The sequence below is a fragment of the Aegilops tauschii genome, chromosome 2 (assembly GCF_002575655.3).
Source record: "Aegilops tauschii subsp. strangulata cultivar AL8/78 chromosome 2, Aet v6.0, whole genome shotgun sequence".
Taxonomy (NCBI): domain Eukaryota; kingdom Viridiplantae; phylum Streptophyta; class Magnoliopsida; order Poales; family Poaceae; genus Aegilops; species Aegilops tauschii.
In genome coordinates, this window is record NC_053036.3 from 118429731 (window position 1) to 118573909 (window position 144179).

The following is a 144179-nucleotide window of genomic DNA, read 5'->3' on the forward strand; positions in this document are numbered from 1 at the left end:
GGTATAATAAATGACGCGGGCGGGGGAGGGGGAGGGACGTCGGTTTGCTCTCAACCGCGGTCCCACAAGCGAGCAAAAACGCAAGATGAAGCGCGTTCCATTCGGTGAGCGACGTGGAGGGTCCAGCGTGCCGGGCTGCAACGCAAACGCGACAAGAGCGATGTACAGTCAAAACCGATTGACAGGTCGTCACCGGAACCACTATTCACACCAGAACCTTCGCTGCTCGGCCTACGCCAGCCACTGCCCTAAAACCACACCAAATCTCCAGCCCATTCCCCCACCTTTCGATCCCCTAGCCCGCATCAAGCGTCCCCTAGTTCGCCGGAAAGCCATGGTGCGCCGCAAGATCACTTACTACAAGATGCTGACGCCGGAGCGCCGCGCAGAAATCGCGGTGGCGGTCGGCGCCACAGACCTCCGTTCCCAAGCTCGCTTTGCGGCGGGCCAATCCCCGAGTTCTCTGGAGCCAAGCTACGAGGAGGAGGAAGCCGATCCAATGTTCATGGCGGAGGTCGCGGCGCAGAAGGCCCCCGATGGGTATGAGACGATGGACGTCGACTTCGTGCCGGCGTCCGAGTCCTCCATGGTGCAGGCGGACCAGCGGTTCAACATGGCGATACTAAAGGAGGACCGGGAGGCAGAGGCTCAACTTGACGTGGAGCGCGTGCATGCTGCTGCCATCGAGGCTCTCCTGCAGGCGGAACCGGATGTTGTGGATGTGAACCGGGCGGCGGAGGCTCAACTTGAGGCGGAGCGCGCGGATGCCACTGCCATCGAGGCCCTCCTGCAGGCGGAACCAGATGTCCTGGACTTGAACCGGGCGGCAGAGGCTCGACTCGACGCAGAGCGCGCGGATGCCGCTCTCATCGACGCCCTCCTGCAGGCGGAACCAAACGTCCTGGACTTGAACCGGGCGGCGGAGGCTCGACTCGACGCGGAGCGCGCGGATGCCGCTGCCATCGAGGCCCTCCTGCAGGCGGAACCGGACGTCCTCGATTTGAACCGGGTTGTGCTCTCGTCCATGCAGAGCGCCAGCACGCTCCACTTGAACGAGTAGCTGGGGGCCGAGGACAACCACGGTGCGGAGACACACGTCGGCAGCGACGGCTGGTTCGCGCCGGCAGCCAAAGACGACGAGGCCGTCTCTTTCCATGAGCAGTGATAGTTTTTCTTTATGTTGTTGTTTTATGGATCTTTTGATGTGTAAAAACATATATTTGTTATGCAAGTCGCCTGACTTGGGTCATTCTACCATTTCAGGCGGTTGGATGAATATCCTACGTCTCCTAACCCTTCTTTCCTTCTTCCTCACCTCTTCTTCTTCCCCAACAGACCACCGCACGGGCCGTACGGATACTCCCCAACATGCGGTTGGATAAACATACTCTATGAACGAAAATTATGTGTCAGCGATAGGATGGCTGAGTTTGGTTTGTTCACATGCGACAACACGTGTCAGTGAGGGTGCGTTCCCTTGGTTGGGTTTGCGGCGTGCAGGAGCGACTGTGTGAGGGTGCGGTGCGACCGCGGCATGCAGGAGCGACCGTGTGAGGGTGCGGTGCGACCGCGACAGCCGTGCGCAAGTGTACCTCCTTCTCATTTTGAAAACTTTAGGCAATCTTGGCAAAAATGTGTGGCGAAGTTTGGCAATGCAAGGCCTTGACCCAAACAGGATAAGTATGTACGTACTAGGAGTACTAGTGTTAAAAAAGAAAGGCGGGGTTTTCCTTCACGGGATTTAATCGATACAAATCCTTGTTTCACATGTCAATTAATGCGTATTTTTTTCTCCAAAGACCAAAGAGCTAACCATCTCACTCCTCATCGCTTGATTAATGCAGCGCCATGCAAACCAACCTTCTCACTTCCGCATGCATGCAGGGGATATTAATGTCCTTGGTTGCTAACCCCATCAATTTTGCCTCGATTAGTGTTAGTGGCCCTTTGCAAATTGTAATTTTGATATACTGGCCTTGTGTACAAAAAAATGGAGGTAGTAACTATATTTGACTTCCTTCCCCATTGCGATGACGTCGACGATATCTTTTTTTGGGTGGTTTGGCGAAGTGCGTTCGATGGAGAACACGATTGAGGGAGACCATGGTAAGTCGTTCGCAAGTGCCGCCTGCAAGCCGAGACAACCTCCTTATTTGCATCCAGGAAGTCCTTTACTAGTACTACTAGGAGTACTAGTGCGGTGAGATGGTTTCTCGAAGAAGACGATGGAGAAGCGGAGTCAGCGAAGAGTGAAATGATGGTTGCTTCGTCCATGCTTTTGTGACTTGACGCCTCACTGCTTTGTGATTTGTGATAGAAGGGACAGGGGAGTAGACTCTGTGCTCTATACTGTACTGCATGCGTCCAAGCATGGGAGAAAGAGGAGAGACGTTGCATTTTTCTATTCCTTCAATCAATCAATCGGGGAGCTTCGGTTCCATCTTTTTGGCTTTGGCAACACCGTCCACAATGGTTCCCACGATGCCAAAAGCTATTTTCACATTTGGCTACACATTGTGGATGCCCTTAACCGTACCACTTGGTTTTTCTCCTGTGTGCTATCTATACAAATCTCAATTATATTGATCTAAAAAATTATAGAATCAAGATTAGTAAAAAGGAGGTGATTTTGCCGCGCGGATGGCGAGGGAGGTTTCTTATTTGAGCAATGCTACATCCACGTAATGGTTTACGTAAAGTTACAAACTGATGTGATGTGGGACTATTTTATTGGATTAAAGGAGAGGATTAGGCCCACCCCACCTGAAAATCAGGGGGCATATATAGATTAGATGGAAAGTATGCGTAGCAGCTACGTAGCCCTTTGTAAGTCTAGGATTAGGCTTCTTATTTTCGGAGGACGTTGTCCTGGTGGTTTGCTAACATGCGGTCCCACGTGTCATTGCTTTACCAAGCCGATCCGCGTCCCACATGAGGCAGAACAACGGCAGAAGCAACACGTGGTTAAGTTGAAGAAGATGAGGGAGAAGCGGATTCAGCAACGAGTGAAATGATGGTTGCTTCATCCCTCCAACTTAACTGCGGGAAAGGTGCAGCTTGTGATTTGACGCCTCATTGCTCATTACTACGCCGGCGCCATGAATGGGGTGCTTCACCCCGGCTGCTCTGCACTGTATTCCGGTATGGCACGTGGACCCGGTAGCTTGATGTCCCACATGTCAGTGAAAGGGACTAGAAGATTTATGAAAGCGAGCGCTCCACTCTTACGACGGAGGAGTAGACGACACGACGGCCCAGTGAACTGTCACTTGTAGTACTGTATAGTACTATAGTTCTGTTGTTTCGCATGATCCATCGATACAAACCTGATTAAACAGGAAAGGGCGGGATTTTTCCCGCGCGGTAGATGATACTGGCCACACATTTCAAAGGCAATTTTAATGTATGCAAACTGAATAATTATAAGTAACAATATGATATCTAGTAAAACTAAAAACACATATGATTTATTGTGTTAGAGTGTAGTAGTAGTGTTGTATTGCATAGTTGTCAGATGTAACATGCGAGAACGTGTAGAGATGTAGTTCTGGAGGGCCTACAGAGAGAAAAGCGTAATACGGTTACCAAACTTCAGAATAAGCTGATTACGGTCACTATATACGTTTTGCGGTGATTATACGGTCACTTGCTCACAGTTCAGCATCAGATTGCACTCTGTTGACCGGCCAAATAGTCTGCGTGGCGCCATGTTGACTAGTTAAATTGACCACGTTCCTTGTGGGTCCCACCTATCAGTTCGCATAGGCAAAAGGTCAGATAAACACAAATTTACGCAGGCGTGACAAGGCTCCAACCTGTGCGCGGGAATCACCTGGTTGTGTATGTGTCTCTCAAGGCCTGATGTGTGCGCATGCACGTGTAGGTTGAGCACTTGAGCGTGAGAGTGTGTGTTGGTCGTGTGTTGTACTGGTGTGTGCATGCATGCGTGCATGTGTGCGTGTGAGTGTTGCGTGCGTGCATGTGAGTGTTGCGTGCGTGTGTGGCTGCGTGTGTACGTGTGAATGTTGCGTGCGTGCGTGGGTGCATGTGTTTGTGTGAGTGTTGCGTGGATGCAGTTCGTGTGCATGCGTGCGTGTGTGTATAATCACCACACCAGCTCCTGTGTGTTAAAACAGATGGCCCATCATACCAATACAAGGCCACCTTGTCCGCTGTGCCCGCGGTCATGACTTCGAACCACCGTCCAAATATATTTTTTGTCGTTTGTTTTCATTCTTACTAGCAAGATGCCCGTGCGTTGCACGTAACATCAAGATGCATTTGTATGACTTGTTTATCTTGTGAAAGAAAAGGATGAACGAGGGAAGGCCTTATTTGCAAATGTGGAGAGGTGTGTGGGTACCTTTTTGCAAAATTGCCATAGTTTCTTTCCTATCCGTCAGATATAAATCGGATGGCCTTTATTGCAGGATGGCAGGCACACCATCATCACCAACTCTGTTTTTTATAAGAGTGTATTTTATGTATTTTATAAGAGTGTAGATGTAGAGTAGATACAAGTCGACAGGTGGGCACGATGGTAGTGAGATAATGTGATGCAACACTATAGGTGCCATGTGGAGTGTTTAACTGGTCAACTAGTCATGTCATGAGCAAATACAGAGTTGTACGGTGAGCCCGTGACTGTATAATAACCACTAAACGTAAATGGTGACCGTAATGAGTGGATTCTGAAGTCCAATGTATGTATCGTGCTTTCGCTTCAAATACAATGATCGTCATTGCAAATACCGCGAGAGAAAGATGAAACATGCGTGAATTTTCTGGGGGCTTACTTTTTAGAGGACCTGGAGATAGTTTTGTGTGCATACGTGAAAGGGGCGTACAGGGGGGGTATGCGATGGAGAGAGAGATGCTCTTCGTTTCTCTTTATTATGACTAACTTTGTATATAGTATAAAAATATACAAATTCACAGTGCGGAATAAATATCATTGTGGGCACCATGCAATGCAAATTAGCGTTCGTACTCCTCCATATAACTTTGTAATGTTGTATGTATGTAGAAACTCTAAAATAATTTTTTGGCCACACTTTATTCAAAAGGAATGTTGTATGTGAAATAAACGTGAAGAGAGGGCTTTTTAGATCAATGGGGAATGTGATGTAACATGTGTGCATGTGTAGTCGATGCATTTGGCGGGGCCTAGAGAGGTATGTGTGTGTATTACGTATTCGAGAGAGGCATGGATAGAGGGGCCGACGGGGGGGCGTGGGAGAGATAGCACGAGAAATGAGAGTGGTCTAGAGAGAGAGAGACGAATATGACGTCACGACAAGGGATTCCATTCCCTTGAGTGTGTATATGCAAGGGGGAGGGAATAGAGGCACCAGGAGAAATTTTCTGTGCGTGTGGTGTTTGTGTTGGTATGTGTGGGTGTGAGAAGATAATGAGACGTGGGGGCAGAGGGTGTGTCACCGCGTGAGGTCCGGTGGGTCTAGGTGAGGCCCTTCGTTCGGTTCCGACCTGCGCCACATTGGTCGGCCCGTGACGCATTTAGGAAGACCCATGGATGACTAGTCGTACAAGACAAAGATAGCGGAATTGTGAAGGACTCTATGTCCACTGACAAAGCCGGCTAGGATTTGTAACCCTAGGTTCTCGGACTAAGGTAACCCCTTTATCTCTGATATTACTATTCATCCAACCTAACTTTAAGGGGCATCCTACAGAATGCTCTGCTAGAATCATACTCGTCGATTAGGAAGAGAGGTGTGAGACAATGTGTGAGAGACAGGCATAAAGATAATGTGCGTACATGAGACACGTAGGCAGGTCCATGTATATAGAAAGGGTCGATGAGGATTGTGCGTGTGTATGTTTGCAAGAGGAAGAGTGCTTGTGATAAAGGTTAGTGAAAACAGTTGTAAATGGTTACGAGAGGGAGGGAGGGTTATATCTAGAGCATGTGTGCGAGAAAGACACCTCGGGAGAGAGTGTGTGAGCATGTGTGAGAGACCACCGATGGAGAGTGAAACTACACGTAAAAGACTGCTCTACACATTGATTAAAGATATAAATTGTATCCAAATATTAGGATGGGATCATGATATTTGCAATTCGCGTAAGGAGCGGTCATTGATCCATCGGACATCTAGATTCTATAGAATTTGAGCATGTCTATGTTATTTTCGACACAATTGATCCACATAGTTAGTATTTTGAACTCCAGACAATGCATCGCTTTAGCAATCGAATATAAACGTGAGTACAGTTCATGTTGTGTGTGTAAAGCACATTATGCATACGAAAGTTACACAATGGACATTATAAATAGCTACCTATGAATTCAACTTAAGGTGGTTTAAAAAATTCGAATTCAACATGAAGTCCATTCAATTATTTGAATTTGATATCATGGCATTTGTAAACCATACCTAAATTATGGGGGCACCAATCTTGCTCTGATTTTGTACATAATAGCATATGTAGTCGTGTACAAAATAGATTCAAATTTAGCTCCTCCATTCCAAAATAATCGTAGTTATAGGATTTTCAAGTGTCAAAATTTCAAAAAGAAGCAGATAATTTAATGAGGTTTTCAAACATACAAGGTCAAATATAACGTTGTCTATTTAGGTCAATCCTCATAGTTCAAGAGTACTCTAAACGTGAATGCTTGTGTTTCAAAATTTCGAACGAAGCGCCAAAAGAGCCTCTACTCGCCCGAAACCGCGTGAGACCAATGTTTGGTAGTACAAGAAATTACTTTTCTAATAACTCCGACCCGTGAAACCTACCGGCCCGACGTCCAAAGGTCTAAACCGGGGTAGGTTTGTAGCTTCATCTAGACGCCACGCAACCGCATCCGAAAAACATTCATACACAATGGCCGCCTAAGAACACATGCGTGCGGCCGAAATCGCTCCCGCCCACTATTTGGGACACCTGGGATTACCATCCTACCCCCGACCAGCAGTAGGTCCGAAATTTAAGAGGGGGGCAAAGTTTGTACTTTCCCCAAATTTCAAGCAAGCGCATCCCATCTTCTGTTCAAAAGAGCCAAAAACAAGCGCGTCCCAGACCGAAACATGGTTCCCCCCACCCATCCGATTCCCCATTCGTACTCCGTGGGCGCCAAAACTACCTCTCCACCAGCCGCGAAACCCCAGCGTCCTCCGTTCGCCACCCCATCCCACCCATCAACCGCCACCCTCCTCCATCACGCCGGAGCCGATACCCCGACGTCGTCGTCCACCGCAACCTCAACCGCAACGCCCTCCACGGCTAGTAGCTGAAGCCGAGGCCGAGCCATCCATACCCGAGCCAGTTCAACCACGCCGTCCTGCGCCTCACCGCTGCCGCTCCAACTTCGCCACCCTCCACCGCACCGGAGCTGTTCCTGCTACGTCGTCCTTCGCCGCCTCGGATCTGCTTCCCCTCCGCCGACATACGGCCACAGCAACACAGTCAACAATTTGGCCATGGGTTCGTCCAAGCCTGCACCCTCCAGAACATCGGTTTCCCCGGTAAAAAGAAGAAGATCGACGCGACATGTGGAGGTGACCACACCGGCAACCGAAAAAGGTACTCCTCTTCCCTTATTCGTGCAAATCTTACGTCTCTGCTTGCATGGTATTCATCCCACAGAAGACACTAGTTGACCGCTTCTTCTTGATACTAGATGTTCCTAGTAACTCGCGATGCACAAGGTTTCTCCTCATATACTATTTCACCTTAGCTAGAGGTCCGTCGCCCCCCTGAATTTCAATTTCTGGCCAGTTGATTCCCAATTAATGGAAGCATTCCTCGGCGTAACAGGCGCTAGTACGCCTATTACGCCGGGGAAGCAGCGCCTTGGTGTTTATCTTAGGGGTGTGTGCGGCCTAGAGCTACTGGCGCCCGATCTGGAGGTCGGCCGGGATTAAAGGGATGGCCTGGGGGCGCTGCCAAGCACGGAGGTTGTGTGAGGTCGATGGGAGGGCGGGGCAGCGGAGGCAAGGGTCTGGGCCGGTGGTCGCTGGCGGTTCGAGAGAGATCGTCAACAGTGACTGGCGGGAGGTAGATGAAGGCCATCTGCCCGTTCCTTATAGATCGGACGGTTCATTAAAAAAATCGACTGACCTATTTATTTTCAGTCGACTGTTATCTTAGATATGACCACATGTGGTGGTGTGTTGGAGGAGTACCTGCATTTCCTGTGCTCATATATTACAAAATCATACGGAGTAGAATCTAATTTTGTTTGCCATGCAATGTTGTAGAGCTATCATATGTCTCTTGTCATTTATTTTTCAGCCACCTGCTATCTGCTACTTTTACAGTGCACTAGTTCTGCACACATTTCACCCTTACCCTCACTATTGTGTTTTTATGCAAGGGTATTTCAGACTCTGCTGCCATGAGAGAAGCCAAAAAGAAAAGAGAGAAGTCACTCCAGCTTCGTGTGCGGTTAGGCAAGACACGTTACAGCGCTATAAAGGGTGCAGTGTCAGCAGATGGAGACGGTAAACGTAGCTCTGGAGTTGATGACCTCGCTCGCAATGAACCACCATCCCAGGTGCTTGCTTTAACTTCGCGGTGTCATATGTGGTTGCATGTTCCATATGGTGTCTAGCTTGTATTTGAAAGGCCGAAGTCGGTAAGATAAGGAAATATTTTTTTACATGAACCACCATCCCGTGAGCACCAGAAGACAAATAGCTAGTCAGGGCACTGGCCGAGCCAGTGACAAGCCCAGCAAAGATAGGCATCACCTGGAAGCCAACTAAAAAGCTGCGATGGTGGCGAAGCAGCCCGCCTCCCACCAGGCTCTCAGGTCCTAGATGATCATGCTCACCACTCCAGCTGGATGTCTAGCTTGTATTGCTTCCAATTTGGTTAAATTGCATCTGCTTAGCTTACACATTATACCTTTGAATATGACATGCCTTTCTGTTTTTGGTACATACTAGTACATATGTGTATTAACCATGTTCTTACATCAAACTAATGTTCTTGTGTATCCCTCATCAATCACTTATGACGAGGCAGGCAGGCAAGGGGACTCCTCCTCATTTAAAGAATGCAGCGTCAGCCTCCCGACATGATTCTCAAGAAACAGAAATGCTAGATGAAGATAGTGAACGTAGCTCTGTAGTTGATTACAGCATTTCCCCTACACTAGCATCGCAGGTGCTTGCTCTAACTTGGCAGCGTGATATGTGGTTGCATGTTGCATATGTTGTCTAGATTGTAATTCTTCCAATCTGGTTAAACTGCATGTGCTAGTCTGCTTAGCTTATACATTATACCTGTTAATGTGACATGCCTTCCTGTATTTAGTACATAGTACATCTGTTTATTAAGCATGTCCTTACATAAAACTATTTTTTTTGTATCCCGCATCAATCAACATGACGAGAGACCTTTAGTATATGCAGTGCGATATTAGTTGCATCTTTCATATGATTTATAGCATGCGGTGCTTCTAATTTGTTGAAATTCCATTTATGATGGGACTCTTTTAACTTGGCAGAGTCATATTGGTTGCATCTTTCATGTGGTGTCTAGCTTGCATTGCTTCTTATTTGTTGGAATGGTTTCTGCTTAGTTTACACAAACAGTTGTGAACATGCCATGCCGTCCTATTTTTCGTACATATTCCATCCTGGTATCATGTGTTTGCCTTACATCAAAGTAGTGATTGTCAGTATCATGCATGAATGAGTTCTGAAGAGAGAATTTTATTGCTTTTTCTTGTCGGTTTTACTTGACAATTCAAAATCAATAAAGCTGAAGGAAGTTAGCAAGGCAGCGGATAAAGGTGCTCCTTCCGAACGGAGGGCCTCTACAGTTTCTACTCCTCCACACCCCCAAGATGATTTCCAAGACAACACATGCATAGACACTCAACAAAGCTGTGTTTATGATGAGCACGTCTCCCCTAGTGCAGCATCACCGGTGCTCCCTCTAACTTGGCACTGTTATATGTGGTTGCATGTTATGTGTGATGTCTAGCTTGTATTGCTTCTAATTTTGTTGAATTCCATCTGCTTACTTTACACATTATACTTGAATAAGACACGTGTTCCTGTTTCTAGAACATACAATATCTGTCTATCACACCATGTTCTTACATCAAATTACTACTGTTGTGTAACCTGCAACAATCACTTATCATAAGACACGTTTGACTTCGGAGTGTGATATAGGTTACATCTCACATTCTTTTCTAGCTTGTACTACTAATTTGTTGAAATGGCACTAATGACGAGACAGTTTTAACTTGGTAGAGTGATATTCGTTGCATCTTTCATATGGTGTCTAGCTTTCATTGCTTCTAATTTGTTGAAATGCCTTCTCCTTAGTTTACACATCATAAGCTGTGAATATGCAATGCTGTGAATATGCAATGGCACTAATGACGAGAGACCTCTAACATGGTAGTGTGATGTTGTTTGCATCTTGCATATGATTTATTTCTTGTACTGCTTCACATTTGTTCAAACGCCATTTATGATGAGACACTGTTAACTTGGCAGAGCGATATTTGTATCATCTTTCATATGGTGTCTACCTTCCATTGCATTGCTTCTAATTTGGTGAAATGTCTTCTTCTTAGTTTACACATGATAGTTCTGGTTATCTCTTCCGTCCTGTTTTTCATACATATTACATCCTCCTATCATGTGGTTGTCTAACATCAAAGTTCAGTTCGTCTGCATCACGCATCAATTTGTTCTGAAGAACTAAATTGTTATTCGTTTTTCTTGTCGGCTTGACTTAACATGGCACAGAGAAAGAGGAAGAAACACAGAATGGCAGGGAATGAGAAGCGGATGAATCCTGCAGATTCTGCTGGTACTGATGGTGCAATAGAAGGTCAAAGTCCAGCGGAAAATTCTACAAACACGGCATCCCATGCTACACGAGTTGCAAAAAAAGCCAAACAGAAACAAATAGCTGCCACCAAACAAGCAGAGACAACCCTAGTTCTTGCAACACCTACCACAGTACTACCAGCTGCATGACTTACTCGTGCGTCAACTAAGCTAGCAGCACGTTCCCAAGCTCCCTTGCCACCTGACACTACTTCCCAAGCACTCTTGACACAAGACGAGTTGGCAATATCAGATGAACCTTGTGAGCTTCAACAGCAAGAAGGTAGTTGCTAGAGTCAAGTTACAGTTGCATGCTTCTTTATATGTAGTCTCATAGTTTGATGTACACTAACACTTCCTATGTTTGTTGTTGGACTAGCACCTAGGCGCAAGAGGAAACAAACATTAGGGATAATGCTCGATAGGTTAACTAAATATAGAGGAGGAAGAATGGAGATCCATTTTGAGGCAGGTTTAAAAAGGCCACGTGATGCTACAGAGTCAGCCAAGTTAGTATCAGAGGCAGCGATTGCCGTTAGGTGTCATGTACGTATCCTCCCAACATGGATTCAGTACAGGAATGACAAAGACGAAACCCAGTTCAACACCTTCCTCGACCATTTATCTGTAAGTATGGTTATGTATGGAAACTAGTAATATCGTCTTGCTCTGTCCCATACTTTCTAGGTTGCTGATAATGAGACTCCCATAATTTTCAACAAATGAGGTTCAAGTTGGATAGCCAAGATGATGCAACCAGACAAGCTTGCACCCATGTTTTCAAGTCTGCTCTGCGATAGTATCGGTATAACTTGAGGAAAACTCACTTTGAAGGCAAGGCTAACAGTGAACTTTCCCAAACATCTCCAGTGGAAAATATATCGGATGAAGACTGGAGGGGCCTTGTTAAACACTGGTCTGATCCGAAGTATCAGGTACATTATATATATGTGATCAGATCACATGTTGAAGTCCTATTTACGCATGTTCCACACAAATCTATCTTCTTGTAGGTGAACTGTTCAAAGAACAAGGCCAACTGTACGAAAGTGAAATTCCAACAGACAACAGGATCTCGCAGCTATATTGCACACTGCGAGGCTCTTGTAATTAGCTGCTGTTTCACTCTTTTCGCTGTACCATATTATCAGATCTATATTGACTTGTTCGAAATGCAGAGGAAAGCCCGCAAGGACCAAAAAGTACCTGAACCAAATGTTGTGGAAATCTTCAAGGACTGTCACACCAGCAAGAAGAAGGGCATGACTACACCAGTCAAAGCCGCTGTTGTAAGTCCTTAATCCTCATGCCTTTTAACTACTACTTACTCTGACTTGTGCCTTGAACTGCATGGTTTTCAGCCAATGTCTATTACTCTTTCCAATTTTATACACAATTGTCTTAGCGTATCATTGCACCTTACAAGGTTTAAAAGAGAGGAGTGATGTTCCTTTGATCTTGACCCGTAATCTAGTTCCGTGCTGGACTTGCCCACACAACATTACAATTGCCTGTTTGTCTGTTCTCAGTTGTTTTGTGATATGAATGATGTCATACTATGCTTACCGTATTATAAACTTCGTCTCTTTATCCTTAGCCCTCAATACAATGTGAAGAAATAGACAATACATTAGCAACGGTACATGGTCATATGTTTGGAACCTGGTTTTATTATGTACTTTGCAATAAAATACAACTAATATTTTACATGGGTTCACCAGAATAAGTTTTGTATATAGACCAAAGCTATTTTGTTTGGTTTTGCTGCCTCCTTAATATCTTATGTTCTGGTACTACTAATGTAAAACCTCAACTTTTCAGCAAGCCATGGAAAAAATGGTGGAACCGCCACCTTCTGAAGGTGGCGAGGCAACTATAACCGCAATGTCAGCTCTTGCTGCAGTGCGTCAGTACCTGTCCACTAACAGTGCCAAAAGCACGTTCCTGTGTAATACTGGGTTGGTTGTTAAGGCAATATCGTCCAAACTGCCTCATGATCAAGATATGCAAGCTCAAAGCAATTTTTTTATCTGCGCTCCAGACACAAGTCCATTCCCTAACAGAGACCCTTTGTGAAACAAGGAGAAACATTGCTCAATGTCGTCAAGATATGCATGGTTTTGAAACCAGACTATCAGACATTTGCTATGTTGTTCAGGAGCCTAGGGGAAATGAAGGCGAGGGTTATGGTGCTCCATCGGACAATACAGCATGAAAACATAACAGTCAGGTCAAATGAACTGAGCTTCTGAACTTCTGGTGGTGCATTTATCTGCTAGACTGTTAAGTTTTATGCCAACCTTCCTTTTGTTATATAGTTGTAATTTGTTTTGGTGCGATACAAAATTTATTCTTAACGTGCAGCCACCGGCTGAAGAAAACAGCAAGCCATTTTTGTATAGTGTAGGGTGTTCCCTATATTTGCACTGGTGGCGATCTTTGATGCCGAGTGGATGTAATCTGTGCAATCGCCTTAATAGCCTAGCGTTAGTTTAGGCCTTATTTATTTCCTAGTCTTCTTTTTCCCTGGTTTGCTAGTGGCCGCAACTACCATGGGCCATATACGGGCCGTAGGATCCATGGGTCTCCTACGGGCCGTCGATAAATGGGCCTGTAATCGGTGGGCCTCGGGCCGTCGGATAAATGGGTCTACATGGGCCGTAATCGGGCGTAATTGGTATCGGCCCAGCACGGTAACAGGCCGTTAAACGGCCGTAGGACAGCAAAGGCTTAATTCTTTCACAGGCATAACGGGTCGTTAATGGGCCAGAATATAGGACGGGCTGGAAACGGCGCAACGGGTTAACAGGCCAGAAACGGGCCGACTCTTGCCATGGGCCGAATTTGGCCCATTAGGGTAACAGGCCAGTAATGGGCCGACTCTTGCCATGGGCCGAATTTGGCCCATTAGGGGAACAGGCCAGTAACGGGCCGACTCTTGCCATGGGCCGAATTTGGCCCATTAGGGGAACAGGCCAGTAACGGGCCGACTCTTTCCATGGGCCGAATTTGGCCCATTAGGGTAACAGGCCAGTAACGGGCCGACTCTTGCCATGGGCCGAATTTGGCCCATTAGGGGAACAGGCCAGTAACGGGCCGACTCTTGCCATGGGCCGAATTTGGCCCATTAGGGGAATAGGCCAGTAACGGGCCGAAAGTAATCGAGGGCCGAAAAGGAGCCCAAGAACGTATGGGCCGTCAATAGGCCGAAAGCTAACGCGGGCTGGAAACGGCCCATGTAAATCACGGGCCGTTAACGGGTATAAATAAAATTACTGTTCATTATGGGCTAGAGTCACCGTGGGCCTGTAAAGGGCCGAAAGATACGAAGGCCTCATATGGGCCGAAAGACTTCGTGGGCCATACATGGGCCGAAAGTGAAATCGGCTGGTGTTATATTCGACGGCCAACATGACGTTGCTGGGCCGATTTCCTTTAGGGCCTAACGGGCCATGAGTTAACGGGCTGTAAGATGGGCTATTTGCGAAGAGACCGTTAACAGGCTTTTCATGGGCCAGCCCGTTAACTTTTGACCAAGTCAAACAGGCCGGCTTTGTAAGCTAAATGGGCCAGTGGTGGGCCGTGGCATGTGTCGACATATCATAGGCGCCTATCTGACCCACTTACGAGCTGACACGTGTTTCGTCCGGCCAATAAGAATTTTACACGTGGAAATTTCCCATTGGTCGGGGCTATTAACGGGTTATCGTATCCAAAACCCGACCCGATAGCTTAACGGCGTTCCGTTACGGTGGATGCCACGTGTCGGTCACCCTTGACGAAAGCACTTCTGTGACGCGCGATTTATCGTCATGGAAGTGGACACTTCCGTGATTATAATTTTGGTAATGTCATGGAACACTTCTACGACAGCACAGGTATGACTATCTTGATTCTGTCATAAAATCGTCATGGATGTACATGCATGACAAAAAACGCGACCTACTGTGACAAACACATATCATCACGGAAGTGTATTTTTTTGTAGTGGATGAAGCGGCCCGGACCAACCTTACACGTACGCTTGCGTGAGACAGGTTCCACCGACTGACATGCACTAGTTGCATAAGGTGGCTAGCGGGTGTCTGTCTCTCCCACTTTAGTCGGATCGGATTCGATGAAAAGGGTCCTTATGAAGGGTAAATAGAAATTGGCATATCACGTTGTGGTTTTGGCGTAGGTAAGAAACGTTCTTGCTAGAAACCTATAGCAGCCACGTAAAAATTTGCAACAACAATTAGAGGACGTCTAACATGTTTTTGCAGCATGTGTCATGTGATGTGATATGGCCAGAAGAATGTGATGAATGATATATGTGATGTATGAGATTGATCATGTTCTTGTAATAGGAATCACGAGTTGCATGTCGATGAGTATGACAACCGGCAGGAGCCATAGGAGTTGTCTTAATTTATTTATGACCTGCGTGTCAACTGAAACGTCATGTAATTACTTTACTTTATTGCCAACCGTTAGCCATAGTAGTAGAAGTAATAGTTGGCGAGACAACTTCATGAAGACACGATGATGGAGATCATGATGATGGAGATGATGGTGTCATGCCGGTGACGATGATGATCATGGCGCCCCGAAGATGGAGATCAAAAGGAGCAAAATGATATTGGCCATATCATGTCACTATTTGATTGCATGTGATGTTTATCATGTTTTACATCTTATTTGCTTAGAACGACGGTAGCATAAATAAGATGATCCCTCACTAAAATTTCAAGAATTGTGTTCCCCCTAACTGTGCACCGTTGCTAAAGTCCGTTGTTCCGAAGCACCACGTGATGATCGGGTGTGATAGGTCCTAACGTTCGCATACAACGGGTGTAAGCCAGATTTACACACGCAATACACTTAGGTTGACTTGACGAGCCTAGCATGTACATACATTGCCTCAGAACACGGAAGACTGAAAGGTCGAACATGAGTCGTATAGAAGATACGATCAACATGAAGATGTTCACCGATGATGACTAGTCCGTCTCACGTGAAGATCGGACACGGCCTAGTTGACTCGGATCATGTATCACTTAGATGACTAGAGGGATGTCTGTCTGAGTGGGAGTTCATTAATAATTTGATTAGATGAACTTAATTATCATGAACTTAGTCTAAAATCTTTACAATATGTCTTGTAGATCAAATGGCCCACGCTAATGTCAACCTCAACTTCAACGCGTTCCTAGAGAAAACCAAGCTGAAAGACGATGGTAGCAACTATACGGACTGGGTCCGGAGCTTGAGGATCATCCTCATAGCTGCCAAGAAAGCATATTTCCTTGAAGCACCGCTAGGTGAAGCACCCGTCCCAGCAAACCAAGACGTTATGAACGCCTGGCAAACACGTGTTGATGATTACTCCCTGGTTCAGTGTGGCATGCTTTACAGCTTAGAACCGGGGCTCCAAAAGAGTTTCGAGCAGCACGGAGCATATGAGATGTTCCAAGAGCTGAAAATGGTTTTCCAAGCTCATGCCCGGGTCAAGAGATATGAAGTCTCCGACAAGTTCTACAGTTGTAAGATGGAGGAGAATAGTTCCGTCAGCGAACAAATACTCAAAATGTCTGGGTTGCACAACCGCTTGTCTCAGCTGGGAGTTAATCTCCCGGATGACGCGGTCGTTGACAGAATCCTTCAGTCGCTCCCACCTAGCTACAAGAGCTTTGTGATGAACTTCAATATGCAGGGGATGGATAAGACCATTCCTGAGGTATATTCAATGCTGAAATCAGCGGAGGTGGAGATCAAAAAGGAACATCAAGTGTTGATGGTGAATAAAACCACTAAGTTCAAGAAAGGCAAGGGTAAGAAGAACTTCAAGAAAGACGGCAAGGGAGTTGCCGCGCCCGGTAAACAAGCTGCCGGGAAGAAGACAAAGAATGGACCCAAGCCTGAGACTGAGTGCTTTTATTGCAAGGGAAACGGTCACTGGAAGCGGAACATCCCCAAGTACTTAGCGGATAAGAAGGCCGGCAATACCAAAGGTATATGTGATATACATGTTATTGATGTGTACCTAACCAGCGCTCATAGTAGCTCCTGGGTATTTGATACCGGTGCGGTTGCTCATATTTGTAACTCAAAGCAGGAGCTGCGGAATAAGCGGAGACTGGCGAAGGACGAGGTGACGATGCGCATCGGGAATGGTTCCAAGGTCGATGTGATCGCCGTCGGCACGCTACCTCTACATTTACCTACAGGATTAGTTTTAAACCTCAATAATTGTTATTTAGTGCCAGCTTTGAGCATGAACATTGTATCTGGATCTCGTTTGATGCGAGATGGCTACTCATTTAAATCCGAGAATAATGGTTGTTCTATGTATATGAGAGATATGTTTTATGGTCATGCCCCGCTGGTCAATGGTTTATTCTTAATGAATCTCGAACGTGATGTTACACATATTCATAGTGTGAATGCCAAGAAATGTAAGCTTGATAATGATAGTCCCACATACTTGTGGCACTGCTGCCTTGGTCACATTGGTGTCAAACGCATGAAGAAACTCCATGCAGATGGACTTTTGGAGTCTCTTGATTATGAATCATTTGACACGTGCGAACCATGCCTCATGGGCAAAATGACCAAGACTCCGTTCTCCGGAACAATGGAGCGAGCAACCAACTTATTGGAAATCATACATACTGATGTGTGCGGTCCAATGAGCGTTGAGGCTCGCGGTGGCTATCGTTATGTTCTCACCCTCACTGATGACTTGAGTAGATATGGGTATGTCTACTTAATGAAACACAAGTCTGAGACTTTTGAAAAGTTCAAGGAATTTCAGAGTGAGGTTGAGAATCAACATGATAGGAAAATAAAGTTCTTACGATCAGATCATGGAGGGGAATATTTGAGTCACGAATTTGGCACACACTTGGAAATGTGGAATTGTTTCACAACTCACGCCGCCTGGAACACCTCTGTGTAATGGTGTGTCCGAACATCGTAATCGCACTCTATTGGATATGGTGCGATCTATGATGTCTCTTACCGATCTACCGCTATCATTTTGGGGTTATGCTTTAGAGACTGCCGCATTCACTTTAAATAGGGCTCCGTCGAAATCCGTTGAGATGACACCGTATGAATTATGGTTTGGAAAGAAACCTAAGCTGTCGTTTCTTAAAGTTTGGGGATGTGATGCTTATGTCAAGAAACTTCAACCTGAAAAGCTCGAACCCAAGTCGAAAAAATGCGTCTTCATAGAATACCCTAAGGAAACCATTGGGTATACCTTCTACCTCAGATCCGAAGGCAAGATCTTCGTTGCCAAGAATGGGTCCTTTCTGGAGAAAGAGTTTCTCTCGAAAGAAGTAAGTGGGAGGAAAGTGGAACTTGATGAGATGACCCCTCTCGAACTAGAAAGTAGCGCAGCACAAGAAAATGTTTCTGTGGTGCCTGCACCGACTAGAGAGGAAGTTAATGATGACGATCATGATCAAGTTACCACTGAACTTCGTAGGTCCACAAGGACACGTTCCGCACCAGAGTGGTACGACAACCCTGTCCTGGAAATCTTGTTGTTGGACAACGGTGAACCTTCGAACTATGAAGAAGCAATGGCGGGCCCAGATTCCAACAAATGTCTTGAAGCCATGCAATCCAAGATAGGATCCATGTATGAAAACAAAGTATGGACTTTGACAGACTTGCCCGATGATCGGCGAGCGATAGAAAATAAATGGATCTTTAAGAAGAAGACGGACGCGGATGGAAATGTTACCATCTATAAAGCTCGACTTGTCGCTAAGGGTTATCGACAAGTTCAAGGAGTTGACTACGATGAGACCTTCTCACCCGTAGCGAATCTGAAGTCCGTCCGAATCATGTTAGCAATTGCCGCATTCTACGATTATGAGATATGGCAAATGGACGTCAAAACGACATTCCTTAACGGCTTCCTTAAGGAAGAATTGTATATGATGCAGCTGGAAGGTTTTGTCGATCCTAAGAATGCTGACAAGGTATGCAAGCTCCAGCGCTCAATCTATGGGCTGGTGCAGGCATCTCGGAGTTGGAACATTCGCTTTGATGAGATGATCAAAGCGTTTGGGTTTACACAGACTTATGGAGAAGCATGTGTTTACAAGAAAGTGAGTGGGAGCTCCGTAGCATTTCTCATATTATATGTTGATGACATACTATTGATGGGAAATGATATAGAATTCTTGGAAAGCATAAAGGCCTACTTGAATAAGTGTTTTTCAATGAAGGACCTTGGAGAAGCTGCTTACATATTAGGCATCAAGATCTATAGAGATAGATTGAGACGCCTCATAGGTCTTTCACAAAGCACATACCTTGACAAGATATTGAAGAAGTTCAATATGGATCAGTCCAAGAAGGGGTTCTTGCCTGTATTGCAAGGTGTGAGATTGAGCACGGCTCAATGCCCGACCATGGCAGAAGATAGAGAAAAGATGAGTGTCATCCCCTATGCCTCGGCCATAGGGTCTATTATGTATGCCATGCTGTGTACCAGACCTGATGTAAACCTTGCCGTAAGTTTGGTAGGAAGGTACCAAAGTAATCCCGGCATGGAACACTGGACAGCGGTCAAGAACATCCTGAAGTACCTGAAAAGGACTAAGGATATGTTTCTCGTTTATGGAGGTGACGAAGAGCTCGTCGTAAAGGGTTACGTCGATGCTAGCTTCGACACGGATCTGGATGACTCTAAGTCACAAACCGGATACGTGTATATTTTGAATGGTGGGGCAGTCAGCTGGTGAAGTTACAAGCAAAGCGTGGTGGCGGGATCTACATGTGAAGCGGAGTACATGGCAGCCTCGGAGGCAGCACATGAAGCAATCTGGATGAAGGAGTTCATTGCCGACCTAGGAGTTATTCCCAATGCATCGGGGCCGATGACTCTCTTCTGTGACAACACTGGAGCTATTGCCCTTGCCAAGGAGCCCAGGTTTCACAAGAAGACCATGCACATCAAGCGTCGCTTCAACTCCATTCGTGAAAATGTTCAAAATGGAGACATAGATATTTGTAAAGTGCATACGGATTTGAATGTCGCAGATCCGTTGACTAAACCTCTTCCACGGGCGAAACATGATCAACACCAGAACTCTATGGGTGTACGATTCATCACAATGTAACTAGATTATTGACTCTAGTGCAAGTGGGAGACTGTTGGAAATATGCCCTAGAGGCAATAATAAAATGGTTATTATTATATTTCCTTGTTCATGATAATTGTCTATTGTTCATGCTATAATTGTGTTATCCGGAAATCATAATACATGTGTGAACACATAGACCATAACATGTCCCTAGTGAGCCTGTAGTTGACTAGCTCGTTGATCAATAGATGGTTACGTTTTCCTGACCATGGACATTGGATGTCATTGATAATGGGATCACATCATTAGGAGAATGATGTGATGGACAAGACCCAATCCTAAGCATAGCACTAGATCATGTAGTTCGTTTGCTAAAGCTTTTCTAATGTCAAGTATCATTTCCTTAGACCATGAGATCGTGCAACTCCCGGATACCGTAGGAATGCTTTGGGTGTACCAAACATCACAACGTAACTGGGTGGCTATAAAGGTGCACTACAGGTATCTCCGAAAGTGTCTGTTGGGTTGGCACGGATCGAGACTGGGATTTGTCACTCCGTATGACGGAGAGGTATCTCTGGGCCCACTCGGTAATGCATCATCATAATGAGCTCAATGTGACTAAGTAGTTAGTCACGGGATCATGCATTACGGAACGAGTAAAGTGACTTGCCGGTAACGAGATTGAACGAGGTATTGGGATACCGACGATCGAATCTCGGGCAAGTACCGTACCGATTGACAAAGGGAATTATATACGGGATTGCTTGAATCCTCGACATCGTGGTTCATCCGATGAGATCATCGTGGAACATGTGGGAGCCAACATGGGTATCCAGATCCCGCTGTTGGTGATTGGCTAGAGAGCTGTCTCGGTCATGTCTGCATGATTCCCGAACCCGTAGGGTCTACACACTTAAGGTTTGATGACGCTAGGGTTATAAGGAAGATTTGTATGTGATTACCGAATGTTGTTCGGAGTCCCGGATGATATCCCGGACGTCACGAGGAGTTCCGGAATGGTCCGGAGGTGAAGATTTATATATGGGAAGTCATCATACGGTCACCGGAAATATTCGGGGGTATACCGGTATTGTACCGGGACCACCGGAGGGGTTCCGGGGGTCCACCGGGAGGGTCCACCTGCCCCGGAGGGCCTTATGGGCTGTAGGTGGAAGGGAACCAGCCCTAAGTGGGCTGGGCGCCATCCCCCCTAGGGCCCATGCGCCTAGGGTTGGGGGGGAACCCTAAAGGGGGCGCCCCCCTTGCTTGGGGGGCAAGCCCCCTCCCCCTTGGCCGCCGCCCCCCCTCTAGATCTCATCTAGAGGGGCCGGCCCCCTTCCCCCTTCTCCCTATAAATAGAGCGGTGGAGGGAGGGCTGCGGCACCACATCCAAGGCGCAGCCCCTCCCCTCCCCAACACCTCTCCTCCTCCGCGTGAGCTTGGCGAAGCCCTGCCGGAGAACTGCCGCTCCATCACCACCACGCCGTCGTGCTACTGTTGGATCCCTCTTTCTCAACCTCTCCCTCCTCCTTGATGGATCAAGGTGCGGGAGATGTCACCGGGCTGCACGTGTGTTGAACGCGGAGGTGCCGTTGTTCGGCGCTAAGATCGGAATCTACCGCGATCTGAATCGCTACGAGTACGACTCCCTCATCCGCGTTCTTGCAATGCTTCCGACTCGCGATCTTCAAAGGTATGAAGATGCACTCCCCTCTTGTTGCTAGTAAACTTCATAGATTGATCTTGGTGATGCGTAGAATTTTTTTTAATTTGTGCAACGATCACCAACAGGCGTAACCTCCCGATTTTCTTGGAAGAGATATGGACGGCAACGTGTTGATCATCTCCGTATGTTTATCCCTTCCGCTGATCTTCTTGACGCACACTCCTGCAAAAGAAAACAACTTATACCCAACTAGTTAGCTTTCAAGTGGCTGCAGGTGGGGTCAGTGCATTCACCGAACGAGTGACTTCTGGCCGTCTTGGATGATCTTATTTTTGACTGGCTATACGGTTATTCAGGTATGTATACGTGCGCTTGCCGGCCGGGTACATACTCGTAGATATACGTATTACTGCCGGGTATCTTTGCGCACGTCATAGACGTAGACTCGGCCTGAATGTGCGAATAAGACTACACCACACGGTAGCTAGTGCTGGTATACATTAGATAGTATGTGCACGAACTCACATGCATGCATGCACGTAAAGCTAATCCAAGGTTGGGTTAGTGGATGCCTATGCATGTACGTATACATATATTCCCACCCTCGGGTTATTTCTGCACTTTAAAAGAAGTAACCTTCACAATCCAAAGTCAATTACAAAGGTTAGTCACATAGGAGAAAAAAAAGTATTTCCTTCTCTTCGTTGGTGCAAAATTACATCGCACAAAAACATTTAGGAAAGACACAACACAATGTCTTACCTTCACGCTACCATGGCTGCGGCCATTGTCATAGTCAAACCAATCTCTCCTCACGACTGCAGCTTCGGTCCAATTCCTCATCAGACGTTGTATGGACAAGTTGGGATTGAAAGAATCACCTTCCACATGTTGCATCTTCTCCAAGTACAAGTACTGCATAAATATGGAGATTTAGAGTTAGTACAATACATCACATAAATTTGCAATCATAGAATAATTTACAATGCAATAGGTCTCATATGTGTACCTGAAAGAGAGCTAAATTGCCTTTCGGCCACTGGCAGAGGTGTTTGCCTTTCTTGACATTGTGAAGCTAGTCGAGGAGAACACGGAGGGTGAACGCATTCTAGTTAATCTTGGAAATATGTTTGACATTATCCACCAACGCATAATACTATTTTAGGACAATCTTGCTCGACATGGGAGCAAGAACTGTTCCCAGCAAGACAAGGACTACTTTCGAAGGAAATCATCGTCGGCGGATTTATTTTTAATGATGTTCGCAGTAAGACCATCAATCACTATATTACCCGTTGTCTTACTGACAAATTGTGGCGGCACCTGGTCTTTAATATCCTCACCTTCTTCAATGAGAATGTCTGAAGCCAACAATCCTTGGTTCTCCAAGTTGAAGATGCACTCGACATCCACGACACCGAGAGACACCTCCCCAACCAGGTCTTGTATAATGAATCTTCCCTTGCTGGTCTCAAAATTCTCACCCATGTACCTCATCAATAGTGTACGCATGTTAAGCAATGGTATATGAAGCATGCTACGCAATGTTGTTTCTGTGACTTTAGCGCGTTGACCGACAGATAGAGCGGCAATAAGTTTGCACCATTTTTCAACGGCGCACACAATTTCCCCCTTTGAGCTCGTCCATCCTATTGAAAAAAATATAAAACTTCCTCACAGTAGCTAATAGTAATGCGAAAATAACAATAGAAGAATCATGCATACTGCAACATGTAGCAAAGTGTGTTGATATGAGGCTTATAAATGAAAACTACAATTGGTAATTTAATTTACTAGCATCTGGTCGATTTCTTTCACTATCAAATAAATTATATAATCAATTAATTTCATATGGTAAAGTGTTAGAAATTCTTCCAATTGTCTTATTAACCTGGGGACATAAATTTGCACGGTGACAAATTGATCAGCTCAAAATAAATGGAGTATATAGCAATGGTACCTATTTGAGGTTCATTAACAACTAATGCATAATTCTTTAATGTTGTATGTGCACCAGAAAATACGTAACACCGGGTGAACCATACAAATAACCCATGTTTACTAACAGTGATTCGCATATCTTGTAGATTTAGCCGTGTAGCAAACCAAATAGTTGGATCATGTGACAAAAATATAACCGGATCATGCTTGTCGACAAACAACATCTAGTAGATTTAGAGGGACACGGAAATATAATTATTCAACCATGCTATCAAAGAACAAAACATATAGTTCATCTATGCCATCTGGTTAGAACGCATCTTATGGAGTTGATCTAATTTGAACGTATGTGCTAATCCTATGTCGATCAAAGCAAGGACATGGACAAACTAGTTTGCTAGGAAGGCGGTATGGAGGACAACATCGATGAAGATGAAAGTAGTCGGCGATGCTTCCGACGTAGTTCGTCCACTGTGGCCACCACATGCGGACGACCTTGATGTTCTCGGGGTTTTTGCCGCATGTGGGATGCGACGGACGGAGCTGTCGTTGACTCGCCGGTAGTAGGCGATCTAGATGACAGGTACGAGCAGATGGAGATTACATACAAGGTCGATCTCCTAGGTCGTCGTAACTTCCCTGCAGCGTATCTCCGAATCTTTCTTTTCCTCCGTTGACGTTGACGTGAGGCAGAACACGCTCCTTAGTCATAGGGATTAGGAAGATATGGATTACGATGATCCCGGAATTGTGGAACAAAACGGCAACTTCTCTCGTGATCGACGTGCATGAAAAGTGCACCGTTGTGGGCTCCCACACAATGGATCCGACTGGTATTTGCAGTCTGGACCGGCCCACCTACCAACATCCGTAACCATGTAATCTTTGTTTCATATTTGTTTTTTAACGTTTTTTTCCTATTAGTTTTTGTCTATTTGCTTATGTTTAAATATATACATAGTATTTCTTTCATATCTGCAATATTTTATAATCGAATGTATTTTTCCTATTTCCTCTTTTGGTTTTCTTTTTTTTATGTTTCTCCTTCTTATTCCTAATTTTGATTTTATGTTTCATAATTCCCTATCATTTCTTATTACAGTTTTCAAATTCAAATATGTATGATAAAATGTTGTCTTATTTTTTACTTCTTAATTGGTGGGACCGGGAAGAAAACCTCTTTCAGACTTGCCCTCTGGCAGACCCAAATGGTCTTGCTTGTACATGGTGCATGTGGAGGCAAGCATCAGATGACCCCAACTTCTGGCACCATGTGCGCATGGCCAATGTGGTCCCCCAGGCAAGGTTCGGATGAAATTGGAAACAAAATGCAAGTTGTGTCACGTTGGGCAGTGTTTTAGGGTTTTTTCACCGGTAAAACCCTAGAAAATGCATCGAGTGTTCGAAATGAATGATACTTGTCATGCATGCTTGCCATGGTCATCCTAGGGTGTGCATAAAGTTTAGGCTCAATTGGTGGGACCGGCAAGAAAAACCTCTTTCAGACTTGCCCTTCCGGTAGACCCCCGAATGGTCCTGCTTCTACATGGTGCATGTGGAGGTATGCATCAGATGACCCCAACTTTTAGCACCATGTGGGCATGGCCAATGTGGTCCCCCAGGCAAGGTTTGGACGAAATAGGACACAAAACGCATGTTGCGTCACGTCGCGGCAGTGTTTTAGGGGTTTTTCACCGGGAAAACCCTATAAAATGCATCTAGTGTCGGAAATGAACGATACTTGTCATGCATGCTTGCCATGGTCATCCTAGGGTGTGCGTAAATTTTGGGCTCAATTGGTGGGACCGGAAAGAAAAAAACTCTTTCAGATTTGCCCTCCGGCAGACTTACATGGTGCATGTGGGGGCATACATCAGATGACCCCAACTTTTGTAGCGATCCGTCCTCAAACGGTCAAATCTCTGTGCCTAAGTGTCATCCCTGGATCGGTAATGCTAACACACACAGTACTTGAAGGATTTATAACAGAGTGCAATCACACACTTATTACATCGAATGTCGCAAAAGAGAACTTAGTACAATAATATGGCTTAAAGCCATCTAATTAAGATAACTGCGGAAGCATCAAAGGTAAATGAGTCCATCAACTCCAACTGCATAGCTAAGTGCATGACAATGACCTAGCGCACCTTACTCTTCATCTGAAAAGTCTGCAACATAATACGTTGCAGCCCGAAACGGGTCACCACATGGAATATGCTGGCAAAATAACATTGTAGAGCAATGAACGAGATACACGCTACACTACATGCATATATGGCTAGTGGAGGCTCTATGGTTATCATGTTTTTGCGAAAAGCCAATTTTTTCCTACAACAAGGGAATATATTTTATTTAACTACAAAGTTGGTTGACAAACATTGAGAAGGTTCCTCCAACTCAATCCCAATTAAACAGTATTAACAACCCAACAAATTAATTAAAAGGGTGATGAGATCAAATCAATAATTCAAGTACCAAATACTCAAGATGTCCATAACCGGGGAACGGCTAACCATGATTAGTGTGTACACTGTGGAGAGGTTTGCGCACTTTTCCCCACAAGACTCAATCTCCTCCATTGTATTTCTCGCACTACATGATGTTTGAGAAACGGATGACCGAGACACAGTCTTTCCGAAGAGGTCCCCTTAACCGATAGATATGTCGGTACACCTACAATCCCCTACATCTGCTAGCCAATCATGGAAAGGTTTCCCACAACTTACTCAACTATGCCATAGCCCATAATGGCTTGTGGCTGCACACGGAAGTTTCTAGCATGAATAATCTTATGATCCCTTTGAGCCTGGGTAGCATTCCATAGGGTGATCACACGGGTACTCCGGGATTCCCTTGGGCAAGCACTGGGTTCTCCAGGTGCCCAGACAACCACTGGGTGCTCCAGGGTGCCTCAACCAATCCACCCTGATGTATATTTAAGTAGCCACCTTAAGTTAACCATTAATTAACAACTCTCACACCTGTCATGGATACACTCAACCAATCCACGTCTACGAGCATAGCATAGTAGTATAAGCATACATAGAAGTAACTCCCAGGGTTTGAAATAAAAGGTTAAATAGGTTCCACCTCAACAACTACTTCCCAAAACCCACAATTTAATTAGATCCTACTCATGCAATGCTTGAGGATTGGACTAATGCATAAAAACTGGATAATAAAGGGGTATGATCAAAGTGTTACTTGCCTTGGTGACGATCTGCAAACCCTAGAGACTCGTAGTAGCACGCTTCGCACTCCGGAAATTCTATCGCAAACAAACAATAACACACATAAGCACTCCAACATAGGTGCAAGTGTAAAACTCAGATGAAAAAGTCCAAACTAAAAGTTCAACTTAAGAGCTTCGATTTGCAAAAAGAATCAATCGAATCGGAGCTACAAACTGAAACTATGATCAAAAGAAGTTCGAATTCAAATCTGCTTGAAACCAAATTTTAATTTGTCAAAATCATGTTCAAGTTGATTAACTGGAAAGAGGGGTTCGAGATGAAGATTTTGGCGTTGGTTTCAATGGATTTGGACGAACGGGCAAAAAGTTGCGAGGGTTTGAAGATTAGGGGCTAATCTGTGATAAAAATATCGCGGATAGGTCCCTGTCCGGAAATAAAACAGAAAAAGAAAAATCTATCGGACGAACGTCCGCTAACAGAGAAAAACGAACGAATTCGTTTGTTATAAGAACTAAACGAACGAACGTTCGCATAATAGATCTAAACCGAAGAAAAACCGAGAAAACCGATCTATAAAAAATACCTAATTAGATCTAGGGTTTACCGAAATAAACCGAAGAAAACCGGACAAAAACCGGTCGGCGGCGGCGAATCCGAATGGCGAGGCGGCGGGGCGGCGAGGCCAACGGCGAGGCGGGGGGCTCCGCGGTCGGCGGCGTGGCAGCGGCAGCAGGTGGCGGCGGCGGCAGGCAACGGCAGCGGGGCGGCGGCGCGGCTTGGCGGCAGTGGCTGCGGGGCTGGGGTGGGGAGGCGGCGGGGGCGGCGGGGGCGGCGGCTTGTAAGAGGGGGCGGGGCGAGGCGGCTTGGGGGAGGGGGCAAGGCGGCGGGGCGGCGTGGCCGAGCTGGACTCGGTGTCCGTGCGGCGGCGGGGCTCCGCGGGAGGAAGGCGGCGGCGCCTGGCAGGTCGGGCTGCTCGGCTGGGCCAATCGCGAAACTTTTTTAAAATAAATAAATAAATAAATTCCGCCGAAGAAAAATCCTAATAAAATATTAAAAAAATTCTAAAAATTCTAAAAATTCCAAAAACAATTTTCACCGTCTAAATAAAATATTTAGAACACAGTGAACATTTTTCTGGCCTAAAAATGCAATTTTGAAAAATGCATATTTTTCTAATTCAAATAAAATCTCGAATAAAATCCAAATATAATATTTATTTGATTTAAAAAAAATCCTCCAGTATTTCTCTCTTTTTGAAGAAGTCATATTATCTTCTCTCTTTTATTTTAATATTTGGAATACTCGGAGAGAAAAATATTAAAACCAAAATGATCCTGTTTTCGAATCTGAGAAAATTCAAATTTGAAAATATTGAAATCCCCAACTCTCTCCGTGGGTCCTTGAGTTGCTTAGGATTTTCTAGGATCAAAACCAAAAATGCAAATAAATATATGATATGCATATGATGACCTATGTATAACATCCAAATTGAAAATTTGGGATGTTACAAACCTACCCCCCTTAAGATGAATCTCGCCCTCGAGATTCTGGTTGGCTAGAAAATAGGTGTGGGTGGTCTTTCCGTAGGTCTTCCTCTCGTTATCAGGTGGCTTCATCCTTGGTATGGTGGCTCTACTGAACTTTGCAAAATTTGATAGCCTCACTACGTGTAACACGGCTGGCAAACTCGAGAATCTTGACTGATTTCTCCTCGTAGGTCAGATCACTATCCAACTGTATTGCTTCCAGTGGCACTGTATCTCCCAAAGGAATATCGGCCATCCCTGCATCGCACTTCTTCAATTGGGAAACGTGAAACACATCATGAACTCCTTACAATCCTTCGGGTAACTCCAACTTGTAGGCCACTTCTCCCGTACGTTCCAGAACTCGGTATGGTCCTACAAATCTCGGGGCTAAATTTCCCTTAACTCCAAATCGTTTCACTCCTCGCAAAGGTGACACACGAAGATATGCCCTATCTCTGATTTCATAGACTACCTCCTTGTGTTTTGTATCAGCATAACTCTTCTGCCTGGATTGAGCTACCTTTAGTCTGTCGCGAATCAACTTAACCTTCTCTTCAGATTCCTTGATCAAATCTGGTCCAAACAACTGACGGTCTCCAACTTCATCCCACATTAACGGTGTCCTGCATCTCCTTCCATACAAGGCTTCAAAAGGTGCCATCTTCAAACTGGCTTGGTAACTGTTATTGTATGAGAACTCCGCGTAAGGCAAATTATCATCCCAACTAGATCCATAATCTAGCGCACAAGCTCTCAACATGTCTTCCAGAATCTGATTGACTCGCTCAGTCTGTCCATCTGTCTGCGGATGAAAGGCTGTACTGAACTCTAGCCTGGTACCCAAAGTCTGGTGCAGTTGATGCCAAAACTTCGAACTAAACTGAGTCCCTCTATCGGATACAATGGTCCTCGGAACTCCATGCAGACATACGATCCTGGTCATATATATCTTGGCCAACTTCACACTCGTATAGGTGGTTTTCACTGGGATAAAGTGAGCCACTTTGGTCAAACGATCCACTACTACCCAGATAGAATCATACCCTGATCGGGTCCTAGGTAATCCAGTGATGAAATCCATGCCAAGCTTGTCCCACTTCCATTCGGGTATCGGCATAGGCTGAAGTAATCCTGCTGGCTTCTGATGTTCTGCCTTCACTCTCTGACATACATCACATACGGCTACATACTCGGCAATATCCTTCTTCATACCTGTCCACCAGAAACGCTCCTTCAAATCCAAATACATCTTGGTGTTTCCGGGGTGTATCGAGTATGGCGAGTCATGAGCTTCTTATAGTATTAACTTACTGATCTCCGCATTATTGGGCACATAAACCCGATACTCAAACCACAAAGTCTCGTGTTCATCCTCACGAAAACCCTTGGCTTTTCCTTTGCTCATCTTCTCCTTTATCTCAGCAATTTCCTTGTCATCCTTCTGAGCTTCTCGAATCTTTCCCAATAATGTTGACTGAACCTCCATTGCTGCAACAAAACCTCTTGGAACTATCTCCAAGCGAAGTTCCCTGAGCTCGTCAACTAACTCCTGCGGTAATCCTCCGCTTATGAGGGTATTGACATAAATCTTCCGGCTCAAATGTCTGCTACGACATTGGCCTTTCCTGGATGATAGTGTAGCTTCATATCATAATCCTTTATAAACTCCAACCATCTCCTCTGCCTGAGGTTCAGCTCCTTCTGCATGAAAATGTACTTCAAACTCTTGTGATCCGTGTACACATCACAACGGTTTCCAATAAGAAAATGTCTCCATGTCTTGAGCGCATGCACTACGGCTACTAACTCCAAATCATGCGTGGCATAATTCAACTCATGCGGTCAAATCTGACGTGAGGCATATGAAACAACTCTTCCATCCTGCATAAGTACACCTCCAAGTCCTAAGCGAGAAGTGTCTCAATACACTTGGAAATGCTTGCGTATATCCAGCAGAATCAGCACTGGGGCTGTAACCAAACGTTTCTTCAACTCCTGAAAACTGGCCTCACATTCTACGGTCCACTTGAACTTAGTGTCCTTCTTCAATAACTCCGTCATGGGCTTTGCAATCTTGGAAAAAATCTCAATGAATCTCCGGTAATATCCCGCGAGTCCTAGAAAACTGCGGATCTCTCCAACTGAAGTGGGTGCCAACCACTCAGTGACTAACTGAACCTTGGTAGGGTCTACTGCTATACCTTCTCCTGATATAACATGTCCAAGAAATCCAACTTCCTTCAACCAAAACTCACATTTGCTGAACTTGGCATATAGTTGGTGTTCCCTAAGCTTCTCAAGAACTAAACACAAATGCTCCTTGTGCTCCTCTTCATTCTTCGAGTATACCAAAATATCATCAATGAACACCACAACAAACTTATCCAAGAACTCCATGAACACCTTATTCATCATACTCATGAAATAGGCAGGGGCATTTGTCAATCCAATTGACATAACTGTATACTCATATAGCCCGTACCTTGTGGTAAAAGCTGTCTTAGGTATATCGTATTCTCGGATCTTCAGCTGGTGGTATCCTGATCACAGATCAATCTTGGAAAATACTTTAGCTCCTTGCAGCTGGTCAAACAAATCATTGATCATCGGTAGTGGGTACTTGTTCTTAATGGTCACTTCATTTAATGCACGATAATCAACAACCATTCTCAATGATCCATCCTTCTTCTCAACCAAAAGAACTGGGGCTCCCCACGGTGACGAACTTGGTCGAATGTAACCTTTTTCCAATAACTCCTTAATCTGCTTCTTAATTTCCTCCAGATCATTTGCGGGCATCCGGTATGGCCTCTTCGACATAGGTCTGGTGCCTGGCAACAACTCTATCAAAAACTCGACATCCCGATCTGGTGGCATGCCTGGTAATTCCTCTGGAAATACATCAGGATAATCCTTCACAACATGCACTTCCTCCTGCACAACTCCCGAGAGTGTATTTACTTGGGTCCTCCTCGACGCATGTTGAGACACATACTTAATCCTCTTTCCTTCCGGGGTGGTGAGCAAAATAGACTTACTGGCGCAATCGATGTTTCCTCCATACATCGATAGCCAATCCATGCCTAGTATCACATCCAATCCTTGTGACTCCAGAATTATTAGGTCTGAGGGGAAAACATGCCTACCTATAGTCAATGGTATCTGAACATCCTTGGCTTGCCATAAACTCCGCTCCTGGTGAGCTTACTAACATGGGTGTCTTCAGAACTTTGGTGGGCAACTTATACTTATCCGCAAATCCCCTTGATATGTATGAATTCGATGCACTAGTATCAAAAGGAACGATTGCAGTAAATGACTTAACCAAAAACTTACCTATAACTGCATCTAGCTGCTCTTCAACCTCCTCCACGTTAACGTGGTTCACCTGTCCCCTGTTGAAAGGGTTGGGCTTCTTCCTAGAGCTTCCATTACCATTTCCATTCTTTGCTTCAGAACACTCGGTGGCGTAGTGTCCAGTCTTCCCGCACTTGAAACAAGTAATGTGACTTAGATCCTTCTTGGCGGGTGTTGCTGGGTTGGAACGGTTCTGGCTGCTGCTTCCTCCATTCCCATTCCCATTCTTGGGGCCACTATGATTATGCGAACTTCCTCCATTGTGAGTGTGGCCTCCATGGTTATGGGTATATCCTCCCGAGTTTGGGGTAAAACAAGGCTTCTGCGAGGCTCCAGAATTGTACCTCCCTTGTCCATACTTCCTTTTACGGCTCTCTATATGCTGCTGCTTCCCTTCAATCATAAGAGCCCTATCTACCAAGTCCTGGTAGGTAGCAAAGGTAGCTACCATCAGCTGCATACTCAGCTCATCATTCAGCCCTTCGATAAACTTCTCCTGCTTCGCGGCGTCTGTGGCCACATCATCTGGGGCATAGCGAGCTAACTTACTGAACTCATCCACGTACTGCCCACAGTACGATTTCCCTGGTGTAAGTTGCGAAACTCGCGCTTCTTCATGCTCATAGCTCCAGTAGAGACATGTGTAGTGCGGAACGCTTGCTGAAACTGATCCCAAGTGACATTGGCTATAGGGAAAGTGGTTGTGTAATTCTCCCACCATGAGGCTGCGGGTCCATCCAGTTGGTGTGTCGCAAAACGCACCTTCTCAGCATCTGTGTAACCTGCTGTGGTCAACTCCCTTCCAATCCTGCGTAGCCAGTCATCAGCTCGGTGCTACTGGAAAACACCGGCGGATTTAACCTCAGAAAACGGGCTAAGTTGTCAATTGGAGGTGGTGGCGGTGGGTTGTTGTTGTTGTTGTTGTTGTTGTTGTTGTTGCCTTGGTTCTGGACTAGCAACTGCATCAAGGCATTCTGCTGTTGGATCAACTGAGTGAGGTCCGGTGGGAAGACAAATCCGGGGTCACGTCTCGGAGGCATCTGATGGGTTTAGAGGGAGAGATTAGAATAGAAAGAGGTCTAAAGAGAAAACACTACCCATATGCACATGAGACAAACACATTCATATCACACCACTCAATTCAAACAAGGGCATACAATCGATCTAGCTACCATTACAAAATACTCGGACTACTACTATATACTTGGAGGAAATACTACTGATAGTATGGTGGTCATCTAGAAATTTTGATGGTGGAAGACTCCATGATATCCGCTCCAGCTTCGTCTTCATAATCATCGTCACTACTGTCGGGGTCGGAGTCGGTGTCGTCGATGATGATGTAGTCCTCGGGATGGTCGTCATCTCCTCCTGGCACAGGGTCTCCCATGAATACTCCTAGCTTCTTCGACAGGTCTTCATTCTTTTCTACTAGCACTGCGATTTCCTCCTCATATCCGTCGCGTGTAGACTTGAGTTCCTCTTCAAGCTCCATGTTCCTAGTCATCACCTTCTTCAGATCTATCATGCTTGCGCACATTTGGTTCTCCTGGCAACGAATGTGCTGGTTTAACTCCTGGATGAAGGTTGCAATGGACCTGTCCCTCCTGGTGTTGATCATCTCCCATTGCTCGTCTCGGCGCCCACATATCTGATAGATGGTGTCCTTAAGATCCTTGTGGTAAACTTCACCGATGCGTCCCATAGCGATGTGGGCGGCCATGCTCTTTCCTAGACTCCAGGTTGGTGCATAAAAGGAAAACTCTATGGGCTCAGTAATTGGCGCGAATGTCCTTCCTGGAACATGAACTCGAATCAACAAACACTCCTCTTCTGGTAAAGTGGCGGTATAGGTCCCAGTAAAGCTTGGTATTCCGATGTTCAGGTACCTAGTGACTTCCTTCAAGTGTCGTCCAAAAGGCGTGTCTTCATCTGGTTAAGCAAACTTGTTCCTTGGGTCCGCCATCTATAGAGTGGAAAATGGTGAGGAGTCAGAAATTAGTAGAGAAGAGTGACCTATGGCTTATCTTAGTGGTCGCGTCCTACAATCAGCGTGTGCTCTGATACCATCTTGTAGCGATCCGACCTCAAATGGTCAAATCTCTGTGCATAAGTGTCATCCCTGGATCGGTAATGATGACACACACAGTACTTGAAGGATTTATAACAGAGTGCAATCACACACTTATTACAACGAATGTCTCAAAAGAGAACTTAGTACAATAATATAGCTTAAGGCCATCTAATTAAGATAACTGCGGTAGCATCGAAGGTAAATGAGTCCATCAACTCCAACGGCATAGCTGAGTGCACGACAACGACCTAGCGCACCTTACTCTTTGTCTGAAAAGTTTGCAACATAATACGTTGCAGCCCGAAACGGGTCAGCACATGGAATATGCTGGCAAAATAACACTGTAGAGCAATGAACGAGATACACGCTACACTACATGCATATATGGCTAGTGGAGGCTCTATGGTTACCATGTTTTTGCGAAAAGCCAATTTTTTTCCTACAACAAAGGAATATATTTATTTAACTACAAAGTTGGTTGACAAAATTGAGAAGGTTCCTCCAACTCAATCCCAATTAAACAGTATTAACAACCCAACAAATTAATTAAAAGGGTGATGAGATCAAATCAATAATTCAAGTAGCAGATACTCAAGATGTCCATAACCGGGGACATGGCTAACCATGATTAGTGTGTACACTCTGCAGAGGTTTGCGCACTTTTCCCCACAAGACTCGATCTCCTCCATTGTATTTCTCGCACTGCATGATGTTTGAGAAACGGATGACTGAGACACAGTCTTTCCGAAGAGGTCCCCTTAACCGATAGATAGGTCGGTACACCTACAATCCCCTACATCTGCTAGCCCATCATGGAAAGGTTTCCCACAACTTACTCAACTATGCCAGAGCCCATAATGGCTTGTGGCTGCACACGGAAGTTTCTAGCATGAATAATCTTATGATCCCTTTAAGCCTGGGTGGCATTCCATAGGGTGATCACACGGGTACTCCGGGATTCCCTTGGGCAAGCACTGGGTTCTCCAGGTGCCCAGACAACCACTAGGTGCTCCAGGGTGCCACAACCAATCCACCCAGATGTGTATTTAAGTAGCCACCTTAAGTTAACCATTAATTAACAACTCTCACACCTGTCATGGATACACTCAACCAATCCACGTCTACGAGCATAGCATAGCAGTATAAGCATACGTAGAAGTAACTCCCAGGGTTTGAAATAAAAGGGCAAATAGGTTTTACCTCAACAACAACTTCCCAAAACCCACAATTTAATAAGATCCTACTCATGCAATGTTTGAGGATTGGACTAATGCATAAAAACTGGGTAACAAAGGGGTATGATCAAAGTGTTACTTGCCTTGCTGACGATCTGCAAACCTTAGAGACTTGTAGTAGCACGCTTCGCACTCCGGAAATTCTATCGCAAACAAAAAATAACACACATAAGCACTCCAGCATAGGTGCAAGTGCAAAACACAAATGAAAAAGTCCAAACTGAAAGTTCAACTGAAGAGCTTCGATTTTCAAAAAGAATCAATCGAATCGGAGCTACGGAACTGAAACTATGATCAAAAGAAGTTCGAATTCAAATCTGCTTGAAACCAAATTTTAAATGGTCAAAATCATGTTCAAGTTGATTAACTAGAAAGAGGTGTTCGAGACGAAGATTTTGGCGTTGGTTTCACATGTATTTGGACGAACGGTCAAAAAGTTGCGAAGGTTTGAATATCAGGGGCTAATCTGTGATAAAAATAATCGTAGATAGGTCCCTGGCCAAAAATAAAACAGAAAAAGAAAAATCTATCAGACGAACGTCCGCTAACAGAGACAAACGAACGAATTCGTTCGTTATAAGAACTAAAGGAACAAACGTTCGCAGAATAGATCTAAACCAAAGAAAAATCGAGAAAACCGATCTATAAAAAAACCTAATTAGATCTAGGGTTTCCGAAATAAACCGAAGAAAACCGGACAAAAACCAGTCGGCGGCGGGGCGTCGTGGCCAACGGCGAGGCGGCGGTGCGGCAGTGGCAGCAAGTGGCGCCGGTGGCGCGGCGACGAGAGGCGTCGGCGAGCAATGGCAGCGGGGCGGCTCGGTGGCGGTGGCTGCGGGGCTGGGGTGGGGAGGCGGTGGGCGCGGCGGCTTACAAGAGGGGGCGGGGCGAGGCAGTTTGGGGGAGGGGGCAAGGCGGCGGGGCGGCGTGGCCGAGCCGGACTCGGCGTCCGTGCGGCGGCGGGGCTCCGCGGGAGGAAGGCGGCGGCGCCTGGCGGGTCGGCCTGCTCGGCTGGGCCGTTGGCCTAGTCGGGCGAAACTTAAAAAAAGTAAATTCCACCGAAGAAAAATCCTAATAAAATATTAAGAACATCCTAAAATGCCAAAAACATTTTTCACCGTCTAAATAAAATATTTAGAACAAAGTGAACATTTTTCTGGCCTAAAAATGCAATTTTTAAAAATGCATATTTTTCTAATTCAAATAAAATCTCGAATAAAATCCAGATATAATATTTATTTGATTTAAAAAAACTCCTCCAGTATTTCTCTCTTTTTGAAGAAGTCATATTATCTTCTCTCTTTTATTCTAATATTTGAAATACCCGGAGAGAAAAATATTAAAACCAAAATTATCCTATTTTCGAATCTGAGAAAATTCAAATATGAAAATATTGAAATACCTAACTCTCTCCATGGGTCCTTGAGTTGCTTAGGATTTTCTAGGATCAAAACCAAAAATGCAAATAAAATATGATATGCATATGATGACCTATGTATAACATCCTAATTGAAAATTTGGGATGTTATAACTTTTGGCACCATGTGGGCATGGCCAATGTGGTCCCCACACAAGGTTTGGACGAAATCGGACACAAAACACACGTTGCGTCACGTCGGGCAGTGTTTTAGGGGGTTTTCACCGGGAAAACCCTAGAAAATGCATCGAGTGTCGAAAATGAATGATACTTGTCATGCATGCTTGCCATGGTCATCCTAAGGTGTGCATAAAGTTTTGGGCTCAATTGATGGGACCGGGAAGAAAAACCTCTTTCAGGCTTGCCCTCCAGCACACCCGAATGGTCCTCCTTGTACATGGTGCATGTGGAGGCATGCATTAGATGACCCCAACTAGATTTGATTTTAAAATATTTCAAATATCAAACAAAAAAGAAAATTTATAATTACGAAGGACAAATATGAAAAGTGAAATAAAAGACAACATATTATCATATAATTTTTATTTTAAAAACTGTCAGAAGAAATAAAAAATAAAAAATAGATATGATTTAAAGTTATTTAAAATATAAAACAGGAAATAAATATTAGAATTGAGAAGTGAAATAAAATACAACATATTATCTTACATTTTTTATATTTAAAACTGTCAGAAGAAATAAAAGAGAAAAATAGATTTGATTTTATAATATTTCAAATATAAAAAAGAAAAGAAATATTATAAAGAAGTGAAATAGAACACAACATTTTTTCCTACATTTTTGAATTTTAAAACTGTGAGAAGAAATGAAAGAGAAAAAAGAGATTTGATTTTAAAATATTTTAAATATAATAAAGAAAAAATATTGGAATTAAGAAGTGAAATAAAAAACAATATAGAACAGAAAAGAATATAAGAATTATGGGACAGCCACCCGAATTGGGCCCAAGCCAGAGCCACGCCGGGCATAGCCGAGGGGTGGTGGGAGTTTAGTCCCACCTCGCCAAGCGAAAGGAGCTCGCACCGGTTTATATACTCGGCTGAGAGAGATCTCTCAAGTTCCTCTCTAAAGGAGACAGCGCATTGTCTAACCTTGTCCCTCTCTGTCCCGTGGGGCCTACTAGCAGTAGAGATACATGCCTCAGGGGCCTGCATCCTGGCCCATGTATGGTTGGGTTTCTAGTCATATGCAGGCCATGGTGTGTGAATTTCTCCAGCTAGTAGGCGGGCATTTTTTTAATTTTTATTTTATTTTTTGTATATGTCACATGTCAATTTATTGACCTTCTTCAAATCACCTCCTAATTTTTATACATGCTCGCTTTCATGTAATACACATGACTATCAAAGGAATTTCAAGAAAAATGAAGTTACAATGTCCTCTTGAGGTAAAGTCGGAGGTAAGTACCTGAGTTTCTCATAGCCACTATAAAATATATAAAATTCTAAAAAATTGAAAACATTCATATTCTTTCTGTGTTTATGAAAGAGATCATGCCTGCAAAATTTGAGGGATGGTCCTATTTGGAGATGGTCCCTCCATAATGTGGTGATTTTTTTCGACCTCCTCTAAATCACCTCAAATTTTGCACACATGATCTCTTACACATACATACCTAGGTTTTGAAAGTTTTACATTTTTTGAATTTATACTGCCCTGTAGAATGACTATTCAAAACATCGGACTATACCTTAAGGGGGCATTGTAAACTACATTTTTTTAAAGAATTTCATTCATAGCCATGTTTGGCACATGTATTTCACCATGTAAAACAGAATTGGGGTCATTTGGAGATGGTCGAAAAATTGACTGCAATATTTCAAAAAAATCATATTTCAAAATTTTAAATTTTATTTTAAAATAGAAAATTCAATGATGCAAATTTATGAAAACCTCAACTCCATGTAATTAAGTTTGTAACCAATGTAAATAAGACAAGTGTACTTCATAACAAAACACTAGTAATTGATTTGGGATGAAGAAACATGTGACAGATGAAAAATAAACCCGCCTTACTAGCAGTAGATTTCACACAAACGGTCTGCATACGACTAGAAGCCCAGAATATATGGGCCAGGATGCAGGCCCGTCGTGCAAGAACTTCTCCTGCTAGTAGGCCACATAGGGCAGAGAGGTATCGATCATATGGTGTGTGGTTGAGAGAGGCTCGTGCCCAGCTACTCGCAGCCGGGTGTATAAGCCGGTGCAGGAGCTCGCTTGCCAAGGTGGGACTAAACTAGCACCACCGTCTGGTCTTCCCGGTGCGACCATGCGGTGGGCCAAATTCGATGAGCTTTCACAGGCCAGCCTAACCTGCATGTTGGACCACGCGTTTATCTAGATGGTTAGGCTGGCCCATCCTTTTCCTTTTTGTTTACATATAAATTACCTACATTTTAATAATTCCCTGTTAATTCAAAAGGTATTTTTTGCACACACACCTTTTTTATATATTTATATTTTATTTTCTTATAAATAACTTACAATTTAAAAATTATAATATGTAGGACAATATTACTTTATTAAAAAAATCAATACATCTTATTTCAAATGATGTTTTTTGCACACACTATTTTTAACTACTATTATATTACTCTTGTAAATTTACAGTTTATTTCCTTCACACATTTTATGATGGAATATTTGCTCTGTTATTGGAATAGTTGTTGATGATGGAATATTTGATCTTTTTGCTTATTCTAATGATGGAATGATGGAATGTGTGAGGATGAACAATTATCACTAACTTTACTAAACCCCATTAACTGAACCCCATGTACCATAATTCATGGCACAACTATTTTGGAACATTGCCACATTCTGTATTTGGTAGGATTTGCACATGGGCAGAGCATGTTGCACTTGGCCACAGCATGAGAAAGTATTGCAGCATGTCTGAAGCAACACTGAAGCAGCATGTATGATCATTGCAGCACCTAAACTCATCAAATATAGACTGAACAACATATAAACAGAAGCTACCATACACCACAAATAAATTTAAGGACACGCAAATGTAGATAGCATTGTGGATTACTACCATAGATACCATCCAGTTCACATCACATCCAGTTCACACACATACTACATTAAATTAATATACTAACTAGATAAGTAGATCAAGTTTCCAACACTTCACACCCAGATGCAGTTTAACAAAAGTAAAACATCATCATATCTAGTGATGATGAGTAGGGCTTCCAGCTTTTGATGATCAGCATGATGTAGGGCAACTAAATGGGAGACAAGGTCTTCAGAAGGGCAGCATGTTGCGCCCTGCTCTTCGGGGCATCCCCACTGACCGATGCATCTCGTGCATGAGATAGAAGATGCTCAAAGAGCCCATCCTTGGGCTTTGGCCTCGTGCAGTAGGGGCATTCAAACTTATTCCTCTTGTAGTAGCCAGAAGGTCCTTTGTCCTTGATCTTCTGCACTTCCTTCTGTGTGATTGGTGTTGTCCACCTCATCTCCAGAGTCATACTGCACACATGAATGAATTACATTAATACATATATAAAACCAGTGATGATTCTACTATTTAGCACTACTACAGGATGCTGCTAACGCGACACTACAATCAGAGACCCTTCGATGAAACTGTGTGCGATGCATTAATCGCAAATGGTGATGTAAAAAACCAACAAAAAGACGCAAAACGTTTGCGATGGTAGATACATCAAACACTGTTCATATTATAGCTGCGTGTGCGATGCATGACATACAGTTAATCCATAAGAACTGTTTGCGATGAGGCTGAACAATAGAAACGGGCATCCATATCAAGGTGTGTGCGATATATGGCATACAGTTCACTCGGATAAACTCATTGCGATTAGGGAATGCTACAGAAACAGTTAGCCAGATAAAAGTGTGTGCGATATACGGCATACAGTTCACTCGGATGAACTGTTTGCGATGAGCCAAGACAACAGAAACAGTTTCCCTAGTATGTTCTGTGTGCGATGTGATTGTATACAAAACAATAACATATATACTAATAAGGACATGATTGCACAACCAAATTAAACATCCAATTACATAGGTGGCTAGTACACACATGAAATTTCCACATACCAAATTAATTTATTACATGCATAATTAACTAGGATAAACAATCATCTGACCATCATCTACTTCTTCTTGTGACGCTTGCCGCCACTGCTCTAATAGGACAAACGGAACAGTATTATTTACTGTGAATAGTGTGCTCTGTTGAGCACACAAGTATATGGATCATAGCTTTGGGTGAGCAATTTGCCTGCACACGTCGTGCTAGCTAGATGTTCCTTCTATGCTAAGTTTCCATTAATTGATGGCGTTTTATAAACACGCCACCATTTCCCGCCATTTTCTCACGGGTTTCCCGCCGCCACCCAGCGATACTGCGCATAAAACCTAGGCAGCGCGCGACGCACCGAGGCAACAAGCGCAGCCTGTAGCACATCCACCTTTTCCAATCATGCCAACCCACCGAAGTGCCGCCTCTGCCATGAACCTCCTCGACGAGGAAAACGAGAAGGCACCACGGCCCGTCGAGGCCGAGGCGCTCCCCGGCAATGTGATAGACGATGTCGTGATGCGCGTCATCGCCAGGATTGAGCAGACCCTTGGCGCACGGTGCTTCATTGCCGCGGATCAAGATAGGCATGTCAGTGCCGAGAGGCTGCAGCTAGCCGCACAACATGATCGATGGTGCGCCGCAGAGCAAGCTAGGCGCGTCTGTGCCGATAGGCTGCGACTCGCCGCACAGCGAGACCGCTGGAGCGCCGCAGAGCGAGAGGCGCAGCGCGCTGCACAGCAAGAGCGGATCAATCGGCGCTTGCCTGCTGTTGATAGGGCTTCGCAGCTGGGTACACATCCCGTCGGTACCCCCATTCCTCGTTAGTAGTGGGCAGAGGCCGTTTGCGCCATACTTGCACCAGAGGCCGGCCGCGTCGTACTTGCACCAGACGCCCGCCGCGCCATTCGCATGGGTTGCGCCGTTTGCCTTGTCTGCGGCCCGCTCGATGCCAACGCACTGGCCGCTAGGCTCGACCGCCTCCTTGGCCCAGGTGTACACTTGGGCGCAGTAGAGGAACATGGTCGTCGCATCCTCGAGCTAGTGATCTCCGATGAAATAGCCAACTTGGAGCTCGAGATCACGCTCCAGATGTACCGCGAGCGTGTCGACCGCTTGGATGAATGCATGCACGAGTTCAGGCAGAGCCAAGAGCTACCATAGGCAAGGGCTGCTGGTCGTGGACGCGTTCTATTTTGTTGAGTCATTTCGACGTGGATCGCTATGTATTTACAACAATCATAATATTGCTCTGTTTATTGCTCTGTTTCAATGTGTGTACTCTATTTTCCGTTCTTATATGTTCTTTTTCAATGTGTGTATATATGCTTTCCATTCTATGAAAGCATATATACAAATTAGTATATGAAAATGCTAGATACAAATTAGTATATGAAAAGAGATAGAAAAATGGAATTCATAATATATATTAATTGTTCATTAGTTCATCAGAGAATATATATAATATGATCACTTATACGTGATGGTACTTAACTACTATGTACAATGCATAAAATTGAAAACGAACAAGACTAAAACTAATAATCCCTCCTGGGGCAGTATTCCGGCAGCCCCTCGCCAGCAGCTCCCTGGTACGCGGCATCTTCCCAACGCGGAGGCAATACTCCGCCTCCTCCGCCTCGCAGCGCTTGACGTATCGATTTGCCTCTTGCTTGGGACAAGCGCGAACGATCTTGCCATTTCGTTGGGCGCCCACCGAAGCTCCTCGTCGGTGGCACGCTGGAGCTTATCGGCCCACCTCCACGCAGCGATGAGGCGCCTAGCGCCTTTGACCTTCCTCGCGAAGTACCCGTCTTCGTACACCTCCTCCGCACGACGATGCGCCCGCCCCCAAAGCTGCACCGCCTCCTTTTCCCAGGCGGCGTCACGGGCTTCACAGGCCGCCTGGTACCTGGCTTCCTCCTTTGCCATCTCCTTCTTGAACTCCACTTGCCTGGCTTTCTTAGCCGGCAGCAGTGACTTCCAAAGACAAAGATTATACTGGCCCCAAAACCACTCCAAAGGTGGGGGGGTCCAGCACAACCTCGTCCAGCGGCCCGTAGGGGTCCTCCTCATCACTGCTCTTTGACTGAACGTCCTCAGGGGGCGGCGTGTCATCGTTGGCACTTGGGCTGATCGGCGGCATCATGATAGAGATTTGTGTGAGAGAGAAAGGGCGAGCGAGGGGAGGGTGTAGATGAGAATGCAGGTGGGACGGCGTGAGCAAGGTAGTATTTATTGGGACCGGAATCTAGATCAACAGGAATAGTACACACGTCGGTCGCCGGAATTTACGAGTACCGTAGTTTCAATTACACATGATTCCCGCAGCAAAAGCCGTGTGTGAACTTAATAGCCGACGGTTTCCAATACAGAACCGCGTCTGATTAATAACCCGCGCCAATCACCATCCAAACCTCGAGGCGCGAAATAGAGTGCCAATCGTATGGGTCCCAATTGTCTTGCCAGATATTTACATTTTCTTTCCTCATATAAGGCACGAATGCTTATTTTGTGTTATCATGGCACTCCATGCATGTGTCCAAGCCGTGACACCAATATGATTGAAAATTCCTTCCAATTGAACGCACATGGAATTAACTCGCACACAACAAGTACACATATATGATTTTTCAAACAGTTATGGTTAGCTGGTGCATGTACATGTAGTTCCAATTTGAATTACGATCATTAAATGGCTAGAAAATCACTTAAATGTCTTAAAAGGTCAAATGACACCTGAAATTTTTCCAATTTTTGACATGACCGTGGTATTAGTGCATGTTAACTGCAGAAAAAATTTGAAAGGCCATAAGAGGAAACTATCGTCGGTTCGTCATCAAACATGCATTGTTCCCTCTCGGAACCACGAGCCTTCTAATGAATTGCTCCGATTTGTGAGGGGTGTGTGTCCAAACTTTTATCAAACAGGCCAATTTTTTTACCACACCATCTTGGACCCATGCCATTATGTCAGGCAAGGTTTCATGTATTTCTGATCATTTTTGAGTTTTTTGGAATTTAAATGCCATGGCACTCCATGCGTTGTGTCCAAGCCGTGACACCAATATGTTTGAAAATTCCTTCCAATTTATTGCACATGGAATTCACTCGCACACAATTACACAAATATGATTTTTCAAACTATTATGGTTAGCTGTTGCATGTACTTGCAGGTCAAATTTGAATTACGGTCATTAAATGGCTAGAAAATCACTTAAATGTCTTAAAAAGGTCAGATGATCCCTCGAATTTTCCAAATTTTGACATGACAGTTGTATTAGTGCACGTTAACTGTAGAAAATTTTTGGAGGCCATAGGAGGAAGCTATCGTCGGTTCATCATCAAACATGCATTGTTCCTCTCTAGGAACCACGAGCCTTCCGGTTTGTGAGGGGTGTGTGTCCAAACTTTTGCCAAACACGACATTTTTTACCACACCATCTTGGTGGCATGCCATTACGTCAAGCAAGGTTTCATGTCTTTCTGATCATTTTTTATATTTTTGGAATTTAAATGTCATGGTACTTGATGCTTAATTCGTGTCCAAGCCGTGACACAAATATGTTTGAAAATCCTTCCAATTTACTCCACATGGAATTAACTCGCACACAAGTACACAAATATGATTTTTCAAACCGTTATGGTTAGCTGTTGCATGTACATGTAGTTCAAATTTGAATAACGGTCATTAAATGGCTATAAAAATCACTTAAATGTCTTAAAAAGGTCCAATGACCCCTGAAATTTTCCAAATTTTGACATGATAGTTGGATTAGTGCACGTTAACTGTAGAAAACAATTGAAGGCCATAAGAGGAAGCTATCGTCGATTCGTCATCAAACATGCATTGTTCCCTCTCGGAACAACGAGCCTTCTAGTGAGTTGCTCCGATTTGTGAGGGGTGTGTGTCCAAACTTTCGTCAAACAGGCCAATTTTTTACCACACCGTCTTGGTGCCATGCCATTACGTTAAGCAAGGTTTCATGTATTACTGATCAATTTTGAATTTTTTGGAATTTAAATGACATGGCAGTCCATGCTTTGTGTCCAAGCCATGACACCAATATGTCTGAAAATTCCGTCCAATTTACTGCACATGGAATTAACCCGCGCACAAGTATACAAATATGACTTTCAAACCGTTATGGTTAGCTGTCGCATGTACATGTAGTTCAAATTTCAATTATGGTAATTAAATGGCTAGAAAAGCAATTAAATGTCTTAAAAAGGTCAAATGACCCCTGAAATTTTTCAAATTTTGACATGACAGTTGTATTAGTACTCCAAATTTTCTCGTCATTTAAAACACCATCTGTTGCCACTATACTGAAAAATTCGTCTTTCAAAACTAATACAAAATATCAAGAACATCACACACAGTTTGTTCTAGGAATCGTTTGTGAGGAAAATTCATGGGTCTACTTATGTCTTCCTCCGTAAGCTTCACTGGCTTCGTCTTCTCTAGTGCCGGTCACCCCCGAATCCAAGAATCCCCGATCTCCATACCCGTGACTCCTTCTTGCAAAGAATGATGTCGTGGAAACGTTTCGTGAGGGCCTGTACGATGATCGCGTCCTCCCCGAGCGCCGCCGCTTACGCTGAGAGCGCGGCCGCATCCACCGAGAGGGCGTCTGCGGCAGCCGACAGGGCAGCTGTAGCAGCCAAGACGGCTACAGCAACTACTGCGACGGCGACTGCAAACGCCGAGAGCGCTCGAGCTGCCGTCCGTGTCACCGAGGTCGCCCTGGCCCGGGTCGAGGCCATCCACGCCAAGATCAAGGACGCACATGCCAAGATATTCCAGGCCACCTTGGAGTCCAACATGCAACCCACATACGAAAAGGTGGCGGATGCCATGGAGCACCTGCTTCCTCACGAGATCGCCGAGCGGGAGTTGGAGATGCAGGAGGCGGCGGAGATCGAGGAGCGTCGGGAGGAGGAGTTGCACGTGGCTGAGGACGAGGTAGAGAAGAGCTTGTCCGTCGAGGAATCGGCGATGGAGTACCAACACGAGCTCTGGCGCAGCCACTACTACAAGTACTACAGCCTTGAGGGCGGCGCCGAGGACGAGGACGACGACACGGTCGACATAAGCCGGGGGGCGTGGAGTCCACCAACGGCGGCATGTCGCCAGGACAAGTCTTCGACGTCTCATCTTACACCGGCGAGGCATTGTGCGGCGCGGCGGCGGCTTTGTTAATATTTTGCGTACTTAGCCTTTGTTTATAACACTGGTCTTTTGTTAGAGCAATGTTTAGGTCAACTGTCTATGTTTAATTACTGAAATTGCTCGATTCATTAAGTGTGATTTGTGTGCAGTTGGCTCTTTTGTTTGCCTAAATTAGTAAGTGATGTTGTGCAATGACGTGGATGAGGACAATACCCAGGGAAATTTCCACCAAAATTTGGATGATCAAACTCATTGCGCGTAAAAAAGAAGAATCGTTTGTGATGCACACATTCGTTCAAAGTAAATGGTGTCCGGCGGCACCGCGCGCAAAGTTTCCCTCCACCTTTCGAAATTTTTGGCCTACCGCCAAAATATCTAACTCCCCCCTCCCCACCCCCTTTTCTTCCCGACCACAAGTCATATTTCCCATGTTTCCTCCTTCCTTCCTTCTCAAGCTATAGCCGCTTCCTCGGTTGCTTCCTCGCTCTCGCCGTCTCGCATCCGACCGCCGCGGTCACCATGGTCTTTTTCAATGAGCTCTCCAGTAGTTCCTCCTCCGATGATGACTCTTTAACCATTCGGGTATACCTCTCTTCTCTCTCGGATTATGATTTGGAATGAAGGATTTTAACCCAGCGGTCGATTTGAGTCATTTCTTCCTCTTGTAGCTCCCTAGAACCATCAGTTGCAATGAATGGAGCGGGGTGGCTGAAGATCTGCCTGCTCGTTGTCACCATCAATCTCCATTCTTGAAGTTAGTTGCGTTTGAATCTGTGGAAAGTGGGACGAAGTTTCTTGCATGTGCAGAGAAGGTTATCCCCACTTTCGTTGTTACAAATCATTTGTTAGATGTGATTCAGACACTGTCACTATGCTATATTATTCTGGATGTGATTAATACAGTGTCAAACTTTCTTCCTAGTATCTAAAAATGTTGCCATCTCATCAGCGGTGCCATTAGATATTTATTTGGCACCGCTTCAGCAGTTTATGCAGCCAACTTTAGTCACACATCCGAGCAGCCAAGCAGTAAAATACTATAACTTTATGGCACGAAGGAACTGGGCATCAGAGGAACTAGGTGCTCCGGAGTCTGGTTCCCTGATTTTTCCTCTGCATCGGCTCGCCAGTGTAGGGCACCGGAGCCAAATGTAGCAACAGTTATCTTGACACCGGTTTTGGCATACATAGTGGACGGCCTTAGTGTTGTTAGTTCTATGTTACTAAATGTGTGCATGTACACACCTGATAGTATCAATTTGATGTCATCCAAACACTGTCGCTATGCTATTGCAGTTATTTTAGCTTCCGCACAAAATGTTCAATTTGTTATTTGTACTTCATGACTAAGAACTTGTAGCGTTGTTGCAGTTAATTATAGCTTCTGATGTTTCTGAATTTGGTTGTTCTCTCAATAGCAATTAATTCATTTGCACATTTATCTTTTTAAGAAGATATGTCGTAATTAACCTGTTTCTTCAATTTTTCAAATTATGTATTTGGTGATTTTCTATGTTGCTAGAAACCCATTTTCCCTACAATTGTTACTGATTTAGTTTTAAATATTATACGATGAACAGAAGTGTTCTTACCTAGAGTGCGTTGATCAAGAGTGGCCACAGTCTTTGAAGATGTGCCTAGCAAAGCTCTGGAGCATGTATGAGGAAGAGAACAGAGATAGGCTTAGAGAAAATGTTGTCAACGCTGAAGAATATTTCATGATGCGGGAAAAAAGAGGAAGATGGAGAATGAGCTCAGATTTTTTAAATTAGACTTTGCTAAGATGGTGTTGGCGAAGGAGGATGCACTTTCCCAGTTGGTCAGTGCAAAATAGGTTCTTGCTGAACTAAAAGCAGAGGTGGATAAGACAAGCTTGGCTGATCTTGATTAGGGAAATGAATATATTGTTGTAATATTGTTTTATGAAGGTGAACTAGCTATATGATGTACTGTGTTGTTTTCAGGTACCTATCATACTGTGATGTTAAAATATATTTATGTGCCTCACATGAAATTGGCAAACAACTGTTCGATATGAAATGTGAATTTGCGTAATACTAGAATTATTAATTGTAAACTAATAAACCTGCTAAATGGGTCATGGAACTTTGCAAACGGTTATAGTAGTAAAGGCGGTTGTGATGGATAGCCCAATGGCATATATTTTTCTTCGCCAAATCGTGTGTTATATAGTTGAATAAAGCAAACGGTTAATAGAGGCAGAGCGTGTGTGATCGGTACACCTGTCACACATGATGCTATACATAAAACTGTGTTGGATGTATATACGAACGGAAACGTTCTTCTGGGATTCACTGTGTGGGATGTGCATGCGAATGTAAACATTTCTCTGGGATTGACTGTGTGGGATATGCACACGAACGGAAACATTTCTCGTGGATTGACTGTGTGGGTTGTGCAGACGAAGGGAAACGTTTCTCTAGGAATCACTGTGTGGGATGTACCTATGAACGGAAATGATTGGGCATGTATAATTGTATGCAATGGGTAGCCCGATCACACACAAGCTCATTTTGTGCAGCGTGTGTGACTAGAGCGCCTATCCCCGATGGTTTCTGGGTCGTGTGGGAAGGACCCCCCTATCGCCCACACTCACTAGAGACGGTTCAAAATGCCGTCGCGGAAAGGGTTTAAAACTGTTTGTATAGCAGCTCACTGTACCAGTGTAGGCTTCAGCCTACCCTCCAATTGTGCTAGAAATAGATTACTATATATGTACAGGCATTCAGCCATGCAAGCTAATCTGTTAAGGCATCACGCTCATATACATGCCACAGTTGTGGATGAAGCAAACATCATGTGGTCTTAAGCTAGTTGGTCTCAATCATTTGCTTCCTCTTGCATCTGGCAAGATAGAGAAGACACAAACCGCATAGGTTCCCTGATGAAACTAGACAACAGAAACACAACGTATGGACATCCCCTGAGCAGGATACCGCCACCGTGAAGATAAATTACTAATGCAATATATATTACATTCATGATTTGAAATTTATAGTTGATGAACCTATACTTTAAATAAAAATCTTAATTTACATTAGTGTCTAAGTTTTGAGCCCAGCCTCTATTTCCATCATAGATTCTCCACTCTATATAATTAGATCCATGATTTGAAATTTATACTTAATGAACCTATACTGTAAAATAAAACTCTTAATTTACATTAGTGTCTAAGTTTTGAGACCACCCTCTGTTTCCATCATATATTCTCCACTGTATATAACAACATGTCAAATGAACTAAATGAACAATCCAAATTTCAGCTTGGGCTTACCTCATAGACTTCGTCGTCACCATAGCCTGGATCATACGGGTCTTTGAAGTCAGTAAGGTCCAACTTCCTCTTCTTGTCCACAGAACCATCCACCTAAATATAAAATTACATCCATTAGTACTAATTACAGAAGCCAACTGAAAATTTTAATATGCACACATGACACATTGATCAGATTATCCAAACTATGATCATACTTGCATTTTCCATTTTCATGCACACAATTTGAACAACCTAGCTAATATAACTACATATTGTGGACAACTTTCTAATTACGGGAAACCTACACAAAAGAACAATTTAAAGGTACCTAAGCATTTGTTTGGGGATAATACAGCAAAGCTCCTACATATATTAACATAATGCAGTAGTTACATAGGTACATCTTCAACTATAAATGCATGCATCTCCAAGTAACATATAAAATTTCATTACTTGCCTAAACAACAAAATTTTATACTATATATGACTCAAGTATCATCTTAATCAATTCAGAGGCACATCAAATTTAATGCATTCCATTTGGGCGTATGACATACAAAACACCAATCTGTGTAGGATTCAAAATCAAATCTAATAATCATACATGTCTGCAGCATTGAACCACAGATCTAATAACCATATATGGTCTATCTGTCCTTTAAACCCCTAGTAAATAAGGTGTTAGACCTCATACTAATTAAAATCTAATAAGCAAATTTTCAACAACTAATCTAATAAGCATCTGAAAATACCCCATCCTAACGCAGAGAAAACCCTCAAACCTATCTATCATTAATATATAACCCATCTGCTCTAACCTATCTAATAAGCAAAAAAATTCTGCTCTAACCTATCTCTCATTAATATTTGTCCACCATTTTTGCACGGATCAAATACAGAAAACCCTAATGCAGAGAAAACCCTCAAACCAACTACTATAACCCACGAATCTTCTAGCCAAACCAATGGAACTAACCCTAGAATCTAATATTACAATTAAAAGGGATACGGAATTATCTTTTGCGCCACCTACTCCTCACCAGAGCCCGCCTCCACCTTCTGCGCCTTGCCAGAGCCCGCCTCCACCTTCTGCGCACCTGCTCCTCGCTAGAGCTCACCAGAGCATGCGCATCTGGCTGGACTATGCCACTGGAGCCCGCCTCCACCTTCTCCAGATCTGCAGCATCTGATGCACCGCCGTTGACGCCAGCATCGTCCTGTACCCCTGCGGGCACCGCGCACTGCAGCGCCACCAGATCTGCACCCCAATCGCCGACTTTGCCATGACCGTCCTCCATGGCGATGGAGGTGAGGGAGAGGATGCGGTGTGGAGACCTACACGACGTGGTGGGGGCGAGGGAGACAACATGGTGGGAGAGGAGAGGGAGACGATTCGGCGGGGGGGAAATGGTGGGCAATGCAGCCGGAGGTGGTTCCCCTCCTCATTTATAAGATGGGACAGTTTTGGCATGTTCCCATGGACACGTGCTGCCCACGGCCGTGGGCAGTTGCACGCGAAAACGAAATGCCCGGGTGTATACAAATATATATATGGCCGGGCATACAAACTAACCCGGCTGCACGGGCACAAAAGACGATCGTGCCCCTCTTTCCAAACGGTTTTTGGTTAATCTTGGTCGTCCTTGTGTTTGTCCCCGCGTGTTCAGCCCAGGGGGTAGCACCGGAGCAGAAATGATGTTCATAGCCCCATTGTCTGGAACCTTGTAAATATGTGTGTTTTGCTCTCATACAGTGTTTGGCATCTCCTCATGGCTCCTAACTCACCACTTGGTTGTTTATGTCCGATTTTGCTTCGCACGCTCATTCACTCCACCTCACAGCCTTCACTCAACACTTTGCTCCTCTCCGTGTCTAGCATTGTTTCACGTCCATGCCCACTTCACTTATCCTAATTCATTTTTGGCTATGTGTCCGGCATCACTTCGTGTCCCCATCCATCTTTGCTTCGCTTCGGATGCGTTTGGTTCACATATCTGTTTTAGGGCATTTTGCATACTTGTCTCAGTTGGGTCTGGTTGGACAAATGCAGGTTAAAAACCAACATCTGCTTGCAGTTTGGTTACCTGCATTAGGCTCCATGCATGAGGGGAGCAACTAGTCAGCACGCTGTTTGGTTTCCTGCGTCGCTGTTGTTAGATGTGATCACCACTTCTCATTGGTGGTGACCTTACAACATACACTGAACATTGTCTTGTCCTAGCTAGGAAACAAATGGCAGTTTATCCTAGCTACTAGCAAATGATAGTACAAATTATTAAGAGCCAACATGGCTGAATAGGGAAAGTTCAATGATGCTAACTAGGTGGAAGTTCATCCTCTTCCTCTTTATCTTCCTCTTCCTCTGCTGCTACTATGCTGGTTCCTCTCCTTCTCTTCTATTGTTGCCTCTTTCTTCTTCTTCTTCTTCTTCTTGTTCTTCTTCTTCTGCTTTAGATCCTTCTCTGACCTCTGTTATCCCACAATGCGTGAGCGCACTCCAACCTCTTGTTCTTTCACGCTTCATTGTCGAACGCCTCCCACCATTGTCGGAGCTGATCACCTCATCAAGAGTCACATCTTCCTCCTCCGGCACAAGTTCATCAACACCCCATTGCGGGATCCAGTTATGTAGAATGCAATATGCAAGAACAAGCTTAACCTGGGTAGGGTAAGGGTGGAATGGCTTCTGATCCAGGATCTTGAACTTGTTCTTCAGAGCTCCAAATGCCCTCTCAACCGTTACTCTAAGGCTAGAGTGTCTGAGATTAAACAGCTCATGTGAAGTCCTAGAATAGTTCCTACTAGAGAACTCATTCAGATGGTATCTAGTTTTCCTGAAGGGTGGAAGAACACCTGGCCGACATGCATAGGCAACATCTCCTAGGTAGATCTTGCCATCAGGGATGTTGATGCCATCATGACGACTCATGCTGTCACTGAGAATATTAGCATCATGTGCTGATCCTTCCAAGCCAGTCAGCACATATATGAACTTCATATCAAAGTCAACAACAGCTAGCACATTCTGGCTTATGTAGTGCTTCCTCCCTCTATATGCTGCAGCTTGTGACCTCTGCACTTTGGCAGTCACATGAGTACCATATATTGCTCCAATGCAATCCTGGAATGGTATTACGGTATGTTGTTAGTGCTCACCTTGAAGTATGGCTACAGAAGAACAATAACAACATATCAAGGCATGAACTACATACTGTCAGTGCTCACCTTGAAGTATGGATACCATCTTGGGCTAGTGCGAACCTTGGTAGGAGTCCAACCGGTTGGTGACCTGATCATCTCTCCTCTGAGCTCCCCAATAGCATACATCACTTGCTTGAAGTACCTGGAGATGGTCTCCATTGATCTCCCGAAGGTGTTGTGTACAACCCTGAACCTCTAGTTATGACCAGCAACATGGACGAACATGGCCACTTGCTCTTCTACAGTGACGTGGATGCTATTTTTAGCAGCCCCCTACTCTTGACCGTCTGCACAAGCCTGGCGAAAGGTGCTTTTACCATTTGAAACATCCACAGAGCCTCTGTGTCATTATAGTTGTAGATGTAGTTCAGATTCGCTATCCTCTCCTGATCCTGGATTAACATCAGAACATACCGGATTAGAGGTTTCACATTCCGACAAACAACTGTCTTATGGACCAACATGATCCAGGCTTGAACCACAGCTATCAGCGATGCTGCCAGAACTAGAAGCTTTGTCCGTTCATCCAGAACCTAAGATACATCCATGATGTGGTCAGCGATGCCGCTATCGACCCTAAACGGTCCTATCGAACGACCTAACACATACCAGAGGAGGGGAGGGGGTAGCTTACCAGCTTCGGGGTCGAGGAGACATGGTGGAGACGAGGATGGCCGGACGGAGTCGAAGAAGAACGGGAGAAGCAGCTACCGCTATGATGTCTACTATGCAACTTTATTCTTGTAGACTTGTGTTAGGCCTCCAAGCGCAGAGTTTTGTAGGACAGTAGCAATACTCCCTCAAGTGGATGACCTAAGGTTTATCAATCCGTGGGAGGTGTAGGATGAAGATGGTCTCTCTCAAGCAACCCTGCAACCAAATAACAAAAAGTCTCTAGTGTCCCCAACACACCAAATACAATGGTAAATTGTATAGGTGCACTAGTTCGGCGAAGAGATGGTGCTAAAAGTGTAATATGGATAGTAGATATTGGTTTTTGTAATAGGAACAATAAAAATAGCAAGGTAACAAGTAACAAAAGTGAGCACAAACGGTATTGCAATGCTTGAAAACAAGGCCTAGGGTCCGTACTTTCGCTAGTGCAATCTCTCAACAGTGCTAACATAGTTGTATCACATAACCATCCCTCAACGTGCAATGAAGAATCAGTCCAAAGTTCTTATCTAGCGGAGAACATAAGAATAAATTGTTTGTAGGGTACGAAACCACCTCAAAGCTATTCTTTCCGTTTGATCTATTCAAGAGTTCATACTAAAATAACACAAAGCTATTCTTTCCGTTCAATCTATCCTAGAGTTCGTACTGAAATAACACCAAAGCAAATTCATATTCATAATACTCAATCCAACACAAAGAACTTCAAAGAGTGCCCCAAGATTTCTACCGGAGAAACAAAGACAAGAATGTGCATAAACCCCTATGCATAGATTACCCCAATGTCACCTCGGGAATCCGCGAGTTGAGTGCCAAAACATATATCAAGTGAATCAATACGATACCCCATTGTCACCACGAGTATTCAATTGCAAGACATATATCAAGTGTTCTCAAATCTATAAAAGTATTCAATCAGATAACAACGAAATCTCAAAGGGAAAAACTCAATTCATCACAACAAGATAGAGAGGGGAAAACACCATATGATCCGACTATATTAACAAAGCCTGCGATACATCAAGATTGTGCATCTCAAGAACATGAGAGAGAGAGAGAGAGATTAAACACATAGCTACTGGTACAAACCCTCGGCCCTGAGGGTGGACTCCTCCCTCCACATCGTGGTGGCCACCAGTGATGATTACCCCCTCCGGCAGGGTGCCGGAATGGGGTCTCGATTGGATCTTGTGAATATGGAGGCCTTGCGGCAGCGGGACTTCTGATCTAGGGGTACCCCAAAGGGTTTTGGAATATTTTTGAATTTATAGGGTGAAGAGGGGGGCAGGAGGCCACCGAGGTGGGCACAACCCACCTAGGCGCGCCAGGGGGCCAAGGCGTGCCCTGGTGGGTTGTGCCCCCCTCGGGGCACCCCCAGGTACTGCTCTGGCCAATCCTGGGTGTTCTGGTCCATAAAAATTCTTGAGAAGGTTTCGCGGTGTTTGGACTCCGTTTGATATTGATTTCCTGCGATGTAAAAAACAAGCAAAAAACAGCAACTGGCACTGGGCACTGGGTCAATAGGTTAGTCCCAAAAAATGATATAAAGTTGCTATAAAATGATTGTAAAACATCCAAGAGTGATAATATATTAGCATAAATACTTCATAAATTATAGATACGTCGGAGACGTATCAGCATCCCCAAGCTTAATTCCTACCCGTCCTCGAGTAGGTAAATGATAAAAGAAATGATTTATGAAGTGTGAATGCTAGCAAAGTGCATAAGTTTGATCAATGATAATTGCAATCACTTTTCCTAGCATCATAACAACAATTATTATAAAACTTCTCATAAAGTAGCAACCAATTCACATGTTAAGGTTCAAACAATGAATTCTCTTGAAACTCAACAACCTATATTCTTAGTCACCAAGCAATTGCAATTCAACTTGTTCAACAGAGTCTAAGTAAGGGCTCCACATACTCAACCATCATATAGTCTTCTCTGATTGCTAACACTCACCGCATACACATGAGCAAAACGTTTCAACCGGACACATAGAAAGATAGGGGCTCATAGTTTCACCTCCCAACGTATTCACCTCAAGGGTGATGTCAACAATAATAACTCATTCTACCCATATTCAACTGGACATATGTGCCTAGATCTTTCATCACCACATGATGCTTGCCAAAGGAGAAAAATAAAAAGGAATAGAGAGAAAAACTTTGACTCTTGCATAAAAGTAGATACATAAAGTAAAAGATAGGCCCTTCGCAGAGGGTAGCAGAGGTTGCCATGCGCTTATTTATTTGTACGCTCAACCCCTTAGTGCAAAAGAACGTCACGTTATATTGCCCCTTGTGATAGCAACCTTTATTATGCAGTCTGTCACTTTTATTCTTTACCATCACAAGTTCATACAACGCTCAATTTTCTCTTACACTAAATGATCTCATACTTTTAGAAGCAATTTTTATTGCCTTATTGCACCGATGACAACTTACTTGAAGGATCTTACTCAATCCTTAGGTAGGTATGGTGGACTCTTGAAAATAAAATTTGGGTTTAAGGGTTTTTGGATGCACAAGTAGTATCTCTACTTGGTGCGGATTTTTTGGCTAGCAAAGATGGGGGGCAAGCACCACATGTTGAAGGATGTATGACAATATAACTTCTATGTGAATATGAACAAACATAAATCATTACGTTGTCTTCCTTGTCCAACATCAACAATTTTGGCATATAATATTTTGATGGGAGCTCACAATCACAAAAGATTTCCAAGATAGTGTATTTGCATGTGAAAGTTCTCTTCCTTATACTAATTATTCGTGAATTTCTTGTATGACCAATATTGTGATTGTCAAGCCTCAAAAGATTTCACTTTCTAAACCCAATGTGAAGCTACCACTAGGCATGATATGAACATATAATTTCAACCTCATGATATTCAATTCATTCAACAATTTACTCATAGGATATAAGTGAAGCACAAGAGTAAATGACAAGCTAATCCAAAAAAAAGATATAAGTGAAGATCAAGTGAGTAGTTAAGTAAATAGGTAGCTAAGTGTGGACTCTCTCTTATTTAAAAACTTTCAGATCTAAGTATTTTATTCAAACAGCAAGGAAAACAAAATAAAATTAAATTCCAAGAATAGCACACGTCATGTGAAGAAGTAAAAACTTAGGCTCAACCGATACTGAACTATAATTGTTGAAGAAGAAAGGTGGGATGCCTACCGGGGCATCCCCAAGCTTAGATGCTTGAGACCTCTTGAAATATAATATTGGGATTCCTTGGGCATACCCAAGCTTGAGCTTTTGTGTCTCCTTAATTCCTTTCATATCACGGTTTTCCTAAATCTCAAAAACTTCATCCACACAAAACTCAACAAGAACTCGTGAGATAAGTTAGTATAAATCAATGCAAAAACCTTATCATTCTCTACTGTAGCAAATCACTAAAATTAGTATTCAACATTGCATACTAAATGCCTCTGAATATTTAATACTCCTATCCTCAAATAGAATCATTAAACAAGCAAACATATGCAAACAATGCAAACATAACAGCAATCTGCCAAACCAGTACAGTCTGTAAAGAATGCAAGACTCATCATACTTCCCTAACTCCTAAAATTCTGAAAATTTACCACACTGTAGAAAATCTATCAGAGCTTATTATGCAAAAAGTTTCAACATTTTATCATATTCTGAATTTTCTAGGGAATTTTTGCAACAGCGATAAACTTTCTGTTTTCAAACAGCAACTCATATACTTGCAAAATAAGCATGGTAAAGGCTATCCTTGACATTTTTATCAAAAAGAAAGATGCAAAACATTATTCTAAATAACATCAAGAAAATACTAACACAATAAAATGACGCGCCAAGAAAAACTCATATCATGTGACGAATAAAAATGTAGCTCCAAGTGAGGTTACCGATAATGTTGGAGACGAAAGAGGGGATGCCTTCCGGGGAATCCCCAAGCTTAGTTGCTTGGATCTTCCTTGAATATTACCTTGGGGTGCCTTGGGCATCCCCGAGCTTAGGGTCTTGTCACTCCTTATTCTCCTCATATTGATATCTCACCCAAAACTTGAAAACTTCAATCACACAAAACTTAACGGAACTTCGTGAGATAGGTTAGTATGATAAAGAGCAAACCATTTCACTTTGGTACTATCAAAGACAAGATTCATAATTGTTTCCACACAATTCCTACTGCAGCATATCATTTCCACAATTTATATTGAGCAATATAATCCATAGAAACCAGGAAACAAGCAAACTATCAATTGAAAACAGAATCTGTCAAAAACAGAACAGCCTGTAGTAATCTGTACTCCAACCATACTTCTGCTACTCCACAAATTCTGAAAAAATAGGACAACGTAGAGAATTTGTATATCTATCACCTGTAGAAAATTCAGATCAAAATCACGTTCCAGTGAATTTTCAAATTTCCTGGACAGAGCGCAAAAGTTTCTGTTTTTGCACAGAATCAAGTCAACTATCATCCACACTATCCAAAAGGCTTTACTTGGTACTTTATTGAAACAAAAGCAATAAAAAATGATTATTACAGTAGCCTAATCATGTTAAAACACAAAAACAGTAGGGGTAAATGTTGGGTTCTCTCCCAACAAGCGCTTTTCTTTAATGCCTTTTAGCTAGGCATGATGATTTCAATGATGCTCGCATAAAAGATATGAATTGAAACATAACAAGAGCATCATGAAACACAAGGCAAGCACATTTAAGCCTAACCCACTTCCTATGCATAGGTATTTTGTGAGAAATAACTTTTGGGAACAAGAATCAACTACCATAGGAAGGCAAAACAAGCATAACTTCAAAACTTTCAACACATAGAGAGGAAACTTGATATTATTGCAATTCCTACAAGCATAAGTTCCTCTCTCATAATAATTTTCAGTAGCATCATGAATGAATTCAACAATATAACTATCAAATAAAGCACTCTTTTCATGATCCACAAGCATAGAAATTTTGGTACTCTCCACATAAGCAAATTTAATCTCACCAATAGTAGTGGGAACAAACTCAAGAAAATAACTATCATGTGATTGAAAATTAAAATCATGATGACAAGTTTCATGATTATCATTATTCTTTATAGCATACATGCCATTATCATAATCATCATAGATAGGAACTTTGTTCTCATAATCAATTGTAACCTCCTCCAAAATAGTGGAATCGTCATTAAATAAAGTCATGACCTCTCCAAATCCACTTTCATCAATATAATCATCATAAATAGGAGGCATGCTATCATCGTAATAATTTTTCTCATCAAAACTTGGGGGACAAAAATGTCGTAATCATCAAACATAGCATCCCCAAGCTTATGGCTTTGCATATCGTTAGCATCATGGATATTCAAAGAATTCATACTAACAATATTGCAATCATGCTCATCATTCAAATATTTTGTGCCAAACATTTCATTAACTTCTTTTAACAATTGAGCACAATTTTCTGACCCATCATTTTCAAGAAAGATATTATAAAGATGATCACTAATATGATATGATGCAACACAATTCCATTTTTTATGTAGTTTTCTTTTATAAACCAAACTAGTGATAAAACTAGAAACTAAAAGATTCAATTGCAAGATCTAAAGATATACCCCAGCAACGGCGCCAAAAAAGAGCTTGATGTCTACTACGCAACTTTATTGTTGTAGACTCGTGTTGGGCCTCCAAGCGCAGAGTTTTGTAGGACAGTAGAAATTTTCCCTCAAGTGGATGACCTAAGGTTTATCAATCCGTGGGAGGTGTAGGATGAAGATGGTCTCTCTCAAGCAACCCTGCAACCAAATAACATAAATTCTCTTGTGTCCCCAACACACCAAATACAATGGTAAATTGTATAGGTGCACTAGTTTGGCGAAGAGATGGTGATCAAAGTGTAATATGGATAGTAGATATTGGTTTGTGTAATAGGAACAATACAAAACAGCAAGGTAACAAGTAACAAAAGTGAGCGCAAACGGTATTGCAATGCTTGAAAACAAGGCCTAGGGTCCATACTTTCGCTAGTGCAATCTCTCAACAGTGCTAACATAGTTGGATCACATAACCATCCCTCAACGTGCAACGAAGAATCACTCCAAAGTTCTTATCTAGCGGAGAACATAAGAATAAATTGTTTGTAGGGTACGAAACCACCTCAAAGCTATTCTTTCCGTTTGATCTATTCAAGAGTTAGTACTAAAATAACACAAAGCTATTCTTTCTGTTCGATCTATCCTAGAGTTCATACTGAAATAACACCAAAGCAAATTCATATTCATGATACTCAATCCAACACAAAGAACTTCAAAGAGTGCCCCAAGATTTCTACCGGAGAAACAAAGACAAGAACGGGCATCAACCCCTATGCATAGATTACCCCAATGTCACCTTGGGAATCCGCGAGTTGAGTGCCAAAACATATATCAAGTGAATCAATACGATACCCCATTGTCACCACGAGTATTCAATTGCAAGACATATATCAAGTGTTCTAGAATCCATAAAAGTATTCAATCCGATAACAACGAAATCTCAAAGGGAAAAACTCAATTCATCACAACAAGATAGAGGGGAAAACACCATATGATCCGACTATATTAATAAAGCCCGTGATGCATCAAGATTGTGCATCTCAAGAACACGAGAGAGAGAGAGAGAGAGAGAGATTAAACACATAGCTACTGGTACAAACCCTCGGCCCCGAGGGTGGACTACTCCCTCCTCATCGTGGTGGCCGCCGAGATGATGAAGATGGCCACCCGTGATGATTACCTCCTCCGGCAGGGTGGCGGAACAGGGTCTAGATTGGATCTCGTGGATACAGAGGTCTTGCAGCGGCGGAACTTCTCATCTAGGGCTACCCTGAAGGGTTTTGGAATATTTGTGAATTTATAGGGCGAAGAGGCGGTGCGGGAGGCCACCGAGGTGGGCACAACCCACCTGGGCGCGCCAGGGGGGCCAGGCGCCCTTGTGGGTTATGCCCCCCTCGGAGCACCCCCCCAGGTGCTGCTCTGGCCCAACCTGGGTGTTCTGGTCCATCAAAATTCTCCAAAAAAATTCGCGGTGTTTGGACTCTGTTTGATATTGATTTCCTGCGATGTAAAAAACAAGCAAAAAACAGCAACTGGCACTAGGCACTGGGTCAACAGGTTAGTCCCAAAAAATGATATAAAGTTGCTATAAAATGATTGTAAACATCCAAGAATGATAATATATTAACATGAATACTTCATAAATTATAGATACGCCGGAGACGTATCACGCTACCGGGGAGTGTTGTTGCTGCTGCAAGGGAGTGTTGCTGAGTCGCCGCTGCCGTCGCAACCGCAGATCTGAGTCGCTGCCGCCGCCGGTGCCAATAACAGAGGAAGGCCTGTCCTACAGCTAGGGGTGAGCGAGTAAACGGATGTTGAGGGTATATTTTGCGCCATCCCGCCTCGGCCGATTTTCCCCTCCCGCCATCTCCATCGGATCCCCAGGCACCGCGTCCTACGCCGCGTCTTCCTTTTTCGCCCGACTCAGCCCGGCTCACTGGAAACAACCGATTCGAGCGATCCCAGCGAGCCGAGCTCTAGGGTGCTTTAAGTTCCATGCTAATACGAGCCAGGCCGGCTTGCAGGCAACCAAACGGTCCAAAAACATCCTGCGCGAGCCTGGTTGGGCTGTATGTAGCCTACCAAACGTGTACTTTGTGTCCGGCATCGCTTCGTGTCCCCAACTCCCCATCCATTTTTGCTTCACTGCTCGAACTAGTTGCTATCAGACGGTTATATTTTCGGCCCCGGGATATCTTACCGTCAAGTTGGTAAAAAGCATGAAAATCATATTGTTTTTTACGCGAAGGACAATCATACTTTAATGAAGAAGGTACCAATGCCATGCAGTGTCACATGAAAAAAAATGATCGGCACTAAGGGCATCTATAAGACGGACCCGCAATCCTCCCACAATCGTCCGGACGGCAGAAGTCATCTAACCGGTCCTATATCGGTACGCAGGGCGGTCCGGACGCGATTTCTCCCGTAAACCAAAGACAAACATGGGGTGGGGGCTTTGCGGTAGTCCTGCCTGCTCCCAAGCCCGTTTCTGACCGCCCTGGTTCACCCAAAACCCTACCCGTCCCTCTAGTGCTTTCCTTCCTATGCACGTGCTGCTTAACATGCTACATTCATGATGGCCCAGAGCACGTAGCGGCCGGTATGATGCCACGATGTGACCGGAGGGAGGAAGGGCAGCACTGGCCGACGTGACCTCTCGACAGTTGTCGCTTTAATGCGAACGCAGGTCCCTGAGGAACCAACTCTGGCCATTGTGCCACATTAAAGCGGACCGCTCTTCGCCTGGGCCTCGCCGCGGCTATTTAAACCATACACCGGCGACAAACAGAGCTGCACTCCCCCTCCCCGAGCACCGCCCCCTCCCCTCCCCTGTCTCCGTGCCCGAGTCCCTCCCTCCCCCTCTTCGACCCTGGCTCAGGCAATATCGATGTCGTGGTGCTTCGCGCTGACAGGCGGAGTAGGCGGAAGCTCCTCCTCCGATGGTTCTTGGCGCCGCCGGCCATGCTCTCTGGACCAGTCAGCATCCACGACGGTTGGCTCCTCCACCAAGGAGGAGATCATCATCTCCTCCGGTGACAAGGAGGACCAGGCGCCACCGCAGCAGCTACGGGAGCCACCGCAGCAGCCGCCCTGACTCCTCAAGGAGGACGTTCTGACGGACGAAGATTTCGTCCGTCAGATCGAGATAATGATGGAGCGGTCACTCCATTACATGGGGCCATTGCCGCCATCACCGACGCGCGTGAAGGAGGATCCGTCGTCCCCGTCGCACCACCGCGTGAAGCCCGAGCCGGCGTCCACTCTCCTGCCGGAGGGGCCTGTGTCCCTGCCATGTAGGCGGTACGGCTGCATCGACGCGACGTTATCTCCACCGCGTCGCCACCGCCTCACCGTCAAGTAGGAGCTGCCGCCTGTGATCAAGAAGGCATGGGGCCGCCTCCTCCACTACCTCAGAGGAGGCGGTTACAGCAGTCCCTCAGGCTCGAGGGCTGTCGTGTTTGAGGCGGAGCACGCGGCTTGGCAGCAGATAAGGTACGACCGTGCAATGCCAGTCGCCGCTCCGCACTCACGAAGAGTGATGTGGCGTCGTACTGGTTCCGCAATGACGGAGACCTCGCCACGCGTGGGTGCTAGACTGGTCCGTGACCACCCCGGAGACGGTCGCCAGGCGTCGCCACCGCCTTGACGGCGAGCTCACCAAGATCGGCGAGGACTGATCGCTAAGCGACTGCTCCGCCAACGACGGTCGCGGCAAGGCCGCAGCCAGGGCTCCGCTGGTCTCGTTAGCAGTGGCCGTGACGGCACTCCACACGGCGCTGCAGGAGGCGGAGCGGCTCCTTCGTGTCGGATGTGGGGTTCCGGCAAACCCTTAAGGTTCGAACACTGGGGTGCGCGCGAAGTCTTTCCCTCCTACCGATCTACGCCCTAGCTCGCTAAGATCTCGGGGACGAACTCACAACACAGAAAGACACGAGGTTTATACTGGTTCGGGCCACCGTTGTGGTGTAATACCCTACTCCAGTGTGGTGGTGGTGGATTGCCTCTAGGGCTGATGATGGACAGTACAAGGGAAGAACAGCCTCCTGAGGTTGAGGTGTTCTTGTGGCTAGGGTAGGCTCTCGATCGGGTTGGATCAAACTAAGATGAGATGCCCCTACTGTGGTGGCTAGCTCTACTTATATAGGCCCTGGTCCTCTTCCCAAATATCGAGCAGGAAGGGAGCCAACAACGGCGGGCAAATTTGAAGGGGGACAGCTAGTACAAGCTATCCTGACAAAAGCGGTCTTTGCCTGCGAAAAGCTCTGGTGGTGACGCCGTCTTGGGCTCCACAATGACCTCCGTCTTGCCGTCCTCCTGGTCTCGGTCTCGTTGCACCAATATAGCAACCTTTGCCTGATGCCTCGGTACTCTTCGCCCACGCTGGCCTCCTTAGCACCAAAGAGGAAATAAGGACGCAGCGCGCGCTGGCGTCCGCCTGGTGTTGTTCGTCATGGCTCACGTCACGAGAGCCTTGTGAGGTTTTGCCCCGCCTTGATATCTCCGCTCCTCGTGAGCCTGCCTGGCTAGGCCACTCCCGAGGAGGTCTTGCGTCGTCCGCCTCGCGAGGGTCTTGGATGCCTTGTTGATGAAGATGGGCCGTACGGCCTACTTGCTTAGCCACGCCGTGGGCCGCAGGCAGGCAAGTCTGGGGACCCCCGTTCCCAGAACACCGACAGTAGCCCCCGGGCCCAAGGTGCGCTCGGGCTTGGCTTCGTGGCGAAACCAAGGGTCAAGTTCGGAGCACCGCGGGCCCCAAAAGCCTGCGGCCTCGGTTGACGCGTGGCGGTTGATTGGACATGGGCGTCTCTGCTTCCCCACGCTGCCTTTGAATCCGCCTAGCTATGCGGCCCCCGCGGCCTAAATAGTTATTCCTCCATCGCCTACGCCTCGCTTCCCCAATCCCCCTGCTTCCTTGAGACTCTGCTTCCCTTCTCCGATCTGACCTGCCCTCCCCCTGCTTCGTTGCCATGGCGCCAAAACAAGCGGACAAGGGGAAGAAGCCAATGTCTCCGTCAGGCGCACCTCCAGCTGTCGAGCCGGCGCTAGGCCGATCTCGGGTGCTCAACGACGAGGCCATGGACAAGGTGCGTCCGATGCTTGCTTCTAGCTTCAACGAGTGGGGAGAGACGGTGGCTTGGCCTGCGTCTTGCACTCGCATGGCTCGGGCAGCCACCGAGGTCCCAATCTTCATAGATGCCCTCTGGGCTGGTCTGATTCCTCCCTTCTATGCCTTCCTCAACGCGGTGCTAGAGCATTACCAGATCCACATGCTGCATCTTGACCCCCAATCGGTGACTCTTCTTGCTGTCTTCGCCTTCGTGTGCGAAGCCATGGTGGGCATCGCTCCTTCGGTGGCCCTCCTCCGTCACTTCTTCTCATTGCACCTGGCCGACCCTCAGCAAAGCTTGGGGTGCGTGAGCTTCCAGGCCGTGGCTGCGACCACGGGCGCGGGGATTGACTTCGAGCTCCCTTCATCCACGAGCGAGTTTCGTACGCGATGGGTGTTTGTCGATGCCGGCGTGCTCAGCCCCCTACTTCGTCTCCCGACGGGGCCTGCTGTTCCAAACTCTGGCTGGAGCCACCAGAAGCTCTCGAGCCCCCGCCTTGCTCTCGTCTGGGCCAGGCTGAGACTGCTGAAGGACCGCGGCGTGACCGCGCCAATGGTGGTGAAGGAGTTTGTCAAACGCCGGGTTGCTCCGCTTCAGCGCCACTCTCGCCCAATGTGGACCTTGCTCAACAGTCAGGACCACATGAGGTTCCAGGAGTCTGGGCTCCCTCTTGGATGCGGCAAATAGTGCTCAAGGTCTTGAAGGGTGTTCCTTTGCCGGCCGAAATGCCTGGGAAGAATTGCCTGTTGTATCGCTGCAAGAACAAGGATGAGTTTGCAGCGAGCATGCCTTCCTTCGATGAATGGGGGCTGCGGCCGATCGGACTGGTGGGGCCCCGCGAGAACCCCGTCGTCGTGGTTCCCTTCTTTGCCGCCGGTGCCGAGCTCGCCCCAGGTGAAGGTGCGGGAGAGCGAGCTCCGACGGGGGCCGGTGGCTCGAGTCCTGAGGAACACGTGCCGAGTGGTGATCCTGGGGCGTCGTCTTCGGGGGCCTGCGACCCCCCTCCTGAGGCGCCTATTATTGAGGAGGTGCAGCATGCGGCTCCCGAGGCCAAGGCTCCAGGAGCCTCGGGAGGTTGTGGTGAGACGGTGCCCGGCTGTTTGCCGCAACCGGGCACCCCTGAAGATATCCTTCTAGGCTCTTCTTCGGCCCCGCTGCGCACCAGCCGTCACGTCCAACGTTTCGGTCGTCTTTGTGTGGACTTCGAGGAGCTCCGTAAGAGGAAAGGATCCCCTAGCGGCAGTAGCATCTTTGGGCCATTGAAGCGGCGAAAGTACATCGCCATTGACGCGTAAGTACCTTGTTGTCACGGCTTCCTGCGTGTGGCCTCCTTATCCTGACGTTAGTTCTCCAGGGCTCCTTCGGTTGAAGCTGTTGCATCTCCCGAGAAGCGGCCTCCTTCTTCATCGACTCCCCCATCCGCCTTGAGCGTTCCTGGTCCTTCTACCGCCCTTGGAGCTGGGTCGGTCGGGGGAGCATCTCTGCCTTTGCGGTGCGCTGAGCCCGCAGCTTGGCCATCCCTCCCCCATGGTCTGGCATGGAGCTTGGTGGGCGTGCCCAAGGCTCCTCCTTTGCTCATGGGCAGCAGCTGGTTGGCTTCGATCTTTGGTTCCTCTTCAAGCAGCGAGCCTCGGCCGGCTTGGGCTCCTCGCGAGGACGGGCTGGCGTCAGGTGCGGCATCAGCTCCCAGCCCCCTGCCGGGGGGTGGCGCGCCGCTTGGCGCCCCGCCCGCAGCCCCCGAGGTGGAGGACGAGGAGGGTCGAGCGTTCGAGCTCGAGCGCGGGCGGAGCGTGGTTCGTCACAAGCTCTTCCAGGAGGCGATGGGCGCGATGAGCCGACTTGGTGAAGAGCTCGCGGGTGTTGACTTGCGCCTTGAGGCCAAAGGTCTCCGGCTGGTGGAGGGGCGGCGCAAGCTGAGGGTGGCCATCAACCTCGGTCGCTATCAGCGCGACCTTGAGAATGCGAAGGCCGAGGCGTCCCTCAAGATCGCCCATGAAGCCCGCTCGCAAGCCTTGGAAGAGGCTCGCGAGGCTGACCGCCATCGCGAGGCTGCGGAGGAACGCGCGTGGGAGCTCCAGGCCTGGAGCGCATCCCTTGAGCAGCAGGTGGAGGCGCGCAGGGCCGCTCTTGCGTCGCTGAGGGGGACGCCCGCGGAGGATGAGGAGGTCCGGAAGCGCGGTGAGACGGTGGCCCTGGAAGCCGTGGAGCGCAGCCTCATGCTCGAGCGACTGGAGACGAGGGAACGTCAAGTTGCTCAAGCAGAAGATGCCATCGGGGCTCGCGAGGCCGGAGTTGAGGAGGAGGTGAATCGCCGGGTGGCCGAGGTTCGCACGGACCTGGAGGGTAGGTACGACCTGAAGCTGAAGCTCGCTGGTACGGAGGATGCGGGCAGGGCCGCTACCCTCAGGACCAGGTTGGATGAGGCTGAGAGGCACGCGGAGGCCACGACCGCCGCCCTGGTTACGGCGCAGGAGGACTTGGCCTCCACCCGCGCCGAGCTGCGCTCCCTTCGTAGGCGGGTTGATGACGCTGAGGCCGTTGCACGGCAGAACACGGAGGAAGTGCTCCAACGACGAACGCTGGAGCGCGAGCATGCTCCTATGCTTCAGGATCTTCGGAACAGGGCCAACACCGCCCTGGGCCATATTTGCGACGTGGAGGTGCCAGACCCTCACTCAAATGACTATGCCAGCCATCTAATCTTCTTCACTGAGGTGGTGACACGCCTGGAGGCTCGATCTTCCAGAGCTCGCCAGCTTGTGGAGGAAAGGGGGCGTGGCTTGCTTGAGCGCGCTTTCTCCCGTGTCTTCAGCCACCTTCTGAATGCCGACCCCAACTTTGATTTCGACGCCGCCATCGCCCCCGTTCCCACGGTCGTCCGGGATGACCTGGCGCGTTGGGTTGAAGACAATGTGGACGCGTTGGTCAGGGCCTTCACTTCAGAATATGACGGCGTGGTGGTCGCCGCAGACGAAGGCGACATGGTTGACGACGGCGTCGGGGGCGTCGCCGGCGGTGGCGACGTTGCCGATGAAGACGATGATGACGCGAGTGACGCATCCGTGGGTGATGTAGCGAGCGACATTTCTGGCTGATCCCATGTTCTCCTGTCGTTTCATCCTGCACACGAAGCTCGGGCATGGCCCTTGGAAAACTTGTAAGAGCATTTTGGGAGGGGGAGCCCCTCATGTAAGCAAATTGCAGTTTTTACTTTCCTATGCGATGTGAGTTTGTGTCCTCGTGAACTCGTGAATCCGGATGCGAGTTCTCTGTCATGGTTTACCTTAGTCAGCGCCAGCTTTGAGCTGGGTCGCGAGGCGTCGAGTTTCTGAGAACCCTGCGGAGCTCGTCGCCCCGTCAGAAGGGGCCCCACAAGAGGTGAGCTCTAGTTGTAGTGCTAGCGCGCACTTGGCGTGCGCGCTTCGCGCTGTCCCGCTCGCGAGGAGCTCATGAGGGGAAGGCGGCGGACATGAGTCCCAGACAAAACGAGATCTAGAAGGCAAGAAATTGCTCGAGCAAGAAAAAGCACCCCCCGCGCGCGACGATAAAAACTCGGTTTCAAATTAAATCCACATCCAGAAAGCAAAGCTACAGAAAGGGAGATCCAAAGCGAAAGGCTGCATCCGGCACCTAGTCTAGTCTTCCGGTCTTCAAGTCCTCTCACCAGCGCGGAGCTAAGTGCTGCCACTGGGCGTGGGAGGGAGCCCCAGGGCCTGAGGCCGGCACCCCTGAGACTCCAGGGCGTGTACAGCCCCAACTCATTATTACGTGAGAGTGTCACGGGCGGCGAGCTTCACAGGCACTGGGCCTTCTTCAGAGGTACCGGCCTTGCTTCATATCGCTAGTCGAGGGCCCCGCCTTGCGCCACCCTTGACCTCCTTTGAGTCGACCGGTCACGAGGATGACACAAAAGAGGGAAAGAGGACGCCAGCGGTGCCCTTGGCGACCACAGGTCCTCTGCCGGGGGAAGGGTTGTCGAGGCCTCCCCGGCAGAGGGCCTACCTCTGGGTGTCGCTAGGCGTCGCGCGACGCGGGGAGGGGCCATGCTCCTGGCTCCTTCCTAGCGGCCCCCTGCGTGCTTCCCTTGTTGGAAGGGGTGCCGCCGTGCCAGGGTCATCGATCGACGCTGCAACCTGATTCATCTGCAGCCCGTGGTTAGCGTAAGCCTGTTCCTAAGAGATTAGCGGTACCCTGTAGTTGTCGTTGCCGGCGCGATCGTCGTGGTTCTTCGTTGATTCTTGGAAGGCTTCGGCTCCTAGCGCCCCTTCTCCCCAATCTTCTCCAACGAATGAGCCGGGGTCGTCCTCCGCTGCGTACTCCTGGTCCATCATGCGGGGCACATAGGCTTCCGGGGCCGTCACCCAAAACACCTCGCCATAGTGCCCCACGCTCCATGCTGCTCGGCCTAGGGTGGCGTCCTGAGGATGGTAGCGTGGCATCCGGCCAGGACCATGGGGGCGACGCTTGCGCCCATGCCTATCGCGGGCGGCATGGGGGCAGCGGAGCCCCCTACGCCGCTGGCCGTGCTGGTGTTGATGAAGCCCCCGGGCGTTGCTGACGGTGTGCGGTTGTGGTGAGGCCTGCCGTGTGGCCCTGAAGTGGCCTGAGGAGAAAGTCGATAGCAGAAAGGTGGCGCCCCGGACGCTGCCGCATCTAGCAGCTCGGCAACCCGCTCCAGCAGTGCATCCCGACCACTCTCCATCAGCCTGCACCGCAGCAGCTCCCTTGCCACCATGAGTGCCGCCCGCATGTTTGCTTGCTCTCGCCGTGAGTGCGGTGCCGTTGCCGCGGCATGACTCGCCGCTCTTCCAGGGGCTCGTACTTCCCGCGGGGTGAGGGTGGACGACGCCTGGCCGCGCTGCCCGCGCCCGGTGGAGTTTGGCGGCGCTCGCGCCACCTGGAGCGCGGGGTCGAGGTCTTCATGGGCAGGCGGCACTGCTCGGGCTGGCCAGGCTGCCCAGCGATCGGAGCCGGCCCTTGAGTCGCCGGACATCGTGGCTGTAGAGCGTCGGCGAGCTGGTTGGTGGAGAAGAAGCTCCGGCGCACCCCTACCTGGCGCGCCAAATGTCGGATGTGGGGTTCCGGCAAACCCTTAAGGTTCGAACACTGGGGTGCGCGCGAAGTCTTTCCCTCCTACCGCTCTACGCCCTAGCTCGCTAAGATCTCGCGGACGAACTCGACGAACTCGCAACACAGAAAGACACGAGGTTTATACTGGTTCGGGCCACCGTTGTGGTGTAATACCCTACTCCAGTGTGGTGGTGGTGGATTGCCTCTAGGGCTGATGATGGACAGTACAAGGGAAGAACAACCTCCTGAGGTTGAGGTGTTCTTGTGGCTAGGGTAGGCTCTCGATCGGGTTGGATCAAGCTAAGATGATATGCCCCTACTGTGGTGGCTAGCTCTACTTATATAGGCCCTGGTCCTCTTCCCAAATATCGAGCGGGAAGGGAGCCAACAATGGCGGGCAAATTTGAAGGGGGGCAGCTAGTACAAGCTATCCTGACAAAAGCGGTCTTCGCCTGCGAAAAGCTCTGGTGGTGACGCCGTCTTGGGCTCCACGATGACCTCCGTCTTGCCGTCCTCCTGGTCTCGGTCTCGTTGCAACAATATAGCAACCTTTTCCTGATGCCTCGATACTCTTTGCCCACGCTGGCCTCCTTAGCACCAAAGAGGACATAAGGACGCTGCGCGCGCTGGCGCCCGCCTGGTGTCGTTCGTCATGGCTCACGTCACGAGAGCCTCGTGAGGTTTTGCCCCGCCTTGATATCTCCACTCCTCGTGAGCCTACCTGGCTAGGCCACTCCCGAGGAGCTCTTGCATCGTCCGCCTCGCGAGGCTTGGACCCTCGCGAGGGTCTTGGATGCCTTGTTGATGAAAATGGGTCGTACGGCCTGCTTGCTTAGCCACGCCGTGGGCCGCAGGCAGGCAAGTCTGGGGACCCCCGTTCCTAGAACGCTGACACTTCGTGAGCGGCAGGCAGCCGCCGGACAAGGCTGGCACAGCCCTCCAGCATCGTTCTGCCATTGCAGGGACCATGATGACGACGACGATGATGGCACCGACGAAGACGGCGGTGCGGTAGGGTAGGGCGGCCACGCGTACGAGGTGGTCGTCCGGTATGGGGTTTAGGTTTTTTGTAGGTTTTTTAGTTAAGCGGTCGAAATATAAACCTTTTTATGTATATCCGAACTTGAATGAAATATGTCCGGGTTGATAAAATTTCGTGAGGTTGGTTCGAATTGTTGGCCGGATGTATGCGTCTAGCGTTGGATGGTGTCCTCCCGCATCCGTGTCCATGGACCGATCCCCCCTTTCCGCGGGCGGATGGAGGAGAAAATTTGCGGGTTGCCATTGGAGATGCTCTAAGTATCTCCTCATATATGAGATAATGGTATATTGAAGGTTGAAGCAACATGGACAATAAACACAAAGAGAGGATTTTCATAGCTACGCATGGAATAATGCCATAGGATCAAGCTTTAAGATAGGAACCCGATAAATCCCGAATGTCCGCAATTTAACCATGCCATATTGAACGTTTTTAGTGGCAATTTTAGTGACGCGAGGATGGCAAGTTTAGTTATCAAACATGGCAAATCCATGTTGAGTGTACTTTTTGCCAGAAATTATCGTGTGTCAACGAAACTTACCATTCTCGCGTCACTAAAATTGTCATTGAAAACGTTCGATTTGCCATGGTCAAACCTGAACGTTCGGAATTTATCATTTCTATTAAGATATGCACAGTGTCTTTGATTATTTAGGGTGCAGTCTGATACGTCTCCAACGTATCTATAATTTATGAAGTATTCATGCTGCTATATTATCATTCTTGGATGTTTTACAGTCATTTTATATCAACTTTATATCATTTTTTGCGACTAACCTATTGACCCAGTGCCTAGTGTCGGTTGCTATTTTGCTTGTTTTTTACATCGCAGGAAATCAATACCAAATGGAGTCCAAACACCGCAAAACTTTTTGTGGACTTTTATGGACCAGAAGACATCCAATGGGCCAGAGCAGCACCTGGGGGTGCCCCGAGGGGGGCGCAACCCACCAGGGCGCGCCTGTGACACCCAAAAATTTTTATTTTTGGTTTCATCAAAATATTTTATTTGATTTGAGGAGGGTATTTAAATTTTCTTCTAAAGAACTCTCCCTCTCAAAAAATTTCTTTTATGACAAGTGTTTGTTTGGTTTCACCCTAGACTTGATTTTTGGTCTTGGAGGTTTTTCATCCCATGTTGGCTCAAGGGTTTTTCATTTGGAAAAAAAATATTTTTGAAAATCTTTTAAATAATCCTATGGCATTTGGAGTGATCTTCTCCCCTTTTCAAAAATTTCCTCTTGCCATGACCCAAGTAGAAATCCCTTCCCAAAAGCCTTTCCCCATCTTTGGATCATGATATACTTCAAATCCAGCAAGTTGAACCTCTCCATATATTTGTTTCCATTTATTTCTCATCAAAAACAATTTCTGCCCTCTACTTTGATCCTTGGAGGTTTTCAAAGGAGCTACCCTTACTGCTTTGAGTTTTGCCTCCAAACCAATTTCCCTAGCTAGTCCTTTGAGCCCTCAACCAAGATCCATGAAGATCCACTGGTCTCCAGTTCAAATATTTCAAATTGTACTTGCTGCAAGTTTGGACCATATTTGCCAAATTTGATGAAATTCATTTGAATTCTCCTCCTAAAAATCTGAGAAAATTCAGGCAGCCTCTGGGTGCATTGAGAGGTCACCTCACCAAGTCCCAGCTCCAGAAAAAAAATTCTTCATGCCAAATCATTTCGTCGAACACCTGACTGGCACTGTTGCTATCATGTTCAGAAAGTTCAGTTAAACAGTTTCAGGAACACTGTCGTTTTCTTCAGAAAACGTTCTCAATCTCGCCAGTACCGCGGTGGCGCCTTGCTCCCTGTCCTCTCCTTCTTATCCCTGCGCCGCACGAGCTCCTGGAGTCTTGCGGGCGTCGGCGACGAGCCGGAGGAGGTGCGCCACCCGTGAGCGACGGCAGCAGCGGCTTTGCGGCCGCCAGAGAGAGGCGCAGCGTGGACGGCGCCGTCCAGCGCCGCCCAAGCCACCGGAGACCGCCGCGTGGCCATCCACTCCCCCGTGCGCGCTGCCATCCTTCGTCGTGAACTGCTAGGCGCGGAGCGCGCTCTCTGCCGCCGCCGTGCCCGTACGGCCGCCCCGTCGAGGATCGGCGCATTACGCCTTGCCCGACCGAGGTTTAGTGGTGGAACGGCACCAGTAATCTTCTCTGATGGTGCCTAGCCCCCTAAACCCCCTGCCCAACCTCTGCCTCGCCGTAATCGCTCGCCGGAGAAACCCCGTTCACGGCCACCCCCTCGGATCACCTATAAATAGAGGCCCCGAGCTCGAACTCGAACTCACACCACCCCTACGCACCACCAATACCACGCCAAGCCACTGGAAGAGCCCCGAGGGAGCCTTCTTCCCCAACTCCGGCCGCCTCGACCCGCCACGGGACCCAGCTCGAGTCGCTCCCGTGCGTGCACCTCTACCCCTCAACTCTTGCCAGTAGCTTTCTAGTGCATCCACTCTGCTGACCCGTGCTTCAATTTGGAGTTTGCAGCACCCACCGGAGTTCTCCACCATCGCCCGAACCACCGTCCGCCGGAGAAAGTGTCGCCGTCAACGTGGTGCTCTCCGACGGCCAAGTCCACCACCCACCGACGCGGAAGAACACACTGAACCTCTTGGTACCCTCCGATCTCCCTGCCTCGCCGTGGTTCGACGCCGGCGACCACCGCAGCTTTCGGGCGCCGGCAAGCTCTGTTGGAGTTTTTGAACCTGACGTGTGGACCCCCCCCCCCGTCAGCCTCTCTTCTATTTCCCTCGAACCGTTTTCTGATGGTGCCTTCGGGCAGAATGCGTTTTCCCTTTGGGCTGGAGCATTTCTTTCCGAACCTTTTTGTGTTTTCTCAGTTAAGTCCCTGGTTCTTTTCTGTTTCATCACAGATTAGTCCCTGGACTAAACCCCTTATATCTTTTTAACAAAAGATGATTTTTGATTGATTCTTTTTCTGTCAGTCTTATAATTTTGTCTAGTTTTTTATAGTATTTGTTTGGAAAAAATTTGGAACAAATTTTATGCACGCGATGATTTTCACGTTAGTGTACGTTTTCGCTATACCGTAGGTTCCGGAGGAGGTGACGGAGCCGCGAACTTCGCCGAGCTAGACTCCGACTTCTCCGAACCAGGCAAGCATGTTTGAACCTTTGATATGATAGGTGTTTTGCATGTTTGCTTGAATGGTTGTGCATGGCATTTGAGCATCGGTGAGTATCTCGTTGCATGCAAGGCAACTACCCGTGTCTTCCGAAGTTACCGTGATCTTTGATGAGAGATGACCTAATCATGTGGTGACATGAAAGGTAGTGAGGTGGTATTGTTGTAGCATGCCAGCCTTACGTCATCCGTTAAACTCCGACGCTAACATGGACTGAGTCACGTTACCGTTCTTCCCCTTTCGTGCTGCCACATGTTTTCTGCAAAGAATACGGTTTAGTAAGTTGCTAACCTCTTTCCGTGTACACACCAAATGGAGGGGCCGGGATGAGGGTTCCATGGCCCTGGATTAAAGCCAGTCATCCGGTCAGGGGGCATGGGTGTTTCCGGTTGGGACCGAGAGGGGGGCACCCCTTAGAGCGCCCGTATATAAATTTGATCCCATGCTACGCGAGGTTGTAGCCTCCCCGTCTCAAAGTTTTTCTTGAATGTTGCCGAGGGTGATTCCTGGCATCGGAATGTTGAATGGGTGTGTACTGGTTAGATGTGTTTCTCCTAAAACACCGTAAACGGAACTAGTCCCTTGTGACTACTGAAATCCGTTGGCTGTGGTTAAAGTACAAACTCTGCAGAGTCAAATCCTTCCGAGTCATCGTGTCCATGGTCAAGGACCATGGCCAGTATATCCATATCTATGTCAGTCCTCGTGGCAAAATCCCCGGTGAATAAGCTTGAGTGGTATACCCGTTTGAATTGTTATTCCTGTGGAGGGACTAACCTTTATTTTATCTCGTACTCGAATATTCCCGTGAAATGAATTAAATTCATGAGCTACTGAATTATTAAGTTGTGAAATATAAGCCCTTTATGTGATGTCGCTCTGACGTCCGACTGTGGCACTCTTGTCATTTACTTTCAATATAAGCCCTTTATGTGATGTCGCTCAGACGTCCGACTGTGGCATGCCCGTTATTTACTTTGATATAAGCCCTTTATGTGATGTCGCATCAGACGTCCGACTGTGGCACTCTTGTTATTTACTTTTGATATAAGCCCTTTATGTGATGTCGCTCAGACGTCCGACTGTGGCACGCACTGTCTTTTATATTCTTTCATAAGCCCTTTATGAGGTGTCGCCTTGACGCCCGACTGCGGCATTGTTATTTCATTTTTACCCTTCCGAGGAGTCATTCAGACACTCGATTGGCCTTCAGTATTACTTTGGGATTTCGGGAGGACTACCGCCCGATTTCCCGTTTATATTTCCATGCATTGCTATCCCATTGACTGAGTGCGCATGTTAATTTGTTCATATGCATCATGATTACATTTATTATATCTTATGCCCGAACTGTCTTGCGAGTACTTTCATAGTACTCACCTGGCTTGTTGATTTGGCCAGATGTTGACAAAGGCGATCTCATGGATGAAGAGTTTGATAGTGAGTCCGACGCCTAGAGGAATCCCAGTCAGTCCCGTGCGATCTTGGATATTGGTCACTTGTATTATATACGCTTCCGCCACCCGCTATAAGTATCCCCGAGCATCACTCCGTCGCTCGAAGAGCTGTTAGATTCAGGAGTCATGTCACCCACTTCGCTGTGATATTTCCACCACCGCTTTTATTGTGAGTTAGTAGTTATGCCACCCTATCCGCCTTTATGTAGTATTGGCGTGTTTGTAATAAATTGTTGAGCAGTCTCCTCTCAACCTTGTATTATATTCAGTACTCCTGGTATTTTTCTTCTGTGATCAAGATTTTGTCTACCAGTAAGAAGGATTCTTCTCTACTGGTCCGTAAAAGGGATCGATTTCTCAATAAATATTTTTATTGGAAAACCGGTCATGACAAGCTTGGTATCAGAGCCAGGCTGACTGTAGGAAGCCACTAGGTGCGATCGCTAATCGGTTATTAGCGTCTCTGGTGCTTTTTCAGCATTTTGCAAATGTAGATATTTTCTGTTGGTCATCATAAATTTATGATTTGACTACTCAGAATTTTTGCCTACTTTTGTAGATGGCTAGCAACGACTGCGAGACTCGGGTGTTCACAATTGTGCCCGAGGGGTTTGTCAAACTCCTCGTCTCCATCACCAAGCTCGCGATCGGGCCAGCGACTCGTCCGGAGTTCACGCTTTACCAGCACAAGCTCAGCGACGACGTGTCTATGCACCAGGCCGTGGTGCAATTCAAGGGAGGACGTTCTGCGTCACGCCACTTTCGTTTTGTGGGAAGGGCCATGCCTACGGAGAGGCATGCCATGCAGATGGCCGCCCGTGAGGCGATAGCTCGCCTTCGGGATATCCTTCCTATGATGAAGACTCGTCGCTACCGCTACCTCCCATGCCATGTGCCATATACTTGTCACTATGCATTCTCCTGCCATAGGGGAGAGCGGGATGAAGCTATAGAGATGCTTGTCGAGTACCTCAAAGCTCTGGAGGAATCTTTCGACAACCTCGTGGACGATCTTGTGGCTGCCCGCATGGACTTAGTTCGGGGCGGTCCTGCCAGCAGGAAGGAGCTTCTCCACATGGCACCGCCACTGACTTTCGTCTCGTCCTCAGCATCTTATTCACCGGCCATTTTGGCCACTGCTCGCCGTCTGCCTACCACTGAGGAGTTCGACCGAGTCATCGCTCCTACTCCAGTCAGAGCTGCACCGCCTGCCGCACCCGCACTGCCGCCTGTCGCTCCCGCGCCATCACCTCAGCGCAGTGCTACGCGCCTGGAACCTACTAGGGAGGAGGTGGAGGTTGAGTCTCCTGCACCGCTGGGTCTTACCCTCGGCAAGGGGAAGGACATCTTCACCATCTCCGACTAAGTGCGCTTAGTAGCCGCGCGTTGTGCTTGCATGTATGTTATGTTTTATGTACTTAAGTTGTAGTAGTTGTGTGCGCTGCTTTCCGGAGGAGTGTGCTAGTCTAAATAACATGTCAGGAATGTGTACGCACATCCTGAGTGTTGTATCGTATGTTTCCGTATCGCGTGTAAGATATGTGCTAAGCAGTCCTTCTCCGTGCGAAATCGTTCATGTTCTTGAAAAAAATCTTGAGGTCTTTTAAATTTTTGCCTTTGCAAGATTTTCCTTGTGCCACACAGTTCTTCTCATGAGTTTTGCAAAATAATACCCCAGAGTGGAAAATGTCTCGTCCGTGGACTCATTCCATGCCCAATCGACCAGAAGAAGTTTATGGAACACAGACCAGCAATAACTTCACTCAGGGACAGTCTAGTCAACAGGACAGCGAAGCAGCCTTATCTCAAGTATGCCGCCTCTTCGAACAAAGCCAGCAACAGCACCAAGAGATGATGAATCACGTCATCAATATGGGAAACCACCGTGAGCCATATCAACCCCACTCCAAGTTGTCTGAATTACAGAAGACTCGCCCTTCAACGTTTGCTCACACTGATAGGCCACTTGAAGTGTTCAGATCATGAGAAGGTGCTTTATATGATTGGCTCAAGCAAAGAGGCATGTCAGTGAACGTTTGCTCAATATGATTGGCTTCGTGACATCGAAAGAAAGCTGATTATTGCTCAGTGTTCAGATCATGAGAAGGTGCTTTATGCACCCCACTACCTTACTGGAGCAGCTGCAGCATGGTGGGAGAACTTCCTACACATGCATCCCAGTGAACACAACATCACCTGGGAAGAGTTTAAGGAAGGCTTTTGTGGGGCACACATCCCCAGGAGCATCATAAAGATCAAGAAAAGAGAATTTGATGACCTCAAGCAAAGAGGCATGTCAGTGACAGAATACAACGGTCAGTTTACCCAGCTATCTCGTTATGCCTACGATGAGCATATGACTGAGAACAAAAGGATGGAAAAGTTTTTGGACGGCCTGGCGCCAGCATTAAGATGCCAACTGGTCGTACACACTTTCCCGGATTTTAAAACTCTGGTTGACAAGGCCATTACCTTGGAGAATGAGCGCCGCAGTCTGGAAGATATTCGTAAGCGAAAGAGGGACAAGACGACTCTTGCTCGCAACAACCGAAGCAAGACGGATGTTCAGAGGATTGAAGCAAAAAAATCCACGACTACGGATCTAAGGCCAACCAGACAGTTTCATTCCAGGGACAAGGACTTTACGTACCGTCCAGGGGTCACTTGCTATGCTTGTGGTGAAGAAGGGCACTATGCCAAACAGTGCCCAAAACCAAGGAACTCGGCCCCCAAGCCGAACAATGGTGGGAACAATCCAGCCCCCAAGCGCAACAATTTCAATCCCAGCAACAACCACAGGAAGGGTCACCTGAACCATGTGACCAGGGAAGAAGCGCAGAATGCCCCAGACATCGTGCTCGGTACGTTCCCTGTCAACACAGTACCTGCCACGGTTTTGTTTGATTCTGGAGCTTCTCACTCGTTCGTTTCGAAGAGTTTTGTTTTACAACATGGTTTTCCGATACTTCCCTTGGAAAAATCTATGATCATCAAGTCCCCCGGGAATAAGCAGATCACTCAGAGTTACTGCCAAGGAGTGATTATTGAATTCGAAGGACTAAAGTTTCAGGCTAATCTCATCGTGTTGGAAAATAAAGGACTGGATGTCATCCTAGGGATGGACTGGTTGACCACCAACAAGGGATTTATTGACTGTTTCAATCGGACTGTGATTCTCACTCACCCTCACGGCAAGACAATAAAGGTTACAGCTCAAGAGAGACCACGGTCACGGCAACCAAAGTTGAACAAAGTAGACATTTCAGAATTGAGAAAAGTTCCAGTGGTGTGCGAGTTTCCAGACGTATTTCCTGAAGAACTACCAGGCATGCCACCAGACCGAGAGATAGAGTTCAGCATTGAACTAGCACCTGCCACCACTCCCATCTATAAGAAACCTTATAGAATGGCACCCTCAGAGTTGGTAGAGTTGAAGAAGCAAATAAAGGAGTTACTGGACAAAGGATTTATTCGAGCTAGCTCCTCACCATGGGGTTTGCCAGTATTATTCGCCAAGAAAAAGGATGGGACACTGAGACTGTGTATAGACTATCGAGCTCTCAATATGGTCACCATCAAAAACAAATATCCGATGCCACGGATAAATGATTTGTTTGACCAGCTCGCACAAGCCAAGGTGTTCTCAAAAATTGATTTGAGATCGGGATACCATCAATTAAAAGTACGGACAGAAGATATCCCTAAGACAGCATTCACCTCCAGATATGGCTTATATGAGTTCACAGTGATGCCTTTTGGACTGACGAACGCCCCCGCATATTTCGTCCACCTCATGAACAAAGTGTTTATGAAATTCATGGACAAATTTGTTGTGGTGTTCATTGACGATATTCTAGTATATTCAAGGACACCAGAAGAGCATGCTGAACATCTCAGAATTGTTTTGGGAGAATTAAGGAAACATCAATTGTACGCCAAATTTAGCAAGTGTGAATTTTGGCTGAGACAAGTTGGTTTTCTAGGCCATATATTAACCCAAGAAGGCGTGGCCGTAGACCCAGAAAAGGTCAAAGCCATACTTGACTGGAAACCACCAGCCAACATGACAGATGTGCGGAGTTTCCTTGGAATGGCTGGATATTACCGGAGATTTATTGAAGGATTCTCCACTGTGGCAAAACCAATGACCCAGTTGCTCAAGAAAGACAAGAAGTTTGTATGGACGGAAGCGTGCGAGAAAAGCTTCCAAGAACTCAAGAAGAAACTAACAACAGCACCAGTTTTGACCGTGCCAGACATACACAAGAGTTTTGAAGTGTATTGTGACGCGTCCCGGAAGGGCCTCGGATGCGTGCTGATGCAGGATGGCAAAGTTGTCGCGTATGCTTCCAGGCAACTATGGAAGCATGAGGAAAATTATCCAACTCATGACTTGGAGCTAGCAACGGTCATCCATGCACTCAAGGAATGGAGGCACTTTCTGTTGGGAAATCGTTGTGAAATATATACGGACCATAAGAGCCTTAAATATATTTTCACACAACCAGAGCTAAATTTACGGCAGCGACGCTGGTTGGAATTGGTCAAGGACTATGATGTCGGTATTCACTATCATCCAGGGAAGGCCAATGTAGTGGCAGGTGCTCTTAGTCAGAACCCCAGCCCGGGCAACGACAGTCCACAGAACTTGAGACCTGAGTTTCAGCAGGAGTTCGCTAGACTCAACATGGTGTTTGTCTCTGAGGGCACCGTAGCAAATCTGGAGATACATCCCACCCTAATGGAACAAATTAAGAAGGCTCAGCAGGGACATCCCAGCATCGAAGGTATAAAGAGAAAAATGAGCTTTGGCAAGGCTTCAGAGTTCGTCACAGACAATGAAGGAATATTATGGTACGGGGACAGACTTTGCGTACCAAACATTGAGGAACTCAAGCAACAAATCCTAACCGAAAGCCACACCGCTCCATACTCGATCCACCCCGGAGGAACCAAAATGTACAAAGACATTCAGGAGAGATTTTGGTGGCACGGTATGAAAAGGGATATAGCCGCATTCATCGCTTGTTGCGATTCATGTCAGCGCATAAAAGCCGAGCATCAAAAGCCAGCAGGACTGCTACAGCCAAACCGGATACCTGAGTGGAAGTGGGATGAAATTGGAATGGACTTCATCGTCGGACTACCTCGATCTCAACGCGGAAATGACGCCATATGGGTCATCACAGATAGGCTAACCAAGGTTGCTCATTTCATTCCCGTGAAGACGACCTACTCCACCCAAAGGCTTGCCAAGCTTTATCTCTCCCGTATAGTTTGTTTACATGGAGTTCCAAAGACTATAATATCCGACCGAGGCACTCAATTTGTCTCAAAATTCTGGGATCACCTACAACAAGCTCTGGGCACGCAACTAGCATTCAGTACAGCGTACCACCCCCAGACGGATGGTCAAACGGAACGCGTAAACCAAATCCTAGAGGACATGCTGAGAGCCTGTGTGCTCACCTATGGATCCAGCTGGGAAGAAAGTTTGCCATATGCCGAGTTTGCTTACAACAACAGTTACCAAGCCAGCTTACAAATGGCACCCTTTGAAGCATTGTACGGACGGAGGTGTCGTACCCCACTGAATTGGTCAGAAACAGGTGACAGTCGTATCTTCGGCCCAGACATGCTCAAGGAGGCCGAGGAGAAGGTTAAACAGATCAGGGACAGACTCAAGACAGCTCAAAGCCGACAGAAGAGTTACTACGATCGAAAACATCGTGAGGTCAGCTTTGAACCCGGTGATTGCGTATACCTACGAGTATCTCCTATGAGGGGCCTACAACGGTTCAAAATTAAGGGGAAGCTAGCCCCAAGATTTATTGGACCATTCTGTGTGATTGCACGAAAAGGCACAGTAGCCTACCAACTAGACCTACCCAAGGAACTGTCAGACGTCCATGACGTGTTCCACGTCTCACAGTTGAGGAAATGTGTGAGTAACCCGGAAAAGCATGTATCTCATGAGAGCATTGATGTGCAACCAGATCTCACCTACAGGGAACGGCCAGTAAAGATATTGGAAGAGTCTGAACAGAGGACCCGACAGAAAACAACTAAATTTTTCAAGGTTCAGTGGAGCAACCACACCGAGGATGAAGCTACATGGGAAAGGGAAGATTTTCTCCAGGCAGAGTATCCATATCTATTTGAGGATCAGCAGAAATCTCGGGGACGAGATTTTTCCTAAGGGGGTAGGTGTTGTGACACCCAAAATTTTTTATTTTTGGTTTCATCAAAATATTTTATTTTATTTGAGGAGGGTATTTAAATTTTCTTCTAAAGAACTCTCCCTCCCAAAAAATTTCTTTTATGACAAGTGTTTGTTTGGTTTCACCCTAGACTTGATTTTTGGTCTTGGAGGTTTTTCATCCCATGTTGGCTCAAGGGTTTTTCATTTGGAAAAAAAATATTTTTGAAAATCTTTTAAATAATCCTATGGCATTTGGAGTGATCTTCTCCCCTTTTCAAAAATTTCCTCTTGCCATGACCCAAGTAGAAATCCCCTCCCAAAAGCCTTTCCCCATCTTTGGATCATGATATACTTCAAATCCAGCAAGTTGAACCTCTCCATATATTTGTTTCCATTTATTTCTCATCAAAAACAATTTCTGCCCTCTACTTTGATCCTTGGAGGTTTTCAAAGGAGCTACCCTTTCTGCTTTGAGTTTTGCCTCCAAACCAATTTCCCTAGCTAGTCCTTTGATCCCTCAACCAAGATCCATGAAGATCCACTGGTCTCCAGTTCAAATATTTCAAATTGTACTTGCTGCAAGTTTGGACCATATTTGCCAAATTTGATGAAATTCATTTGAATTCTCCTCCTAAAAATCTGAGAAAATTCAGGCAGCCTCTGGGTGCATTGAGAGGTCACCTCACCAAGTCCCAGCTCTAGAAAAAAATGTCTTCATGCCAAATCATTTCGTCGAACACCTGACTGGCACTGTTGCTATCATGTTCAGAAAGTTCAGTTAAACAGTTTCAGGAACACTGTCGTTTTCTTCAGAAAACGTTCTCAATCTCGCCAGTACCACGGTGGCGCCTTGCTCCCTGTCCTCTCCTTCTTATCCCTGCGCCGCACGAGCTCCTGGAGTCTTGCGAGCGTCGGCGACGAGCCGGAGGAGGTGCGCCACCCGTGAGCGACGGCAGCGGCGGCTTTGCGGCCGCCAGAGTGAGGCGCAGCGTCGACGGCGCCGTCCAGCGCCGCCCAAGCCACCGGAGACCGCCGCGTGGCCATCCACTCCCCCGTTCGTGCTGCCATCCTTCGTCGTGAACTGCTAGGCGCGGAGCGCGCTCTCTGCCGCCGCCGTGCCCGTACGGCCGCCCCGTCGAGGATCGGCGCATTATGCCTTGCCCGACCGAGGTTTAGTGGTGGAACGGCACCAGTAATCTTCTCTGATGGTGCCTAGCCCCCTAAACCCCCTGCCCAACCTCTGCCTCGCCGTAATCGCTCGCCGGAGAAACCCCGTTCACGGCCACCCCCTCGGATCGCCTATAAATAGAGGCCCCGAGCTCGAACTCGAACTCGCACCACCCCTACGCACCACCAATACCACGCCAAGCCACTGGAAGAGCCCCGAGGGAGCCTTCTTCCCCAACTCCGGCCGCCTCGACCCGCCACGGGACCCAGCTCGATTCGCTCCCGTGCGTGCACCTCTACCCCTCAACTCTTGCCAGTAGCTTTCTAGTGCATCCACTCTGCTGACCCGCGCTTCAATTTGGAGTTTGCAGCACCCACCGGAGTTCTCCACCATCGCCCGAACCACCGTCCGCCGGAGAAAGTGTCGCCGTCGACGTGGTGCTCTCCGACGGCCAAGTCCACCACCCACCGACGCGGAAGAACACACTAAACCTCTTGGTACCCTCCGATCTCCCTGCCTCGCCGTGGTTCGACGCCGGCGACCACCGCAGCCTTCGGGCGCCGGCGAGCTCCGTTGGAGTTTTTGAACCTGACGTGTGGACCCCCCCCCCGTCAGCCTCTCTTCTATTTCCCTCGAACCGTTTTCTGATGGCGCCTTCGGGCAGAATGTGTTTTCCCTTTGGGCTGGCGCATTTCTTTCCGAACCGTTTTCTATTTTCTCAGTTAAGTCCCTGGTTCTTTTCTGTTTCATCACAGATTAGTCCCTGGACTAAAACCCTTATATCTTTTTAACAAAGATGATTTTTGATTGATTCTTTTTCTGTCAGTCTTATAATTTTGTCTAGTTTTTTATAGTATTTATTTGGAAAAAATTTGGAACAAATTTTATGCACGCGATGATTTTCACGTTAGTGTACGTTTTCGCTATACCGTAGGTTCCGGAGGAGGTGACGGAGCCGCGAACTTCGCCGAGCTAGACTCCGACTTCTCCGAACCAGGCAAGCATGTTTGAACCTTTGATATGATAGGTGTTTTGCATGTTTGCTTGAATGGTTGTGCATGGCATTTGAGCATCGGTGAGTATCTCGTTGCATGCAAGGCAACTACCCGTGTATTTCGAAGTTATCGTGATCTTTGATGAGAGATGACCTAATCATGTGGTGACATGAAAGGTCGTGAGGTGGTATTGTTGTAGCATGCCAGCCTTACGTCATCCGTTAAACTCCGACGCTAACATGGACTGAGTCACGTTACCGTTCTTCCCCTTTCGTGCTGCCACATGTTTTCTGCAAAGAATACGGTTTAGTAAGTTGCTAACCTCTTTCCGTGTACACACCAAATGGAGGGGCCGGGATGAGGGTTCCATGGCCCTGGATTAAAGCCAGTCATCCGGTCAGGGGGCATGGGTGTTTCTGGTTGGGACCGAGAGGGGGGCACCCCTTAGAGCGCGCGTATATAAATTTGATCCCATGCTACGCGAGGTTGTAGCCTCCCCGTCTCAAAGTTTTTCTTGAACGTTGCCGAGGGTGATTCCTGGCATCGGAATGTTGAATGGGTGTGTACTGGTTAGATGTGTTTCTCCTAAAACACCGTAAACGGAACTAGTCCCTTGTGACTACTGAAATCCGTTGGCTGTGGTTAAAGTACAAACTCTGCAGAGTCAAATCCTTCCGAGTCATCGTGTCCATGGTCAAGGACCATGGCCAGTATATCCATATCTATGTCAGTCCTCATGGCAAAATCCCCGGTGAATAAGCTTGAGTGGTATACCCGTTTGAATTGTTATTCCTGTGGAGGGACTAACCTTTATTTTATCTCGTACTCGAATATTCCCGTGAAATGAATTAAATTCATGAGCTACTGAATTATTAAGTTGTGAAATATAAGCCCTTTATGTGATGTCGCTCAGACGTCCGACTGTGGCACTCTTGTCATTTACTTTCAATATAAGCCCTTTATGTGATGTCGCTCAGACGTCCGACTGTGGCATGTCCGTTATTTACTTTGATATAAGCCCTTTATGTGATGTCGCATCAGACGTCCGACTGTGGCACTCTTGTTATTTACTTTTGATATAAGCCCTTTATGTGATGTCGCTCAGACGTCCGACTGTGGCACGAACTGTCTTTTATATTCTTTCATAAGCCCTTTATGAGGTGTCGCCTTGACGCCCGACTGCGGCATTGTTATTTCATTTTTACCCTTCCGAGGAGTCATTCAGACACTCGATTGGCCTTCAGTATTACTTTGGGATTTCGGGAGGACTACCGCCCGATTTCCCATTTATATTTCCGTGCATTGCTATCCCATTGACTGAGTGCGCATGTTAATCTGTTCATATGCATCATGATTACATTTGTTATATCTTATGTCCGAACTGTCTTGTGAGTACTTTCATAGTACTCACCTGGCTTGTTGATTTGGCCAGATGTTGACGAAGGCGATCTCATGGATGAAGAGTTTGATAGTGAGTCCGACGCCTAGAGGAATCCCAGTCAGTTGTATTATATACGCTTCCGCCACCCGCAATAAGTATCCCCGAGCCTCACTCCGTCGCTCGAAGAGCTGTTAGATTCAGGAGTCATGTCACCCACTTCGCTGTGATATTTCCACCACCGCTTTTATTGTGAGTTAGTAGTTATGCCACCCTATCCGCCTTTATGTAGTATTGGCGTGTTTGTAATAAATTGTTGAGCAGTCTCCGCTCAACCTTGTATTATATTCAGTACTCCTGGTATTTTTCTTCTGTGATCAAGATTTTGTCTACCAGTAAGAAGGATTCTTCTCTACTGGTCCGTAAAAGGGATCGATTTCTCAATAAATATTTTTATTGGAAAACCGGTCGTGACAACGCCTGGGGCCCCAGGCGCGAACAGGTGGGTTGTGCCCACCTTGGTGGCCTCCCGCACCCCTTCTTCGCCCTATAAATTCCCAAATATTCCAAAAACCCTTGGGGTAGCCCTAGATCAGAAGTTCCGCCACCGCAAGGCCTCTGTATCCATGAGATCCAATCTAGACCCCGTTCTAGCACCCTGCCGGAGGGGGAGATTATCACTGGTGGCCATCTTCATCATCCCGGCGGCCACCATGATGAGGAGAGAGTAGTCCACCCTCAGGGCTTAGGGTTTGTACCAGTAGCTATGTGTTTAATCTCTCTCTCTCTCTTGTGTTCTTGAGATGTCACGATCTTGATGTATCGCTGGCTTTGTTAATATAGTCGGATCATATGGTGTTTTCCCCTCTCTATCTTGTGATGAGTTCAGTTTTCCCTTTGAGATTTCGTTTTATCGGATTGAATACTTTTATGGATTTGAGAGCACTTGATATATGTCTTGCAAATGAATACTCATGGTGACAATGGGGTATCATATTGATTTACGTGATGTTAAGGCGTGTCTCTCTCTAAGTAGTTTTGGTGATTGATGACAACGCATTTGCGGACTAATCGTGTGCGTTGAGTATTTCAGAGATTAATCCTTTGGCACGAGACGATTCCTTCCCCTCGGAGTTTTATGCGAAGACGGTGTAGCTCTTTCGTTTCAGTTTTGGTGGACTTGTTTCGTAGGAGTCATCGTACTATCAAGAGGGGGTCCGCATTGGATAGGCTAGGGTGGAATCAACACGTACACATCCCCTTTGCACCCACTGTGCCTTCCCGCTTCGATGGAGGGTCCCTTGTTGCTTCCTGTGTGAAATCTGGTCCCAGCAGTAGTACCGCAGAACCCAGCGATAGTACCGCTCAAGAGCCACAAGCGGCAGTACCGCTCCACAGCGGTAGTACCAACTGGGGCTCTCAGCCATAGTATCGCTGCTGTTCTGAGCTCCTACGACCTCGACTCGAGGGTGTCGCCTCTCGTGTCGGGTTTTGCCGCACTGGCAGCGGCAGTAGAGGCGGTAGTACCGCTCGTAAGTGGTAGTACCGCCCCTACCACCGCTGCTAGTACCGCCCTGGGTCCAGATCCTGCTCCACCTCTAGCCTTCCTCTGTCTGCACGGTAGTACCGCGAGGGGGAGCGGTAGTACCGCTGACCCCAGCAAGGGGGGTTGTTTCCCCCCTTATAAAAGGAGGTCTTCTTCTCCAAGTTGACCTACCTCTTTTTCCCCAAGCTCCATTGTTGCCCCAAAGCTCATTTTCGCCCGATCTCTCTCCCTAGCCAATCAAACTTGTTGATTCTTTGGGGATTGGTTGAGAAGGCCCGGATCTACACTTCCACCAAGAGAAATTTGATTCCCCCCACTAATCCCTTGCGGATCCTGTTACTCTTGGTCGTTTGAGCACCCTAGACGGTTGAGGTCACCTCAGAGCCATATTCCATTATGGTGAAGCTCCGTGGTATCGTTGGGAGCCTCTAATTGAGTTGTGGAGATAGCCCCAACCTTGTTTGTAAAGGTTCGGTCACTGCCTTCAAAGGCACCAATAGTGGAATCACGACATCTCGCATTGTTTGAGGGCGTGAGGAGAATACGGTGGCCCTACTGGCTTCTTGGGGAGCATTGTGCATCCACACCGCTCCAACGGAGACGTACTTCCCCTCAAAGGGAAGGAACTTCGGTAACACATCCTCGTCTCCACCGGCTCCGCTATTGGTTATCTCTCAGCTTTACTTGTCCAAGCTCTTATTGTGTTGTATTCCTTGCTTGCTTGTGTGCTCGTTGTTGTTGCATCATATAGGTTGCCCACCTAGTCACATATCTAGACAACCTACTTTGATGCAACGTTTAAATTGGTAAAGAAAGGCTAAAAATTGTTAGTTGCCTATTCACCCCCCCCCCTGAGAGAGTCCTGAAATAAGGGGTCCTTGGGCGTCCGGCCTGTTAGCCATGGGCCGGATTGATGGGTTGTGAAGATACGAAGACTGAAGACTCTCACCTGTGTCCGGATAGGACTCTCCTTGGCGTGGAAGGCAAGCTTGGCGACCAAATATGAAGATTCCTTTCCCTGTAACCGACTTTGTACAACCCTAGTTCCCTCCGGTGTCTATATAAACCGGAGGGCTTAGTCCGGATAGATATACTCATGACCATAGTCATACAGACTAGACTTCTAGGGTTTTAGCCATTACGATCTCGTGGTAGATCAACTCTTGTAATACTCATATTCATCAAGATCAATCAAGCAGGAAGTAGGGTTTGACCTCCATAGAGAGGGCCCGAACCTGGGTAAACATTGTGTCCCCCATCTCCTGTTACCATCGACCTTAGACGCACAGTTCGGGACCCCCTACCCGAGATCCGCCGGTTTTGACACCAACATTGGTGCTTTCATTGAGAGTTCCGCTGTAACGTTGAAGATAGGATCGATGGCTCGCCTTGTTCTCAAGGACAACATCACCTCTGGAGGAGCACTGGCCCCAGGTCAAACCCTCCGGCGGGGCGGATTTACCATGACCGCCCGCTCGGCCATTAAGCCGATGATGACCTCTCGGGTCATCAAAAATTCCCTTCGTATTGACTCCGAACACTCCAAGTAGATGGATCCGGCGGAGCTTTCATCTTCAAACGAGCTCCTAGATCGCATCGCCGCCCTGGGGGTCGCTATAGACTACGATCGAATTGGGCTTAAACCCGATCAGAGAGAAATCAAATCTCCACCGATCACCCACCAGATAGCGGTAGTCGAGGAGCGAGACAATAACTCTTCCTCTATATTGAGGATGGACTACGTCCAGATCTTCGACCTCGAAAAGCCGGACACCCACTTGTGAAGAGATGCATCCTGCCCGAATCGGACGATGGACCTAAGAAATCAGTTGATATCCCAGAGCCCGAACTGTTAAGTTCGGAAGATCTCCAGACTCCGGATCCAAAATTGGGTCAGGGTTTGGATTTAAATCCACCCACCCACATATAAGTGCTCTCATGAGCATACAACAGCAGTCTCAGGAAACGGTCCACCACTTCTGGGCCAGATTCCTCCTTATCAAAGACAAGATTAAAGATTGCCGCGATGAAGACGCTATCTCAGCGTTCCGCAACAATTGCATGGACGAAGGAATACTCAACGCCATCAACCGCCGTCGCATATTACACTTCACTGACTTGGCAACTATCGTACAGAAGTACAACGCAATGGAAAGCGCCTGGAAAACTCAGGCAGCCCGTTGGGAGCCATCGGTCCCCACTCAACCCCTCGTTCAGACGAAAAGGGCACACCCTCGTGGCATGCCCGGTCCCATAGTAAAGAAATATAAGCCCATGACGGGGCGCGGAACTGTTCTGGAAGGATGGCTCGACGGGCCATGCAAAATACACACAACACCGGATAATATACCAACCCATAGCCTTAGAGCATGTTGGATACTCCGGCAAGTGGCCAAGAGCGGCGAGGATATCCTCACCAAGAATACCCCAGAACAACACCCCCAGAAGACGACGGCCTCAAAGTATTGACGGTCTTCGAGACATTCGCTTCAAACAACAGGCGCAAAAGGGCACTCCGCGAACTCGCCGAAGTTTGCCAAATCGCAGCAATAAACCCCTGGAACGACACGGCTATAACTTCTAATGCCGGTGACGAACCCAAGTACAGGACAGTCCGAGCACCAGCCGCCTTGGTCCTCAGTCCAATTGTGGACGGCTTTCGGCTCACCAAGGTTCTCATGGACGGCGGCAGCGGACTAAACCTCATCTACGAGGATACACTCCACAAAATGGAAATAGACAGGAGCCGCATCGAGCAAAGCAGCACAACCTTCCGAGGAATCATTCCCAGCCGGGAGGCGCGGTGCGCGGGAAAAATAACACTTGACGTGGTATTCGGCACGCCGGAGAATTATCGGTCCGAAGAGATAACCTTCCAAGTGGCCCCTTTCAACAGCGGATATCACACCCTCTTGGGGCGGGAGGCATTTACACGCTTCCAAGCTATACCTCATTATGGGTACATGAAGCTTAAGATGCCCGGGCCCAACGGCATAATCACTCTCGCCAGTGATCCGGACATAGCACTCCGCGCCGAAAATAAAACCGCATCCCTCGCCCTTGAGGCATTATCTGAATATCTAGCGGCCGAAGAATTAACCGCAATGTGCTCCACGGTGGACAGGGACGATGTGATCCTAGACAAACAACCCAAATCCACCTCCTTCAAACCAGCAGAAGAAATAGTCAAATTGCAAGTCCATCCAACGGACTCCAAGAAGACAACATCTATTGGAGCACAACTAGACACAACGGTTGACGCCGTGCTATGAGAGTTCCTGCGCGAGAATTGGGACATATTCGCCTGGCACCCTTCTGATATGCCAGGAATCCCACGTAAGTTGGCTGAACACAGCCTCAATATATTGAAGGGATATAAACCGGTCAAACAAACCCGGAGGCGTTTTTTCGAAACCAAATGTCAAGCTATGGGGGAGGAGCTAGCCAAGCTAATCGAGGTTGGATTCATTAGAGAAATAAAACACCTGGACTGGCTGGCAAACCTGGTGATGGTGCCAAAGAAGGACAAATCATGGCGCCTGTGCGTCGACTTCAAAGACCTCAATAAGGCTTGCCCCAAGGATCCCTTCCCACTCCCCCGCATCGACCAGATCATTGATGCTACCGCAGGACATGACTCACTGTGCTTCCTCGACGCATATTCCGGATACCATCAAATTAAAATGAAGGAGTCCGATCAAGCTGCAACAACATTCATTGCCCCATATGGGCCATTCTGCTTCAACACCTTGCCCTTCGGGCTCAAAAACGCCAGCGCCACCTACCAACGCATGATTCAGACATGCCTGGAGAAACAGATCAGCAAGACAGTTGAAGCATATGTGTACAACATCGTCATCAAAACTAGACACGTCGAAACACTTATAGACGATCTACGTCTCACATTTGACAACCTCCACGCATATGACATTAAGCTCAATCCGGAAAAGTGTGTTTTCGGCGTCCCCGCTGGAAAACTGCTGGGCTTCATCGTTTCCAATAGAGGAATTGAAGCAAATCCAGCCAAAATCTGAGCTTTGTCACAGTTGGCTACGCCAACGGACCTTAAACAGGTCCAAAAACTCGCCGGTTACATGGCAGCTTTAAGCCGCTTTATCTCCAGATTGGGAGAAAAGGCATTGCCACTCTATCGCCTTCTACAGCGCACCGATCACTTCGAGTGGACGGATGCGGCAACGGCCGGACTGGAAGAAATAAAAGCCCTTCTAGCGAGCAACCCAATCCTGGCCGCGCCGAGCGTCGGCGAACCCATGTTAATATATATATCGGCAACACACCAGGTGGTAAGCGTCGTGCTCGTCGTTGAACGAGAACAGGACGGACACAAATTCCCGCTTCAGAAGCCAGTATATTACGTATCCACTGTCCTCACACCATGCAAATCCCGGTACCCTCATTATTAAAAGATAGCATACGCGGTCTTCATGGCATCCCGGAAGCTACGACACTACTTCCAGGAGTGTTCGATCACGATAGCTTCTGAAGTACCACTCAATGACATAATAAACAACCGCGATGCTACGGGCCGGATTGCCAAATGGGCCATTAAGCTCCTTCCATTTGACATAACATACAAACGGCGTCGAGCCATTAAATCCCAAGTACTGGCTCACTTCGTCGCCGAATGGATAGAGGCCAAACTCCCTAAAGAGTACGGCACATATTCCAACTGTGTTATGTATTTTGATGGTTCCAAAATGCTGGCAGGACTAGGAGCGGGCGTCGTTTTAATGTCCCCCACTGGAGACGTCGTCCAGTACGTACTCCAGATATTATACACAGACTCTAATAACGCAGCCGAATACGAGGCCTTATTGCATGGTCTTCGGATGGCTGTCTCCATGGGCATACAATGCATGGAAGTGCGGGGGGACTCAAACCTCGCAATATCTCAAATAAATAGAGACTTCGATGCCAAAGATCCGAAGATGGCGGCTTATCGCAATGTCGTCCTAAAAATGTCGGCCCGGTTCGAGGGGCTCGAGTTTCATCACGTGGCCCAAGAAAGTAATCAAGCGGCAGACGTCCTTGCTCGCATCGGCGCCAAGCGTGACCCCGTCCCACCTAACATCTTTTTGGAAAGGCTTTTTAAGCCATCCGTTGTGTGGCAAGGGGAGAGCGGCAGCACCAGTCCGGATCCGAACACAACCCCAGATCCCGAACACACCGATCGGGGGCTCAGCCACCGAAATAACACCGTCGGCCCACCTCATTGTGGCAGTCATTGCCCCATGGACCGAACACTTCTTGGCCTACCTTAATAGGAAAGAACTCCCTGAGGATCAGAATGAGGCCCGCCGCATTGTCCGGCGTTCGAAGGCCTACAAGGTTCACGACGGAGAGCTCTACAAGAAAAGCGCTACCGGAGTCCTTCAAAGATGTATCTCCGAAGAAGAGGGGCGGCTGCTCCTGGCTGAAATTCATGCCGGTCTCGGTGGGCACCATGCCGCAGCTCGGGCCCTTGTTAGCAAGGCCTTCCGTACAGGGTTTTATTGGCCGACGGCCCAAGCAGATGCACAGGACCTTGTCCAACGTTGCGTCGGATGCCAACTCTTTGCCAACCAAAGCCATATGCCCCCCACTGCCCTACAAACAATCCCCATCACTTGGCCTTTTGCGGTCTGGGGACTGGATATGGTTGGACCCCTTAAAGGAGGAAGCCGTAAGAAAAAATTTCTGCTGGTCATGGTGGATAAATTCACTAAGTGGATAGAGGCCAAACCAGTTAAAATGGCCGAGTCCGGGCCGGTGATTGAATTGATATCCGGCGTTGTACACCGTTATGGTGTTCCACACAGCATCATCACCGATAGCGGCTCCAATTTCACAGCCAACGAGGTGAAAACCTGATGCGCTAATCTGGGTATTAAGCTCGATTACGCCTCTGTCTAACACCCGCAAACAAATGGTCAAGTCGAACGAGCCAATGGTCTTATTATGGGCGGCATCAAGCCTAGACTAGTGCGTTCTTTGAAAGAATCAAACAAGCACTGGGTTGAGGAGCTCGACTCCGTACTCTGGGGGCTGCGGACCACGCCCAATCGGACCACCGGATACACACCCTTATTCATGGTGTATGGCGTAGAGGCAGTATTACCCTGCGACATTATTCATGACTCACCTCGAGTGAGCATGTACGAAGAGAGAGAGGCCGAGCTTGATCGGCAGGATAGCTTAGACGCCCTGGAGGAGGAGCGCGACGTCGCAAAGGCCCGTTCCTCATTCTATCAACAGCAGGCTCGCAGGTGCCAAAGCAGAGAAGTGCGGGCCAAGACTTACAATGTTGGCGAACTCGTTCTACGCCTGCCGGAGAAGAAAAAGGACAAACTCAAGCCCAAGTGGGAGGGTCCCTTCAGCATTGATGAAGTTCTCACCGGAGGAGCGTACCGCCTGCATGATGCGTCAGACAATCACCTAGAGCCGAACCCTTGGAACGCGGCCAGACTCCGAAGATTCTATGCCTAGCACCGAACTCTTTGTTCGTCTCCTTCCCCTTGTTGTTTCCATCATTTTTTCTCTCTTTTTGTTTTTTCTCTTTAGCCTTAGCTTTTGTGCGGCTAGACCGTGCACCCCTGACGCATACATCTTCTACTATGTACGTCCATTATACCTGGGGGCTTCTTGGACAGAAGCTTGTTATTGTTATTTCTCGAGCATCAAGCTCATCACATATGCGTTTTTTCCATATGTACATTTTCTTCGCCATTATATGCATCGATATGACTTAAGTTTTGGCCAAGCTAGGTTGCCTGGCTCTTGTGCTTATGCCCTATGTTCCCGTTAGTTCGGCTAGGGCAAAAAGGGAGCACCTCTGCGATTGTTACTGCCTGGTCATCCGGATGTGTACCTCAGACTGGGTGAAGCCGAAAGCTAGCATTCTTAAGGGAATATTCGGTCGGTGAATTAAAGATGTTTCTTGCATTCACTCCATTGCGAACCCCCAGAAGTTACATACACTGTGATTTTTTCAACCACAGTTCGGACATGCACATTAACTCATGGACACCCAGGGAAAGGAACCCTTAACGGAACTATTCTCTCTGGAAGATGTTTCTTACAATTATAAATGTAATATAACATAACTAGCCGGATACAACTTGTCTGTTCAAGCAACTATGACCCCTACACCTGGTTTCCACTCATACCCCGGTCCGTTCGGCCTCTATGGTATTCGGAAACACTCCGCACCTTCGGGTCCAGAGGTTGAAGCGAAAAGGTCTACCATGACAATCGATTTACAATTCAGCTAGAGTTACATATATCAAGGAAAGTACATAGTCACTTGGACTCATAAATTTCCTCTTCTATACCGCTTAGCAGGTTGTCTAACTTACAATCCTGCTGGGAATACCGGGCGGCTTCTTCTACTTGGTCATACACCAAATTTACAGGAACTTATTTCCCATCTGACCCTAGAGGTCTGACTCAGGCCATGCGATTCGGATCAAGCTTGGTATACCGTGTTTTCACCATGGCCCAGGCCTCTCGCGCACCCTCCCGGCAGGCCGATATTTTCCATAATCGGATACGACGCCGTGCTCCCTTGAATAGCTCCACAAGCTCCTCCATACTTCCTGGAGAGGAGGCGGATGGCCATAAGGCCTTGGCAACACTCTGCATTGCCTGCCGAGCTTGCTCGTGCATTTGGGACAGCCCTTGCAGTAGATCGCTCGACGATCCGGATACCTCCTCTTCGGGACGGCCCGTTAGCATACCTACAAACATAGCTCTGTCAGATCCCTTCATCTCCGAATTACTATAAGGTAAATTTTGGTCACATACTGAATATGCCGCCTCGCAGCCTTTTATTTTCTTTTACAGAGTCAGCCAGCTGGGCCCGCACATCTTTCAGCTCTTCGCCTAGCTGGGTGTTCAAATCTTGGAGCTTGTTTTTCTCCTCCCTGGCTCGGGTCAGCACTCGCTCGCCCGCGGCGTGTAGTCTTTTGGCCACTTTCTCTCCTGCCTGTGCGATTTTAAGCTTCTGCTCCAGTTGATCTGACGATCCTGTCATGAGATAAGCAACAGTGTTAGCATAACTGGTATATAATTATTATTTCTCGATGGAGGGAAATATTACCAGAAGACGCCTTCTTGGACTTTTCCAGTTCGGCGGTAGCAGTAGTTAGCTGTGTCCGACACTTTTCTAGCTCTTGGGTTAGTAGGATGTTCTTCTCTGTAAGAACTTGGTTGTACAACGATCCTTAAATAAGTTGGGCCAACTACTTCAAGTCTCGGGGGCTACTGGCATATGGTTAGCATATTGGGACAAATTAAACTTACCTGTACATCTTTTAAATGCTGCTCCGCGGCCCTGTTAAGACCATCTCGAGCAGCCCGGATGTATGCATCAGCCGAGCAGAAGGCACTGAACGCCTCTTTTGAGAAGAGAGGATCTCATAAAATGGCCCTCAGGCGCCGATGATTCATGGCGCTCTCCACTTTCGAGTTGGTAACAGACATATCTTCCGAGCCCTCAGCTGAAGTACAGTTCGGCGTCGCCCCCATATCGACCCCCGTCTCCTCGGCTGGGACCGAATCCCGGGTGTTGGGAGTACGACTGGCCGGATCCCCGGACATAGTCCGGCAAACCATTTTCCTGATGCAGGGCGAACATAAAAATCATAGTTGGATGCGACTGCTAAAGAACATATTCGCGAATCCATACCTCTTCGATGAAGGTTTCGCCGTATCTTTGTTTGCCTTCCTCTTCGAAGGCTTGCCCGGCGTAGGGGCCGCTCTCTTTGGATATACCCCTAGGGCAGCATGGCGCGCCGAACGCCTCCCCTTTTGAGCACAGGATGGTGCGGTGGGTGAGGCAGAATGAGAGACCTCTTTCAGATGAGATGTCTCCTGACTACTTACGTGTGAAGCAGGGAGAAGACCGGGGTAATCGGCGATGATGGCCACTTCTGTGCCGTCGTAGCTTGCCTGGTAAAACACCCCGTCCTCGAGCACCACGAATATATCCGGATCCTCTTTGAATCCAGGGTCAAGGTCCCGATTGTGGACCTCGGGCTGCAGGCCGGGACTGTGAAGCCCCTCGGAAATCTTTCGCTAGTGCTGTTATAAATGGATGGATTAATATTCATTGAAAATAGCTCAGGGGGTGGGGTAAGTAGAGGAGTTGGGACTTACCCAGCTAGGAGGACTATACATGGAAAATCCATCTCTGCGCTTGATACGTAGGAATTCCTCTTCCTCCCCTTTGAACAGTTCGGCCAATATTTTGGCCAGAGCGGCGGGGGTATCCGGACCATTTTTGCCGCAGCGGGAGGCGTCATCCTCCCCATTGTAGTTCCACATGGGAAGCCCTCTGTATTGGAGTGGCTGAACCCCCCATACTATCGAAGTCGCCTTTACTTCGACTATCGATAATCCGGACTGAGCGAGCGTCTTTATCTTGCTCATGGGTTGACGAACTTCCGCACTATCTTCCTCCTCAAGGCTCCGAGGGCGCCAGCTGTGGCGTTTCTTCAAAGGAACGCTTGTGAACTCGGGAAGACCCCTCCGAACTGGGTCTGGAAGTGCGACGTCCTTAATATAGAACCATTCGGAAGGCCACTCTTCGGATGCCTTTTTTGGTGTGCCGGATAAGTATCTGGTCTCGGCGATGCGCCATATTTCGGCTCCGCCCACTTCAAATATTGATCCCTCATGGTTACGCGGGACAAGGCAGAATAGCTTCCTCCACAATTCAAAGTGGGCCTCACAACCCAGGAACAGCTCACAAAGAGTGACATAACCCGCGATATGCAGAATGGAGGCAGGAGTAAAGTTGTGCAGTTGGAGGCCGTAATACTCCAGAAGCCCTCGGAGGAACGGATGAATTGGAAAGCCGACGCCTCTCAGCAGATAGGGGATGAAACAGACTCGTTCCCCCTCAGACAGATTGGCGAAATTCTCCGCCTGGGCCTTACCATTGAAGGAGGTCAACCCTGCTCGAACAGGGACCAGATCCGCAAGAGGGAGAAATCCCTGTGTTTGCAGCTTCTCCAGCTGACTATGGGGAACGGAGCACCTCTCCCACTCGCCTTTTTCTAGGCCGCAGGGACGTGAAGAAGAGCTACCTCTTTTTCCCCAAGCTCCATTGTTGCCCCAAAGCTCATTTTCGCCCGATCTCTCCCTAGCCAATCAAACTTGTTGATTCTTTGGGGATTGGTTGAGAAGGCTCGGATCTACACTTCCACCAAGAGAAATTTGATTCCCCCCACTAATCCCTTGTGGATCTTGTTACTCTTGGTTGTTTGAGTACCCTAGACGGTTGAGGTCACCTCAGAGCCATATTCCATTGTGGTGAAGCTCTGTGGTATCGTTGGGAGCCTCTAATTGAGTTGTGGAGATAGCCCCAACCTTGTTTGTAAAGGTTCGGTCGCCGCCTTCAAAGGCACCAATAGTGGAATCACGGCATCTCGCATTGTGTGAGGGCGTGAGGAGAATACGGTGGCCCTAGTGGCTTCTTGGGGAGCATTGTGCCTCCACACCGCTCCAACGGAGACGTACTTCCCCTCAAAGGGAAGGAACTTCGGTAACACATCCTCGTCTCCACCGGCTCCGCTATTGGTTATCTCTCAGCTTTACTTGTCCAAGCTCTTATTGTGTTGTATTCCTTGCTTGCTTGTGTGCTCGTTGTTGTTGCATCATATAGGTTGCCCACCCAGTCACATATCTAGACAACCTACTTTGATGCAACGTTTAAATTGGTAAAGAAAAGCTAAAAATTGTTAGTTGCCTATTCACCCCCCCCCCCAGGGAGTCCTGGACTAAGGGGTCCTCGGGCGTCCGGCCTGTTAGCCATGGGCCGGATTGATGGGCTGTGAAGATATGAAGACCGAAGACTCTCACCTGTGTCCGGATAGGACTCTCCTTGGCGTGGAAGGCAAGCTTGGTGACCAAATATGAAGATTCCTTTCCCTGTAACCGACTTTGTACAACCCTAGTTCCCTCCGGTGTCTATATAAACCGGAGGGCTTAGTCCGGATAGATATACTCATGACCATAGGCATACAGGCTAGACTTCTAGGGTTTTAGCCATTACGACCTCGTGGTGGATCAACTCTTGTAATACTCATATTCATCAAGATCAATCAAGCAGGAAGTAGGGTATTACCTCCATAGAGAGGGCCCGAACCTGGGTAAACACTGTGTCCCCCATCTCCTGTTGCCATCGACCTTAGACGCACAGTTTGGGACCCCCTACCTGAGATCCGCCAGTTTTGACACCAACACCCCCCTCTAGTCAACTATATTGATCCTTTCAATTGGTATCAGAGCCTCATCTCTTTCTTAAGGACTTACCGTCCGAAGAGTATGGTTGACACCGTAGACGGTGAGGAGGAGCACCCCGGTGTGATTCCGTCCTCGTCTACGGCCGATGGGGAAACCTCGTTCTCACGTGAGGAGTTCAATGTGGCTTTGGACACATTGAAAACCTCCATGACAACCGAGGTCAAAGGCATGCTTAAGAACGTTCTTGATGGTCTTAAATTATCCACCGCATCGTTGGAAGTGGTCGATCCCACTAACAAGGTGACGGATGCTAACTCCGAGAAGGGGGAAGCTACTAGTGACAAAGTTCCTTTATCTAGTGGTAGAAATGGTAGTGGCATCTTTGCCCATGTGGAACCTCCTCTTACTTATGGAGGACCGATTCCCTCCACTCATTTAAATCATGCCGGTTCTCCTCCTAAGATTGTGAAAAATGAGGATTTTGACGCTTGGGTCTATTGCTTTAAACGTCATTTAAATCATGTTAATACTAATCTTTGGAGAATCATTGAGCAAGGTTTCTATCTGCATGACCCAAGCAACTTCACCCCTAGAGAAGTCGTGGATCATCAATTCAACGAGAATGCTCTCTTCATCATCCAAGATGCAATTCCATCCGAGGATATTGCACATCTCTGACCCTTCACCGTGGCCAAGGAAGCATGGCACCATGTGTTGGCGTCCTGGGAACGGGGGTCCCCAACTTGCCTGCCTGCGTCCCACGGCGTGGCTCCACTAGCGGCCCTATATGGCCCATCTTCACCAGCAAACACTCAAGACCCTCACGAGGGGCCAAGCCTCGCGAGGCGGACGAAGCAAGACCTCCTCGGGGGCGGCCTCCCTAGGCTGGCTCGCGAGGGGCGAAGAGATCAAGGCAAGGGGCACCTCGCGAGGTTCCTGTGACGCAAGCCATGATGACCGGGGTCAGGCGGGCGCCAGCGCACACAGTGTCCTCATTTCCTCTTTGGTGCTAAAGAGGCAAGCGCAGGTGAGGAGTCCCGAGGCATCAGGCAAACATTTCCATATCAGTGCAACGAGACCAAGACCAGCAGGACGGCAGGACGGAGGTCACCGTGGAGCAAAGACGGTGTCACCACTAGAGCCTTTGGTAGTCGAAGACCACATTTTGTCAGGATAGCTTGTACTAGTTGTCCCCCTTCAAACTGACCGTTGTGGGATCCCTTCCCGCCTAATATTTGGGAAGGGAACCAGGGCCTCTATAAATAGGACTAGCCACCACCGTAGCGGGGGGATCCGGACCATTCTCTACTACGCAAACTCACCAAGCACAAGAGCACCTCTCCTCAGGAGGCTGTTCTTCCCTTGTAACTGTTCATCCTTAGCCCAAGAGGCAATCCACCACACCACACTGGAGTAGGGTATTACACCACATAGGTCACCCGAACCAGTATAAATCTTGTGTCCCTTTGTTCTTCGAGTTCGACGCGCTGAAGCTTTGAGATTGCGGTGAGGGCGTGAGCTAGAGGGGGAGAGATCTTCATGCGCACCCCAGTGTTCGAACCTCAAGGGTTTTGCCGGAACCCAAAATCCGACATTTAGCGCGCCAGGTAGGGGTGTGCCGAAGCTTTCCTTCCGTCGATCCGCGTCCCATCGCTCCATCGCATCCATGGCGGACGCGCGTCGAGCCTGCGCTGAGCGCCAGGCCGCCCTCGCCGCCCGTGTCGCTCAGACAGCCCCTGTCGGTAGGCCTCCCCGTCGTTCCCCGTCACCCGCCGCCAACGCCACCACCGGTCCAGCGAGAAACGAGCAACAAGCATCCTCGCTGCACCCCTCGGTGCGGCGGGATGGCTGTACCGCCACTCCATCGCTGACCCCGGCCGGCTCATTGTCTCATGCTCATCGCGCTCCCGCGGATGCGCAGGTCGCGCTGCTCATGGCACGCGAGCTCCTGCGCTACCGCCCGGTCGACGGCCTCTACGAGGACTGGTTGGACCACATCGCCGAGCTTGTCAGCGCCGCTGGGGGCTCCCCCGCACCCTCCCTCCCGCTGCCTCGCCCTCCGCCAGCTGCGGGCGACGTAGCTCACGGAGCACGTCCACCACCTCTGCACCAAGACGGTGCTCTGGCGCCAAGGCGCGTGGCCCCCCGGCGTGACCCACCGCGTCGGGCGCCCGCGCGAGCAGAAGGAAGCTGCCAAGAAGTTCCCCGGCCGCAAGATCCCGCGCTCCTAGCGCCACCGCGACAAGACCGCGTGCCGCCTGCGGTGGCGGTGCGCGGACATCAGGGGCAGGCTCCGCATCAGCAAAGGGCCTCGGTGGCCATAGCAGGCTGCCGCGCCTTCACCCCAGAGCTACGTAGCGTCGTCTGGCCGGGCAAGTTCAAGCCAGACCTGCCTCCTCGCTACGACGGCACCCCCGAACCTGCGGAGTTCTTGCAGCTCTACGAGCTGAGCATCGAGGCGGCCAACGACGACGAGAAAGTCATGGCGAACTGGTTCCCCATGGCTCGCAAGGATGGTGCCCGCTCGTGGACCCTGAACCTACCACCGGGCTCGATCTCCTCCTGGGATGAGATGCGCGACCGCTTCGTCGCCAACTTCCAGGGCACTCGCGACCGCCCTCCGGCCGCAGGTGACCTGCGCCGCATCAAGGAGTAGCCAGGAGAGACCCTGTAGAAGTACATCCAGCGCTTCAACAACGTTCGTCTCAGGATCCCCAAGGTGACGGATGAGGCCATCATCTCCGCGTTTTCTAATGGCGTCCGCGACGTCAAGATGAAGGAGGAGCTCGCCATCCATGAGGAGTTATGCACAGCCCTGGAGCTGTTCAACATGGCGACCAAGTGCGCAAGAGCTGAGGAGGGGCGCCTTTCCCTCCTTGAGCTCCCAGCTACCGACCCGGAGGAGAAGAAAGCCAAGGCCAAGGACGTGAAGCGCAAGGGAGCGGCCATGCTCGCGGCGGAGCCGGATACGAAGCGCGGCCGGGACCATCCCGAGTCGTCCAAGAGCAGCCGACCGTTCTGCGCCTTCCACAATGTACACAGCCACAACACCAATGACTGTCAAGAGCTCACGGCCATTTGAGATGGACGCTTCGGTCGATGCCCCGAGCGCAGTGACCGGGGCTACGGCCGAGGAGGAGGACGAGGCGGTGGACATTGGGACGATCGCAGCCCCCGCCAGGAGTGGCGCCACCGGCCTCATGAGGACTGCTGGCAAGACCAGCCTCGTGAGGGCGCCTGGAGGGATCAGCCGCGCGAGGACCGCCCTCAGGGCAACGTTGGTCTTCCTCCGCTACCACCACCACCAAGAAGGAAGGATGACCACCATCAGGACGAGGGGGCTGGGGGCTTCCAGGAACCGCGTGCTATCACCTGCATCTTGGGCAGAGCTCAGGCCCCAGCATCTCAGCAAAATCTTCAAGCAGTTTGCTCGCGAGGTGAACGCAGCCCTTCCCAGGCTTGAGGCCACGCGCCCGCTCAGGTGGTCCAAGTGCGCCATCACTTTCAGCTCGGCGGACCAGCTCAAGTGCGTGGCCACCGCGGGCACCCTCCCGATGCTCTGCTCACCCGTCATCAACAACGTACAAGTCACCAAGACCCTCATCGACGGCGCCGCAGGGCTTAACGTCCTGTCCGTCGAGACATTCGACAGCCTCCAAGTGCCATACGACCAGCTTCAGCCCACCAAGCCCTTCTTAGGAGTGACTGACGGCTCCACCACCCCGATAGGGCAGGTCCGCCTCCCTGTCACCTTCGGACAGCGCGACAACTGCCGCACCGAGCTCATCGACTTCGACGTTGCTCACATTCGTCTGCCGTATAATGCCATCCTCGGGTATCCGGCCCCGGCCAAGTTCATGGCAGTGACCCACATGGCTACAGCGTCCTCAAGATGCCAGGAACTGGCGGGATCATCACAGTCCCCTGTGAAGAAAGAGATGCGGTGTGCTCCCTCGAGCGCGCATTTCAAGCTGCATCAATCGAAGACCCTGACAGCAAGGGCGGGTACCCTCCTGAGGCCACCCCCAAGAAGAAGAAGCAATTACTCCGTACAGGGCCTCAGGGGAGCGGCGCCTCTAGCAGTGTCACATCAGGATCAGCGCCCGCGCCTGGGGCGCCTCCCTCCCTCACATAGGAAGGCGCGCCGGGTGCCCTCCTCGGGCAGGGCTCGGGGGCTCTCTTCTGGAGGGCCTCAGACCTAGCCAACATCACGAGGGAGGCGCTCGGGCACCACGTGGAGGCGTGCTTCGCGGCACGTTTCCCTCAGGAAGACACTGGGCAAGGGGCGCCCGGAGCTCAGGAGTTCATCGCCAAGACCACTTAGGAGTTGCAGGATGCAAGAGCCATGCGCGGCGACCGCCGCCCACCTGGCGCAGCTCCCCATCTAGGCAAGGATGGCGGGCTGCGCGTCTGCGTCGACATCCCAGGGCTCAACAGGGCCGCATCTCAGGAGCGCTTCTGGCCTTCGCGCATGGGACATTGCGAGGGCCCACCTCACAACTATGTTCGCATGCCATTCGGCCTACCGAGCATGGCGGCCACCTTCCAGCGCAACCTGCGGAGCATCCTGGCGACCCAGGAGGCCAGGCATCACGTGATCCTGGCGGAGATGGAGACAGTCCTCAAGGAACGGCCTGGACCCCCAGAGCCTCTCGAGGCTAGGGCCCCAGTGGCTCATGAGGAGCAACCCCTTCGCTGCACATCTTCAGCTACCCCAACATCCCTTCGACAACGGAACCAGGTGACATTTTCCAAGTTTATTTAGCTGGGAGCGCCCCCTGGGCTGCATCATTCCCAGGCCGCGTGGGTCTGTCCCTGCGGCATGTATCCTTTTACGTCTTTAGCTTACTCTGCTGGGGGCGCCCCTCGGGCTGCATCATCCCCAGGCCGCTCGGGTCTGACCCAGTGGCATGTATCGTTCTTGCATTTACCTAAGCTAGTTCGCTTTCCATGCATAAGCTATCTATGGTTATTACTTGCTTGATTATCACCCACCACAGGAGCCGCGCGCCGATCGTCGTTCTTCAGGATCCTTCGCATAAGAAGGCTAGGCACAGCGTCTGTGCTCGGGTCCGTCCCTGCAGCGTTGATAAATCCAATGGCTGAGCTCTGTCTGGCGGCCGGTCCCGTTCACGTCACCTCCTGGGGTCGTTGGTGCTTGGCCTTCTCATGCGATAACCTCAGGAGATTCATTCGGCGCAGGTTGCCTAACCATCTCGCAGGACCACTGCAGTCAACAAGAACCAAGACCAGGCGCAACTCGCCTTGAGGTAGGGCCTCGTGAGTCCCGCGCTAGCTCACGAGTGCCCAGGCACACCTCGTCTAGCCCTGCCGTGCAAGCCACGTGTCAGGGCGGGGCTGTACACGCCCCGAGGGCTCCACTCAGAGGGAGCCCTCACCCACGCACCAGTGGAAGCACCATGCTCCGCGCTGGTAGTCGACACGGCCGAGGAGCGGTTATGCCCGTGCAAGTGCGGAAGTGCTATGCTCCGCGCTGGTGATAAACAACTGAGGGCGGCCCCATGGCCATATCAAGCTCAGTGTCTGGCCTCATCGCAACACCTCCCCTCAGGAGAGTCGCGCGAGGGGGCTGGGCACGGGGGCTACACTCGGGTCACGCCCAAGCGTACGCCACCCTACCAGGTCCCTCGGGCCTGGTCGTCGCGCGCCCTCCCGAGCGGAGCCTCAGCGAGGGAAAAGGTATGAAGGTCGTTTGAGCGTCAAGGGGGACTCCTGAGCATCGCGACTCAGGAGCCTAACTGGCCACGTAGCCCCTCACCCCTTGGTCTCGTCCTGGTGATCCGGACAACCCAACGGCGGCTGACGTATGCGTGGTGTCGGGCCCTGCCGACGTAGAACACTAGACCTATTCATGTGTCTCCTTTCTGTAAGTTGTTTGCGCGTCAAGGGGGACTCCTGAGCATCGCGACTCAGGAGCCTAACTAGCCACGTAGCCCCTCACCCCTTGGTCTTGTCCTGGTGATCCGGACGACCCAACGGCGGCTGAGGTATGCGCGGGGTCGGGCCCTGCCGACGTAGAACGTAAAGCAAATGGGAAGGAAATCGCAAAATCTCAAGCAAATATTACAAGACATATTGTTCTTCCGATACCAAACGCAAGTTTAAACGCCTCCACGAGGCATGGTGCATATTGCAGGAGCTAAACAGGAAAGGAGCCGCCAGCAAGTTATCTCGTCATCCCCGGACGCCGCTGTCGCCCGCAAGGGATGCTTCTTCCATAGCGGCGTTGCCCTCACCTGCGCCACCCGCAGGAGTTGCAGGAGCATCAGCACCGCCAGTCGAGGGCGCGTGACCGAAGGCACGGAACCTCTTCAGCAGGGCCTCCACCTGACCCTTCACGGCTTCGGCAGCAGCTGCGCAGTGCTCGGCATCCACAGGCTCCAGCAGCTCGTCAAGGTGGGCGGCAGGATCGCGAAGATGGAGGTGGCTGAAGATGCGCGTCAACGCAGCTGAGGAAAGAATGCGGGCTTCTACCTTTGCCAAGGGGCCGATACCCCTCACCACTTCCTCAAGCGCCTCGACCACATAAGGAAGCAGCTGGGTGGGGCCCTCGTCGTCGGTAGCCAGCGGCTCCTCCAAGCCCTTCTCGTAGAGTGACCACAGCGCCGCACGAGACCTCTCCTCGAGGGACTTGAAGGCCGCGCGGTCTTCGGCCAGGACCTTCGCCTTGGCATCAAGCTCGGCTTTCTCCGCTTCCATCTTCCGCTTCAGCTTCTCCAGCCGGCTGCGCTCCACGGCCTGCGCCTTCCCCAACTGCTCCAGCTCGGTATCGCGACCCCTAAAGGCGTCCTCTCGGACCTTCATCTTCTCCTCCTCCGCCTTGCGGCCTCGCGCTTCGGCTGCACGCTCGTTGCGCATTGTCTCCATCTCGGCCTCCAGTGATTGGCAGCGGTCCTGGGCGGCCCCGGCATCTTTCAGCGCCACCTAGCGAGTGGCCGCAGCCTGGGCGGCGGCCTGCTTGTCCTTCTCGAAGGTTGCTGCCGCCTGGCTCAGCGCCGCCCAAACGGACACGTCCGAGTGAAGCCAGCCAGAGACCAGCTCCAGGCGCCCGGCTACCAGGTGGGGGTCGGCGCCCTGAAGATCTTCTCGCAGCAAGGTCATCGCAGAAAGAGCGCGCTCCAGGACATCGGGGGAGGCAGGAGGATCCGATGTCAGCAGTGCAGCAGGAGGAGGAGGAGGCAGCGTCATCGTCATGGCCTGGGAGGCTGGGGGCTCCTGATCCTTGAGGACCCCAGCAACCGAGCTGGGCGTTAGCACCTCCGGAACCGGTGGGCGGCAGGGGCAGCCTCCTCTTGAGGACGTTCCCCCAAGCCTCGCGAGGACGATCGGGCCGGAGAAACGCGAGCGTCATCACTGCCCTTCCCCACGGAGGGAGGAGCAGCCGCCGTAGGCGATGGGGTCCCGAGCAGTACCACCGCTTCCTCCTTCCTCCTCTTCGTTGCGGGTATCGGCCTAGTCAAGCAACGGAGAGCGTCAAGAATCAGCAGCAGAAGCAGGAACAAGGAAAGACAAGAATACTTACTGGTCCACCGTGGCGTAGTCCCTCTGCTTCCTGAGCTTGAAGCCTGAGAGCCTCCCAGCCTGAGGCACGGGCGCAAGGGCTCTAGGCGCAGAAGAGGGGGCAGCAGGCAGGTTGGAAGCAGCTCTAGGTAGCGTTAGAATAAGGGCGTCGTCTCGGGAGACCAGCATCGACCTTCCTCTCGTTGGAATCTCGACCGGTGACCTCCTCCGAGGACTGCCTTGGACCTTGAGGAGCCACCGGCCGCATGCAGCTCTCTCCTTTCTAGGGGGACATCGGCCTCGTCATCGTCATCAGGCAGGGTGCGGAGGATGTCGGCTTTGCGCATAGGAGAGGTCTCCCCCTCTCCCTCGCGAGTAGCTTTCGAGTCACGCCCCTCCTCCTCCTCTTCCTCCTCCTCCCCCTCGTGAGACTCGTCGGAGGACACGTCCACCGGGGCCGTCGTCACCGGAGCGCTCGAGGGCGCAGGTGGCACAAGCCCGCGCCCGTCAAAGACGGGCATGGCGGCAGCAACCTCTGCCCCGTCTGGGTGGCGGAACAAGGGAACAAAGCAATCAGGCGGGTACCCTTGGTCTTCCCCAACCAAGGAGCAAAGATTCGAGCGCAATTCCTCATCAGAAAGGGGCTCCGGGCACAGGCAGAGGTCGTCCCCTTCGTCTCCAAGCTTCCACAGTGGGCGCAGGCGCGCTTGGAGGGGAGCCACGCGCTGCGCCATGAATTCTTTGGCGATCATGGCCCCCGTCAGCTTCGCCGCCCTCGAGTCGCCGGGCTTCAGGTCGACAGTCATCCTCTCCAGCACCTGCGTCGCCCGAGGGTCGGTAAGCTTCGCGCGAAGCCATCCCTCTTGGGACACAGGCATCTCTGTCGGCAGCACCAGCGGGGGTAGGAGCACTTGGCGTCCATCAGGACCCACTTGCTCCTGAAGCCCTCGGCCTTCTTCCCGGCCTTCAAGATGGCATTGGTCTTGTTGGCCGCAATGAAGCCAACGCACCCTGAGCAGGGGCCCTCCTTAAGCCGAAGGAAGAAGAAGTGGCGCAGCAGTGCCACGGATGGCATCACTCCGACGTACGCCTCGCAGTAGAAGGCGAAGATCGACAGGAGAAGGACAGAGTTGGGATGAAGATGGAGGGCGTGGATCTTGTAGTGGCTAAGGACGGAGTAGAAGAAGTCGGAGAAAGGAGGAACCAATCCGGCAACGATGCTGCTCATGAAGAAGGGGTAGAAGGTGCTGCCCAAGGCCTCAGGCTCGGCGGAGCCGACCCGGAGCACAGTCTTCCTCTTCTCGTCACCCTCCGCCGTCATCAGGCGCACGGCGGCAAGGTTCTTCTCCGACACGCTCGGCGCGTCGAGCGCGGGCTCGTACCAGGATGGCGGAGGAGTAGCCCGAGCCTTCTTGGGCGCCATCGACGGCAAGCTCGAAGGAGGATTTGGGCGGATCTGATGTCCCTAGAAGCGAAGGGCGAGAAAGGGGATCTGGAGCAAGGCGAAGGAAGGCAATGAAGGCGAATACAGCCCCCGCCAGTCTTTTGTCAGTCGGGCAGTTGTCGAGGCAGCGTGGGGAAGCGCAGACGCCCACGTCCAATCAATCGCCACACGTCAACCAAGGTCGCAGGCTGTTGGGGCCCGCGGCGCTTCGCACTTGCCCTTTGGCTTCGCCTCGAAGCCAAGTCTGAGCGCGCCTTGGGACCGTGGGCTACTTTCGGCGTCCTGGGAACGGGGGTCCCAAGACTTGCCTGTCTGCGGCCCATGGCGTGGCTCCACCAGCGGCCCTGTACGGCCCATCTTCACCAGCAAACACTCAAGACCCTCGCGAGGGGCCAAGCCTCGTGAGGCGGACGACGTAAGACCTCCTCGGGGCGGCCTCCCCAGTAGGCCTGGACATTCAGTATAAACCAAAATTTCGGTTTCTACCAATCGGTTTTTTTCCTAAAATCGGTTTACAAAATTGAAAACCAAAATAAACAGCCCAAAATGGATAACCGAAATTTTGGTTAACCGAGGTTTTTGGTTTGGTAATCGGTTTATACCGTGTTTCCTCAATGTGAGAGATAGTCAACTGCGTTCCTAGCTACCATGCCACACGCGCTCTTATATAGCCTGGCTATCCACCTATGTGTGTGTGGCCGGCCGATGTGGGACTAAACAAGCAAACGACGAGCGCCACAACAGCTTCTACGTGCGTTCATGTGTCCAGAAAAAGAAACCCACAATAGCTTGCCACCTTGGGCCTTGCATGCATCTCGTCGGTTTAGCCCATGGATATATGTTTACCACGAAAGCACGCACTCAGGAGGCTACCTAGCGCGGGACTGCGGGAGATTGCCTAAAAAATAAAAAACATGGCGCGGGACCAGCTTTTTCGCTGTACGTTGACGTGCCCTCACCTGTGTTCGGTTTTCTATTCGGTTAACCATCCTAATACCAAACCAAATGATTTAAGTTCGGTTAGCATAGACAAAAACCGAAATTTCATGTAGGAACAGTAAAAACCGAACTTTCGATCTTTTCAGTTTCGGCTTCGGTTCGGTCTTCAGTTCATCGGGTTTTATGCCCAGGCCTACTCCCCAGGCTGGCTCGCGAGGGGCGGAGAGATCAAGGCAAGGGGCACCTCGCGAGGTTCCTGTGACGCAAGCCATGACGACCGGGGTCAGGCGGGCGCCAGCGCGCACAGTGTCCTCGTTTCCTCTTTGGTGCTAAAGAGGCAAGCGCAGGCGAGGAGTCCCGAGACATCATGCAAAGGTTTCCATGTCAGTGCAACGAGACCAAGACCAGTAGGACGGCAGGACGGAGGTCACCATGGAGCCCAAGACGGCGTCACCACCAGAGCCTTTGGCAGTCGAAGACCACCTTTTGTCAGGATAGCTTGTACTAGTTGTCCCGCTTCAAATTGACCATTGTGGGATCCCTTCCCGCCTAATATTTGGGAAGAGGACCAGGGCCTCTATAAATAGGACTAGCCACCACCGTAGCGGGGCGGGGGGGTCCGGACCATTCTCTACTACGCAAACCCACCAAGCACAAGAGCACCTCTCCTCAGGAGGCTGTTCTTCCCTTGTAACTCTTCATCCTCAGCCCAACAGGCAATCCACCACACCACACTAGAGTAGGGTATTACACCACATCGGTGGCCCGAACCAGTATAAATCTTGTGTACCTTTGTTCTTTGAGTTCGACGCGCTGAAGCTTTGAGATTGCGGTGAGGGTGTGAGCTAGAGGGGGAGAGATCTTCGTGCGCACCCCAGTGTTCGAACCTCAAGGGTTTTGCCGGAACCCGAAATCAGACACCATGTTGTTTCCCTTTTCAAGGGAAGCGCAAGCATTCAACGCTCCAACTATGAAGTGGTGCAAGATGAAGCCGATGAGTTTGCAATGAATGAAGATGAAGAACCTCGTGAGCTTTACCGGAGATTAACCACTCTCGCGGTCTCACTCTGAGATCATGGGAGCAAGGATACGGATGACAATTGGATCAAGCGCAAGTTCCTCAAGGCCATGATGCCTTACCACAAGGCCATGTCCTCCGTCATCCGTCAAAGGCCGGACTTCCACACCTAGTCCTCAAGTGAAGTCTTGGATGAGTTTGTGGCAATGAGGATCTTGGACAAGATCGCCGACAATGCGGTGTTGCGTTCTCAAAGACCAAAGAAGTCCAACCTTGCCTTGAAGGCCAAGGTTAGTGTGGAAGAAGAGGATGAAGAGGAAGAAGAGGAGAGCAATCCTGTAGATACAAAATATGCTTATCATGAGCACATGGCTCTCGCTTCAAGGCAATTTTGGAGCAAGAAGAACACGAGGCCCAACTTCAACAAGAACAACACAAGTGGCGCAAAGGGCAAGTAACGAGTGAGGACTTGCTATAGTTGTGGCAATGTGAGCCACTTTGTTGCGGAGTGCCCATATGAGAAGAGGGAAACAATGGTGGCAAGCTCATCCGAAAAGACAAGGCCAAGTCCTTCCCCAACAAGAGCAACTTCACCACGAAGACTCCTCCCAAGGGGTTGGTGGCACAAGAAGAGTACAATGAGGATGATGATGATGATGAAGACGGTGAGTCAGTTTCCATGGCCTCCGTTGCCATTGCGACAACTCCATGGGTGTCTCTCTTCGACTCACCCAATGAGAACATCACCGCCAAGTGCCTCATGGCTAAAGCCACCAACAAGGTAACCCCCAACATCAAAACCACCATCATTACTAATCCTTCTTTGACGGATTGCATTGATGAAAATGAGGGGTCTAATGAGGAGGAAAATGAATTTGTTTCATTTATGAGTAAGCTTAAGGGTAAATCCAAGAAGCACTTTGTTGCTCTCTTGGAACAACTTGGTGAAGCCAATGACATGATCGAGGCTCACGAAGAAACCATCTCTAAGATGGAGGGGCATAGTCGTGACTATGCCAATGAGATATCGGATCTCTCTAATGTGCTTGAGGAAGAGCGCGGTCATCGTTTGGCTCTTGAGGAGTCACACAATGTTGACCATGCTAAATTGAAGAAAGATCTTGATCATGCTCTTGTTGTATTTCGTGTGCTAAATTCCGAGAAGGCGAAACTTGGGGTTGATCTTGCTAGACTCAAGGAGGAGTTTGATATACTTGACAAGGCTCACACGGCTTTGAAGGGTACTCATGCTAGTCTTAAAGAGTCTCATGATCAACTCCAAGTGAAGCTAACAAAGGAGAAAGCCACTTTTCCTCATATGGTTTTAATTGATAATGCAAATGCTACTAACCATTGTTGTGAGCATATGCATCTTGTTGAGGAGAATGCAAAGTTGAAGGAGCAACTTGAGAAAGGCCTTGTGTCGTGCATACAAGGTGAGAACAACCTCAATGATCTTTTGAGCAATCAAAAGGAAGTTGTGGCCAAGGAGGGGATTGGGTTCTCACCCAAGTCCAAGAACAAGAAGAAGAATGACAAGGCCAAACGACCTCCTCCTCTCAAGCAAAATTTTGTGAAAGAGGGAGAGGGTGCTTCTAAGGGGAAGAAGAACAATGTGAAGGGTGGTGGTTTCAAGAAGGGCAATGCCACCCCTTCCAATAGAGCCGGCGACTTTAACCCTTCCTATGTGTTATGCCGTGCTAGTGATGGGCATGTTTATCCTAAATTTGTTGGTTCTCCTTATGAGTACATTAAATGGTCTATTTGGGTTCCTAAGACCCTTGTCACTAACATCAAAGGACCCATTACAAAATGGGTACCTAAAACCAAGCATTGATCTCTTGTAGGTGTTTGCTTCCGGTGGGGGGATCATGGTTGCTCGATAGTGGAGCCACTAATCATATGACCGGAAGCAAGGACTTCGTGGTGGACATGCACAAGATTCCATCTATGCCCACCAATGTTGAGTGGGGTGATGCCTCATCTTCTAAGGTATTGGGGCTTGGCAAGGTTGTCATTTCTCATGATCTCACGATCGAGAAGTCATGCTTGTTGAGTCCCTTGCATGCAGTTTACTTTCCGTTCGTTAACTTGCACTTATGGGCTTTGCCACTTTCTTTGATATTGATACCGTGGCCCTCTTGTGGAGCAAGACTCTTAATGTAGCCTTTGTTAGGCATGTCGAGAACGGTCTCTATGTGATTAATTTTTCGGAGCGACCCACTAAGACCGCGACATGCCTAATGGCTAAAGTTGACGTGGGATGGCTTTGGCATCGACGTTTAGCCCATGTTAATATAGGATCTTTGCAAAGTCTTCTCAAGGGGGACCATTTCCATGGACTAACAAATGTTAGTTTTGCCAAAGATCGTGCTTGCAGTTCTTGTATCGAAGGAAAGCTACATGAGAAGGCTCACCCTCCCACGACTATCATTTACTCGAAGAGGCCTTTGGAGCTCCTTCACTTGGATCTCTTTGGGCCTCCATCCTTTGATAGTCTTGGGGGTAGAAAGTATTGCTTGGTTATTGTGGATGATTATTCAAGGCACACTTGGGTATACTTATTCAAGAGGAAGAGTGAGACCCAACAAACCGTCATTGACTTTGCAAATGAAGCTCAACGCCAACACAATGCAAAGATCTTGACGATAAGAAGTGACAACGGCACCGAGTTCAAGAACTACACCTTGGATGAGTTTCTTAGTGATGAAGGGATCAAGCATCAATATTCCGCACCCTACACCCCTCAACAAAATGGAGTAGCGGAGAGGAAGAACCAGACATTGATAGATGCGGCAAGGACCATGATGGCGGAGTTCAAGTCTCCATACAAATTTTGGGCCGAAGCCATCAACACCGCGTGTCATGCATCCAATCGGCTCTATCTCCGCAAAGGCTTGAACAAGACTCCATATGAGATACTCACCGGCAGCCCAACCTCAAGTACTTTTGGGTGTTTGGGTGTAAGTGTTTCATTCTCAAGAAAGGTGTTCGTTTGTCTAAATTCGAGGCTAGAGCTTATGAGGGCATATTTGTTGGTTATGCTACAAACTCTCATGCTTACCGTGTCCTCAATAAATCCACGGGACTTATTGAGGAGACGTGTAACATGGAGTTTGATGAGAATAACGGCTCTCAAGTGGAGCAAAGTGGTACTTGTGATGTAGGTGATGAAATTCCTCCCCAAGCCATAAGAAGAATAGGTGTTGGTTTTATCCTACCCATTGAGGAACCCCATGTGGCCGAAGGAGAAGGACAATGTTCCACTCAAGTGGAACCATCACCAACCCAAGACCCACACGCTTCCGAAGAACAAAGTGAAGGCTCTCAACCTCATGAACAAGATCAAGGGCAAGATCAACCTCAAGATGGTGTTGAACCCCAAGTGATTCCCAAGGCCAAGTTCTCTCCTCCGAGCAAGTTCAAGATCAAGAGCAACCTCAAGATCAAGAACAAGCTCAAGACGATGCTCAAGATGATCAAGTTACCGCTCCTCAACTCACTCCTGAGGAGGAATTGGAGCGTTGTGCCACCAAGATTGCATCCAAGCTCACCACAAGGGTCATCTCATGACGAATGTGCTTGGAAGCATTCGAAAGGGGGTAAGCACTCGTAGACAATTAGCAAACTATTATGAACATCACGCGTTTGTCTCTTGTGTTGAACCCCAAAAGGTTTATGAGGCGCTCGAGGATACGGATTGGCTTAATGCCATGCATGAAGAACTCAACAACTTCGAGCACAACAAGGTGTGGAGATTGGTGCCAAGGCCAACAGGGAATCATAATGTCATTGGAATCAAGTGGATATTCAAGAACAAGCAAGATGCTCATGGGATTATCACTTGCAACAAGGCTCGATTGGTAGCACAAGGCTACTCCCAAGTCGAGGGTATCGACTACGATGAAACCTTTGCTCCCGTTGCTCGCCTTGAATCCATTCGTTTGTTGATTGCTTATGCTTCTCATCATAACTTTAAGTTGTAACAAATGGATGTGAAGAGTGCTTTTCTTAATGGTCCTATTGATGAGTTGGTGTATGTCAAACCACCCCCCGGGTTCGAGGATCCCTATTTCCCCGATCATGTGTACCAACTCGATAAGGCACTCTATGGCCTTAAACAAGCCCCACGTGTGTGGTATGACCACCTTACCGAGTTGTTGCAAGATCGTGGGTTTGAAATTGGGAAAATCGACCCCACCCTTTTTACTAAGAAGGTCAAAGGGGAGTTGTTTATGTGCCAACTATATGTTGATGATATTATCTTTGGTTCCCCTAACAAAGCTTTCAATGAGGAATTTGCCGCTCTCATGACCTCAAAGTTCAAGATGTCCTCAATGGGAGAGTTGAAGTTCTTTCTTGTGTTCGAAGTCAAGCAAAGAAGAGAAGGAACCTTCATCAACCAAGCCAAATACACTCAAGACATGCTCAAGAGATTCAAGCTAAGTGATGTCAAGCCGGCTTCCACTCCAATGCCCGTCAAATGCCAACTTGACATAGATCCCAATGGTAAAGTGGTGGATCAAAAGGTATATCGCTCCATGATTGGCTCCTTGCTTTACCTTTGTGCATCTAGACCGGATATCATGTTGAGTGTGGGAATTTGTGCACGGTTTCAAGCCGGACCTAAGGAAAGCCACTTTGCGGCGGTCAAGCGAATCTTTCGATATTTGGCTCATACCCCAAACTTTGGCTTATGGTACCCAAGAGGAGCTAACTTCAATCTTGTGGGCTTTTCGGACTCAGATTGGGCGGGAGACAAAGTGGATAGGAAGTCCACTTTCGGAGGGTGCCAATTCCTTGGTTGCTATTTGGTGAGTTGGTCTTCCAAGAAGCAAAGTTGTGTGTCTCTCTCATCCACCGAAGCGGAGTATGTGAAGGCCGGTAGTTATTGTGCACAACTTCTATGGATGAGGCAAACTTTAAAGGATTACGGTGTCATTTATGACAAAGTGCCTCTTTGGTGTGACAATGAAAGTGCCATCAAGATTTCTCTCAACCCGATGCAACACTTCAAGATGAAGCATATTGAGATTCGATATCATTTCATCAGGGATCACATTAGGTGAGGGGAGATCGAGCTCAACTATGTCAACACCCATGATACCTTGCAGATATCTTCACGAAGCCCTTGGATGAAGCAAGATTTCGCGAGTTAAGGCATGAGCTAAATATCATTGATTCGAGCAATGTGGCTTGAACCTTTGCACATCACTCCATACTCATCGTGATGCCTTGTTTAGGTGTAGGCATGGACATAGGGGAGTGTTGTTCTCTCAATGAACTCTCCCTCCCCCCATTATGCATAAATTGATCAAGTCTTTCACATTAGCCATTTTTATGGTACTTGTGCTTCAAAGATGAGTTTTGGTCATGGGGCCAAGGTCAAAATCTTCGCGACGCCATACCTCTTGACTCAAACGTAGGTGGCCTCGGCCACCGCCCTCTCTTGAAGAGGTGTGTGTTTCTTGTCCTCTCGCTGGTGTTTTTGTTGCTTTATGTTTGCTCTCTCTTCTTGCTGTTTGTTTTTCTTTTTGAGCTAATCCTTTTAGTGTCTAGTCTTTGAGTCTTGGCTGGGCGGTACTACCGCTGGTGCTGCGCGGTACTACCGCTTGTGATGACAAGCAGTACTACCGCCCACCCGAGCGGTACTACCGCTGCGGGGCGGGTCTAGGGGGTTATGTCGGGGAAGGGGGAGTTTTCTTCTCCCCCCACACCCATTCGCACAACCCCCTTTCCCTCCTTGTCTCTCCAGCGCCGACTTGCCGTGGGAGGGCTCCGGCGGCCGGGCCGCCGTCTCCAGGCCATCCCTCTCCATTTCCTTCGGTGGAATCGATCCCCACCCCGTCCTCTTACCATGGATGCCGGTATTGCCCCCGTTCCCTTTTTCTTTGTGCCCAGATTTCAGATCTAGTGTTTAGGGGCAATAGTTGATGCGTCTCTCGATTTTTGGCTAAATCAAGGCTTGAGTAGGTTGGAGAAGGTGTCTAGACTATTTGGATTGATACTTGGTAGGATTATTTTTAAATTTGGCATCCCGGTAGTGCCGGATTTGACCACGGCAGTAGGGAACCGCCGTTCCCCCGCCTCGAGCAGTACTACCGCCCCATTGGAGCGGTACTACCGCTTACTGATCGCCGTACTACCGCCGGATGCCCACCTCCATCATACTCCTGCCAATTTTCGATCCATGTTGTTTTGTTTGGTGGCTTACACTCGTTCTTTCTTGTTGTTCCTTGTGTCCGTGTGTCTGGTTCCAGGTGATGACCCTTCTGAGCAACATGTGCACCGTGTCAACCCCGGGCGTTCAACTTCAAAGCGTACCGCACCTCTGAGACAGCGGCTGCCTCCTCAAGTGTTCCTCCTCCTCCTCAGCCGAAGAAAAAGAGTGTGGTCAAGCCCAAGCCTAGGGCCAAGTCTGTGACTAAAATGTCTGCAAAGGAGTTCTGGGAAAGGCGCCGGCGGAACCCATATACGGAAGATCAAGAACCCAATTTGGTCAACCGTCCCTTCTGGAACCCCTTTCAGTGGGCCATCTACTTTGATGTGATCAAGGCAAAGAAGAATCACTATGTTGATGTTCGGACCATCGACACTGACTACATGGAGAAGGATCCTGTCTACTTTGGTGAAGCCCTTGAGATGTGTTCTCAACTGAACATTCTCATGATCATGCAGTTCAACAAGGACTTTGATGCTGATTTGGTGGCTCAGTTTTACGCCATGGTCCATCTTGGAACAGACGAGGAAAGGACTCTGACATGGATGACAAATGGCAAGCTGCTTTCTGTCAAGTGGAAGGCCTTCATGGAGTTACTTGGAGTTGAAGATCACGGCCTTGAGAACCCAGTTGGCTTTTGCCCTCACCGTAATGCAACTTCCACTCACAAGCAATCTCTTTGGCCATACTGTACTTTGAAGATTAACCCCGAGACTCAGAAGGAGACCTATGAGCTGCCTACTTTTATGGACATGCTCCATCGCATCTTCAAGGAGACCCTCTTTCCTCGCATTGGGAACTTGGATATGGTTCACTCATTTCTCGTGGACATGCTTCTTTTCTGCCAGCATGAGAAGGAAGAAAACACTGGAGAATCATTGGATATCTCTCATGTCATGTGGTATGAACTGGTCTCCACCATCTCCGAGCGCAAGTGCCCTATATATGGACCGTTTATCATGCTGCTTATTGAGAAGGCCTGGGCTCGTGTTTATCAGAATGTGGTGCTGGAGACTGGGGAGTTAGTATCTCATGAGATCAAGCGTTTGAGGAAGAAGGAGAACTGGGGCACCTCGGCTCCGAGGTCTGGGATTCCGTCTAGAGCTGCTGACATGGAGACAAAGGCTGATGCTGATGATGACGATGACTATGAGCCCTCTGGAGCAGATCCCTCATGGGCAAAGAAGCTCAAGAGGAAGATGAAGAAACTCTTCTGCATGGAGTCTCATGGTCAGTACCTGACTCATGTGTCTGAGAAGAAGGCCAGGAGCCGTCACAAGGAGCTCATGCATCAGTTGGGTGCGACCGTTGCCAGCGTATCTGAGGGCAAGATCACCGATGATGAGGAGTGGGTTCAGCAGCACTGCCCGTGGACGGATTCAGACACCGAGCAGTTTCCTACCAATGATGGCGGTGCAGACGATCCCGCTGGGATGTGATGATGGCGTTCCTCAGTTTGCTATCACCTGGGGCCGTAGCAGAGCTTTTTTTGCCTTTCTCGATGCCAAAGGGGGAGAGAGCTTAGGGATTTGTCGTTGTCGAGTTGCGAGCGTGTGTTTGTGTGGCTTGTTTGCCTTGCCTGTCTTTCTTGCAAACTCTTTTCTCGTCTTTTGCATTTGTTTGGTTTGTGCTTGTGAGACCTGGTACCCTATCATATGGTGTGAGACATATGCTACCTTATCCTTTTATTATCTAGTTTGTCGAGTACCTTGGTAGTATGTGAGTTGCATGCTTATCCTGTTATATATTTTGCTCACTCCTACTCTTATGCTCCGAGCTTTATATGTTCCATTACTTGTTGCTAATGATGTCAGACTATAAAATATAGGGGGAGTGTTGATCCTAATGTGTGTGCTTTGCATTCCAAAGGCATCTCTAATTAGGTGCACACATTCAGGGGGAGCTTCGTCTATATTTTGTAGTTTTGGGATTCTTTTACTTTCTTGTCTTACCTTTGTGCAAATCCCGTGTTGTCATCAATCCACCAAAAAGGGGGAGATTGTTAAGGCATGTCTCTCTCTAAGTAGTTTTGGTGATTGATGACAACACCTTTGCGGACTAATCGTGTGCGTTGAGTATTTCAGAGATTCATCCTTTGGCACGAGACGATTCCTTCCCCTCGAAGTTTTATGCGAAGATGGTGTAGCTCTTTCGTTTCAGTTTTGGTGGACTTGTTTCGTAGGAGTCACCGTACTATCAAGAGGGGGTCCGCATTGGATAGGCTAGGGTGGAATCAACACGTACACATCCCCTTTGCACCCACTGTGCCTTCCCGCTTCGATGGAGGGTCCCTTGTTGCTTTCTGTGTGAAATCTGGTCCCAGCGGTAGTACCGCAGAACCCAGCGGTAGTACCGCTCAAGAGTCACAAGTGGCAGTACCGCTCCACAATGGTAGTACCGCCTGGGGCTCTCAGCCGTAGTACCATTGTTGTTCTGAGCTCCTACCACCTCGACTCGAGGGTAACGTCTCTCGTGTCGGGTTTTGCGGCACTGGTAGCGGCAGTAGAGGCGGTAGTGCCGCTCGTAAGCGGTAGTACCGCCCCTACCACCGCTGCTAGTACCGCCCTGGGTCCAGATCCTGCTCCGCCTCTGGCCTTCCTCTATCTGCACGGCAGTACCGCGAGGGGGATCGGTAGTACCATTGACCTCAGCAGTAGTACCTCTGCCCCCAGTGGTAGTACCGCTCTGTGCGGGGCTGAGGGGGTAACGGTTGGATTGTTTCCCCCCTTATAAAAGGAGGTCTTCTTCTCCAAGTTGACCTACCTTTTTTCCCCAAGCTCCATTGTTGCTCCAAAGCTCATTTTCACCCGATCTATCTCCCTAGCCAATCAAACTTGTTGATTCTTTGGGGATTGGTTGAGAAGGCCTGGATCTACACTTCCAGCAAGAGAAATTTGATTCCCCCCACTAATCCCTTGCGGATCTTGTTACTCTTGGGTGTTTGAGCACCCTAGACGGTTGAGGTCACCTCGGAGCCATATTCCATTGTGGTGAAGCTCCGTGGTATCGTTGGGAGCCTCCAATTGAGTTGTGGAGATAGCCCCAACCTTGTTTGTAAAGGTTCGGTCGCCATCTTCAAAGGCACCAATAGTGGAATCACGGCATCTTGCATTGTGTGAGGGCGTGAGGAGAATACGGTGGCCCTAGTGGCTTCTTGGGGGAGCATTATGCCTCCACACCACTCCAACAGAGACGTACTTCCCCTCAAAGGGAAGGAACTTCGGTAACACATCCTCGTCTCCACCGGCTCTGCTATTGGTTATCTCTCACCTTTACTTGTGCAAGCTCTTATTGTGTTGTATTCCTTGCTTGCTTGTGTGCTCGTTGTTGTTGCATCATATAGGTTGCCCACCTAGTCACATATCTAGACAACCTACTTTGATGCAAATTTTAAATTGGTAAAGAAAATCTAAAAAAATTTAGTTGCCTATTCACCCCCCCCCCTCTAGTCAACTATATCGATCCTTTCACTTGATATATGTTTTGGCACTCAACTCGTGGATTCCCGAGGTGACATTTGGGTAATCTACGCATAGGGGTTGATGCATGTTCTTGTCTTTGTTTCTTCGATTGAAATCTTGGGGCACTCTTTGAGGTTCTTTGTGTTGGATTGAGTATTATGAATCTGAAATTATTTGGTGTTATTTTAGTACGAACTCTTGGATAGATCGATCGGAAAGAATAGCTTCGAGGTGTTTTCGTACCCCACAAACTATTTCTTCTTATGTTCTCCACTAGATAGGAACTTTGGAGTCATTCTTCATCGCACTTTGAGGGATGGTTATATGATCCAATTATATTAGCACTGTTGAGAGATTGCACTAGCGAAAGTACGGACCCTAGGCCTTGTTTTCAACCATTGCAATACCGTTTGTGCTACGTTTTATCAATTGCTACCTTGCTGTTTTTATTTATTCAGATTATAAAAATATATTTCTACCATCCATATTACACTTTTATCACCATCTCTTCGCCGAACTAGTGCACCTATACGATTTGCCATTGTATTGGGTGTGTTGGGGACATAAGAGATTTCTTGTATTTGGTTGCAGGGTTGTTTGAGAGAGACCATCTTCATCCTACATCTCCCACGGATGGATAAACCTTAGGTCATCCACTTGAGGGAAATTGCTACTGTCCTACAAAACTCTATGCTTGGAGGCCCAACATGAGTCTACAAGAATAAAGTCGCGTAGTAGACATCAAGCTCTTTTCTGGCGCCATTGCCGGGGAGGTTAGGTAAGTGGCACTCACACCCCGTCAACCAAGCTCTTTTCTGGCGCCGTTGCCGGGGAGGTGAGTGCATGAAGGTATATCTTTAGATCTTGCAATCGAATGTTTTAGTTTCTTGTTAATCACTAGTTTGGTTAAAAAAGAAAACTACAAAAATTGGAATTGAGGTTGCATCATATTATTCATCTTTATAATGTATTTCTTGAAAATGATGGAAAGGAAAATTGTGCTCAATTGTTAGAAGAAGAATTCAATAGAATGTTTGGTATAAATGATGAGCATGACTGCAATGTTGTTAGTATGAATTCTTTGAATATCTATGATGCTAATGATATGCAAAGCCATAAGCTTGGGGATGCTATTTTGATAAAGATGATATTTTTAGTCCCCCAAGATTTGATGTGCAAATTTGTTATAATGATTGCATGCCTCCTATTTATGATGATTATAACGATGAAAGTGGATTTGGAGAGGTCATGACTTTATTTAGTGATGAATCCACCATTTTGGATGAGGCTTAAATTGACTATGATAACAAAGTTGCTATCAATGATGATTATGGTGATGACATGTATGCTATAAAGAATAATGATAACCATGAAGCTTGTCATCATGATTTTAATTTTCAATCTCATGATAGTTATTTTGTTGAGTTTGCTCCCACCACTATTGATGAGAAGAAATTTGTTTATGTGGAGAGTTATAAAATTTCTATGCTTGTAGATCATGAAAAGAATGATTTATGCGATAGTTATATTGTTGAATTCATTCATGATGCTACTGAAAATTACTACGAGAGAGGAACATATGCTAGTAGGTGTTGCAACAATATCAAGTTTCCTCTCTATGTGTTGAAAGTTTTGAAGTTGCACTTGTTTTGCCTTCCTATGCTAGTTGATTCTTGCTCCCAAAAGTTATTTTCTCACAAAATCCCTATCCATAGGAAGTGGGTTATACTTAAATGTGCTAGTCATATGCTTCATGATGCTCTCTTCTTGTTTCAATTCTTCTCTTTTATGCGAGCATCATTAAAACCATCATGCCTAGCTAAAAGGCATTAAAGAAAACCGCTTGTTGGGAGACAACCCAACATTTACCCCTACTGTTTTTTGTGTTCACATGATTATGCTACTGTAGTAATCATGAATAATATATTTTGTTTAAATAAAGTGCCAAGTAAAGCCTTTGGAATAGTGTGGATGGTAGTTGACTTGAATCTGTGCAAAAACAGAAACTTTTGCGCTCAGTCCAGGAATTTTGAAAATTCACTGGATTGTGCTTTTGATCTGAATTTTTTACAGGTGATATATATACAAATTATCTACATTTTACTAATTTTTAAGAATTTTTGGAGTAGCAGAAGTATGGTTGGAGTACAGATTACTTTAGACTGTTCTGTTTTTGACAGATCCTGTTTTGAATGCATAGTTTGCTTGTTTCCTAGTTTCTATGGCTTATATTGCTCAATATAAATTGTGGAAATGATATGCTACAGTAGGCATTGTGTGGAAAAAATTATTAATCTTGTCTTTGACAGTACCAAAGTGAAACGGTTTGCTCTTTATCATACTAACCTATCTCACGAAGTTCCCTTAAGTTTTTTGTGTTTGAAGTTTTCAAGTTTTGAGTGAGATGTCGATATGAGGAGAATAAGGAGTGACAAGACCCTAATATTGGGGATTCCAAATGCACCCCAAGGTAATATTCAAGGAAGATCCAAGCAACTAAGCTTGGGGATGCCCCGGAAGGCATCCCCTCTTTCGTCTCCAATATTATCGGTAACATTACTTGAGGCTATATTTTTATTCGTCACATGATATGTGTTTTGCTTGGAGCGTCATTTTCTTTTGTTAGGATTTTCTTAGTGTTATTGAGAATAATGTTTTGCATCTTCTTTTCAATAAAAATGGCAAGTATAGCCATTGCCATGCTTATTTTGCAAGTCTACATGTTGTTGTTTCAAAACAGAAAGTTTATCGTTGTTGCAAAAAAATCCCTAGAAAAATCAGAATGTTATAAAATGTTGAAACTTTTTGCACAATAAGCTCTGACAAAATTCTACAGTGTGGTAAATTTTTAGAATTTTGGATTTAGGGAAGTATGATGAATATTGCACTCTTTACGGACTGTCCTGTTTAGACAGATTGCTGTTATGTTTGCATTGTTTGCTTATGTTTGTGCGTTTAATGATTCTATTTGAGGATGGGAGTATTAAATATGCAGAGGCATTTAGTATGCAATGTTAAAAAATAATTTTAGTGATTTGCTACAGTAGAGAATGATAAGGTTTTGCATTGATTTATACTAACTTATCTCACGAGTTCTTGTTGAGTTTTGTGTGGATGAAGTTTTTGAGATTTAGGAAAACCGTGATATGAGAGGAATTAAGGAGACATAAAAGCTCAATCTTGGGGATGACCAAGGCATCCCAAGATAATATTTCAAGAAGTATCAAGCATCTAAGCTTGGGGATGCCCCGGTAGGCATCCTACCTTTCTTCATCAACAATTATCGGTTAGTATCGGTTGAGCCTAAGTTTTTGCTTCTTCACATGATGTGTGCTATCCTTGGAATGCCATTTTTTTTTGCTTGATGTTTTAATAAAATAATTAGATATGAAAGTTTTAAATAATAGAGAGTCCTCACATAGCTATCTATTTACTTAACTACTCGCTTGATCTTCACTTATATCTTTTTGGAGTAACTTGTCATTTACTCTTGTGCTTCACTTATATCCTATGAGTAAATTGTTGAATGACTTGAATATCATGAAGTTGAAATTATATGTTCATATCATGCCTAGTAGTAGCTTCACATTGGGTTTAGAAAGTGAAATCTTTTGAAGCTTGACAATCACAATATTGGTCATACAAGCAATTCCTGAATGATTAATATAAGGAAGAGAACTTTCACATGCAAATACACTATCTTGGAAATCTTTTGTGATTGTGAGCCCCCATCAAAATATTATATGCCAAAATTGTTGACGTTGGACAAGGAAGACAATGTAATGATTTATGTTTGTTCATATTCACATAGAAGTTATATTGTCATAGATCCTTTAACATGTGGTGCTTGCCCCCCATCTTTGCTAGCCAAAAATTCCGCACCAAGTAGAGATACTACTTGTGCATCCAAAAACCCTTAAACCCAAATCTTATTTTCAAGAGTCCACCATACCTACCTAAGGATTGGGTAAGATCCTTCAAGTAAGTTGTCATCGGTGCAATAAGGCAATAAAAATTGCTTCTAAAAGTGTTAGATCATTTAGTGTAAGAGAAAATTGAGCGTTGTACGAACTTGTGATGACAAAGAATAAAAGCGACAGACTGCATAATAAAGGTTTTTATCATAAGGGGCAATATAATGTGACATTCTTTTGCACTAAGGGATTGAGCATACAAACAAAAAGTGCATGGCAACCTTTGCTTCCCTCTGCGAAGGGCCTACCTTTTACTTTTATGTATTTACTTTCATGCAAGAGTCAAAGTTTTTCTCTCTATTCCTTTTTATTTTTATCTTTTGGCAAGCATCATGTGGTGAGGAAAGATCTACGCACATATATCTAGTTGGATATGGGTAGCATGAGTCATTATTGTGGACATCACCCTTGAGGTGAATACGTTGGGAGGCGAAATTATAAGCCCCTATCTTTCTATGTGTCCGGTTGAAACGTTTTGCTCATGTGTATGCGGTGAGTGTTAGCAATCATAAAAGACTATATAATGCCTGACCAACTCTCTGTTTGCCTATTACGGAAATCAGTCTCACCGAGTTTATGTGATCGGTCTAACCGAGATTACGTTATGCACTAACCCTAATGAAATCGGTTCCACCGAGTTGACATGTTGGTCCCACCGAAAAGCCTAACGTTCACATTTTGAACTGAATCGGTCTGACCGAGTTTCATGATTCGGTCCCACCGAGTTTGGTGAATTGTGTGTAATGGTTAGATTTTGTGTGGAGGCTATATATACCCCTCCACCCACTCTTCATTCGTGAGAGAGCCATCAGAACGTGCCTACACTTCCAGCATTCATTTTCTGAGAGAGAACCACCTACTCATGTGTTGAGACCAAGATATTCCAATCCAACCACAAGAATCTTGATCTCTAGCCTTCCCCAAGTTGCTTTCCACTCAAATCTTCTTTCCACCAAATCCAAATCTGTGAGAGAAAGTTGAGTGTTGGGGAGACTATCATTTGAAGCACAAGAGCAAGGATTTCATCATCAACGCACCATCTATTACCTTTTGGAGAGTGGTGTCTCCTAGATTGGTTAGGTGTCACTTGGGAGCCTCCGTCAAGATTGTGGAGTTGAACCAAGGAGTTTGTAAGGGCAAGGAGATCGCCTACTTCGTGAAGATCTACCCGAGTGAGGCAAGTCCTTCGTGGGCGATGGCCATGGTGGGATAGACAAGGTTACTTCTTTGTGGACCCTTCGTGGGTGGAGCCCTCCGTGGACTCGCGCAGTTGATACCCTTCGTGGGTTGAAGTCTCCATCAAAGTGGATCTACGATAGCACCACCTATCGGAACCACGCCAAAAATCTCCCTGTATACATTGTGTTTGCTCCCTCCAAACTCCTCCCTTTACCTTCATATGCAATGATTTACATTACGCTGCTATACTCTTAGATTTGCATGTGTAGGTTGATTGCTTGACTTGTGCTAAGTTGCTAAAATCTGCCAAGACATAAAATTGGGAAAAGGCTAGATTTTTATTTGGTCAAGTAGTCTAATCACCCCCCTCTAGACATACTTTCAATCCTACAGTAGCCCTAGATCAGAAGTCCCGCCGCCGCAAGGCCTCTGTATCCACGAGATCCAATCTAGACCCCGTTCCTGTTGGGGAACGTAGTAATTTCAAAAAAATCCTACGCACACGCAAGATCCATCTAGGTGATGCATAGCAATGAGAGGGGAGAGTGTTGTCCACGTACCCTCGTAGACCGAAAGCGGAAGCGTTATGACAACGCGGTTGATGTAGCCGTACGTCTTCACGATCCGACCGATCCTAGTACCGAAAGTACGACACCTTCGCGATCTACACACGTTCAGCTCAGTGACGTCCCACAAACTCTAGATCCAGCTGAGTGTCAAGGGAGAGCTTTGTCAGCACGACGGCGTGATGACGGTGATGATGAAGTTACCGGCGCAGGGCTTCGCCTAAGCACTGCAACGGTATGACCGAGGTGGAATATGGTGGAGGGGGGCACCGCACACGGCTAAACAATCAACTTGCGTGTCTATGGGGTGCCCCCCTCCCCGTATATAAAGGAGAGGAGGAGGGGAGGGCCGGCCCTCTCATGGCGCGCCCAAGGGGGGAGTCCTACTCTCGGTGGGAGTAGGATTCCCCCTTCCCTAGTTGGAGTAGGAGAGGAAGGAAGGAGGAGAGAGGGAGAAGGAAAGGGGGGCCGGCCCCCCACCCCAATTCGGATTGGGCTTGGGGGCACGCCCCCACCTTGGGCGCCTCCTCCTCTCTCCAACTAAGGACCAATAAGGCCCATATACACCCCGAGGGGGTTCCGGTAACCCTCTGGTACTCCGGTAAATGCCCGAACTCACCCGGAACCATTCTGATGTCCAAACATAGGCTTCCAATATATCGATCTTTATGTCTCAACCATTTCGAGACTCCTCGTCATGTCCGTGATCATATCCGGGACTCCGAACAATCTTCGGTACATCAAAACACATAAACTCATAATACCGATCGTCACCGAACGTTAAGCGTCCGGACCCTGGTTCAAGAACTATGTAGATATGACCGAGACACATCTCCGGTAAATAACCAATAGTGGAACCTGGATGCTCATATTGGTTCCTAAATATTCTACGAAGATCTTTATCGGTCAAACCGCATAACAACATACCTTGTTCCCTTTGTCATCGGTATGTTACTTGCCCGAGATTCGATCGTCGGTATCTCAATACCTAGTTCAATCTCATTGCCGGTAAGTCTCTTTACTCGTTCCGTAATGCATCATCCCGCAACTAACTCATTAGTCACATTGCTTGCAAGGCTTATAGTGATGTGCATTACCGAGAGGGCCCAGAGATACCTCTCCGACAATCGGAGTGACAAATCCTAATCTCGATCTATACCAACTCAACAAACACCATCGGAGACACCTGTAGAGCATCTTTATAATCACCCAGTTACGTTGTGACGTTTGATAGCACACTAAGAGTTCCTCCGGTATTTGGTAGTTGCATAATCTCATAGTCATAGGAACATGTATAAGTCATGAAGAAAGCAATAGCAACAAACTAAACGATCAAGTGCTAAGCTAACGGAATGGGTCAAGTAAATCACATCATTCTCTAATGATGTGATCCCGTTTATCAAATGACAACTCATGTCTATGGCTAGGAAACTTAACCATCTTTGATTCAACGAGCTAGTCAAGTAGAGGCATACTAGTGACACTCTGTTTGTCTATGTATTCACACATGTACTAAGTTTCCGGTTAATACAATTCTAGCATGAATAATAAACATTTATCATGATATAAGGAAATATAAATAACAACTTTATTATTGCCTCTAGGGCATATTTCCTTCAATCTCCCACTTGCACTAGAGTCAATAATCTAGATTACACAGTAATGATTCTAACACCCATGGAGTCTTCGTGTTGATCATGTTTTGCTCGTGAGAGAGGCTTAGTCAACGGGTCTGCAACATTCAGATCCGTATGTATCTTGCAAATCTCTATGTCTCCCTCCTTGACTTGATCGCGGATGGGATTGAAGCGTCTCTTGATGTGCTTGGTTCTCTTGTGAAATCTAGATTCCTTTGCCAAGGCAATTGCACCGGTATTGTCACAAAAGATTTTCATTGGACCCGATGCACTAGGTATGACACCTAGATCGGATATGAACTCTTTCATCCAGACTCCTTCATTTGCTGCTTCCTAAGCAGCTATGTACTCCGCTTCAGACGTAGATCCCGCCACGACGCTTTGCTTAGAACTGCACCAACTTACAGCTCCACCGTTCAATATAAATACGTATCCGGTTTGTGACTTAGAGTCATCCGGATCAGTATCAAAGCTTGCATCGACGTAACCATTTACGACGAGCTCTTTGTCACCTCCATAAACGAGAAACATATCCTTAGTCCTTTTTAGGTATTTCGGGATGTTCTTGACCGTTGTCTAGTGATCCACTCCTGGATTACTTTGGTACCTCCCTGATAAACTAATAGCAAGGCACACATCAGGTCTGGTACTCAGTATTGCATACATGATAGAACCTATGGCTGAAGCATAGGGAATGACTTTCATTTTCTCTCTATCTTCTGCAGTGATCGGGCATTGATTCTGACTCAACTTCACACCTTGTAACACAGGCAAGAACCCTTTCTTTGCTTGATCCATTTTGAGCTTCTTCAAAACTTTGTCAAGGTATGTGCTTGGTGAAAGTCCAATTAAGCGTCTTGATCTATCTCTATAGATCTTGATGCCCAATATATAAGCAGCTTCACCGAGGTCTTTCATTGAAAAACTCTTATTCAAGTATCCTTTTATGCTATCCAGAAATTCTATATCATTTCCAATCAACAATATGTCATCCACATATAATATTAGAAATGATACAGAGCTCCCACTCACTTTCTTGTAAATACAGGCTTCTCCAAAAGTCTGTATAAAACCATATGCTTTGATCACACTATCAAAACGTTTATTCCAACTCCGAGATGCTTGCACCAGTCCATAGACGGATCGCTGGAGCTTGCACACTTTTTTAGCATCCTTTGGATTGATAAAACCTTCGGGTTGCATCATATACAACTCTTCTTCCAGAAATCCATTCAGGAATGCAGTCTTTACATCCATTTGCCAAATTTCATAATCATAAAATGCAGCAATAGCTAACATGATTCGGACGGACTTAAGCATCACTACGGGTGAGAAGGTCTCATCGTAGTCAACTCCTTGAACTTGTCAAAAACCTTTTGCAACAAGTCGAGCTTTGTAGACAGTACCATTACCATCAGCGTCAGTCTTCTTCTTGAAGATCCATTTATTCTCGATGGCTTGCCGATCATCGGGCAAGTCAACCAAAGTCCACACTTTGTTCTCATACATGGATCCCATCTCAGATTTCATGGCCTCAAGCCATTTTGCGGAATCTAGGCTCATCATCGCTTCCTCATAGTTCGTAGGTTCGTCATGGTCAAGTAACATGACCTCCAGAACAGGATTGCCGTACCACTCTAGTGCGGATCTTACTCTGGTTGACCTACGAGGTTTGGTAGTAACTTGATCTGAAGTTACATGATCATCATCATTAGCTTCCTCACTAACTGGTGTAGGAATCACAGGAACTGATTTCTGTGATGAACTACTTTCCAATAAGGGAGCAGGTACAGTTACCTCATCAAGTTCTACTTTCCTCCCACTCACTTCTTTCGAGAGAAACACCTTCTCTAGAAAGGATCCATTCTTAGCAACGAATGTCTTGCCTTTGGATCTGTGATAGAAGGTGTACCCAACAGTCTCCTTTGGGTATCCTATGAAGACACATTTCTCCGATTTGGGTTCGAGCTTATCAGGTTGAAGCTTTTTCACATAAGCATCGCAGCCCCAAACTTTAAGAAACGACAACTTGGGTTTCTTGCCAAACCACAGTTCATAAGGTGTCATCTCAACGGATTTAGATGGTGCCCTATTTAACATGAATGCAGTTGTCTCTAAAGCATAACCCCAAAACGATAGCGGTAAATCAGTAAGAGAGATCATAGATCGCACCATATCTAGTAAAGTACGATCACGACGTTCGGACACACCATTACGCTGTGGTGTTCCGAGTGGCGTGAGTTGCGAAACTATTCCGCATTGTTTCAAATGAAGACCAAACTCGTAACTCAAATATTCTCCTCCACAATCAGATCGTAGAAACTTTATTTTCTTGTTACGATGATTTTCCACTTCACTCTGAAATTCTTTGAACTTTTCAAATGTTTCAGACTTATGTTTCATCAAGTAGATGTACCCATATCTGCTCAAATCATCGGTGAAGGTCAGAAAATAACGATACCCGCCGCATGCCTCAATGTTCATTGGACCACATACATCAGTATGTATGATTTCCAATAAATCTGTTGCTTGCTCCATTGTACCGGAGAACGGAGTTTTAGTCATCTTGCCCATGGGGCATGGTTCACAAGTACCAAGTGATTCATAATCAAGTGATTCCAAAAGTCCATCAGAATGGAGTTTCTCCATGCGCTTTACACCAATATGACCTAAACGGCAGTGCCACAAATAAGTTGCACTATCATTATCAACTTTCTTTTGGCTTCAATATTATGAATATGTGTGTCACTACTATCGAGATTCAACAAAAATAGACCACTCTTCAAGGGTGCATGACCATAAAAGATATTACTCATATAAATAGAACAACCATTATTCTCGGATTTAAATGAATAACCGTCTTGCATCAAACAAGATCCAGATATAATGTTCATGCTTAACGCTGGCACCAAATAACAATTATTCAGGTCTAAAACTAATCCCGAAGGTAGATGGAGAGGTAGCGTGCCGACGGCGATCACATCGACTTTGGAACCATTTCCCACGCGCATCGCCACCTCGTCCTTAGCCAATATTCACTTAATCCGTAGTCCCTGTTTTGAGTTGCAAATATTAGCAACAGAACCAGTATCAAATACCTAGGCACTACTGCGAACATTAGTAAGGTACACATCAATAACATGTATATCAAATATACCTTTGTTCACCTTTCCATCCTTCTTATCCGCCAAATACTTGGGGCAGTTCCGCTTCAAGTGACCAGTCCCTTTGCAGTGGAAACACTCAGTCTCAGGCTTAGGTCCAGACTTGGGCTTCTTCACTTGAGCAGCAACTTGCTTGCTGTTCTTGAAGTTCCCCTTCTTCCCTTTACCCTTTTTCTTGAAACTGGTGGTCTTGTTGACCATCAACACTTGATGCTCCTTCTTGATTTCTACCTCCGCAGCCTTTAGCATCGCGAAGAGCTCGGGAATTGTCTTGTCCATCCCTTGCATATTATAGTTCATCACGAAGCTCTTGTAGCTTGGTGGAAGTGGTTGAAGAACTCTGTCAATGACACTATCATCAGGAAGATTAACTCCCAGCTAAGTCAAGTGGTTGTGGTACCCAGACATTCTGAGTATATGTTCACTGACAGAACTATTATCCTCCATTTTGCAGCTGTAGAACTTATTGGAGACTTCATATCTCTCTATCCGGGCATTTGCTTAAAATATTAACTTCAAATCTTGGAACATCTCATATGCTCCATGACGTTCAAAATGTCGTTGAAGTCCTGGTTCTAAGCCGTAAAGCATGGCACACTGAACTATCGAGTAGTCATCAGCTTTACTCTGCCAGACGTTCTTAACGTCATCAGCAGCATCTGCAGCAAGCCTGGCACCTAGCGGTGCTTCCAGGACGTTATTCTTCTGTGCAGCAATGAGGATAATCCTCAAGTTATGGACCCAGTCCGTGTAATTGCTACCATCATCTTTCAACTTAGCTTTCTCTAGGAACGCACTAATATTTAAAGGAACAGTAGCACGGGCCATTGATCTACAACAACATAGACAGGCAAAATACTATCAAGTACTAAGTTCATGATAAATTAAAGTTCAATTAATCATATTACTTAAGAACTCCCACTTAGATAGACATCCCTCTAATCATCTAAGTGATCACGTGATCCAAATCAACTAAACCATGTCCGATCATCACGTGAGATGGAGTAGTTTTCAATGGTGAACATCACTATGTTGATCATATCTACTTTATGACTCACGCTCGACCTTTTGGTCTCAGTGTTTCGAGGCCATATCTGCATATGCTAGGCTCGTCAAGTTTAACCTGAGTATTCTGCGTGTGCAAAACTGGCTTGCACCCGTTGTATGTGAACGTAGAGCTTATCACACCTGATCATCACATGGTGTCTCGGCATGATGAACTTTCGCAACGGTGCATACTCAGGGAGAACACTTGTACCTTGAAATTTAGTGAGAGGTCATCTTATAATGCTACCGCCGAACTAAGCAAAATAAGATGCATAAAGGATAAACATCACATGCAATCAATATAAGTGATATGATATGGCCATCATCATCTTGTGCCTTTGATCTCCATCTCCAAAGCACCATCATGATCACCATCGTCACCGGCGCGACACCTTGATCTCCATCGTAGAATCGTTGTCATCTCGTCAACTATTGCTTCTATGACTATCGCTACCACTTAGTGATAAAGTAAAAACAATTACAGGGCGATTGCATTGCATACAATAAAGCGACAACCATATGGCTCCTACCAGTTGCCGATAACTCTGTTAAAAAACATGATCATCTCATACAATAAAATTTAGCATCATGTCTTGACCATATCACATCACAACATGCCCTGCAAAAACAAGTTAGACGTCCTCTTCTTTGTTGTTGCAAGTTTTATGTGGCTGCTACGGGCTGAGCAAGAACCGTTCTTACCTAGGCATCAAAACCACAACGATTTTTCGTCAAGTGTGTTGTTTTAACCTTCAACAAGGACTAGGCGTAGTCACACTGGATTCAACTAAAGTTGGAGAAACTGACACCCGCCAGCCACCTGTGTGCAAAGCACGTCGGTAGAACCAGTCTCGCGTAAGCGTACGCGTAATGTCGGTTCGGGCCGCTTCATCCAACAATACCGCCGAATGAAAGTATGACATGCTGGTAAGCAGTATGACTATTATCGCCCACAACTCTTTGTGTTCTACTCGTGCATTTAACATCTACGCATAGACCTGGCTCTGATACCACTGTTGGGGAACGTAGTAATTTCAAAAAAAATCCTACGCACACGCAAGATCCATCTAGGTGATGCATAGCAACGAGAGGGGAGAGTGTTGTCCACGTACCCTCGTAGACCGAAAGCGGAAGCGTTATGACAACACGGTTGATGTAGTCGTACGTCTTCACGATCCGACCGATCCTAGTACCGAAAGTACGGCACCTCCGCGATCTGCACACGTTCAGCTCGGTGACGTCCCACGAACTCTAGATCCAGCTGAGTGTCGAGGGAGAGCTTTATCAGCACGACGGCGTGATGACGGTGATGATGAAGTTACTGGCGCAGGGCTTCGCCTAAGCACTGCAACGATATGACCGAGGTGGAATATGGTGGAGAGGGGCACCGCACACGTCTAAACAACCAACTTGTGTGTCTATGGGGTGCCGCCCTCCCCGTATATAAAGGAGAGCAGGAGGGGAGGGTCGGCCCTCTCATGGCGCGCCCAAGGGGGAGTCCTACTCCCGATGGCAGTAGGATTCCCCCTTCCCTAGTTGGAGTAGGAGAGGAAGGAAGGAGGAGAGAAGGAGAAGGAAAGGGGGGTCGGCCCCCCACCCCAATTCGGATTAGGCTTGGGGGGTGCGCCCCCACCTTGGCCGCCTCCTCCTCTCTCCCACTAAGGCCCAATAAGGCCCATATACTCCCCGGGGGTTCCGGTAACCCTCCGGTACTCCGGTAAATGCCCGAACTCACCCGGAACCATTCCGATGTCCAAACATAGGCTTCCAATATATCGATCTTTATGTCTCGACCATTTCGAGACTCCTCGTCATGTCCGTGATCATATCCGGGACTCCGAACAATCTTCGGCACATCAAAACACATAAACTCATAATACCGATCGTCACCGAATATCGGTGTACAAAAGAGGGGGCGCACCTTTGTATCCCTTTACCTGTGCACGGACAGTCGGAGCCGCGCCCGAGGCCACACCAAGCAGAACAGGGGAGGTGAACCAAGGTAAAACCGAAGCCCAAGACAGCCAGAGCAACGCCAAGACCGAGACCACAAAGAAGCAGAGAGGCAAAGCAGGTTCCCCCGGCAAGATCCTTGCCGGGGGCAGCCTCAGCGGCCCCGGCAAGGGCGGCTCACCCACGCCAGCGGAGTGAGCCACCCTCAAGCCCATGGGTTCCAACTCAACCAACCACGTTGGAACTAGGGCTCAGGAGGCACCTCCATGGTGGCATGCAGATCTTTGTGAAGACAAGGAATATTCAAGATCAGATAGGGATTAAAAGACGATGGTCCTCGGCAAGACCCTTGCCGAGGAGAGCCACAAGACCCCCGGCAAGATCCTTGCCGGGGACGACAGCACGCCACGGCAAGACCCTTGCCGGGCCACCCGGCAAGGCCCTCACCAAGGGCGCCAGCGGGGCCATAGCCAGGCCCGCACCAACCAAGTCACCACCACCATTCGCATGCAGCTGCCAGCCCAACCAGCTGGGCAGGCGCCTGCGTGGCAACATGCAGCTTCCAGGCCAACTCAGCACACGCCTGCGTGGCGGCATGCAGATCTTCATGAAGGCTCCACCACCGCGCCACCTCTGCTGCCTGCCTGCCTGCATGGCGCCGCATGCATCGCTGGCCAGGGCGCGTGTCGAAGCAAGGAGGAGCGGCGACGGACGGGACGGGCCTCGCACCCGTCCCCGATAAAGCTAGGGGACACCTCAACGACGCATTAAATGCGTCTTGTCCTGTAATACGAGCGATAAGCTCGCAATACTGTACGCCTTTCCACCTCCTGTATGCCACTGTGGCAGCCCCTTTCGACTATAAAAGGAGGCCCATGGCATACTGGAGAAGGATTCGGCTCTTTGGAACCACGCACCCCACCATAGCTAGTTTGAGAGCTCAAGAACTCTCTGAAATACACCCACCAAAGCAGGACTAGGGTTTTACGCATCTTCGCGGCCCGAACCTGGGTAAACGATCCTTGTGCTAATTACTAATCCTGCTCTTCTCGCAACCCTGTGCCCCGGCAACCGTAGTAGGGATTCTTGTGATCCCATAGGTGTCGTTCCACACCGACACCGAACGTTAAGCGTGCGGACCCTACGGGTTCGAGAACTATGTAGACATGACCGAGACTCATCTACACCATCGCGATGCAGGCTGCCGGAGCTCGTGACGGCAAGGTGCTCGCCAATTATTTCCCGCTGGCACTGAAGCCCAATGTTATGTCTTGGTTGATGCACTTGCCAGCGGATTCCATTTCTTCTTGGTCGGATCTGTGCCATGAGTTCGTTGGCGCCTTCACAGGAGGCCACCAAGCTCATGGCCAGGCCGGTGATCTACATATCATTCCCCAGAAGGAAGGGGAAACCCTGCGCAAGTACATCCAGAGATTCAGTCGGGTGCAGTACAACATCCCCGACGTTCATCCCGCCGCTGTGATCAGCGCGTTCCATCAGAACATGCGCAACCGCAAGATGCGTGAAGAGCTGGCGATGACCAAGGTTAAGGATGTGGCCGAACTCTACGTTCTGGCCGGTAGATGCGCCCGGGCTGAAGAGGGAAGGAAGTACCCCGGCGAAGACGCCGACGCGGAAAACCGACTCTACCGACGAAGACGCCGCCACCCCGACGAAGAAGGGTCGGCGTCGCAACAGGAAACGCAAGGACAAGGCCGTGCTTGCCGTTGAAGGATCTGACGACACCGGCGCTGCCAAGAAGGTCAAGGCAGATTGCCGGGTGCGCCGCCTGCCGGGCCTTAGCAGCTGCCGACAAGCCAGGGGGCTCCGGCAAGCAGTACTGCAAGATCCACCGCACCAAGGGTCACGACCTCCAGAACTGCTGGCAAGTCGAGCTGCTTGCTAAAAAGCAAAAGGTCGAGTATGCAAGGCGGGACAAGGAGAAAGGTCAGGATGGTGCCGAGGGATCCGGCAAGAAGCGTGGCAACCAAGGAAGCCTCCCCGGCAAGGACAACGAGCAAGAGAGGCCCGCCCGGGGCCGTGACAAGAAATAAGAAGACGATGATCACGACGAGGACGACGAGTCCAGTGAGCAAGAGTTCCAAAATGCTACGGAGGCCATGTGCATCGATGGTGGTGCCTCGCCGCATACTTCTCACCGCCAGCTCACGCAGTGGGCGCGTGAGATTACAGTAGCGGAGCCGTCGTTCGACGCTCAGAAGCCGCTGAAGTGGTCCAGCACGCCCCTCATCTTTGACGCCGAGGACCACCCTGACCGCACAACCACGGTCGGGCGTTTGCCATTGTTGGTCTCACCAACGATACGCAACCTCAAGGTGAACAAGATGTTGGTTGACGGCGGGGCCGGCCTGAACTTGATCTCGCCCGTCGTGATCAAGAGGCTGCAAATTCCTGATGGAGACCTCGAGGAAACGGGCACGTTTCAAGGGGTCAATCCGGGGAGGAGCCAGCCGAAGGGGAAGGTCACACTGCCCGTGACGTTTGGAGGAGAGTTCAACTACAGGACAGAGAGGATCATCTTCGACGTGGCCGAGATCCCCTTGCCCTACAACGGGATCCTCGGCCGCCCGGCACTAGCCAAGTTCATGGCGGCATCACACTACGCCTACAACATGCTAAAGATGCCCGGGCCATTGACCATCATCTCCGTCCCCTCCGACAAGAAGCATGCGCTGATTTGTGCCGACCAACTCTACCGGGAAGCAGTTGCAGCAGCTGCCGTCAAGGCACTTGCTCCTGCCGCTGAAGCCCCGGGAGGGAAGAAGAATCCCGGCAAGACCTCTCGCACCCACTCCGGCAAGCGCACCTCCTCAGAGTGTTGTGCTACCGTCGAGGGCACGCCAGAGAGCTCTACCGGCAAGAGCAAGAAATCCAGAGTTGAGCTACCGCAGACCAAGAAGGTGCCCGTCAGGGAGGATGGCACGGGAGGGGCTTTCACCATTGGCTCCACCCTCGACAGCAAATAGGAAGACGTGCTCATCACCTTCCTGCGGGTGAATGTCGACATGTTTGCGTGGCAAGCATCCGACATCCCCGGTGTTCCCAGGGAGGTGATTGAGCACCACCTAGCTGTCTGTCCTCATGCGCGGCCCGTCAAGCAGAAGGTCAGAAAGCAGGCTCTGGAGAGGCAGGAGTTCATCACAGAGGAGATCAGGAAGTTGGAAGCAACGGGCTTGGTGAGAGTAGTGCTCCATCCGACGTGGTTGGCCAATCCGGTAGTGGTGCGCAAGGCAAATGGGAAGTGGAGGCTGTGTATTGATTACACAGACATCAATAAGGCTTGTCCTAAGGACCCCTTCCCATTGCCGCGCATCGACCAGATTGTCGACTCCACGGCCGGGTGCGATCTGCTGTCATTCCTCGATGCCTACTCGGGCTACCACCAAATCTTCATGACGAGAGAGGATGAAGAGAAGACAACATTCATCACCCCATGTGGTACGTATTGCTTTTTACGGATGCCTTTCGGGTTGAAGAGTGCTGGCTCGACGTTTGCCAGAGCAGTCCAAATCGGTTTTGAACCCCAGCTCCATAGAAATATGGAGGCATACATGGATGACATAGTGGTCAAAACCAAGGACGGGGCAACTCTTGTGCAAGATCTGGAAGAGACGTTTGCCAACCTACACAAGATCAACCTTAAGCTGAATCCTGAGAAGTGTGTCTTCGGCTTTCCGTCCGGCAAGCTTCTCGGATTCTTTGTGTCGCAGCGCGGGATCGAGGCAAACCCAGACAAAATCAAGGCTATTGAATAGATTGAGGCGCCCAAGCGGATCAAGGATGTGCGTCGGCTCACCGGCTGCGTCGCCGCCATGAGCCGATTCATCTCCAAGTCCGCCGAGCGCGCCCTTCCCTTCTTCAAGATCTTGAAGAAGGCAGGTCGATGGAGTGGACCCCCGAAGCCGAGGCGGCGTTGCAGGATCTAAAGAAATACCTTTCCTCCACACCAATACTGGTTGCGCCTAAGCCACAAGAACCGTTGCTGCTGTACCTGGTGGCAACGAATCAAGTGGTCAGCGCCGCACTGGTGGCACAGAGGGAGGTCGATGAGGAGGCAGTGGCGACGGCAGGACCAGCGGACGGCGAGCCAAAGATTCCCCCGGCAGGACCTGGTGCTGGCAAGGCAAGGCCCCCGGCAGAGTCTGACGCCGTCGGGGCAACACCCGCACAGTCAAGCGAAGTGGTGCAGAAGAATAAGATGATGCAACACCCGGTTTACTTTGTCAGCTCCCTCTTGCAGGGGGCTAGGTCGAGGTACTCCGGTGTGCAGAAATTGCTCTTCGGCCTCCTTATGGCCTCGAGGAAGCTGTGTCATTACTTCCAAGCCCACGAGATCACTGTCGTCACCCGCCTCCCGCTACAACGGATACTGCACAACCCAGATGCAACCGGAAGGATTGTGGAATGGGCCTTGGAGTTATCGAGCTTTGGGTTGAAGTTTGAAAGTACCTCAACAATCCAGAGCAGAATCCTGGCAGAGTTCATTGCGGAATGGACCTCAACACCTGACGAAGAAATCCAAGAGACCGTTCTCCCCGGCAAGGAAGCGGACCACGACTGGATCATGTACTTTGATGGGGCCTTCTCGCTGCAAGGCGCCGGTGCCGGTGTGCTGCTTGTCGCACCCACCGGAGAGCACCTCAAGTACGTGATCCAGATGCACTTTCCTAGGGAGATGTCCACAAACAACACTGCTGAGTACGAGGGGCTGCTTGCCGATCTCAGGATCGCAGCAGACCTCGGGGTGAAGAAGCTCATCGTCAGGGGTGACTCGCAGCTTGTCGTCAGACAAGTCAACAAGGATTATCAGAGCCCGTTGATGGAGGCCTGCGTAGAAGAAGTGAGGAAGCTGGAGGAGCGCTTTGACGGTATCCAAGCGGAGCACATTCCCCGAGCGGAGAACGACATCGCCGATTACCTATCAAAGCGTGCCGCATTCAAGCTACCTGTGGAACCAGGTACCTTTTTGCTCCGGTTAACTCAGCCATCCGTCGAACCATCAAAGGGGTGGAACAAGGGAAGGAAATCAGGTCCCGGCGAGTACTTTCCTACCGAGCCCCCTGGGGCTGCCGGCAAGGGTGCTACCGTGGACGTTGAGCCTGCCAAAGAGCATCTGGCTCCGGCAGGGCGTCAAGCCCTGGCCGTGGAGACAGCCGCTCCCATGGCAGAGGAAATGCCTTTGGTCCTTGCCGTCGAGCCCCAGGCTCCGGCGTGGGCGCAGCATACTGTCTGATTCCTCCAAACAGGGGAACTTCCTGAGGAGCAGGAAGAAGCGGAAAAAGTAGACCGTCGGTCTGCCCTGTACTAGTTCGTCGATGATGTCCTGTACAGGAGAAGGCCGAACGGTGTGAAATTGAAGTGCATCCCCCGGGAGGAAGGACTGGAGCTGTTGGCAGAGATACATGGAGGAATATGTGGCTCCCACATAGGGTCGAGGGCCCTTGCCGGCAAGGAGTTCCGGCAAGGTTTCTTCTAGCCCCGCCCTCCAGGATGCGACGACACTAGTAACCAAGTGTGAAGCGTGTCAGTTCCATTCAAAGAAGCTTCATCAACCAGCTCAAGCCCTTCAAACGATCCCTCTCTCCTGGCCATTCTCGGTCTAGGGGCTCGACATACTGGGCCCTTTCCCCCGTGCCGTCGGGGGCTTTGAGTACTTGTACGTTGCAATCGACAAGTTCACAAAGTGGCCAGAGGTGGAACCAGTGAGGAAGGTGACAGCACAGTCAGCCGTCAAGTTCTTCAAGGGACTAGTCTGCCATTTCGGTGTGCCAAACAGAGTCATCACCGACAACGGCACGCAGTTCACAAGCCACACCTTCATGCAGTACATTCAAGACCTCGGCAGCAAGGTCTGTTTTGCTTCTGTGGCACACCCCCGGAGCAACGGCCAAGCAGAGAGGGCGAATGATGAAGTGTTGCGAGGCCTAAGAACGAAGACCTTTGACAAGCTGCACAAGAGCGGAAGGCGCTGGATTGATGAGTTGCCAGCGGTTCTTTGGTCGATCAGGACGACGCCAAATCGAGCCACCGGTCAGACACCCTTTGCCCTAGTGTATGGGGCGGAGGCAGTTCTCCCCACGGAACTCATATACGGGTCACCTCGAGTGCTCGCTTATGATGAGCTTGAGCAAGAGCAGTTGCGGCAAGATGACGCAACGCTCCTTGAGGAAGATCGTCTTCGGGCGGCTGTGAGAGAAGCACGCTACCAGCAAGCCTTGCGCCGCTAACATAGCCGCAAGGTTCATGCCCGAAACTTGGAGGAAGGCGACCTTGTTCTTCGGCGCGTTTAGTTGGCCAAGAATTCCAACAAGTTGACGCCGAAGTGGGAAGGCCCTTATCGGGTAATACGAGTCACCAGGCCTGGCGCAGTCCGCCTGGAGACCGAAGATGCCGTTCTAGTGAGCAACTCCTGGAACATCGAGCATCTTCGCAAGTTTTACCCATAAGGCGCGGCCTGCCGGGCCCCCCGACAAGCCACCTTTTGTACAAGCCTTGCCGGCAAGGCATGTAACCCTTTGTACAAAGCCAAGCGCTGACCCTGAGCACAAATAAATGAAGCGTTGGCGCCCTAAGTTATAGCATGCATGCTAGGTCGAGTCTCTTCCTTGGTTAGGGTTGATAGTGCTTAGCGGCGACTAACCCCTAGCCTAGAGGTCGAGTGCGCGTCTCTCTGTTCTTTTCTGTCCTCCTTTGGTTCGCAGGGCACATGAGCACTTCTGCTGAGCTACTTGGAAGAAAGGGAACGGACCGGCGTCCCGACCCCGGCAAAACCAGAGTCGCCGGGGGCTGCAAGTACAAGGATCCAACCGCGGCAAGACAAGGTTGCCGGGGGCTGCAGATCCAGATAAGTCTTTCATCCCCTGTCATGCATTTCGGAACGGAACTCGGGCATGTGAAACCTCGTTTTATCTCCAGGCTACCGTGCTCCCCTTTTTCCTATACCTAAGGATTACCTCCTGGGTCCGGATTTGGTTGTAGCCGCGGCGGCAAGGAGATAGAACGAGGAGCCTAAGCCCACTTCATCCCTGCCTCCGCCAAGAGCGCGAGAATGGTCGAGCGAAGTGAGAGGAGCGGCAAGGCCTGTTGCCGGGCGAAAAACGTTTATCTTAAATAGTAACAAGGATTCGCTCCTTGGTCTACCCGCGAACGAAAAACCCGGCAAACATCCCTTTTTCATTAAAAACATCCCATATAGGTACAGTTCATACGGAATGAAAAACATGAGCAAGGGGATTACAAGTTCTAAAATTAACGAAAGCCCGAAGGCTTACAAGCTAAAAAGAGATGAGATGCCCGTAAACCCTTTCTTGTCCCTCTCTTCAGGAGGCAGGTCAAGAAGGCTGAAGGGAAAAAGGGGCGCCTAGGCGAGCTACGAGCAGCAGAAAGCACCAAGAGAACACCTCGGTGGCTACCCAAGGGTGGGCCGGTGATGACGGTGCCAGGAAAGGAGCTGGAAGACGAGGCGGCAGGACCGGCAATACGCGATGAAGGCGTCGGTGCCCGCGTACTCCGAGTTGACGGCCTTGCCGCCCGCCCTCTTCCTCTTTCGCAGCCTCCCGACGCCAGCCGCCCAAGGAGACGGCCCCGAGAAGTTCAAGGAGCTGGCCCTTCCCCCGGCGAAACCCCGTCGGAGGAGCGGCCAGGTGCAGATGATGCTGCTACCGCACCCACCCAGGTGCGGGGCGTCCGACGCCTAGTCGGACTCGTCCCCGTCATCTGCCCCACTGTCCTCCTCGTCACTATCGCTCGAGGAAGAGCTTCCATCGTCGGAGTCTCCGTCGGAGGAGCTCTCCACGCAGAACTTCAGGCGAGTTCCAAACTCTCCGAAGACCTTGACGGAGAGCAGGCCATCCTCCATTAATTTGAAGTAGAGGACGAGCCCCGCCGTCAGGCTGTGGATGCGGGCGAACATCTTCCATCCGCGGCGGAGGTACATGACCCGAGGAGCCAGGAAGTCGACGTCGACCCGCGTGTCCCCATTCCCACAGCCCCTCACGTGCAACCTGAGGGTCTGGGGCGGGTCACGCTCCATCACCCGAGCAAACGGGGCGGGGAGACGAAGACGACGACGCGGAGGCCGGCGCAGCCTGATGAAGAACTCGCAGGGCTGGTCTTCAACGTGGCCCTCCGTCGGGAAAGGCATCATTGGCGGGAGCGAGGCCGGCGCGCCGCCCCGTCCTCCTCTTCCCCGAGCACCACGACCTCTGCCACGGCTTTGCCCACGGCCTCGCCCCCTCCCCCTTCCCCTCACGGCCGGCTCTGCCACCACAGGCTCAGGAGGAGGAGGGACACGCTGCCGGGCGGCGACCCTTGCCGCCACCGTCGAAGGGCCAGGATTCCCTTTCTCCATGGCGAGAGAGAGGAAGAAGCAGAAACAGGAGGAGATAGAAGATAGAAGAATGCAGGATGCCATCCCCCCTTCCCTCTCCTTATAAAGGGGTGGGGTCAGGGCTCGGCCACCCCACTCGACCATTCCAGACACCAGAGGCGCATGGAATTGGGACCGACCCGCTGCCCCAACCAGCGACGGCCCAGTTTCCTGCCTCCACCGCTTGCCACCCCAGGCGCATGAAGGACGCATGGCGAACGTGCAGAACCGAGGGGACGGGTGAAGCGACCTCTCCCCACCCCGTGATCGTGGGGTGTGGACGCCTTGAAGACCGTGACCCAGCCCCATTCAGTAAATGAGCCGCGCCTCCACGCATCCCTCTTTTTACGGGGAAGGCGCGAGCCACCTCTTTACTGCGACGTGACGCATGCGTGCGGAAACCACCCCACGCATGCCGCCCACGTCATGCGCACCCCTCCACGTCGCGCATTCAACGCGGGTCGTGGGAAGCGCAGCGCGCGAAAAGTTTTACCGCGGTAAAAACCGCCCTACCTGCCCGCGCACCATTTTGGGCTTGGCCCAACAACGTGTCACGCTTATGTGTGGCCCAGGCCCAGGGGCTCCTGTTGGTGTACAAAAGATGGGGCGCACCTTTGTACCCCTTTACTTGTGCACGGACAGTCGGAGCCGCGCCCACGGCCACACCAAGCAGAACAGGGGAGGTGAACCAAGGTAAAACCGAAGCCCAAGACAGCCAAAGCAACTCCAAGACCGAGACCACAAAGAAGCAGAGAGGCGAAGCAGGTTCCCCCGGCAAGATCCTTGCCGGGGCGGCCTCAGTGGCCCTGGCAAGGCCCTTGCCGGGGCGGCTCGCCCACGCCAGCGGAGTGAGCCACCCTCGAGCCCACGGGTTCCAACTCAACCAACCACGTTGGAACTAGGGCTCGGGAGGCACCTCCATGGTGGCATGCAGATCTTTGTGAAGACAAGGAATATTCAAGATCAGATAAGGATTAAAAGACAACGGTCCTCGGCAAGACCCTTGCCGAGGAGAGCCACAATACCCCCGCAAGATCCTTGTCGGGGACGACAGCACGCCACGGCAAGACCCTTGCCGGGCCACGCGGCAAGGCCCTCACCAGAGGCGCCAGCGGGACCACAGCCAGGCCCGCACCAACCAAGTCACCGCCGCCGTTCGCATGCAGCTGCCAGCCCAACCAGCTGGGCAGGCACCTGCATGGCAACATGCAGCTTCCAGGCCAACTCAGCACACGCCTGCGTGGCGGCATGCAGATCTTCGTGAAGGCTCCACCACCGCGCCACCTCAGCTGCCTGCCTGCATGGCGCCGCATGCATCGCTGGCCAGGGCGCGTGTCGAAGCAAGGAGGAGCGGCGACGGACGGGACGGGCCTCGCTCCCGTCCCCGATAAAGCTAGGGGACACCTCAGCGATGCATTAAATGTGTCTTGTCCTGTAATACGAGCGATAAGCTCGCAATACTGTACGCCTTTCCACCTCCTGTATGCCACTGTGGCAGCCCCTTTCGACTATAAAAGGAGGCCCATGGCATACTGGAGAAGGATTCGGCTCTTTGGAACCACGCACCCCACCATAGCTAGTTTGAGAGCTCAAGAACTCTCTGAAATACACCCACCAAAGCAGGACTAGGGTTTTACGCATCTTCGCGGCCCGAACCTGGGTAAACGATCCTTGTGCTGATTACTAATCCTGCTCTTCTCGCAACCCTGTGCCCCGGCAACCGTAGTAGGGATTCTTGTGATCCCATAGGTGTCGTTCCACACCGACACCGAACGTTAAGCGTGTGGACCCTACGGGTTCGAGAACTATGTAGACATGACCGAGACTTACCTCTGGTCAATAACCAATAGCAGAACCTGGATGCTCATATTGGTTCCTACATATTCTACGAAGATCTTTATCGGTCAAAACGCATAACAACATACGTTGTTCCCTTTGTCATCGGTATGTTACTTGCCCGAGATTCGATCGTCGGTATCTCAATACCTAGTTCAATCTCGTTACCGGCAAGTCTCTTTACTCGTTCCGTAATGCATCGTCCCGCAACTAACTCATTAGTCACGTTGCTTGCAAGGCTTATAGTGATGTGCATTACCGAGAGGGCCCAGAGATACCTCTCCGATAATCGGAGTGACAAATCCTAATCTCGATCTATGCCAACTCAACAAACACCATCGGAGACACCTGTAGAGCATCTTTATAATCACCCAGTTACGTTGTGATGTTTGATAGCACACTAAGTGTTCCTCCGGTATTGGGGAGTTGCATAATCTCATAGTCATAGGAACATGTATAAGTCATGAAGAAATCAATAGCAACAAACTAAACGATCAAGTGCTAAGCTAACAGAATGGGTCAAGTCAATCACATCATTCTCTAATGATGTGATCCCGTTAATCAAATGACAACTCATGTCTATGGCTAGGAAACTTAACCATCTTTGATTCAACGAGCTAGTCTAGTAGAGGCATACTAGTGACACTCTGTTTGTCTATGTATTCACACATGTACTAAGTTTCCGGTTAATACAATTCTAGCATGAATAATAAACATTTATCATGATATAAGGAAATATAAATAACAATTTTATTATTGCCTCTAGGGCATATTTCCTTCAGTTCCGGCACCCTGCCGGAGGGGGAGATCATCACCGGTGGCCATCTTCATCATCCCAGCGGCCACCACGATGAGGAGGGAGTAGTCCACCCTCAGGGCTGAGGGTTTGTACCAGTAGCTATGTGTTTAATCTCTCTCTTTCTCGTGTTCTTGAGATGTCACGATCTTGATGTATCGCGGGCTTTGTTAATATAGTCGGATCATATGGTGTTTTCCCCTCTCTATCTTATGATGAGTTGAGTTTTCCCTTTGAGATTTCATTTTATTGGATTAAATACTTTTATGGATTTGAGAGCACTTGATATATGTCTTGCAAATGAATACTTGTGGTGACAATGGGGTATCATATTGATTCACTTGATATATGTTTTGGCACTCAACTCGCGGATTCCCGAGGTGACATTGGGGTAATCTACGCATAGGGGTTGATGCACGTTCTTGTCTTTGTTTCACCGGTAGAAATCTTGGGGGACTCTTTGAGGTTCTTTGTGTTGGATTGAGTATTATGAATCTGAAATTATTTTGTGTTATTTTAGTACGAACTCTTGGATAGATCGATCGGAAAGAATAGCTTCGAGGTGGTTTCGTACCCTACAAATGATTTCTTCTTATGTTCTCCACTAGATAGGAACTTCGGAGTGATTCTTCATCGCACTTTGAGGGATGGTTATATGATCCAATTATATTAGCATTGTTGAGAGATTGCACTAGCAAAAGTACGGACCCTAGGCCTTGTTTTCAAGCATTGCAATACGTTTGTGCTCTGTTTTATCAATTGCTGCCTTGCTGTTTTTATTTATTCAGATTATAAGAATATATTTCTACCATCCATATTACACTTTTATCACCATCTCTTCGCCGAACTAGTGCACCTATACAATTTGCCATTGTATTGGGTGTGTTGGGGACACAAGAGATTTCTTGTATTTGGTTGCAGGGTTGTTTGAGAGAGACCATCTTCATCCTACACCTCCCACGGATTGATAAACTTTAGGTCATCCACTTGAGGGAAAATTGCTACTGTCCTACAAAACTCTGCGCTTGGAGGCCCAACACGAGTCTACAAGAATAAAGTCGCGTAGTAGACATCACAGTCATACAGTCTCCCTTCATATGTACTTACGTCATAGAGAATTATAAAAGTTGCTCAGCTTGCTGTTCAAGCAATGACACAATTAAAACTTCCTTCATTTCAAAATATAAGACATTTTCATTTATGTAGGCTAGTTTATAGCCTGCAAAAATGTTTTATATTTTTATACAGAGCTGTATATACATCGCGGCAAGTGCTTTGCCACGACGATCACAAAGACACAAACACATTATTTGTAGCCTATCCAAAAGGGGAAACCTACAAAGTAACACCGCCATTCATTGATCGATCCACTGCAACGACGAGGCACCATCCTCCAAAACATACGTGTCGTGTGAGTACAACATAGCGCACGCTTGTAGATACGTTGCCGTCGGGAACAAGCCATTTCTGTCATCCCTGAACCTGAACGGCACAACATCCAATGCACGTTCCACGACTCTAGATCATGACGGAGTTGATCGCAACTCGGAGAACGGCTCGACCTCACAGATGCCCGGGAAGAATGCACAAATTTTTATAAAAGTTTTTGGCCTATACTAGGCGATGATCTGATAGAAGAAGTTATGTATGCAGTCAATAATTGCAAGATCCCGGAAGGATGGAACAATACGGATATTTTGATGACCCCGAAGATTAACTCTCCAAAGATGGTCATTAAATTTAGGCCTATCAGCTTGTGCAATGTGGTATATAAGGTGATATATATCCAAGATGTTGATGGCTCGACTGAAAGTCTTTCTTCCTCAAATTATAAGTCCAACACAAAGTGCTTTTGTCACAGGACGTCTTAACACATATAATGTGTTGGTCGCCTATGAGAGCTTCCATGCTATAAAGAATAAGAGCGATGGCAAGGTTGGCCTATGTGCAGTTAAACTATATATGCACATGGCATATGACCGAGTTGAATGGACTTTTAAAAAATCATGCTTAAATTGGGTTTTCATGTGAATTGGGTAACCTGGTAATGCAATGTGTGACAATGGTGGAATATTCCGTTTGTTTTAACTCTATGGTAACAAACAATTTTAGGCCCACTAGAGGCCTAAGACAAGGAGATCGCCTTTCACCATATTTGTTTTATGTACTAAGAGCCTAACTGCTTTGTTGGCTCATGAGGAGGAGAGTGGGCACCTCAACAGAGTTGAACTATGCCCGCATGCCCCATCTATATCTAATCTTTCGTTTGCATATGACTATTTGATTCCGATGAAGGCAAACCTAGAGAATGTGCAGGCTTTAAAAAGAGTTCTAGATTAATGTTG

The 144179-nt window shown here is 48.3% G+C and overlaps 1 pseudogene; it reads right to left on the minus strand.

Moving 5' to 3' along the window:
• Positions 1 to 51306: 51306 nt before the first annotated feature.
• LOC141040806 (uncharacterized) lies at positions 51307 to 103578 on the minus strand (annotated as a pseudogene).
• Between the last annotated feature and the right edge of the window lie 40601 nt (positions 103579 to 144179).